At 42.5% G+C, this 125028-nt stretch overlaps 8 protein-coding genes across 8 annotated transcripts; 4 read left to right on the forward strand and 4 right to left on the reverse strand.

The window, feature by feature from the left end:
* Nucleotides 1–3130: 3130 nt before the first annotated feature.
* On the reverse strand, nt 3131–25750 carry setbp1 (SET binding protein 1; the record flags this gene model as incomplete). The annotated part of the gene is made up of 6 exons (XM_079222999.1): nt 3131–3636; nt 7376–8441; nt 8555–8762; nt 8886–10814; nt 11242–11651; nt 25328–25750. 6 exons carry the CDS (start codon nt 25748–25750, stop codon nt 3131–3133), a joined length of 4542 nt encoding a protein of 1513 aa, XP_079079125.1.
* A 13789-nt stretch (nt 25751–39539) lies between these two features.
* cdk7 (cyclin-dependent kinase 7) lies at nt 39540–46104 on the forward strand (the record flags this gene model as incomplete). The annotated part of the gene is made up of 12 exons (XM_079221932.1): nt 39540–39605; nt 39812–39871; nt 39964–39997; nt 40096–40163; nt 40305–40373; nt 43081–43191; nt 43380–43498; nt 43903–44002; nt 44102–44188; nt 44282–44431; nt 44926–45064; nt 45731–46104. The coding sequence occupies 12 exons, from the start codon at nt 39540–39542 to the stop codon at nt 45757–45759; spliced, it is 1032 nt and encodes a 343-aa protein (XP_079078058.1). The 3' UTR covers nt 45760–46104.
* A 2166-nt stretch (nt 46105–48270) lies between these two features.
* serinc5 (serine incorporator 5) lies at nt 48271–63889 on the forward strand. Its single transcript, XM_079221642.1, has 12 exons — nt 48271–48353; nt 55476–55643; nt 58603–58781; nt 59246–59328; nt 59658–59751; nt 60331–60542; nt 60815–60907; nt 61460–61586; nt 62103–62172; nt 62362–62398; nt 62830–62974; nt 63717–63889. Exons 1-12 carry the CDS (start codon nt 48327–48329, stop codon nt 63859–63861), a joined length of 1380 nt encoding a protein of 459 aa, XP_079077768.1. The 5' UTR covers nt 48271–48326; the 3' UTR covers nt 63862–63889.
* A 1657-nt stretch (nt 63890–65546) lies between these two features.
* Nucleotides 65547–73535, reverse strand: thbs4a (thrombospondin 4a; the record flags this gene model as incomplete). The annotated part of the gene is made up of 23 exons (XM_079222686.1): nt 65547–66038; nt 66125–66264; nt 66360–66532; nt 66767–66963; nt 67068–67116; nt 67353–67531; nt 67630–67726; nt 67850–67934; nt 68009–68061; nt 68141–68259; nt 69294–69453; nt 69580–69687; nt 69785–69889; nt 70089–70241; nt 70331–70411; nt 70500–70637; nt 70729–70931; nt 71035–71086; nt 71465–71556; nt 71670–71772; nt 71933–72180; nt 72310–72507; nt 73454–73535. 23 exons carry the CDS (start codon nt 73533–73535, stop codon nt 65989–65991), a joined length of 2865 nt encoding a protein of 954 aa, XP_079078812.1. The 3' UTR covers nt 65547–65988.
* Nucleotides 73536–75568: 2033 nt separating this feature from the next.
* mtx3 (metaxin 3) lies at nt 75569–79821 on the forward strand (the record flags this gene model as incomplete). Its single annotated transcript, XM_079223003.1, has 9 exons — nt 75569–75649; nt 76746–76815; nt 76965–77041; nt 77155–77247; nt 77333–77515; nt 77615–77691; nt 79024–79181; nt 79467–79555; nt 79726–79821. 9 exons carry the CDS (start codon nt 75569–75571, stop codon nt 79819–79821), a joined length of 924 nt encoding a protein of 307 aa, XP_079079129.1.
* A 2584-nt stretch (nt 79822–82405) lies between these two features.
* cmya5 (cardiomyopathy associated 5) lies at nt 82406–93820 on the reverse strand (the record flags this gene model as incomplete). Its single annotated transcript, XM_079222868.1, has 14 exons — nt 82406–83491; nt 83589–83765; nt 83841–83940; nt 84062–84195; nt 84403–84550; nt 84725–84871; nt 85145–85279; nt 85389–85513; nt 85718–85740; nt 85844–86062; nt 86159–86254; nt 90435–92021; nt 92181–92823; nt 93705–93820. 14 exons carry the CDS (start codon nt 93818–93820, stop codon nt 83239–83241), a joined length of 3903 nt encoding a protein of 1300 aa, XP_079078994.1. The 3' UTR covers nt 82406–83238.
* A 628-nt stretch (nt 93821–94448) lies between these two features.
* Nucleotides 94449–102767, reverse strand: tent2 (terminal nucleotidyltransferase 2; the record flags this gene model as incomplete). The annotated part of the gene is made up of 13 exons (XM_079222869.1): nt 94449–95940; nt 96055–96134; nt 96248–96339; nt 97289–97425; nt 97678–97721; nt 97812–97940; nt 98137–98213; nt 98314–98380; nt 98850–98907; nt 99013–99101; nt 99179–99293; nt 99681–99912; nt 102616–102767. 13 exons carry the CDS (start codon nt 102765–102767, stop codon nt 95854–95856), a joined length of 1359 nt encoding a protein of 452 aa, XP_079078995.1. The 3' UTR covers nt 94449–95853.
* A 5152-nt stretch (nt 102768–107919) lies between these two features.
* On the forward strand, nt 107920–121049 carry homer1b (homer scaffold protein 1b; the record flags this gene model as incomplete). Its single annotated transcript, XM_079221836.1, has 8 exons — nt 107920–108249; nt 110241–110372; nt 112619–112711; nt 115053–115201; nt 120058–120214; nt 120432–120542; nt 120661–120741; nt 120858–121049. Exons 1-8 carry the CDS (start codon nt 107947–107949, stop codon nt 121047–121049), a joined length of 1218 nt encoding a protein of 405 aa, XP_079077962.1. The 5' UTR covers nt 107920–107946.
* Nucleotides 121050–125028: the final 3979 nt, after the last annotated feature.

The following is a 125028-nucleotide window of genomic DNA, read 5'->3' on the forward strand; positions in this document are numbered from 1 at the left end:
CTGACCACAGTATGGAATAAGCTGCCAAGCGTGTAGTCTCTACACCTCCCAGACCACACATCTAGACCTCATCTTCACCACAACAGACTGCAGACCCATCGGAAGTCATCAAGCAAAGCAAGGTTGAGCACACTAACTTTAGGACGAGTGTATTTTTGGCTAGTTCCTCTGACAACTCTCCCCACACGCAACCTTCTTGCTTACTCTTCATGCTTCTGCACTGCCCCAACTGGCTGCAGGCAAAATAGCTGCATTTCAGCGAGGATTCCTATTTTTGGTCGAGTACACTACACTGAGGCTTTTATCCTCTTAGAACTTTTGAAGGTGTGATAAGGCAAACTATTTTAGCATTCTGTGTAATTTAACGGACTGGAGCGATGAATGTCGATGTACAGCAGAATTTGTCAATTAGGAAAATCAATTAGGGTTGTCATTTCTGTATGTTTTCTTGGGTCTTAATACAGAGAGAGAGAGTGTCTACTGTGGTTTGAGACAGTCCCAGCATAGCCGAGCCCAACCGGTATCCATGCAGGATGGACATACTAACACTATTTACAACAAACACTTCAATACTGTAGTTTTACATCTGGTTAAGGCTGTACTGCATGGAGCTGCAGTAACTATAGTTTCCATGAAATGATAGTCACTTTCTGCACAACTTATTACAAATTATTACTGGTATTATTCACAATTCTTGTTATATGAATTAATTTGATTCAGTAAATAAGACCACTTATTTCTCTTTGTCGAAGGGTGGACCCAGAACAGAAATTCCTCTTAAGGTCATTGCCAGACATGGCCTGATGCATAGCTAACAACAATGTAGGAGAACATGGTTTCCATGACAACCTCCTCTGTTCCTCCTTTGCCAAGTACATAACCAGTTAGCTGGTGTAAATAACAGGTTACATACTGGGCAGAGCAAATTATCTTCATTTATATCTGGGACATTTAGTACAATCAATATCTCTGGATAGAAACACATCCGATTCAGTGGACCTTTCTGCTTCCATCACTGCTGTAAAGCAGAATGTAGGCCAGTCCATGTTGTGTATCCAATACAGTCATACCATATTGTATTGATCTGTCCTGCCCTTCTAGTTCTGTTATGATGATGTGGGTCAGAAACCTAGGAGGAAGCTGATGACAGAGGATGCTGACTATGGAAGCTTTGAATGGACACAGGCAGTGTCAGGGTTCTGATGACTAAGACACATGAGTCATATGTACAATCATGAATATTTTGGGTCAATTTCAGGGGGCACTCTTTGCCACTTGATACTTCTCAGATTGAATGTAACTGGTGAGAGAAAGAAACATAAGGCACAAGTTGAACTGCTGCAACTGAGAATCCCACCCAACCCAAAGAAAACTGAATCTCTGAAAACAAAACTTTAACAAAGTTGCTAAAGAAACACTGATCCATTGCTTATATTTTGAAATACTTATTTGAGAAATTAACAACCACTACCCAAAGCCACAGATACTGTAGATAGAGTTTAACAAAGGCTTGACATATTGACACAAAATTCAAGATGGCTACATTCTAGAGTGCACATAGGGATGCGTTACATTGGTGCCAACATGGTGGAGAGTTTGTCAAACTCTGATTTATATTCTTTAAATAATACATCCTCACACTGAATACTGAGACTTTGGTTTCTAAATCTAAATACTGGATTTACTTTAAAAAAAATATTTCCAAGGATATGGATTGAAAATCATGTTCAATCAAATCAGGTAGAAAGACTGGGATTAGCTTTTCAAAACACTGACTGAGCCCTCTTCAGCTGAATTGTCCAATCACAATTCAGACTTGGGCTTCGGTTTGACGCTTTTGGCTGCGCAGCCTGCATATACAAATTGATTAAAATAATGCGTGCTTTCTGGAATGGATATCCACACCATTGAAGGCCAAAACATAAGGCTGGAACAAGCATGTAAGTGCTGCATTTGATTGAGCAAGTGTATGGTTTTTCATAGTGCAATAAACCAATTTTAAGGTTTACCAAAAACACACCTGATATTTCCCCTGTATGCAATGCCCCCTGGATATAAACACATAAATGAGTGTATGAATGAATATATGTGGTTCTTTCTGTCTGAAAACAAACTTGTCTTGAGTCGCACCCATGTCTGTTTTTGGTTATAAAACAATACACAACTTTCATTGTCTATGGTACAACAATTCTATTTGATATACTGTATGTCATGTATACATGGCTATGAGCTGGTTTCTCATTGTACAAGGCAGGCAACAGTGGACTTTGTTTCTATGTACAGTCTGGGACAGTCTCATCCACCATATTGCCTATATGTCACTGCTCAGGACAGGCCTAAGCAGGGAGGGAGAATTAAATGACACACGGGGGTAGGTGGAGGGAGCAGAAGCAATGGCAGATGTAACATGATTTGGGAGTAGATTAGAGGATAACGGAAGATGAAGTTGAGCGGCAGGCACCAGGGAGAGCTAAAGAATTGGGGAGAGTGACGAGCGGGAAGGGTGACCAGGGGTGAGAAGCTGCCAGCAAGTATCAGTTATTCCTCAGAGAGAGTACGAAAACAAGGAAGGTACAGATGAGGGTGTGAGCAATAAACAGGGATAAGTAATGGGGTAAGGTGGCTTAATTACTGCTGTTTTATCCCAGGTCTTTGACAAGCGTCCTCAGAAAGGCAAAAATAAGCAGAGCTGCACAGTTTAATATTAACCATTCCCCCTCCCGTTGCTGGTAAATATATGGCTAAAGCCACATTCAGATACAGTATCATAAAGTACCATACACATCACTGTATCAGATACATAAAGAATCACATAATATCCTACACTATCATGAGTACCACACACTTTTATAGCATCAGATTCAGTATCAAACAGTACCATATAGTGCCATTGCAAATGAAGGTCCAAAGAATTCTTGAAAGGCTCATGTCTGGTTGGGTTTAGCAAGCAGAGTGATGGTACCGTACGTGTTTCCTCCTCCTGTGACCCTCTGTAGTCCTCATGAATCAGACAGGGGAAACAAGTCACTGTGCACCAAGGAGTCCCAGAACGAAGGGCACTGCATCTGAAACAGCACTGACTCCAACAACTGCTCTCTGTTCGGTTACAGAGTTGCTCCCTCCAGCAGGTCTATTGACTGGAAGGAGCCCATAACTCGTCCCTGCTGTGGGCCCTGCCTCTGCGTTTCCCCCCTTTGGCCAGTGGAGGCACAGATCGCGCTTGATGCACCACAGTCTCAATTGTCGCTGAGATGGAATCGTGATTTGAGAACTCCAGTGGCTCGGGGATCAAGCTTGGCCTGAGGCTCTGCCTACCTGGCAGGTCATCGCACCTCTCCAGGACAGGCATCCCCTGAGTTCTCCCATTACCTCTCCTACCGGCCAACATGTCCAAACCCCGACCAACAGCCCGATTATCCACACTCCGATTAGTCAGCGCTGATTCTTCGATGGGTTGTTTTCGGGGCCGCCCAGGCCGTCTTTTGACGACATTGTTTCCTGTTTTGGCTTGTCGCTGCAGGCGCTTGGCACGGAGGATCTTCTGCACATGCTCAAAGTTCAAAGAATGCATCCTCCTCACGTCCTTCTGGATCTGTTCCACCTCGCGTCGCTTATACCTCCGTTTGATGGGAACATCTGGGGGAGGAGAAAGTGAGCATGAATGAGGTGAGACATCACAAGGTAAATAAATAAAGTCTAGTCTGTACAGAGAAAAGGTGTCTTTATGCTAGCATGTCGGTAAAAATCCTTGGAAAGGCCAGGAAAGACATCATGCCAATTTAGCTCATGGTGAGAATGTCTTTTCCTTTTTGCTTCAAGAGCTTCCTGCTAATTTTGACATATTCATGTAAGCCTTTCAAAGCCCAGCTGAGCCAGGAGAGCAGATCCTATCCTGTAATTGTCTACTACAGAGCTGAGAGGAGAGGGGAGAGGAGGAGATCCCATTCTGCTAGCAGGAAACCCACAGAAATGTCTCCTTCAACCATTTAATATGTCCCTACACAATAACAACCCTGCGCATCTGGAGCACAGGCTGCCAAAAAGCCAAACGCACATATCGAGACATTTATCCACATGCATGTCCTCACACAGACACAAATACAAACACACACATACACGCACATGCCCATTATGCACAAATAATGAATTCAGCAGTTCAGAATGGCTGAGCAGAAGAAACTGGAGCCATATTGTTTCCTTCACACTGGTGAACTGGGCAGTGTGCCCTTTACCCGCTGTTCTATCCTGTCTCCTTCCCCTTTTCCCCATCACTCTCATTCTTTTTCCCACTCTACTCTTCATAGGCCACAACATGCTACTCTCTAATTTTCAATTAAACTGGTAACACTGCACCATTTCATTTCCGTCTCTATTTCAGAAACCGCTTCCTGGTCTTGGTCCATCGCTGTCATTCTTTTTGTTTCCCATCTCTGTCCCGTTTCGTCTCCCCCCTCCTCTCTGCCTGGGCACTGTTCCCGGGGCTCAGACTGAGCCACAGCCAAAATGGAGGAAAAGCACAATCAGCCACCAGTCCCCAAGCAGTGTGCATAAAACATCCCTCGCCTTTTTTTTCTTAAGCTTTTACTCCTATTTCTCCATCCCCTAACCATCTCATCTCTTCTTTTGCTCCAGAATCCTGCTGATTCAATGTAGCAGGTTTCTGCAGTGCTCGAACACATAGTGACTGCCATAAACTAGCACAGCGCTGAATTTTATACAACAAACATGCCCAGCCGGATTGCAAGATGGTTAAATAGTGAGGCACAACACATTTAGAATATTCCTATTTGTTTCATCAAACATGGCATCTAGGGTTAGAATAATTTACTTTGTGAATTAAAATGTTTGCAACAAGCAGATACTGATTTGTGATACTGTCACCCAAGGTTTTCTTTTTACATTTAAAGAAACCAAATCGGAATCTTGAAGGGAAAATATAAATTTTTAAGAGTTTATAGCTCTATGACAAGGTGTTTACTAATGAACTAAGTATAAGGGAAAATACAGAGAGGCCTGACCGCCCTCCGTTTAAAACTCAGCGGAACATCTCACTCTATTGTTGCTCAAGAATTCAGGGCAGACAGTAAAATTAGTCTTATGCAGAAAGCACTAAGTAGCAGTAGTTTATGTGCTGTGCACACGCTCAGCTCTCTCTCTCTCTCACACACACACACACACACACACACACACACACACACACACACACACACACACACACACACACACACACACTACAAAGTAGCAGAAATTTATGAGCTGCATACACGGAACATAAAACCAGTGACCTTCAGCAGTGCGAGGGGCCGTATAGCACTGAGGACCTGCTCCTCTGTGGAATAGGAAGTCAGTACTACACAGAGATACATGCTCACAGACCAGGTTTCAGACAGGATAAAGTCATCCTTGATGTATATAATTTAGCGAGTGTTTCTCTGCATGAAAGTGCATGCATGTGTCATGTGACACAAAGACAATTATTCTCACTAATTCAGTAGAAGATGACCTGCTTTTATGCAAATATGCATGTGAGAGATTGCTGTCAGCTGCAGTGAGACCTGCTGATTGCTGTAGAAACACACACACAAGCATACAAAATCAAATCACTACAAAGTAGTTTTAGTGAAGCACGATTTACAGACTCACAGTTGCAAGCTCAGACAATAATATACATTTTGCATTTGTATCAGCTTGGTTCGGTGTGTTCATGTATACATGTATGCATGCGCGCCTGTGTTTTAATTGGGCTAAAGCTGTGAAGTGAGGCAGTAAGTCATGCTAGAGGAGGGCCAGTTTGAATGGGGAAAAGAGAGGGTAATGGGGGAACGAGGGGGAGGGGAGACAAGGGAAAATGCAGAAAGAGAAAGGGAAGAAGGAAAGAGAGATAGAAGGGGGAGGGGGAGGAACAAGGGGAAGTCTGAGTGTGGGGATTGTGGGAGAGAGGCAAAGGAGGAAAGCAGGAGCAAGAACTGCAGAAGCCGCAATAAGGGAGAAGGGAAGGACATGGAAGGCAGAAGAGGAATAACAGCACTGGAAGGATGGTGGTGGTGGTGGTGGTGGGGGGTAGTGTGTATATGAGTCATCCGTCCTGGATCCCCTGGGGTGGGGGGTGTATTCTAACTGAGCCCCTGGCTTCTCCTCCCCACCACTGGACTAGGCCCCAGTCATTAAACCCCTGGCTGCCAGCCAGCTCTTTTAACACAGGCAAGGGCCTTTTACTGCGTGTCTGTAGAAAATAAATCACACTGTGTGAATAATATATCTCTGGCAAAGGCATTGGCAGGAGAGTCGGAAGGGAGGGAGGGGGGAGGAGGAGGAGGAAGGAGAGATTGGTGAATTATAGTCGTCTCCATCCATGCATTACGTTCTTTCTATCCCCAGCCAGATGTGCTCAAAGACAGCAGAAAACAGAATGTACCAAAAATACACATTAGTCTGGAAGTGAGAATTTGGGGCTACCCTGCCTCTTTGTCTGCTGTCTTGATAATGCTGCACATAGCATACTTATAAATATGAATCATCTTGACGAGTATGCTTCCATCTACATTTATATAGATTAAATAGGGAAACCCCTGTTAACTCTGACTAAATACGTGATTAAGCCAGCAAATAACAAGCTCTTTATCACTAGGGAACAGAATAATATGGTGGACAGCAATTATTTTTGCTAACATGCTCCTGATTTGGCCATATTAAAAGTTCTGCAACGTTGGCAGGTTAAGATGAAATCTACTTGGTTTGTAACGGCAAGATGCAAACAGTAAAGCCCAAGTGTAGCATCTTGTGCTTAACAGTATGCTCATCCAGTGTTCCCTGCCTGCAGGGATCCCTGGATGTGCATGCAGCAACCATTGTCCAAACCAAAACTATTTCAACATGATGTTAAAGGCTAAATGAGTGGTCACGCAATGACTTCTCAGTGGTTATCTCCTGTGTACAGTAGAAGTCACTGTCAGTTGTAGTTTTGTTTCACTAAAATAGTCCTACTTTTCTCTAACGGATAGACGTCTCACTGTTTTATGACCTGCCCTCCTTTGCCTTGCAATCCGATCTGTGATGAGGTCCATTGCTGTGTTAAGCTACAGTTAGTGTCAGACAAACACGGCCTGCTGATGCTTTGTATCAGAAACGTTCCACAGGTGAACCATGGGTGGCTTTTTATAGTGAGGAAGCTCCAGGAAGTATAGTCATAAGTGAATTGGTGAGATAAAGACAAGTAAGCATCAAGCGGTTATTGCAGTTTGGGCTCACCTCAAACCTCCAACACGTCATCAAATAAGTCTTGCTTTATAATTATGGCAAAAGGGCAGCGCACTCCTTTGTAAATACACAGTGTGGTTAAAAATGAACAGGTAAACCTAAAGTAAGTGGTTCTTACCATTGTGGGAGGGACCAGAGCAGTTGTTCATCTGTCCTGGCTCCTGCCTGGCAGTTTGGAATGACATTAAGCCCTGATCTCCAAACACAGCAAGCCTCGTCTTCCTACTCCGCCCTCCACACTCATCCTCCCGTGACCCCAAAAAGAGGTCAGAAGCTGAGTCTGACCGCTGGGTTTGGCTACTGTAGCTGCTCATGAAGCTGTTTAGTGGCTGTCGAGTCTGACGGGAGTGGAACTGGCTGTCAGCGAGAGAGTGTGTGGACAGCTGCTCCGACTCAAACATCCCTAAGCTGGATCCCAGGCTTGAGTATCTACCACTGCCCCTCTGCATCTCCAGATGCTTTGAAGGGCCCTGACTGACCAAGTCCCTCCTGTCACTCAGCATGCTAAGGCGCGCACTGGTCTTAGCTCCGCTGAAGAGCCCACCCAACTCCTGCCGATCTCGCAGTGAAAGGAGGGGTTCGTCCTTGTGCTTATGTTTGTGCTTGTGCTTCCTCTTATGGAGGCGAACCCCAGCAAGACCACTTGCACTGCTACTGCCTAGGGATCCCAGGCCCTCTCCTCTTACAGAGGGCCCCTGGAGTGGGCCACTGGAGCTGCGAAGCTTGGCCTCTGGTTGGAGTTGTGAGTGTCCACTGGAGTGGAAAGCCTTGGGAGGGGGGATAGCAGGCCTCATGAAGGGAGAAGGAGGTGCAGGTCCTAGCGAGTGGTGGGGCAGGTAAAATGGGGGAGCAGGGGGAAAGTAGCCCAGACTCAGAGGAGATGCATACGGCATCGCATACGGTGCTGCATAGTAATTTCCCCCTCCCAGCGGATAACCATATCCTTGAACGAAAGGCAGCTTCGATGTGATTGGCTCGCTGACTTTGGCCGGACGGCCGCGTCTCCTCTTAGCCTTCAGATCGGCGCTCCTGCGGAGGTACGAGCTGGAGTCACAGGGGTAAGAGTCGTAGGTAACAGGATAGTAATGATGGAAGTTCAGGCGGAAAATGGAGGGATATGGCTGCTGGGGGTAGCAGGTGTATCGTCTGTGAGACACTCGTAGCTGCTGAAGCTTTACCACAACCTACAAGGAGGTTGAAAAAAGGAAACATTTAGGAAAATACATCATATATAATGCACTTGCACATTACAGTGCTTGTTCAAAAATGACACACAGAATGTATTTGTGTTTCTCACCTCCTCCAGTTCAGAGAGAAAGTGAAGATGATCTCGGCTCTGTAGGCACTTCCTCTTCCGTCGATGATGTTTTTGCTTCTTTTCCTGTTGTGACAGGAAGTTGTCAACAGCAGTTACTTGCCGTTCACAGCGTGCTCTGCTGCCTCTGTTGGATGCTTCCAGGGCTGCTGCCTCCGCAGCCTCAAACCCACACAGATCAAATGAGTACCTGCATGAACACATTCAATATAAAATCACATTAAAACCACCACATTTATGAATATATGTCTTATATGTCTTAAATATAAACCAACAAAAGCCTATAACTAAAGTTTTGAGTTTGTAAAAGTACCTGCGGCGAGAGGCGGAGCCCTTCTCAGTTTGATCTGAGGTGCTGTTGTTGTCAGTCCCAATCCCACTGTCACTTGGAATAGTCTCCTCACTGTGGGACTCGCTGATGGGGGACAGGGTCACCTCCTTCACTGATGCCCCTTCTGAAAGGTGCGATGGTGAATTAGCCAGAAGGCGGGGAGGAGACAGTTTCCATCCGCCAGAGAGGAAGCTTCTGCCTGGTAGTTTGGAGGGCAGAGCTGAGATGGGCTGCAAACTGGGCATAGTGGCATCAGAGTGGCTGGTTCTTAAGGATGGAGCACTGGAGCAGGGAGACAAGGTGGCCGAAGGCACTACAGGGCTCTCATAGAGACTGGCTGTGGAGACAGTCAGGGGGGGCTTGTCCCTAGTGGTTTTGGGAGGATTGGAGCCTTGGGTTTCTGCTCTGGGTTTCCGCCCTCTCTTCTTACCAATGTAGATGGTTCCTCTCTTGCTGACATTTATCTGTTTTCCCAGCCGAGCCTCAATAGTGGACGCCATGGCACTCATAGCTGAGGTAACAGGGGCAGAAGATGATTTCAGAGCCAAAGTGCCGTTCTGACTGGAGCCTGAAAGTATCTCATTCAGGATGCTTTGCATTTTCCCAAGCTTCATCTTATTCACTGGCCTGGCAGGGCCCCTACCACGCTTTAGTTTCAAACTATTAGAATTGGCGCAGGTGGTCGTGGAGGCCATTTGCACTAATGTGTTTAGTGTCTGGGTCTTCCTCCTACGGTTTAGCCCTGCAAAGGTTTCCTGTGCCAGTGGGCTTGGAGGTGAGGTGGAGGTGCCCTCATGGATGGTCTCCACTGTTAGGAGTGGCTGTTTCTTGGGTCGTCCTCGTTTCCTCTTAATGGGCGTATGGACGGTCAGGCTATCAGTGTTGGTGTAGAGGGGGCTAGAGGGGGTGATGGGGAAGGCCGAAGGTGGGTCAGCTAAGGTCAAGGGGCTTCCCCGGTTGTCTCTCTGCAGTGATGTGAGACTGGCATGGTTTTTAGCTTTCAGGTAGGACCATCTGTCCTTGGTCTTGGTGGTTCTGGAACTGGCTGTGGAGCTGGTGCTGTGGCTGGGGCTAGGACTCAAGGCCATCCTGGGTTTGGGGCTGAGACTGGCGCTGATGCTAGCCCTCGGGCTCGGACTGATGCTGCCCCTGGGGCTGGGGTTCGGGCTAGGGAGTCTGGGGTTTGTGTTAAGATTGGCTTTGTTGATGTGATTATAAGCCAGCTCTCTGTGTTTAAGGGTGTCTGAGTTGATCTTAGGACGACCCACAGGGTTCTTTTTTATTCTATTTGCACTCAAAGCTGACTCTGGGTCAGACCCGCTTATAACTATCTCTCCTCTTTCTGCCCGGTCTACCCTCTCTCCCTTTTCTCTTTTTTCGCATTTATCTGCTCGCTCTGCTTTTTCTATCTGTTCTCTACTGACATCGGCGGGACTTGTAAGTCGAGAGTCGTTTTTGTGAGTCTCCATCTTATGTGCTACTTTGGGTTCTGGGGCCCCAGGCTGGTGCTTCTCTGTAGTGTCAGAGTCCTGCCGTTGCTGTAATTGCTCCATTGCAGAAAATGACTGGTCAAAAGAAGGCCTCCTCCGCCTCTTTCTTCCTTTCCCTTCCTCTGTCAGCATGGGCATCCCTCTGTCTTCTTCGTCTCCTCTCCTCCCAGCAGTTGCTCGCTCTCTTTCCTCTTTTCTCCTTTCCTCTCTATCGTCATGGAACCGCTCAGCTGTCTCCTCTTGCCTGTACTTCTGCCTCGCCTCTGAATTAGTTGGGCTCTCCAGTCCTTTCTCTGGCTGTCTTCCCCAAAGTGTATCAGCACTGTGGGGACTACAGAGCATCCTCTGGGAGTCCTTCCTGCAGTACTTCCTCTTGATGTTCCCAAAGAGCTGCTCACTGACCTCTTGCAACCCTCTCCCCCTGGAGAGATACATACAGAGAAGAAATGTGAGATAATACATGTTTTGTAATTCGCAAACCTTATACAACATTTACTATTGTTTGTGTGTGACCATACAACGACAGTATTACTTTTATTGTGTTATACCATAAGACATCCTGCAATTCATGTATTACCTAACTTGAATCATAATTGTGTCTGTTTTATCAAATTACAAGGAAGTTTTCACCTCCCCAAATTTTACCACCTGACATTTTTTTATTATAGCAAAGGATACAAACAAATAATCACTGTCCTGAAAGTATATAATATAGATACATAAAATATCACAATACAGCATTGCATTATGTTGTAATGTGTTGTTGATACTCTCCCATCCCCAGTGCAGTGTACAGTATTTATGTTTGGCTCGTGATAACATCCACCTCACAAGAAAACAATTCATACCTGCTGAGAGAGGTCAGGTTGAGAATACTGGCATCTGTAACCACTGGCAACTGCAGGTCTGGAGTCAGGGATCTCTGAGGTGAGGGGCTTCGTGTAGCGGTTCGTGAGAAAGGTTGGGTCGGATCAAGCGAAGAGCTCCTACTGGCTACTGCCAGTTCTCTGGCTGGCTCAGAATTTGCAGGATTGGCCGGGGATGCAGAAGATACTGGAGACGTGATCCAGTCTGGATTGATTTGGTGTTGATGTGCATGAGCATGTTGGAATTGTTGTGTGAGGGTGTGATGTGTTTGCTGTGGGTGTCCAGGAGGGAGAGAGCTGCGAAGCTGTTGTTTGGGCAGAGTGTGATCTCCCAGTAGTTGCAGCAGGCCTCCCTCTTTCTGCTCAGGCATTCTGAACTGGCGCTCGTATGTCTGGAGACGACAGAAAAGAGAAGCAAAGACTGGTTACTACATACACACTGCAATCACAAGACAGCTTTCTCTAGCTGCAGGGATAGACAAACGGCATGACAATGATGGGATCATAAAACTATTAATATGTTTTATACACAGATTATACACATAGTATGTCACACAGAATCCAGTTCTGCATCCAGTTTCTTTTTGTCAGTGCCAATCAAATCAGTGATTTCTTGTGGTCCGATATGACACTCACGGCAGGACTGAAGCTTTTAATACATCTTGTGTGCATGAGCCAACAGTGTGCAATTAAACAAAAGGCTTGTTTACAGAGCAATTAAATTCCTGTGGTAAGGATGTAGCATGCTGTGAGAGCTGGGGGGGGGGGGATGGAATTGCGGGTGTCTGACTGCACACAGTATTAAACACAGTAGTCAAGCTCAGCCGTGTCCCTGACAGCCCGAGACCCATAAGGATTTATGTACATCGTCTTTATTTTGTTGACAACTCTCCTGTACTGTTCGCAACTGTAACTTACACTTATCGTCATACTGGCCAACCCCTGAACTGCTTATACAATGTATGTCCTATGGAACAATTTATATACATTTTTCCAGTGAGGGGCCTCAAATCTGAAGTCAACCAGTTTATATTTGTCCATGTAAAACTGAAAATGTAAAAGCTTAATATACTCTATTAGACAACATAGCCCGACTTAATGTATCACTGCATAAAACGCACACTGCTGGAAGATGAGAAATAGAGCAGCGGATGGCCTTTGTGGTTTAGCCTGTTATTAACAGACTCAGTATGACGCAACAAGACACTGTTCTACTGCGCTGCAGGGAGATGTAACCTAACCACAGGCCTACCTCTCAGCATACACACACAGGCGTATACATGCGCACACACCCACATACTCACTAACATATACATACAGTAGATGTACACATTTCAAAAGCTTTATGAAATCTTGGCGTCACACATAGTAGCACAAAATGTGAATATAAAACAGTCAGGCATCCAATTTTAGTCTCGATGGATCGGCAACGTGCCAGATGATTAGCTCTCACTCTTTGCAGATCCACACACACTTATACACACACCGTAATGGAACATATAATGTACGTACTTCACATCACAGAGCACATATTTGCAAGAACAAGCAATTCATCTTTTCTATCTTTGATCCTGCCAATGTCCTGTTCTGCCTTCATTTCATCAGCCACTTTGGAGTCATTTTCTCTATCACTATCCATTGCTGCAAAAGCCGTTTTTCAGCCAGATGCAAGCGACTCAAACTCACAGGCGCAAAATAACACACGTGAATGCCCAGCACATGGATGAAAACACACACTGCACACACACACACAAGCAAACACTGAGCGGGGTAAATGATTAACCGTGGCAGAATGCATGTGCTTACATGCACACTCTCATTTATCTCCTGAACACTGACTGCTGTGGTATCCTTTCAGTTCTGAGATGTATGTTTGTGTATATAAGTGGGAATGTGTGTGTGTGTGTGTGTGTGTGTGTGTGTGTGTGTGTGTGTGTGTGTGTGTGTGTGTGTGCGTGTGCGTGTGCACGTATGCATGTGTGTGTGTGGACAGTGACACTGGAGATGAGACGCTGTGAGTCCAAAGAAAGATAAGATGACAGACACCTGATACACACAAGCTTTCTCATTTAACCTGTCCTAGAATACCTGCTGTTTCAGGTTCAAGGAGGGCACAGAAAAAGAGACGGACAGGGAGATTGAGGTGGTGGTTAGAGTGAGACAGACAGACACAGACACACAAATACACAGACACACAGACACACACACACACACACACACACACACACACACACACACACACACTTAAAACCTACCACAAAGCCAACAGAGAGAAGATAATAAAAAGAGGAAGGACCTTTCCTACAAGAGATAGAAGTGCAAAAACAGAAATAGGGAGCCCCCCTGGTTGTGGTTGGGTTATTGGCACCAGTTCAGCTTTTTGTTCTTAGTTTCCGCCCCTCCACCACCCTCTCCTCCCTTTCTCCCCTTTTCTGCTCCTCTCCGCTACACTCTGATATGCACACAAGCAAATGATAATTACTTAATATTGTGATATGTGCTGTGCACTTTTCTCTATTGCGTGTTTTACATGTTATCACAGTGTTGTAGGTGTTGTCCTTATCATTTGTATTAAAACTCACAAGTCTTCACACAGCTTCACCAATGCCACAGAAATAAACATTGTGCTTGAGAAATGAATTCTGATATTTCTCTTTTACACATAAAGTACAGTGCTCTGCTCCTGTCATGTGCTGAGTAAATAGGGACTGTGCTACTGGTGGCCTGCAGCAGGGGGCAGCGGTCAGGACAATCAGCCCTAGCCATGGACTCTGACCCTGGAGCAGCCCACAAGCACATTAGCTGCAAGGTTTCAACCTTTTCCACACTGCCCTTCTTCTAGAAGTCCCCTCTGATCAAATTTAGATAAGGACAACCGCCAGCAGAAAACAGACCCACTGCATGTTTAGTCCTGAACCCATTGGATGTACTCTCCCTACCTTGAGGCTCTCAGGGCTGTATTCAGGGGTTTAGGGTCGTACTCCACAACTAGTTCAACAATCATTTCTAGGATGTCTTCCTTTGGGTCAGCACTGTAACAACATGGACTGGTGCCAGTCAGACAAAGGCTCTCCAACACCCGAATGTAGCAGATATGGAGTTCCACATTCCTTTCCACTGGTGATGTAATCGTCAGATAAGGTCGGGGATAATATGTGACTAAGTGCTGCAATCACCCAACTGAAAGGCACTTTGCAAATGAGTCAGCATATATTTACAGACAAATTCATGTGTGCGCGTGTCTGAATGTAACATTTGCACTTAGGAGACTGTTGTAAATGGAGATCTGGATGTAAAAAGTTGAACTCCAATTTAATGTGAGGGGAGGTATGTGACTCTTTTCCTGTCCTTTCCTCTCCTGAAGCCTCTCATTTTCCACTGTTGAATAAACTAAAAAGGCCAGTGGAACTTCTCTCTCTCTCTCTCTTCTCTCTCTCTCACACACACACACACACACACACACACACACACACACACACACACACACACATAAACACACAGAGCACCCTAACTGCACCATTACACTGGGAAAGAACACCCTAAACAGGCACACCCAAATCTCACAACCCAGCACACATACACACACATATACACCAACAAACATATACACAAACTCCATGCACGCACACACACAAACACCCTGCCCTTCAAATAGTTTTTCACAGCCTTTTATTTGGCTGCCCGCCCAGTGGTTAGAGTGTTTCATTTTTCCCTGTGTATGGAACTGGGCAGCTGTCCAGAGAGACACACAAAGAGAAAGAGAGAGAGAGAGAGAGAGAGAGAGAGAGAGAGAGAGAGAGAAATGGAGAGAAATGGGGAGGGAGGGGGTTACTGAAAGAATGAGCGCGGCAGAAAGGGAGGGAAGAAGAGGACCAGCAGAAAACAAGGAGAGGTGCCTAAACCCTTTACAACTAGTTCCCTCCAAAACCTTATGATTGATATGATCCTCTCTCTCTCTCTGCTTGTCACCAACACTCACACACACTCTCCTTGGCTTTGACACCATGCCGTCTTCCTCTGCCCCTGTGGCCTTGTGCACTGCCCCCCCCCCCCCCCCCCCCCCCTCCCCCATTATCACATCCCTCCTTTTCTTCTTCTTTTCTCTTTTTCTGGAGCTGACCATTCTCCCCTGTGGGAACTACCCCCCACCCCCCTTCTCTCCAGCTCCATTCAGAGCGCTGTTTCGCTGTGATCTGTGTTTCTGACAGCTCTGGACACACACACACACACACACACACACACACACACACACACACACACACACACACACACACATACAGACACACACGCACGCACGCACACACACGCATACGCACACACACACACACACACACACAGACAGAGACACACACAGACGCACACAGCTCCTCTGCAAACAAACACCATGAATACTAACACGGCTTTGTGTCCACAGCACTTAAAACGGGGTAGAAGGCGAGGGAAGGGAGGGGGGTGGACGGGGCGATGCAGAGAAAAGGAGGGAAAAGCGATGGAGGAGAAAAGAGGCACTGTGTTGATCTTGTGGCCACTCTCACAGACCTCCCCCTTCCTCCCTGCCACCCCCCTCTTCCATGTTTCTCGTTCTCTCGTTCTTCCCACCAGTTCTCTCGGGAATAAAGACTTCCATTCATGCGCCTGAGGAGACCCACAGCAGGGGAGCGAAAAGAGGGAGGAAAAGGGGGGGAAAGATGAGGGGGTGTCAAGGTGGGACAGTTTGTGGATCACTGGGATCAGGCCCGCTGCCTAAAATTGTGTGAATGTGTGTGTCTGTATGTCTATTTTCACTCACTGCCGCTTTAGCCAATGCTTCACTATATCTCAGAACTGGTGGCATATGTGCCAGACAAAGCATCTTCTTGAAAAGTTGGGTGGGAAAGTTTGGAAATTGGGTTCCATTCAAAATTTCCACTCTTGGACAAATGCTGCAATTCTACAACTATGTGTTGAGCCTAGAGATACAGAAAAAATGGGGGCTTGATTATTCAAGCCAAAATCTAACTTTTTTCTGCAGCACTTTTTTTTCTTGGTGCTGTTATGTTCCCTTCCCTTTGGTTATGATCAAGTATTCAATCTACAGCATATTTAACTAACTGTAAGGAAGAAGCCAGATTTAATGCACAGCAGTAGGTCCCAAGAAAAATGTTCCCTCCTACGTCCACAGCGGTAATCCTTCAGATTGGAGTGCTCCTAAAGATAGCAGCGAAACACCCAAGAGTCTCCTTGTCACACTTTCTTCAGACACGCTCAAACGTAGATGACTCAATCTGAACAAAAGCCTGTGATTGGCTGAACCAAAGCATGTTATTACTGTGCAATTGGAGGTTTTCACCTGCTCAGTAATGACAGAAGCATTTACATGCTACACAAAGTATACATCTAATCCCCGCTATTAGCATTAATGGTGTCTGTGCAGGCATATATGTGTCCTGCTTGTGAATAGCGCTAAGAACCACATTAAAAGAGTTTTTTCATAGTGATTATTACAGCGATTATGTACCAATTGTTCCTTTCATGGATGTGGCTGAACCTCCAGTGACAGCATTTACACAAGCAAAGAGACTGGCCACACACTGTTGCTCTCTCTATGGGGAAGCATAAGAACAAGTGTAATACAAGTTGGAGTGTTTCATGAATAGACTGAATGCTGTTTCAGTAAATTACACAAACCTACATACATGTGCACAGCAGACAGTACAAAACCAAAGGAACGTGTTGTGCACAGTGCTCTGTGCACCATATGACCCAATCGTACCACTTCTGTACAACAGGAAACAATTAACAGCCAATGAGCTGCTCTAAATCCTAAGGGATGGCTTCCTGTGTGGAATGATGGGTAATTCAAGACAGAAGCTGTGCTGAGATTAAACACTTCCTCTCTGGCAAACAGTGGTCTGCAACAGGGAAGCCTCACTCGCTGACTCGTTAATAAAAAAGAATGCACTCTAACACATCGTTGTCTAATTACTAAGGTGGTCGCATATAGAAATTACCAAAAATTCTAGTTTCTTATTTGGGATATAAAAACTCAAGAACTGGTGTGTCCAGTGTCATATGATGCTTTATTACCCTAAAAGATCCTAATTGTTTTTTATTTTACACTTTGATACAGGAAAACATCACTTTGGATTGTGCCGCTAAAGAAAATGATTAGCTTTTTAATAACAGATAGTGTGTCAACAATGCCGATATTTGTTTCAGTCATTTATCCAGAAAAAAATTGCAAGAATTTTGTTAGGAGCTTTGCAAATGTGAGGATTAATCATTTTCTCTATTTTATATAAATTAAAATGGAATATCTTTGGACTGTTGGCTGGAAGGAAAAGAAATTTGAAGATGGCCTTTAGGAAATTGTCATAATTAGTCGTTAAGAATAACTTGAAAAATGACTCTTGATTCTCCACTTCAAGTTTAAAGCTTGCAGAGTAACACTTTCATTGCTTTGTCTGTGACTATCTTAAGTCCTCAAATGATCCCCAGCTTGCAAGAGAGAGTGTTAGAGAGCCACTTTATGACATCCTCAGTGACAGGGAGACTGGGCAAAAGTGAGACACAATAGTCTTAACCAATCAGACTGCCAGCCTCCCCTCAGGCCCCCTCGTACCAACAATACCGCTTTTGTATTAGGCTGCACTCCACTCTCGCGTTCACACACACACACACACACACACACACACACACACACACACACACACACACACACACACACACACACACACACACAGACACACACACGTAGAGACCAAATCATAGCATCCTACACTTTCTCAGACAGTCACAAAGAGATGGGAGAAGCAGTGCACCACATCTAGAGCTGCATCAGTGCGTACAAAACCATGTTAGAATTAGATTGTGTGTATTTTAGTTATTAACGTGGCTGCGTGTAAGGGTGTGTAAGTCTGTGTGTGTGTGTGTGTGTGTGTGTGTGTGTGTGTGTGTGTGTGTGTGTGTGTGTGTGTGAGGGTGTACGTTTCTGTGTGTTTCCTTCCAGCTCTGGGCACATGACTGCAGCTGCCCCCTCGCTCCCTTGTCTAAACCGGCACCCCTCCTTGTTGTAGGTGAGAGGTCACACGGAGTGGCATTCCTCTCGGTCTGAGAGCGAGCGAGTGAGCGAGTACTATGCTGAGCAGTGGAGGCAGAGAGAGAGACCGAGCAGGGCAAAAATGCAACAGAGCAGGGCAGGTAAAAGATGAGGAGCAGAGGGCATTTGGTAGTGTGTGTGTGTGTGTGTGTGTGTGTGTGTGTGTGTGTGTGTGTGTGTGTGTGTGTGTGTGTGTGTGTGTGTATGTGCGTATGTGAGCATATGTGTGCGTGTGTGTTGAAATGGACCACTAAACAGAAGACCCTTGTGGCTCTTCCCTGCTTCATAAACACAGCTGTTTGTTTAGTCTGAGCCGCCCCAAGAGACCGACACACTGACAGAAGGACAGACAGACACATTTATATAATTTATTCATGTTCGCATCCATACTTAAGAGACAATGAGCATAAATAAACAGCACAACTACAGACTGATTATTTTTACAACGCCTGGTATAAAGACCAGAAAAACTGTCCGAATGACAAACACAAATGTCTTAAAAGTCCCGATGTAGCAGCTTTGATCTGTATGATTACATGTTTTTCATATACAATGTTTTACATCACATAGTGTTGATTGTGCATTGGGGACCATGATGCATGGCGATTCCACACTTTAAATACAATTGAATAATTCTTTTTTTTTAACTTGGTTTAAAAATATTGTTGTAAACATCAGTTATGCCATTTAAGCTAGTAAAATGACAGTGACAGCCTGAAAAAAAGAAAAATGATTTTTGTAAGAGGAGTATTGGACATCACCTCTCCACTGCCATCTCTCTTGCTCTCAGACACACACACACACCCCTTCTGACAGGCCCGACCCAGACAGCTGATGGGGCCATCAGATTTCACTGACAAACACACTTACGCTTCAAGTGAGACACAGTGAAAGTCAATACTCTGCGCCTGCTTCTCCTTTCCTTTGACTCTAATCATCCCCTTTTCCGCCCTCCCTGCACCGAACATCGCCCTCTATCCCTGCTGGACCTCATCTCAAAACCACAGAATACACTTCTCCTCGTATAACACTCACACACACGCAGGCACACACGTACACACTGACAAACCACAGGGACAGAGGCATGATGGAGCCATACTAACAAAGCGGCCACCAGGAACACATGATGCTGTGACTCAACATCATCCGTGACCACAGAGGACATGAAACATGGCCGCCCTCCAGATAATACAACAGTTATGTGAGTCACGCGCAACCGCTGTCTAAAAAAAACTAATTCAGGACATTTTTTATAGTCTACATAAAAATGTTGCCATATCAAAACCATGACTACTTGGATTTAGGCTTTCCATATTTTTTTTCTTTATAGTTAGAGGGTGACGATGTTCTCTTGACTACATAAAGTTATGTCGTTTTGTATAATTCTAAAAAAAAACTATTCATTAATGTAAAAACACTAATAGCTGTAAAACATAGTGTACAATTTAAGAGCTAAATATTCGTTGCCAATATAAAATGCCTTCATGTTCATTGGAAGCTGCTCCCTGACTGAGCCAATGGCATTTCTTTAAGTACAAGTAGCTGCTTCAGATCTCCAATAAATTGTAACTTGAGCTGGACTGGCTATTATATTCTGCCTGCATCTGCCCAAAGAGGAACAGCAACCCACTGGGACTGGGCACAATAGTGAATGAATAGGGCTTGACCTTTGGGACAGATTGAGAAGATGGTATGTGTGTGTCTGATTGAGAAATTAGCTACAGTTCCAACCAAATGGTCAGCACAAACACACAATCGTAGACACCAAATCCAGCCCAGAGGGGAAGAAAGAAAAGGCCAGACTCCAGTTGTCTCAACCCTGACCCACTCGCACAAACAAACAATACCGCACACACTCTCTCTCTCTCTCTCTCTCTCTCTCTCTCTCTCTCTCTCTCTCTCACACACACACACACACACACACACACACACACACACACACACACACACACACACACACACGGAAGCTTACACAACTGTGTGGAGTCCAGCTATCACCTCAACTTCTGAATGTCCGGCAGGGTCAAAGTTCATCTCTTCTTCTGCCAGCCTCCAGGGTTTCTTTGTGTGACTGTGTGTGTCTGAGTGTGTGCATGTACGTGTGCTCACTGGGAGTGACCTTGCAGTGTCGTTCATTGTGGTTACACTGCAGCAGCAGCACTACTGCAGAGCTGATTAGGGAGCAATCTTGTTTAGTGTAATGTAGAGTGTGTGTCTATTTGTGTGTGGGTTTGGCGGGAGAAAGACAGATGAACAGATTGTGTTTTGTCTGGACTTTCTTCAGGTTTGAGAGATACTCAAGAGCAGATCAGAGGTTAGATGCAAGGAGTGTGTGTGTGGGTGTGTGCGTGGGTGTGTGTGTGTGTGTGCGGGTGTCGGTGTGTGTTTCAAGTGTGTACAGGGTGTGTATGGGGGTCAGACACAGATGGACAGCTGGTGTTTCAGTGGTGCTAAATCACTCACCCCTCCCCAATGTGCAAGCACACACACACACACACACACACACACACACACACACACACACACACACACACATACACACACACACATACACACACACACCTACACCCACACAAATATACACACATCCCATCCCCCATCGACTACAGGGAAACGCCCCTTAAAGCATTCCCAGCTCATACTCTCAAAGACTGCACACTGAGGACGCACACACACCAAAATAAAAGCCTGGTTATTTTCAATGCAATGAGAGAGATGAAAATAACTCAAATATGACAGTTTGGTCAGGCAATATTAGAGCTGATCATTTCATGTTCATACACTTTCATAAATCAGTCAAGGATTGCTCTCTGTGGTAAGCACAATGCTTCACATACACACAAGCAGACACACACACTAGCTCCTATTTTATGAGCTCATCAAGTCCCCCAGGTCACCAACCGCCATCTCAGCCAGGGATAAAAACGCTCACATCAAAAGGCTAACCCTTTCACACACACACACACACACACATGTGCATGTGTATAGCATGTGCACACACTTGGTGTGGCAACTGTGGCAGCATTAATTTCCTTGTGAATGCACTTGACTAACACATAATAATCCCAAACACTGCTGGGAGACCACCAAGCAGCACACACACAGACACAGACACACACACACACACACACACACACACACACACACACACACAGACACAGACACACACACACACACAGAGCAGGGGGACCACCAAGCAGAGGGGCTGTCAAGACAAGATAAGTGTGTGTGTCTAGCGTCAGGATTTTGCGTACACACACCACTACACACACACACACACACACACACACACACACACACACACACAGACGCGCAACAACAACAACACACAGCCTGGCCTGTACTCCTGGAAAAGCTCTGGCTTATCTCTCCCCACAGATAGTGAAATGGATTAAGAGCCACATTTGGCACGTCCAGAGAACTGGACAGATAACCAGGAAAACACTCTCTCTAACTGCAATCACTGCTCAACATGATTTGTCTTTCTCTCTCTATGTGTGTGGGTGTGTGTGTGAAAGAGAGGATGCATTTTAGCTTGCCCCTGCACCCCATGTGTAGGCATTGGATCAATAGCTGTGTCTATGTGTGAGCGTGTGGGCATGTGTGTCTGGAGGAGTGATGCAGTGGTTGACCCGGGACCCAATCCGTTAGAACACACACATTCATCTTCCAAACACACACAGCGTGCCCAGACAAAGAGCTGTGTGTGAGGGGACATTCAGCATGTGTGTGATGTCAGCTGGAGACAGAGAAGGGGAGCCCATCATATCCCGTTTATGTGAGTGTGAGTGTGAGTGTGTGTGTGTACTGGTCTGTCCCCTGACACAAGGTGTCTGCTCATTGACCTCCCTGGTTATAGATGCCTGCTATGAAGATGATAGGTGGGTGAGATTACCTTTAGGGCTGAGAAATTTCATCTTCTTTTCTTCTCTTCCATATGGCTGTGTCCAAAATCATTCCCTCGTTCACTACCACCATCATAATAGACACTCACTAAATGTGAGCAGTAAATTGAGATTTAGAATTTGGACATTTAAATATAATGGCAAGGGGTAAATAAAGTAGACTATATTGTAAATAGGGAGTGATTTTGGACCCATACAATTTCTTACTATACAAGCACCAATTCTGTCTGCCTTGGTTCTGCTGAATTGGTCAGTTGTGAGCATTTACATAACCCCTTTTTTTGCATCTTTTTAGTGTTTATTCTATTTTTAGTATTGTTGTTGCTGGAACATGCCAGTTTTGCTACATGAGTGACATTAAGTTTGACATTATTATAAGTCAGAGAAGAGAAGCAGCAGATTATTCAAAAGAAAAATAACCTCAGCACCATTCCCATGTTTTCCTTTGCATCAATCTGCATGTTTGCCTACTCTGTCTATCGTTCTGTCTGTCTCTCCCCTTCTCTGTCTATTAGAGTCAAATCTCTGTCTTAATGGACATCTATTGTATCCTACCTCTCCCCCTTCTCTATTCACCACACTACCACACGCACATACACACTCCCTCTGAGGGGGCCCCTTAACCAGGCTCTCCATATGCCTGCCCCCCCCCCCCCCCTCCTTTCTCCTCCTCTTTCCACAACCCCCTTCTCCTCTCCCAATCTACGACTCAAACTCTGGCTTATGCTCTGTTGCTGCTGCTGCCCCACGCTGCCATCTGCTACAAGACAACAGAGGGTGAAAGAGGGAGGAAGGGGAAGAAAAGAGTGGTGAAAAAGAGTGAGCGAAAAGAGGAAGACATGAGGGAAGAAAAGACTGAGGGGGAAAGCGGAGAAAGAGGGACAGATAAAAGAGAAAGAGAGAAAGAGGGAGAGAGTAGATGTGAACACAATACAGCAGAGAGCAGAGAGGCTGTCCATCTGCTCCCCCTCTCGCCTCCCCTCCCCTTCTGACACACAGTCTCACACACACACACACACCACAAAGAGAGTATTTAACCTCAACGCACACACACATACACACATATGAGAGGGAGACCGAGAGACAGAAAGCAGCCCAGCCTCTCTCTTTAACCCGTTCCTCTCCAGTGAGCCTGCCTGTATTACACCCTTGGGGTGGCAGGTGATGGGTGGATGGAGGGAAAGGATGTGGGGGGTGGAGGGGAACAGAGTGTTGGGAATGAGGGGTTGAAACTGATCTGAATCAACACCAACGCATCAACCCCCCCACACCCCCAAACCTCAAATCTCAATAGAGAGCAGCTTGCTACCTCTGTCACTATGACAACCTCTGTCAATCATACTGTAGCAGTGGGTTTCCAAATGGGGGCCGATTGCGGATTAGGAATGGCTGCCCAAATATAAGAGTGCAGGGTTCACCTCACTCAGTTTACTCATGGATTAAACATTTGTATTAGTAAACAAGCCTTTTCATTCTATATTTACAGAAAGATGACAGCAGGGCGGACATACTCATAAACACATCTGGCAGACAACTAGCTAAAACTGTGGATGACGTCAAAATCTGCCTACATGACAAAGCAACACCCCCATGCTTTCTTTCTTTGGGTTTTTTTCTTTTGGGTTTAATTGCAACCCATGCTTTGGGTTGCAATTACGCATTTGAATCACCACTCAGATTTTAAGCAAAAGGTGTCAGATTTGGTTGGTGATTTCAACAAATGTTCCAATTGTTTGATAAACCAAACATACATGTAGAGCAGCGGTTTCAAACCCTTTTCGGTTTATGAAGTAATGCACTTCCAACCTCTTGTCACTAGCTGCAAATGCTTACTACTTAGGTTTTTTTTTTAGCAATTCAACCAAAACAGATTTTTCTTCCTTTATTTGAGTCCTGGAGAACAAAAATTATCCCGTAGTTCGCTGGAAAAAATTATTAGCTTTGCGTAGCAGAATGATTTTTTTTTTTTGGCCTCTCTTGTTAATTATCGTGTGACCCCTTAATTATTATTATAACATTTCAATGCCCTTTTATTGGTTTCCAACCTCCAAGTTGGGAAACAGTGATATAAAGGATGGGCAATATATCTGTATACAGCTGGCTGAGGATGAGTGGCATGCAGCCTCTAATTGGCTGAATACTGTATTTCTGTTTAAAAGGGGTGTTTTATATTACTGGTTAGACATGTGCAGGACAAATCTTTAATGACGGTGAACAGCCCACACTTTTCTTTTTGGGTTGCATGACCCCTCTTCACAGACATAGAGCAGAAATACAATATATCTGACGATGCAATTACCTCGTGAGCCCCGTTAATTTGAGTTAAAACCAGAAGACTGAAGCACAACAGAACAAAACACGTCCCAGCATCATGTTGACATGATCCTGCTGGGCCTGTCGAGCTCAGTGCCATTGAGATGGTTGTCAGGTTTGGACACAGACACCACTGTGTAGGTCAACACACACTACAAACACTAGATTCCCCCAAGGACCTTTACGTACACAGTGTCACACACACGAAACATCAGTGTAGTGTGTAAAAGGTGTGATGGAGGAGGGGGATGAAGGGGCGTGACCCACAAGAGCTGATTTCATGAGAGGAGAGGAGACAGGAAAGGTCTCTGGGTATATGACCACAAATGGAGAGAGCAGACACCAGCTGTCACTTGCTTATGTCAGCCCTATTCTCAGCTCTTATGAGTGTGAGTATGTATGTTGCATGCTTTTGTAAGTGTGTGTGTGTCACTGTGTATGTGTGTGTGTGTGGGGGGGGGGGGGGGGGGGATGCGTGTGTGTGTGATCTCAGGTAGCCACGACTGGTTTCAATTACGCAGCAAACTTTGACCTTGTGTAACCAAGCAGGGAAAAGAGCTACTGAGAGAGAGAGAAAGAGAGAGAGAGAGAGAGAGAGAGAGAGAGGGAGAATGAGAAAGAGAGAGAGAAAAAAAGGGGTGGAGCGTACGAGAGGGCAAGCAGTCAATTCAAAGATGTGGAGATTTTCAGTCAGTGAAAACTTAAATTAATGAAACGACACACCGACTAAAATCACACATAAGGGGCAGTACTTCCAGGGATGGTGACTTACCCTTTTTCTGGGGGGTCCTTCGTCTTTCTGGCCCCGCCCTGCCCCACCTCCTGTTCGTCCCTGCCGTCCTCCTTTACCCTCTCCGACTGGAGGTCTGATGGTCATCCTAATTTCAGGTGGGCAAATGTAGTTCTCAAGGTTCTTGGGGGGCTTCTTGGTGCGCTTGGTGGTCTGAATCTTCAGCTTTAGACTTCCTTCCTGGAAACTTGCTTCCTTGATGGAGAACTCCTGTTCCTCCAGAAGCCCCTCCCCCTGTTCCTCTAGCCCCTCCCCTTCACTTATGGCACCGTTAATCACATCATCACTGCGCGCCAAACCGATGGCCCCTGCTACTTCCTGTGACTCTTCATTTGGCCCCACCCTGCCTCCCTGTAACTCCGCCTCTTTGGGTCGGGCCGAGCCAACCAGATCCCTTGGCTCCATCCACGCTCCCGCCAGAGCCAGTCAGGATGGGGGAAGCTGTGGCAGCCAGCCAATTGGAAAGTAGAGAACAGTCGTTTGTCGGGCCGGTTGGTTTTGTCAGTCAACTACTGGGGTTGGGTCGGGTGTCCCACAGGAACACAGCGAAGCCAGGGACAGTCTGTAGAGAGAGCAGGTGAATGATATGATTAAGAAACGAAGAGCAACTAAAACAGAGTCCTGTCATCCACATAGCTTCCATCCCAGTGCTACCTCGCAGCACAGCACAGGTCTGTCTGCTGTCATCAACATCATCAGCTGCCTGTTATTTAGACAAACACACAAGCTCATCACAGAGCTGTGGGGACATGCGGCAGCGCTCTGATTTGCATGTTGTACCTTGCATAAACTCATTTTTGACACCCACTACCACTTGCCTCCCTCTCTCTCTACTCTCTTCTTTAGTCACTCTTTGCTTATCTTCTCTCCCTCCCTTTTTCGTTCTATCCCCCACGACAGATCTGAGGCAGAGTGGAGCAGACACTAGAGTGATCAGTGCAGCATAAGACATTCCTCTTCACTGCTTTTAAACCAGGCTGAAGTTAGCCTGAGGACACAAGACAGAAAAAAATGAAAGAAGCTGACTTCTGTTTTTCTTTTCTTTTCACCAGAGCAGGGAAGGATGGAGTGAGGGAGTCACACATGGGGAGAAGGGAAGGCAGCATAAAAAGACAGAGGGAAGGACTCTAAATTCTTTCTCCAGATGTGGTTTACGAGCTGGTCTGGAAAAACCAGAGTCTGAACTGTTTTACACACGCAGGCAGTGGCATTGATACACACATGCATTAAAAACTCCATGCACATTAATACACATATAAATGACAATGTTGCAGAGTACACTTATGCACCGCTGCTGCTATCTCTGCTCTCTAGAGAAAATGTCCTGGCAGCCGTTTCTCACAGGATTCAGGTTTTCCTTTTTGGATCATTGCACATGCCGGCGCAGATATATATTACATACTTACAGTGCATCAACACACACACACACACACACACACACACACACACACACACACACACATATGTACTTACACAGTCCTACTTACACACAGGCGTATAAACAGAAAGCCACCAAAACAAACACTGGACTACACTTCTCACTACAACTCCAGGGAATCCCATCAGCCAATATGACATGAAGCATGACTGAGCTGGAAGTGGGGAATGCTGTCTCACACACCGAGCCTAGACCGACACCATTTACACAGATGTGAACTCAGACTAGACCACTACCTGCGGACATGACTCAAGCAAAAGCTTACTGCAGACTTACAATGCTTACAAACCTGAGAGCACAAAAGGTTTACAGTATATACTGAGAATTACCCACCTCCTACACTCTGCTAATACACCCTCTGACATTCTGAACGATGTGTGTGTGTGTTTTCTCTGTGTACATTCTTGTACCAGCCCCCGCTACTGTACTAACAGCTGATCCCCATCATAATACCCAACAGGCCTCAAAGCACATGCTCACAGTCCACCATCCGCAGCACCCGCTTATCCTTTTAGGGTGCCTCCCAGCTGACATTGGGCAAGAGGTGAGGTACAGGACAGGTCGCCAGTCAATTACAGGGCACACATGGGCCATTTAGAGTCGTCAATTAACCTAACATGCACGTGGGAGGGAACAAGAGTAAATCCAGGTTTAAACCCAGATCCTTCACGTTGCGAGGCAAAGCGCTAAATACGGCACCACCGTGCTGCCCCGTGCTTACAGTGTGATGGACTAATCATAATCCACAGCGGTATTTCAGTGTGAGACTGCACATAAACAGAATCCAACCTTGAGGTCAAAGTTAATGGTTAGTCGTTTTTCTTGTGCATTTGATAGATTAAATACAAATTAAAAGGTTCGTTACTAAACCCTCTCTTTGGCCATAAAGTTTGCCAATCTGAACCCACAGTCTTTCAAAGCTGACTTATAAGGGTTATTGATGTAGGTTCTGCTAACCCCATGGCGGTTAAGAATGAAAAAGACATAAAGGACCATACATGTTTAAGCTTGTGAACTCCAAGTTACTTATGTTACGCGGCCAACTTTATACTGCCAGTCATTTTCCAAAGCATACTAACACTTTTTCAAATTTATTTCCAACTTTCCCAGAAGTCATTGGTTTTCATTTTTTCGTCACATTATTTTCACATGGTAATACATGTCTTAGGAAGGACTGTTCGGGAAATCATTCCTTGTTGTTGCCTTTGGAAAATCTTCCCAAAGGTGAGATTTGTAAATTAGCTATCCAACAGCTACCTCAGCAATTCCAGTTATTCTTTGTACACTGCTATTGTTTGTCTTTTGTGTTTGATGTCAAGACAACAAATACTGCAATACTGACAAAATCTAAAATCTCAGATGTCACAGCTTGATTTAACTCTTCTACTAAAAACATTAACAACAGACCCTGCTTGCTGCATAAACACAGGACAACGAGGGTTATATCAATCAGTAACACTGACACACAAGTAGACTAGGCTAAATGTTTAGTTTGATGGATTACCAGATGATTTTTATACACCATTAAGACCAATAGAAACCACTGGCTGCCTGGAAGTTGGGAAATCAGTCCAAAAACATATGGTATGCTTCGGGAAAAAAGTGATGTACAATGTAAACGATTTGCATTTAATGAGCTATAACATGCAAAGTCACCACTGTGGCCCCTAAGTAAGGTTTGAGTATTCAAAGTTTTACAGAGATAACCAAAAGATAGAGAGTCTAGGCTCAGTCCCAACTTGATAGTACAATGCCCACATGACAATGTTTGGTCCTCCAGGAACCTCCCAGTCCCTAATGTCAGCTTGGTGACTCGCTCTTATGGCATGTGTGAAAACCAACCTGTCTGTCATGTGACTTCGGACAATGACAGGAAAAAGAGACAGCTGCCAACTACAACATTACACACGCACACGCACACACGCACACACACACACACACCGCACACCGCACACACACAAAAGAAACCGCTCCACTTTAGGTGGTGCTCTTAAGACTCCGAGCCCTCTCACAAATATAAGCCAGTATGACAACAAAATGGTGTCATGCATTAGTACATTCTTCATTCTGGGCCATTACTGTGTAAACCACTTAGCTGGGTCATATTCCTCCTCCCTCCCCGCTGCTCACTGCCCAAAGCTGTGTTAGTTCTCTGTTACTGGCAGACAGGCTGATAGTTTATGTAAGTCTGACCCCTCCTTGGGCCTCCCTCGCCTAGCCTGAGCCTCACTGTCTCCTCTCTCCTCTCTCTCTTACACACACACACCTCGACTAGCCTCAGACAGCAGGGTGATTGTGAGAGGCCAGACTCACTGCATAAATAGCTTTATTATGTTCTCAAAACTACCAGCGCTAACCAGCTTCGCTCTCAAAAAGCATAAGGTCATCCGCTGTGCTGGATGTGAGAGGCTGTGAGTGAGACACTCCTCCAGCATGTTGCCTTGCCCTTTGAAAACAATTATGATAAAGCATCGATAATGGCATACAGATGGACAGAATCGAGATGGTGAATAATAAAGACAAAACAGAGGAAGACTGAATCTGAGTGTGAGTGAGAAACAGAGTGAGAGGGAGAGTGAGATGGCAGCAGAAACACAACCTTTTAAGGCTGCATACCCAGCAGCCCCAGTGCCTGAGGTGGACTCAAAAATAGCTCATACACACAAACAGACAGATGCGCGCACACACACAGGCACACACATTTACACATCCACAAGCACACCAAACGCCCGTGTGATTACACAAGGTGAAGAGACTCTTTTTCTCCTTTTCTTTGATGTGAGAGTGGAGTGGAGGCTTTGCCATCCCTGGCTGTAGATGAGTATCTCAGAGGGATGATGAACATTGTCTGTCTGCCATTTTCATTTTTCATTTATCTCTTTTTCTCTTTTATTCCAGCCCTCTAGTGAAGGGGCAATCATGTAAACCAAAGTTTCTAGAAGGATCCAATCTTTGGTTGGAGACAAATCAAAAGGAATGGCCCCGGCCTTCTAATACTTCCAAATCTAGTGGGCACACGCATCAGTTTTCAAACTGGAAGTCGATTAGTCCTCTGCCTCAAAGCAGAGCACAGTGAACGAAGCCATCTTTTTACCCTGTCCACATCAAAGAGCGTATTCTGTTTTTTAAGTGAACACTATAAAGCTTCTATTTGGATTTGGAAAAACAGAATAAAATCCTTTCCCCTTCCCAGCTTAGAAAGGATGGCACAAGCATGTGTTCAGCTGTAGGGCAGCTAGAAGGACAATCATAAAGTACCATGTGTGGGACAGCCGTAATAGAAAATGATGGCCTTGCAGCACTCTGTGCAGTCCCACATGCACACAGTCCTCTAGATGAGCCATATGCCAGGTAGCACTAAAACCATCCTCACCTAACTACCCCGCAGAAGCAGATGAATGTTAAACCATTTTAACTGCAGCAGAAGCCACAAAATGGCTGTCAGCAAAAACACCTCCCCTTCTCCCCAACTGTCTTCCTCCTTCCCCTCACCTCACCCCCTCCCCAAACCTCTGTTCTCTCCCCTCTTCTCTGTGCTACCTCTTTCCTTTACCCTCCTACCTCTCCCTCCCTCCCTCTTTCTGTGTGCTCTGCCAAAAGGTGCTCCGGTGCTGATATTCTGTTCAGAGAGCCTGCCAACAGTTAGATTTGTCCTTGGATCCCGTTCACATTCCCTCCTCCCCCTCTCTGTGATCCTACTTCGACCCGAGGTATCCAGCTCAGAAGGGGATACACCTAATCGATTTCTCATGCTTTAATTTAAAGGTGGCATGGGCATCTCATTACCCAATATGGGGTTTAATGGTCTGCTTCATACTTTTATGCCACAAAAACACAGCCGGAGTTTCAACTCCCTCAAACCTGTGAACAAGACAAGATCAATGGTTCTGTCCGAGTCTGAATCGCCTCTACTGTCAATCCCTCAACCCCATTTCTTTACATCTAGCCACTCAGCCGCTCATTTCCACACCGTCATTCCCTGAACATTTTGTCACACTTTGCCTCACTCAGCTGGGCTTGTCTATTTATCTTCTGGTGCTGTGGTTGTGGCTGAGGTTTCTGGGGGCTGCTGATAACACTGGGGTACTGTGATTCACTTTGTCCCGTCATCTTTCTCCACACAGCCAAAGCATGGCCAAAAATGTCTCACACCCACGTGAAAGTGATCAGCTATTGATAAATGAAACCAGAGGGGAGGAGCGCTGGATTCCACCAAGCCCACCACATGTCATTTTTGTATGCTGGCATCTCTGTACTCGTGCTACAGTGGACTTTGTGCTAACAAACCCAAATGAACGCAAAGTGAGGAATGAAACACTCCTCGCATACTGAGTGTGCTTCAAATAGCAACTTCCACAGCACTTGACATAATTCATGTGGCAGTTGAGTTGTCCCTCTCCAGCCTCTACAACAAGTAGATCCATACAAACACAAATATTTCAAATATGCTGTACAGTCAAATATGACATAACTCTTGACAGACTGAAGGAGAAACAACCATCAGCTCTCTCTGCATGTCCCAGACTGTGATGGTATGTGATGGACTATGAAGATGCAGGATCCAGTAGGATAACATTTGAACTAAGTGTGAACAGCAGTGGTTGAGCTGGTCTTTGATCCACGTGCAGTGGACACTTCACCCCTTGACCTAATTAGACGTGTGTTCTTACTGCCATCTAATCACCAAGTTATTACACAGTCTGCATGGAGACTGAGTGGTCCAGCATTGTTTTGGGCGGTCTGTGTCTACGTGCGTGGATGTGCGCGTGGTGCTTTGAGTATGTGCACGCGTGCGTATGCTTAGTCGTAATTTGTTGGCATGTAACTACAAGCAATTCCACATATTTCACGTCAATTAATTTTTCACAATGAAAACGGAGACATAGCATAATATATATATATATATTTTTTAACTACTTAGGTTCAGAAAGCATGTAAAAAGAAAGGATGAAGGGCAGACACAAATCAGCTATTAGCATTCATAAAAACACGAAACACATTTATAGGAAAGGTGTATTCAGGTGTGGAATGTGGCGAGTCAACCGGGACTACTTACCCATGTCTAATGTTGTCACACACTCGGCTCTAACGTGTAAATATTTTATCAAGATCATTTACAATCCATTTAGACACATTTTACACGAGCCTCGGATGGGATGACAGCCTCCCGGGGAGCTGTCAAACGGTGCCAGAATATATGTAGGTGTATCTTTTTTGACAGAAAACCCCGAGGAAAATGGCGTCAACGGTGCTTAGGAAAGAAGAAAAAAAACGAAAATAGGATTTGCAGCCGATCTGATGACAGAAGCAAGGTAGGCACGCAGGGGGGACAAAAAAATCCAGTTGGAAACTTGGCGCTTATGTCCAATTCCTCACAGAAATAATATATTTCGAGGCTCGTGCGGATTGACTCGTGTGGTGCGGAGCCGCGGCGGTGCAGAGCGCGTCTCCGCTGCCTTGCAGGATCGCTGGTCACTCGGGGAGCTGTACAGCGCTGAGATCCCTCGCAAATCCGCTACTCGGTAGGTAGGGGAGGAGGGGGGGAGTAGGACTATTGCAGTCAAAACAAGCCCGCATCCGACTACAAGCCCAAATCCAGCGGGAAAATGTCAGCGGCCAGACCGTGCTTTCATCCGCCAGGACAGGAGACTGAGGACCCGAGGCAGGAGACGGTGGTTTGGGTCGCTTCCCCTCGCCGGTTGCATCGGATCAGGGCTCTCTCTCTCTCTCTCTTTCTCTCTCTCTCTCTCTCTCTCTCTCTCTCTCTCTCTCTCTTTCCGATCGGCGAATGTCAGGTCCCGGAGCCTGGTGTCTGGTAATGATCTCACCCAGCAGACTGAAAGCTCAGTGGCCGAGCAGAGGAGAGGGGAGAGGAGAGGAGGAGCGACATCGCCTCCAGCTGGCAGCAAACACGCTCAGCGCGTCTCCCTTTGCAACCTTCCCCTAATTCCCATGGCCTTCTCCTGTGGGACTGTAATACAAAGGGTGAAAGCAACATCTGGCAAAAGGCCTGCTGTTTTGACTGAGTCACTGCTGTAAGGACTGAGTGAAGTTTTGCACTTTTTTTTCAACAAATACTGATACATGTCTGTATAGCCTAGTGAACTTTAGAGTGAGATATGTAATATATATTTAACATGCATATTTATTGGATAAATGTGTAGGATAATTATAATTACAGAATGTTGGTTAAAAATGTCTGGAACAACTTTGGCAGTACAACAGATGCTGAGATTAAAATTCTTCAAACACAAATACATAAAATAGATGAATAACATAAAAAACAGATAAAACTGATGAAGAAATAGGTCTATCCTACTCAAAATAAATAGTTTTAAAGCACAGAAAGCTCGATCTGAAATAATATAATCAGTGTCTCCACTCTCTCATCTACAATAGACAGCCATGCAAACCTCTGCTGAGTCATTACTAAAAACATAAATCTAATCAGATGATTTATTTGCCATCCTCGGGGAAGTTTTGACATGAAATATGTTGCAAACCCGTGGGGTAACCTATAAATAAAGTTTATCACCATTGTCTTAATACGAAATGGTTTGCCCATAAACCAAAACTACTTGGATGACTTGAGATTATGTTATTTGACAGGTAGAGTATAATTAAGTCCAATTTAAGTGTGTGTTCAGTGTGTGTTTACTGTTTACTGAGACAAAAGTTGCCACAACATACTTCACACGCTTCAGAAGAAGACAGGAAGGGTGTGTGAGCGGGGTTGAGTGGATGAATAAAGGTAGATTAAGGTGTGCTGGTGCTTTCCCCTTAATATGTCAAATTACAGCAGGGTGGAAAACCCACATCAACACACCTTGAACAAGCCACAGTTGTTCCGTTGCAGTAATTCATCATTGTCATAAATTGTGTTTATATCGTGTCTTCCATGCAAACCTTGACCTTCCTTGTATGGAAAACATCCTTTAACATTAACATGTAATGCAAATGATGTCAGATGACCTTTCCCTCTTGGTGCCCCACAGTTACTAGCTGTTTCTCATCCCTGGTGCGTGTGTGTGTGTGTGCGTGCCCACGTATAGAGCACCCACTGGGAGGTATTTCATTAGCCGGGGTGGTATTTGTGATTGTGTGCTCAGTAGCATGTAAACACTCAGCACAGTTTCAAACTTAAAAAATGTGCAATGCCCTCAGTGGTTTGGGTGTTGTTACTTTTCACTTCCCCTGCTGTTGCACATTGATTAGATTCACAAGTGCGGTATGTGTGAGTATAAATGTGTTTATACTGGAGGCTCTATTTCATTGTGTGAGTGTTTGCCTAACAGCAACTGTGTATTGCCCATTTACTCATTTCTCCACTTATGGGCATTGGGCCACTATTGTATTACTGCATGTGTGTTTGTGTGCATGTTATTTACATCTTCATGAGGACCAAATGCCTTGACAATTATTGTGAGATTAGAAAAAAACATGAACAATTATGATCATTATTGCTTTTAAGATAATTAAAAAAACAAAATCCAGGAATAATGCTCAATAACAAACTACAGTTACAACTGTATTTTGGGTTTAAACTGAGCTCCAAATAAAACATAAGGCTCATGGTTAATGGGTATTGTAGGGTTTTGGAGATAAATTCTATAACTGCATAAATATACAATAACAAACAAGTGTGTGTGTGTGTGTGTGTGTGTGTGTGTGTGTGTGTGTGTGTGTGTGTGTGTGTGTGTGTGTGTGTGTGTGTGTGTATTGATTTGGGATGTGTGCAAAAATACAAAGACACCCCTGAGAGTGAGGGGTCAACAGCTGCTCTCCAACAACCAATCAATTGCAGTGTATCAGTGTGTATACATAGACACATATGCAAACACACACACACACACACACACACACACGGCAAGATACAGACTGTTCTTGAATCTGTTGCCATGGATACAAGATACAGGCAGCCAAGAGGGAGCAGTTTTCCAGCTTAAACTGTAAATATTGAATTATGATGGGGAAGAAAGAGACAGCAGAGCAGGGCAACGCTCCTGTCTGAATGATCTAAATATCTAGATAATCCTTTCATCTCTATTCACCGCTACAGGAAATCTGTTGCATCATTCATGTTCATCAAGTTCAACATAAAAAGATCAATCTGTCGTCTCGATTCAGCCATTTATCTGACTCTATCATACAGACTGAGAGCTGGCCCCATTCCTTCATGTCTCCCTGCCTTTTTTGTCTGAAACATCTTCACTCCCTCAAGTGGGATGCAAAGTAAATGCTTCCCCATGCCTGATTTACAATACATAAAAGTGAATCTCATTCAAACCACTTTACCAAATGCTGATGCTTTTATGTGGCAACAGTTCCTCTGTGGTTTCATCGATGGGGAGAACGGAGATTGAGATAAAGAAATGAGGAAAAAAACAGATTTAACAATTAATAAATGCTTTGGCAAATGTTTTAAGTGGGGCCACTGGAGAGAAGGATTTAGAGAAGTAGAAAAGAGATGCTCTGAAGGTGAATGTCAATAATTGGTTGCCTGTCTTTATGAATAATATAAGCAGTGGAGTCAGCAGAGCTTAAATAGTAATAACACACTGTATTCATAGCCAAACCTCTGCACTTGACTGCGCTGGGAAAGGCAGCGACGAGAGTCAACGTGCTAACCTTGAGCTGACATTGCGAGCAGGAGAGACTCACGTTCAATCAATGAAGGGCTTCTCTCAGGGAGTCCACTAATCTCACAGGGCAGCAGAGGGTTCATCAGCGCTGAGAGACCCCTGGGACTGACAGAGGTAATGGGGTTAGCTGAGAGAGAGGGAGAGAGAGAGAGAGTGTGTGCATGTGTGTGAGCAGGAGAAAAGGTGGTCGCCATGCGTAAGACAGTGAAAGCATGCAAGGAACAAGCAAGTGTGCGTGTGTGTGATAGCGTGCCCTTGTGTGTTGCGAGTAACAGTGCATGTATGTGTGTGTGTGTGTGTGTGTGTGTGTGTGTGTGTGTGTGTGTGTGTGTCAGAAGGAGCAAGGGCCATGCTGATAGAGTGAGAAGTTAATGGGACGTGTGACAAGGTTGATTACTGAGGCCTCAGTGATCTGACTGGGTTAATGAAGTAAACGACTTCTTGGTTCTTGGATAACACACTGCTCTGGCTATCTCCTGCTCCTGATATACTCTGATCAACCAAAATGGCCCTCTCTGCTCCCTGAATTACCTACCTACTGTTTGAATCCATCTCGGAACACACATTTAACCCGTCCTCTATTTGTATCTCCAAATGTATTTCCCTATACTGTTCACAATCAATTAAGATGAAAAAAACTGAACATATACGCAATATACAGCAATTCATTCAAACAGAACTGCTCAGCACAGTGTACAGTCTCCCTGAAGGACTAAAGTGGCCACCTGCTGTTTGCACATGCAGTCACACTTGCGTATACAACGCTAGACACACACGCACAAACAAAGGGAGAGAAAAAGTTTTTGGAAGACTTTGTTCTCCATTTGGGGCTGAGATAGAGATTCTTCTAATGAGAGCGATAACGACGTCTGAGAGGAGATGCAGACCAGAAAAAACAACAACGCAGATGGGAGCTAAGACAACAACAAAGACAGCCCTAAATGCAGTTGACTGCGGACTCCCTGCTGGCTCTGTCTATGTGAAGAGATGACATTGCGCCCATCCCCCTGCTACTTATAGGGACATTATCATAATGTTGTCTCTGTATGAGCCGAGCTATCAAGTGGGCTCATCTTGAAATCCTCCACAAGCCTCGGTGTATGCTGATGCCTCAGATGCTGGAGGAAGACAATAGGGAGCTAAAATAATAAATTCTGACCTAATGTTTATTCAAACTGACAGTTCTGGCATCTAACAATGCAGCCCAGGACTGACAGCACCAATTTGATGAATCTCAGCGTTGGTTGTAAACAAACGGCAGCAAGGAAGATAATGGGTGTCCTTCTGTTTGTCCTTCTGTTTTAGTATTGTCTTGTCACCATAGACATCTGCAAAGAATAAACGTGAAATGAGCAAAGTGAATAATGTTGTGGACTATGTCGCAGTAAATCATAAATTAGATACATTCTCGTTCAATCTCGGCTTTTATGCTTTACTAAGGGAAAAAAACATGCAACATATTAAGAATGAAAGCGTTCCGTATACACATGAATAATGAATAATTAGTTCTCAGAAACAGATATTGTTTGTCACAACTTGTGTGAACCTTCACACCTCAAACATCCACCCTATACATCCTGTTGTGTTATAACTGTGCATGTGGTCAGATACAGCTGCATTTGTGTGCGTGTGTTTGTGTGGGCCCATGTGAGAGAGTCAGAAACAGAAACAAAGAGGAAAACTCCCTCGATGAAAGAACACTGCCACTTCCCCTGAGACTCTGTGAGCAAAACGAAGAAAGAGACGTACAGGTGTACGATACGGATCGCTGCCATAGCACTGAATCATCCTTTTACCTACACATTCAATCAGTGTATCAGAATTCCTTTTTAACCTTATCTTTCCGATATAGTGACCTAATAGAGAGCATGCAATCTAACTAAAATGTCCAATGGAGAAATATGACCAACTAACACAGGAAGAGGAGGTCAATGTGCAATATCCCAAATTCTGTCTGAAATTCATCTAAATATTATGGCATGTGCTTTGGGCAAATTGAAGCTTTTGACAGTGTTATTTTTGTTCAGAAATGGCCTTTGGATTATTAGATCCAAGTTAGTGTTAAACAGGGTGATGCAAAGAGGGAATTAGCTGTAAGCAACCAACTGAAGGCCTCCTCTTCACTCTCTCAAAGACAACTGGCCAGATTATCATGGCTATACAATCAGTGTACAGTGTTGAATGAAGTGGCCACATACCACAGGCACACACAAACACACAAAAGACACCTGTCCTGCATTTTTTGTTTACTGTACATTGTGTGAACACTGTCCCGTCTGAAGCTGCCTCCCAGCAGCAGGATGTGGTGGTGCGACACGTCCTCGCTCAACAACACCCACTTCCTATGAGTTTGATAAACAGCCCTGTGGTTTCGCTCTCCTCCTGGCCGTCAAACAGAGGTAGGCCTGAACACACACGCACACACACACACACACACACACACACACACACACACACACACACACACACACACACACACACACACACACACACACACACACACACACACCAGCTCAACAGCATCACCATCTGCTAATGTGACATATAACCAGAGTGAGTTGCCGTGTATAATGTTACCCATGCTATCATGAGATTTACTGTGAAAACTGTGTAAACGCCACCCGAATCACTTATGCCTCCATAACTCAGCTGCCACTCTCCTCATCCACAGCCTCAGCAAGAGCCTGAGAGGGATGAGCACAATAATGCCCTCAAATCATAACAAGAATTAGAGAAGGATATCAAGATGTCACATTTGTTTTAGAGGGACTGATGTAAGTGGGTCTGAGTTATGTCCACCAATGGACAGTTATGTTCCACATTAAGGCCGCCTGGGCGTCTCTAAAGGTTGAGGATACAATGGCAGTAAAGATTTAGACTGCTGCTGAAGTCTCGTCTCTTCTCTCGTCTTCTCTTTTCTGCATGGTTGCATGGGCACATACGGTCCTGTCAGTCACGTCTGTGAGCTGTCAGGATATGAATGTGTGAGGGAAGACTGAGGGGTGTATTAGGCCTGCTGATCCTTCACACTCCTCTTGTCAAACTTTACATGAAAATGAAAGTCAGTGGGAGAGAGAAAGGGTGCATATGTGTGTGTGTGTGTGTGTGTGTGTGTGTGTGTGTGTGTGTGTGTGTGTGTGTGTGTGTGTGTGTGTGTGTGTGTGTGTGTGTTAAGCAGGGAGGGTCAAAGGAGAGGAGCCGTGCCTAATCCTTTGGGATGTGAGGGTATCTACTATGTATGTAGAGATGTGTTCAGCGGTGCATGGATCACAAAACCTTCCTAACTGACAGAGGAGACTCCCAAGAGACCATTGTCAAACTGGTAACTGCAACAACAAAAAAAGCAAAGAAAAAAAGGCTGAACTGGAACATAACAGTACTGCAAATTGCATCATAGCTGTGAAATGTTACAGGACTTTGAGAACAGATACAATCTGAGTTGAGATGAGATGATTCAAATCGCAGTATATATATTTGTATTTGTCGTAAAAAGAAACCTTATGATATTTGTCTTGTAATATAGTAAAAATCTGTTACACAAGTTTGTTTATCTTTAGTTGCTTAAGAAATCCTTCCAAGTGTAAGTGTATTTATATATACTGTATATATTATTGTTTGTTTTGCTCATGGTAGTGTGTACAAATATTCACAATCAGAACACAACTCTTTACTCATTCCATGACCGAAAAGGAGCAGGGAGAAGAAAAAAAATCGTATATAACTCATTATTATTAATAATAATAATAATAATATTTGTAGTCGTAGTAGTAGTAGTAGTAGTAGTAGTAGTAGTAGTAGTAGTAGAAGTCCCACGTTATCGTCATAATAAAGTAATGGTAACATTTATAATGGCAAACACACTTCATTAAATGATACAGTAAAACCATTAAGGGCACGGCATCCGCGACATAAATTAGTATCAAAATAATTCCCTGTATTGCTCAAAATGAAATACAAAGTATCACATCGTATCGCTACAAGTTGATTTCGTGTTTCAACAGTGAACCGCTAGGTGGCGGTGTTGCTCAATACAAACCCCCTTTAACCCGGAAAAAGAACCTGCGGACCTTTAACTGGGCAGGAAGTGTCCTCATGAAACTGACAGTTAGGCACCATGGCGCTTGATGTAAAATCCAGAAACAAACGATACGAGAAACTAGACTTCCTCGGAGAGGGTCAGGTAGGAAGAGCCATGACTCTGTTATTCCGGTCTTCACGTGTGTCTCTGTTCTTCCCCTCGCGCGCTCTGAATGGCGTTGTAGAAAGCACGTGAGCGAAGCTAGCAAGCGTTAGCTGTTCGCTAATGTCAACAAAGCCTTGTGGTTCATTGTGCTGACAGCAGCAGTGGTGTTTCTCTACTTATCGCTCTCTTTTCCTCTTCTCCAGTTTGCCACAGTGTACAAAGCCAGGGACAAAACGAACGATACCATAGTGGCCATTAAAAAGGTAAAATGCATTATCTTACATCTAGACATCTGGTAGCATTTGTGTGCTCTGCAGACGCTAAACACCAAGCATGTTGTCTTTTTTTCTGGCAGATCAAGGTTGGCCACAGAACTGAGGCTAAAGATGGTAATTCAATACTGACTGACTTTTAGCACACATTTTATGTTTTTACCACACAGTGCAGTTCATTGCCAGCTGCCTAATTAATGATGTCTTATCCATAGGTATTAATAGGACTGCTCTCCGAGAGATCAAACTCCTGCAGGAACTACATCATTCAAATATCATTGGGGTGGGTACAATTATATATTTATAATATTCGTATTACTATGTTAATGGAATTACTATTACTTGTGAGGGAAAACTACCGTGTTGTAAGTATTCTCTTGCACTTGCACTGAGTATTAACATGTCATATTCTGGGTGGTTTTAGTTGCTGGATGCCTTTGGACACAAATCTAACATCAGCCTGGTGTTTGATTTCATGGAAACAGACCTAGAGGTGAGACAGTTTCTTGCCTTTTCAGAAAATCTCTGTCCGTTTCTGTCTTTCAAAGGACATACTGGAATAACATGGTACACTATTATGCAGACCCATACAATAACCAATTGAGAAGTTGTTCTCATTTTGATTTAGTTAAATTGTAAGAGTTTGTCATCAGTTCACATTTCCTTGATAATTTGTGTTGACACAAATAAAAAATGTTGTTTCCTGAAACCTTTCATATCTCAAACAGTCTTAACTGCATTTCCTGACGGTGTTTTAAATAACTTTTTTCCAGGAAAGATATTAGCCAAGACTTAAAATAGTAAAGCTCTATTGGTTTTCCTATCATTAACATGGATGCATCGGATGTCGGGCAGATACTAATTTAAAGTATATATATATATATATATATATATATATATATATTCACATTATTATATACTGGAAATTTGTATTCCTGTTTAGGTTTTGACCAAGTTGTTACAGCATTAACAATGTGTACACTTGCATTGTAATGTCAGTTAACTTTAAGGATGTACTATTTCTTTGCAATATAAATAACAATTCAGCTAATGTACATGAATGTATTTATTTGTTACAGTTTGTTTTCCAGAGTTAGGAAAGCAATGTTTAAGTCAAGCCTGAAGCTGCCTTACACACAAAAGAATGATCTGAGTCTGTTCACACAGTGAGACATACAGCTATTGATTAATTAAAACTTATATCGGATGGGTACTATACAATGTTGTCTGTGTGAAGATTTTACAACACGCATTCATGGTTGTAAAAAACCCTGTTATGTTGCATTTCATTAGTGGGTCACCAGATGGAAATTTCAGTCTTTATTACCTTCTCCTTAAGGGAGAGAAAGAGAGCATTTAAAAGCTGGGTTATATGAAATACAGAGTAGCACTGAAAATATCAGCAAGATTGCAGCGCGAGTGCTCCTGTTTAACCATTAAGTGGTTCTGCAAGGTCATGGAGGCTTTTATTTTCCTTCTCTGGTCTGTTTTAGCATACAAGGCTCCAGATGGGCGCCCACCACCAATATATCAGACTCTAATAGAACGATGCAAAACAAGATAAATACGCTTTTAAAAAAAATCAATAACACTCCACTCTTGGCTCTCACAGTGAATTGATGCCATTAGTGTTTTACATGCAGCAGACAGACACGAGGATGAAATATGATGCTCATCTTATCCCCGGTGCTGAAAGACTATTTTTAGGCCACAATGTTACATTTGGCTGCATGAGCTTCGCAACTAAAGATGTTTGGTGTTTTTCTTATTAATAAAATGAAGTAGCAGGATAGTGAAGTCGGTTGGATCAGGAAACACTCTCCCCAAAAATAGAAAAAACTCTTTCATAGGGAAAAAAGGGAAGAAACCTTCGGGAGAGCAACAGAGGAGGATCCCTCTCCCCGCATGGACAGAAGCAATGTCATGTGTACAGAATGAACAACGTAACAGAGTTACAGCACATTCAATGAATATGACATGAAATTATTCATATAATGAGTAGTAGGCATGGACCACGATCCAGATAACCACGATCCATGTCAGCAGAAGGAGGTAGAGAGGAGGGGCATAAGCAGGGCCGTCATGGCAGCAGGCAGGACCGGCTCCAGACAGCCACGATCCATGGAAACTTGAGGCGAGGAAGCACAGAGGCTCCTGGCAAGAAGTAGAGTTAGTAATGTACATTGAAGAGGCATTAATTCATCCAGAAGGAAAGAGAGAAAGGGCTCCGTGTATCCTGATAACTGAAGGCTCTGGGCCCTATTCTCGTTAGTACATGAGCTGCAGCATTCTGGATCAACTGGAGAGACCCAAGAGACTTACCAGAGAAGCCTGATAACAAGGAGTTACAGTAATCCAGTCTTGAAGTATCAAATGCGTGAATCAATTTTTCTGCATCAATTTGAGACCAGATGTGCCTGATTATTATTATTTTTTTATGTTACGTAGGTGAAAAAAGGCAGTCCTTGAGATTTGTTTTATGTGGGAGTTAATGGACAAGTCCTGATCAAACATAACTCTGAGATTCTTTATGGTGGTGCTGGATGCCAGAGCAATGTCATCAAGAGAAACTATATCATCAGATAATTGATTTCTGAGGTGTTCTGGGCCGAGTAAAATTACTTCAGTTTATGTCCGAGTTCAACAACAGGAAGTTGCAGGTCGTCCAGGTTTTTATGTCTTTAAGACACGCTTGAAGTTTAGCGACCTGGTTGGTTTCATCTGGCTTGATCGACAGATATAGTTGAGTATCATCGGCATAACAATGAAAGTTTATGGAGTGTTTTCTGATAATATTGCCTAAAGGAAGCATATACTGTATAAGGTGAATAAAATTGGTTCAAGCACAGAACCTTGTGGAACTCCGTGACAAACGGCGGTGTTCATCGAGGCTTCATCGTTTGCCTATACAAACTGAGATCGATCTGATAAATAGAACCTAAACCAGCTTAGTGCGGTACCTTTTAATACCAATCGTCTAGTCTCTGTAATAAGATGTCACTGTCAATGGTGTCAAATGCAGCACTAAGGTCTTGGCTGCTGCTGTGTCTAAGTCTTCAGAGATATATCCCAGTTGTCTTTAGTTCCCTTTTTTGCTCTGATAGGAGTAATTCAATTTTTAATATGTAGTTCAAGTGTAATGGATGAAGATTATTAATTCTCAGATATCTGGCTTTATTTAAGCGTCTGTTTTTTTTAAGGTGATCATCAAGGACACCAGCCTAGTCCTGACTCCGGCCAACATCAAAGCCTACATCCTCATGACCCTACAGGGATTAGAGTATATGCATCAACACTGGGTCCTACACAGGGTAAGAGAACCCCACACACACACACACACACACACACACACACACACACACACACACACACACACACACACACACACACACACACACACACACACACACACACACACACACACACACACACACACACACACACACACACACACACACACTCAGTCAGTAATGTACATTTTGCTGCTTTGTATGTACAGGATCTGAAGCCCAATAATCTGCTGTTAGATGGCAGTGGAGTGTTGAAGTTGGCTGATTTTGGTTTAGCCAAAGCATTTGGCAGCCCCAACAGAGTCTACACGCATCAAGTTGTTACCAGGTCTGTGATTTTTGTCCATTTATTGTCTTAATAATGCAGATATTGTACTTATCTGTACAGTACTGTGCCTTTTTTTTGTTCACTAAACGAAAAGCTCATTCACCTAAATTTATTTAGATAAATGAATCCTCATGTGCTGAACTTTGTTAAATTCATTGTCTGTCATTTGGAGATACATTTGAGACTGGTTGATTAAATTCATCTTAATTTCAGCTACATGGGTAAATTAAGACATGTGTCACAGCACAATAAATTGTTGTCTCATCCCCTCTTGGCAAAAAAATCTCAGGGTTGAAGTCTTCTTCACAGAGAAGATGAATCCCGTTGAACTAGAATGGAGTAGCGTACTGAATGCCCGTTTAAGAGTTGTACAAAGTAACTCTGTTTATTGATCCGTTTTCTAGGTGGTACCGCTCCCCTGAGCTCCTGTTCGGTGCCAGGATGTACGGCGTGGGTGTTGACATGTGGGCAGTGGGATGCATCTTGGCAGAGTTACTCCTTCGGGTGCACAAACCTCACTTCAAAGACATATTCATAAATTAACAAGGAATGCTGTTATTTTTGGTTCCTTGCTTATGTCTCCGTTTGTCTCCTTTGATGTAGATACCATTCCTTGCTGGAGACTCAGATCTTGACCAGCTGACAAAGATCTTTGAGGCTCTTGGGACACCTACAGAAGATATGTGGCCTGTTAGTATCTGTTTTTTACCCAGTGATGGATGTTTTGGCTTTGCTCCCATGTGAAGCCCCTTGTGTAATTTGTTTGTCCTATATTTTCTGCAGGGAATGAATAGTCTACCAGATTATGTGTCCTTCAAAATATTTCCTGGCACACCGCTGGAACATATATTTAGTGCAGCTGGAGACGACTTACTAGAGCTGCTCCTGGGCCTGTTCACCTTTAACCCCTTGACGAGGACCACAGCTACACAGGTAATTGCTCAGTAGCTTTTTTCATAGTCACATTATAGGAATAATGTGACTGGTTAAATGTGGGCAGACAATGAATGTGAATGTGTTGCAAGAAAATTAAACAATCAAAAGTTAAACATTTCAATAACCTATTACCATAATGGTGAGTTTGATCAACATGATCCTGAGGACAGGTATCGAGATGTCTTTCAATCTACACATTTTCAACTATCAGCATTATGCTATTTATCTAGCTCTTTTGGAAATGGAAAGAAAGTAGCAACAAAGAGTAAGATACAAGTAATAAAACAATGTATTGCTTGTTTTTAATTTCTTGGAAACGGTTAATTCCTACTGGTTTTGGCATTTTTTTCCGACTTGATCCAGGGAGTAAGGCGACAAAGATAGACGTACAAGATGGTTCTCTTGTAAACACATATTTACAGTATACTTTTGTAAGGACGGATCATCAGCAGGTAATGTCATGATTTATACTGTTGTCTGTTTTTCTCCAGGCTCTGAATATGAAGTACTTCAGTAATCGACCTGGTCCCACTCCTGGTCCACAACTCCCCCGACCCAACGGTTCAGCTGAGGCTTTAAGGGAGAAGGAAATAGTCGGACTAAAGAGGAAAATCGAGGGCCTAGAGACAAGTAATCAACACATATTAGCTCACAGTTGATATATGTACGCCTAATGCTCCAAGTAACACCTTGATGTACCCAGTCAACTAAAGCTGGTCAATAATATAATGGTAAAACTGTTTTAAAAATTGTGGTTTAAACAGTGTCTGCCACAAAATGTTAGAGATAGATTCATCTCAGACCAAACTTACATCAAGCATGTTGTGAAATTTTAGTCTAGTGAACCGATCCTGTGTTCTCAAGGTTATGCACACCATGGTCCGAAATCTAGAATAGCCCTTGATTTGAACATAGCAATTCAAAGGGTGTTGGCTGCTCATTTAACTACAGTTAGAAATTCAGAATATAGCAAAGTAGAACACACACACACACACGTACAGTTTAGTGGATTGTGGTTGGATACATTTTACGGGAGGAGGACCTTGGTGTTACTGGGAGGTTCAAAGCTTTTCCAACTCCTGCTTCTGTGGTTTGGAAAATATCTGGCTTGACTATACGCTATACTCTATGCAACAGTATATTACAGAGAGAATTATCAAATACTTAAAGTAGGCGGAAACCTTAGATGTTAGCAGAGTTCTCGTTAGACTGGTTTTACTTGCACATGTAGTGTATATACAGTATGTCGCTGTATTGTTCTGAAGTGTTTTGTAACAACAGTCTTTGTATTTTCAGCTGTGATGAAGAAGAAGCTAATTTTCTGACCACATGGGACTTTGCTAATCAGATGATCGTCATCTTCACACCATTCTGTGTCTCAGCTTTTCCGCATTGCTCAGGATTGTCTACTGGAACGAAAACCAAAAGAAGTCCAGCGCAGAGAAAAAATGCTCAGATGTGGTAGACTTTATGACATTTTAGAAGTAGTAGCTGTTAAATCAGTTGAGAATTGTACCTACGGTTTGGTCAAAGGTGCTGCTGTCTGTAGCACCACATCCATTGATGTGCAACAGAGGTCAAAAGCGTCTGGTCTTCCTTCATTGTAACAATGATGCCTAAGCTCTGGGAGCCTGTTGTAATATGTATATTTATGTGACTGAAAAATAAGATCACCCAAACAAGCAAGCCTGATTTATTTCAAGTGTGTGTGTGTATATATATATTTAAATGGTGCAAATGCATAAATGGGATTTTCACGCAGGGGTCCGACTACCTTCGCTCACCATGAAACTACATTGGAATATATGATTCATTAGAAGTATTTCGCCTCAGTGATTGTAAGGCATGGTTGTGAGAATGTTCCTGCTGGTTCACACAAGAACGTCCAAACCGTCCACCTGATTTCATGTTTGAAGAATTCCCACGGTCTACTTATTCTGCCTTTTTGAATATGTGTGGACAGAATTACACCTGTGGTTTATTGACTCAGCATGTATCGGAGGGAAAGATGTGTGTATTTGTTAAACTGTGTGTGTGTGTTTCTGTGGCGTCGTGACCAACTTGACTAAGTGCATACCGCCGGTGCCACCTAATGTACCGGCGTGTGTGTGCAGGGTGCTTTGCTGTCTCTGTGAGGAATCACAGTACAGAACCCTCTTGCTGGCTGTCACCATGTGTTTAACCGGCGGAGAGAGAGAAACAGAGGTGAGATCTGATTGGATAAAAAGCATTAAGGAGCGCGTTGAGGTGGACCAGAAGCAGACAGACAGAATGACAGCAGAATGAACAGACAGGAGACGGGACCTGTGCAATGAGAAAATAAGCTAATAGGGAAAAATAATTATAATACATGTAGTGTATTTGTGAAAAACAATTACATTATAAAATAGATATAACTTTTAATTATTATTAAAAAAAAAAAAAATTACAAAATACCTATAACTTTGATTCTGTTTAGGCCAGCAGAGAAGGCTTAGCTGGCCCTGACGGTCTGCTACTGCTGTGATTCAACGCAGTCTGACATGTCGGAGGCCTGATGCTCCGGCAGGTGTTCTTCTGCCCTTTTGGTTTCCTGCCAAACTAGATTATGTCACAGCTTTAAAAACAAAATTAGTCTTTATATTTAACCAAATTAAAGTCTTTAACAAAAACAAAGACATATTTCTATGTGTGTGTAATGTTAAATGTCATCTGCTGTCATCAGTTTTCACAATGAGACCATGCTTTCATTTCCCTTGAGGGATGTCTGATGACTAGTTTTAATAAAAAAATAAAATGTAACCACTTTTTTAACCTGGATGGGTTTGCATTTGAGATCATGGTCCCATAAGTTCAGAGAGAATGGAGCCTGTGTGGTGTGTTCCTATATTCATAAACACTCACAATGCAGCACTGAGAGGGGACACAATGACGTTGTGTGATGGCGGTGAGTGGCCACAGTGTGTTGGGTAACTGGGTCAGATGACAGATCTGGCAAATAGCAGCACAGTCATGGAAAGCCACAGTAGCAGCCTTATCAGCTCAGGCGCATTCAAAGGCCTTTGCTGTGGCCAGGAAAGCAACAAAAACACTGTTGCAGTTGCCCACATGCTGTTCCAGAATATGAGCACATGGTTAGTGGGAGAAAGTCACCCTTGCTCATATTTCTGAATCAGCAAGATAAACACATGGGATGAATATTAGAGCTTAGAGCCTTATGTAAAGCAGAATTTAACCAAAAGTCAAAAGTAAAAAAAAACAGACGTGTTTTGGGGGATGTAGAAGATAGGCGCTTGAATGTGCATGACACAATAACTTAATGCTAAACAACATCGATTAATATTCCTTACAAAGCCATAACCCCCTCCCCCCCCCCCCCCCCCCCACACACACACACACACACAGCAAAATAAATACAACAGCTCCACAAGTAAGGGTGAATTAAACACACTGTCTCACACACATGTACTGAATGTGAGCCAGGCGTAAAGGGGATAAACAATGTTCTAGTAAGTAATTTACATTATGTGGAGCATAATTATAGTTCCAGATCACTCAACATGTGCTGTATATCTTTTTGATATAGTTGTAGTAACACGTTATCTTTTACGTGCATAATAACTGTGAAATAGCGCCCATAAAACCCCTTAATATTCCTTGGTCTTTCAATGCATCTACGGTTTTATCGCAAATTAATTTGTGATATCTGGCTTTGTGTTTGTCTCTTTCTGTTGGTGATGTGCAGTGGGAGGAGAGACAGGGGGAGGAAAGGGAGGGAGGGCTGAGCAGCGCGAGGAGGAGGACAGGCGCGTTGTTCTCGTGTGTTGCTGGTAATTTCATGTGGAGGAAGAAAGCGACTGAAGCAGCGAGCTCCTCATTCTCTACCGGATTGTACCCACTGCCTCCCCGCAACATGTGCACGCCGTGCTGTATCTCGCAGGTGAGGAACACGCGCACACTGTCTTCTGTCGCTCCGCGGCTACATTGAAGCCTTCAGCTAGTTAGTTCGGTTTAACGTCGACTCCCGGTCCCGTTTCAATGTTTTGTGTCACGTCGAGCCGTTCAGCGTCCACCGACGAGTCCTTTCATGTCACGGGGGTTCCCGAGAGCAATGTCAGCCGCTGTTATCCATCAACAATAGGGCGACGTTATTATCCCCCTCGCTGAAACAATTGAATTACTTCCCTGTAGTCACGTTATCGCCGATGGAAGACAAAGAGAGACGAGCCAGCTGACGTTAGCTAAACGGGCCGTCGGCTCTCTGAAGCGACGTCATCCAGCAGATGTGTCGGTGGACCCGGGGAGACACAGACGTGTCCTCTCTGCGGAATTAGGTCCTGAAAGTGCGTCCGCGTTGTGGTTCTCTTGTCTCCGTTTCAGTAACGCACAGTTTCCCTTGTCCAGGCCGGGAGGGACATCTCGTTCCGCAGCTCAAATAACTTCAGGCCACAGCGATTACCAGATCACTTCTTATCTCAGCTAGACCCCAATATCATGGTTGTGGTTTCAATGTCTCGTGCTGTGGACAATGCGCTCTAGTTGGAGAATGAATTGTACAAGGCAGACTCACTGGGAGACTAACTATACAGGAGGCTTTGTAGAAATAATATGGTTAGGACTTATTTTTCCGTTTGTTTTGAAGATGTTTGTGGTCAGTTTGAATGTGCTCAATTACTTTATTTTAGGTGAAACGGTAACTTTTTGAATTTGCTTAGTTTAGTACAAACAATTTATTTGGGTTTTGGACTGTTTGCTGGATTAAAACCATTGTCTCTCTTTTTATACATTGAGAAAATCATCTCCAAATTATCCAGTAATGAAACTAAATCATTTTCATTGTTTGTGTTTCAGAATTATTTAAGGGCTGTAATAATACGAAGTTGCAGAATTTCTTTGAAAAGTCAGCAAACTCGTGGTTTATATGTAAATTAAGAGAGGAAACTGATTGTTTTTTACCATGGGGTTACCACTGCTGAGCTGGCCTGGTCAGGAATTTAATTACACAGGCACATCCCTCCTCTAAGGGAGCTCACTTCTATTTCCTGTTCTTTTCAAATCCGTGGTGATGGAAACGGGGAAGGATTAAGAAGGGCAAACAAAAAAAATCAGTTTTGTGTCTGCTGCTGGGGTGCTAATCCCTGTCACAGGCACCCCCATTTAGTTTTGTCGCCATCTCTATTTATGTGTAAACTTGTAATTAGCTTTTTTTGGGGAGTGTGCATATGTGTGCCCCTCTTGAGTTTTTAGAGTAGTAAATTGGTGTGTGGTCTTTTAATTTCCTGCGGTTAGGAGGTTGATGTAAGGGAGGGTGGTCGTTGTTTGTTCAGACATGGTGTGGGACCAACTCACTTGTAATTTTGCAGTAGGATCAGTGATGTATGCCGTATTGCAATGGGGTAGGGGGTCGGCTTTAGCTTATGTTGAGTTTTGTCCAGAGCACTGCAAGTGTTGTACAGGACGCATACCATGTGAGTGTTTCAAGCATGGTACAGGCAGCGTTGGCAGTGTAAATAAGTCCAGAGGATACTAGAGACTGGTCCAGTATCCATCCTGATAAAGTGTCCTTGACTAAGACTTCAAACTCTCACCCCCTGATTTTTGCAATTCTTCAGAATGCTCGCTGACTGTAATAAGATTTCATATCAACACATATTGTGAAATCCTGGAAACGCAGGTATCGGTCTGTAAAATCCCTTGACTCGTACAACTACAGCCCAAGTAAATACGTTCACCAAACATCTGTACCAGTCCCCACCATCAAAACGTCTGGGTCACATTTGATGAGAATAACTGGTCAACCGTGTCCTCGTGAGACATGTCTGCTGTTTCCAGCACCCCCTCAGGAATTTTGCTGTGGTCAGCAGGAGTTTGTTTTCCCACAGGGACCTCGTTGGCAATCTCTCGTCTCCTTTGTACGACAGCCATAATAATGTCTTTCGCAAGCTCCTCCTTTTCACATATTCCCATGTCTTGTCTCTGTAATTCAGTATCTTTGAGCAAGGGTTGAATGGTGCTGATGTAATGTTCTGAAATGCCAGCTAACTCTTTGCATGGTGCCATTAGTATCAGTTGAGCCAACAGTAAGACTGTGGCTAGGAAGCACATTATCTGCAACCGTTACTATCTGAAGCACACTAGTAAACAATACACTTTGGGAAGTAAAAAAAAGGACCTTTGGCTAAACGCAGCATGACTTTGGATAAGCCTGTGCCCGTTGATCTGATACTGCCTTGTATTTTGTCTTCCCGTTCTTGTTTGGTCTGGTTCCTTTGGTTATTTTCGTGACGGACCCCGTCGTCTGCACAGGGTTGTTTAATTTCTACCCCATTTTTCAGCTCTTCACTGTACCTACTTCTTTGTGTTTCTCTTCTTTTATTTCCATTGGACTTAAGTTACTCTCTGTTGGTTGTAGCCAGGGCTGTATTTGCCAAGATAGAAGCAAAGCCTTCCCTTTGTGTATAGGAAACAGAGCAGTGATACATTTTTGCTGTGTGTATACAGCTGCCTAGCTATATGAACAATAGTGGAGCTGTCAGTCACAACATAAGAGGAAATGGAGACTTTGACTGGAGCTCGGGCCAACCGAACTTGATTATGAGAAAGATTCAGCCTCGTCTTATTTTAAATAATTATTTTGCTTTTACCTCTTTTCCTTTTTTTTTCTCACCCTGCTGGTTTCTTCTCGCTCAGTTCAAGCCTATGTGTTGTTGTAACTTGAGATAACAGGGTGTGTACTGTCTGCAGTTTCGACTGAGATGTTGGCCTGTTGTGATTCATTCTGGTCAACTTCATCAACAGTAGACACGATAATTAAGCTCTAACTAACAAGTAGGTTCCTCAGTTTTAAAGCAGACCACATAGTCTACGTATGCCCGGCAGAACGTTGTTTTGACAGTGCTCATCTCAGTTATGAGTCATGTCTCTCTATCTGTCTTTTTTTTTTCACTGAAAACTTTTTGCTTTTTCACTACTGATAAACATAAAATCAATATCCTATAATAAACTGATTTACATTTTGGTAGGATAAATCACTGCCAACCACAGGAAGGACAGACTACTCCTTTATTTAGGTTTTTCTCTAGGTATTCCACTCCCAACTAGGCGGGTTGATGGAGGAGAAATCCCTGAACTAGTTCTGTATCTGTCTAACCCTCCGGATTCTCCTTCCCTGTGCGTACTGCGATATAGCGAGTGACCTATTTTTGCAATTGGACTGTTTGTATTGCGTAAGCAGCAGCATCTGTGTGGCTATGTGCTGAGTTAACCCAGTTGTTTGATTTCGGCTTCCCTTGCCATTTCCTGTTTGTTAAATACTGTAATTCTGCTTGGTTGAGGATAATTAAACGGTAGAAAATGGAGGAGGAGGAAAACATGGTAATTATCGTCAATGCTCTGATAAACGGGTCACAGATGTGGTCTTGGGAATGTCTACATATAGGACTGTATCATGTTTGTTGATTAGACCTCCAGATGTAAGTCAGAGTCCTTATTTACCATTCCAAGGTCATGCAGACTAATTATCTCTGCTACCACATGCTTAATTTTGAATGATATTAAAGTTAATTTCCTGAACGTATTCTCACTGCTGTGTCCAGTGTCCAATCTCTCCATGTAAGGCTGGTTCCTGTATGTGTGCTTTGAGCTATTCTATGACCCCTAGAACAGCTGGGGAGTAGCTGGAATGAGTGATTTAGAGTAAGGGGCAGCTGAAGATAACAAAGAATGGGCAAAAAGGAGAAAATAAGAGGAAGAAAGACGGGATGACAACAATACACCTTCTAAGTAACGGGGTGGGGGAGGATGCAGGAAATGAGATGAAGAGAGTGAAACAGAGCTTCGGCCTGAGTGAGAAAGAGACGAGTCTTTGTTTCTCGAGAGTCCCACAATCCGAGTAGTGAGGCTTGGGGCCTTCAGTGGAGAGTTGTGAGAGACTTGGCTCATTTGAAGTCTGGTAAAGCTAAATTAGGGGATATGTCTCAAGGGGCCAAAGTGCCATGTGTGCTGTAGCATGTCATGATGATCTTTTTGATGAATAGCCAGAGCAAAATGACACACGATTGGGGGGTTGGTGTTGATATTATAGTAGGGGTGTACACTGCAGACATGCCGACCACCTGTCGACATGCTGGTGGGGCAGACGGGCAGCGGAGGAGGGGTAGAAGGGCCCATTAAGTGGGAAGGGTCAGCGTTGGTTACCATGGATACTCTTTTTAGATTTGTGTGTGGTAGAATTCCTTGAGACCGTCCCCTCTTTGGGTTCCCCCTCCCTGCTGTAGTTTTGCCGTTGCCCCCTAACTGGTGAAACACTCCCTGACTAATGAAACACTCTCAAGGCTTAAATCATCATGTTTCTTTCTGCTTACTTTCAGTCTGTTGTGGTTAATTAATCGCCCATTGAGAAAGACACGTGGGTCCAGCAGAGACAAACAAACGGCTTATCCTGTTATGATGTGTGTAGTCAAATGGAGATCAGGGGCCACATACATACAACTGTAATCAGATGGCACAAGGATGTCAAATTTAGGACATGACCTATTTATTCTGCTGTTTTATTTTGGCTTTACAATATTGATATAATCGCACTTGGAAAAACTCTCGGAGGTTGAAATGCTTTAATTTTTTTTAAAGGATGCTACAGCAAAGCACCCACACACTATCATATCAGGTTTTAAGCTGAAAGATGGATTCTTTGCTTACAATGCTACCGTGGTGCCCCACACTGTTGAGTTGTGAACCAAAAGATTCAGTTATTCGTTCTTGGTTGTATTAATTTCTACTTCTGTGACATAAGCAGAGCTGGGTGGAAACATAGTTTAGTTTGGTTTCACATGGGAATCTACTTAGAAAACTAGAAAAACTAACTCCACACAGCTTGTATCAGAAAGTCAAGGCCATCGGTGGCCATTCTTCAGCTCCAGGCAAGAAACGCCAGTCAGGGAATCCTCTGGACAGAGAGAGCAGGCAGGCAGAGCCATGTGGGCAGAGAATAACTTGATCCTGACCATGTGCCTGTGTGGATCCACGAGTCTGCAGCATACCCCACATTACTGGCATCTGGAGCGGAACGCAACGCATCAGACAATGTTGCACACTGGCTTTACTACATCAGTACCCGCTGGCTAGATTACAGACCCCGGCTTAGGTCGCAGACCCACAGACATGGGCTAAGATTACTGTTATGACTGAAAGGCAAATTTAACAGATCTTGCTTGGATGCATTAACAGGTCAGGACAAAAAAGTGGGGCGTCCTAGTGGACTTAGTTGTACGGCTCTGAGGATGTCATTTTGATGTTCCCCGTTGTGGCCGGGGATCTTAGTTGCATGGCATTCCCTTTCTGTCTCTCTGCCATCATTTCCTGTTTATCTTGACTGTGAACTATATCTTATTTAATGAAGACAAAACATGCCTCAATATTTTCTACAACAGAGAAAATACATCACAAATGAAATGGTGTGTGCATAAAGATTTGAGTAAAATAAATGATGTGGCCTGAGGCAACAGGTTTTTGGGTTGTCCTTCCTGTCCCTTCTTGTAAACATTATATCTCAGGAACGCCTGAAGATAATTTCTTCAGATTTGGCACGAATGTCCACCTGGACTCAAGGATAAACTGATTAGATTCCGCCCATCCTTTTGAACACAAGATCTCAAGAACGCCTTGAGCATTCAGTCAAAGGTCACTATGACGAGCAACGTATGAGTTGCATCCCAAAAGGGGAGAACATACAAAGTAAAATGGTGCGTGTTCGCCCTCCAGCACTGCAGTGAAGCACCAACGTAGCCTTATAGTGTGCCACTGCCACACCTCAATGGTAGACCACAACAGAAGTTCAGCTCTCATCTCAGCAGTGTGCTCTGCAGGCGAGGAGTAGGAGGCTTACAACAGCAGGGTGGGGTGGCTACAGAAAGACGGTACACTGTATAATTATAGATCCTCCTCTTTCCTAAATAGAACACAGGGCCGTCTTTTAGAGACAGGCCCTCATACAGCGGGACAATCGGAAGGAACAGAGTAGGCTTCTGTTTGTGTGAGTTTTCGGACAAGACCTCGCTGTCTGCACTGACCAAGAGTTGGCACTGTGAAAGAGAGGGAAACCATGAATGAGCAAAGAGACACTCGGGCAGATGTCTTCTATGCAAGTGTCCCCCGGTCCAGTAAATTGCCATAATCTTGTCTTCTGGCTCAGACCTGAATTAATTGGTAGATGTTCCAGGATGGTAGAAGCTGAAGCACTCGAAACATAAAAATATACCAGAAGGTGTTGAATACTGCCTCAATTTTGATACAATGTTTGCAACCTTTTAAACCATTACATAATAAAGCATTAGATGCTGCTTGACCATGCACCTTTTACTGTAATTATTTTTCAATTAAGGGGGGGGTCAAGTGAACATTTATTTTATGCAAGGCAAACTCACCATATCTGTAAACACCAAAGTATTCATGGAGAGTGCAGCAGTCCTAATCTCTTAGATTCTGTAACATTGAATGAACCTTGAACTTATTGAAGTAGTATTTGATAGTGTTTAATGAACTGGTTTTTGATTTTAAGGTTTAACCAACTGTAGTATTGTACTACTTCTCTTTCTGTCTATATTCTGTTCCTTGCATGTCGGCCCATCCCGGAAGAGTAATCCCTCTGAGGTTCCTCCCTTCTTTTCCTGTTCAAGGTTTTTTTCTTCTATTTTTGTGGAGGTTGTTTAAACTCAATTATGGGTTTAAGGATGGAGGAAAGAGACCATGTAATCTTTATTTTCTATATCTGTTTATTACTTGGTTTGGTTTTTACCTTTTGTCCACTGCTCTCCATTCCTTATAATTTGACTGTTACAAAAGCAAATGCATTTTGGTTATCTTCCGACCTTCATGGAAAATCAAATTGTAGCCTCTGGAGCTTACGCAGATTGTTGCCAAATGCTCACACAAACCCGGTCTTTCCTTATCCATGTGTATTACATTGTCTCTATCAGATGGCTTATTCAGTGTGGAACATTCTGAAATTCACATTGTAATGTTTTTCCCATCCCTCCCTCTTTCCTCCATTGTTCTCTCCGTGCAGCTGGCCTGCTGCTGCGGCACAGCGGCCTGCTCGTGCTGCTGTAGATGCTGCCCCCAGATCAAACAGTCCACAGGGACCCGAATCATGTATGCTCTCTACTTCCTGCTGGTCACCATCATCTGTGTCATCATGATGTCCCCCACTGTGGAAAAGCAGTTGAGAGACAATGTAAGTCAAAAATTACACACAGCAAAGTTTCCCTCTAACCACAACACCCATACATGCACACGCTCTTTTAACTGTAAAAACATGTATATTTAGCTATATAATTGAAGTGTTAATTATAAGAAGGTATAAACGGCACAGAGAGAAAATTAAAGCTCTCATCTGTGCTCCATAACAGCGTTGTTTTAAAAGAAGGGTGAGTGGAGTGGTTCTGAAACTCTTTCCTAAAAGCTGCTAATGGATAAGTGCCTTTGTAGTAAAGTGATGACTGCTGATAATTTATAATGAGATCTACTCTGATCAACTCAGGTTGGTGCTCATGATTTCCTGTGTGTGCAGTTATATAGGAAGCAGCATGCCTGCTGACTCCTTGGGGTGATACATTCATAAGGCTTATTATAGTTAGGATTTTTGTTTTAGCCCAGTTGCTGTTGACCGTAGGGAAAGAAGTCGGTTAGATGTTGTTTGTTTAACATATCTGGTTTTCATGAGTGGCAATAAGGCATGTCTATCACAGGTGGGAGCAGGAACATTCTTTTTAAATAACTGTACAAACACAGGCAAATCTTGGAGGCTCCAATTGATTGTCAAGAATACAAAATCTGTGGATTTTCTGTTGTTTGAATAGAAGATTAGGGATCGGCTCAGCGGCTATAGTAACCAAGCCAACATTAGCCGGTGTCATTAGACAGCAGAAACGCTTACATGGAGCACAACTGAAAAGGAAAGTGTGACAGAAATCCTGTCTTAAATGACAATCTTCAAAGTGGGAAAAATCAAACGAATTTCAAGCTGAGAGAGCAATTTTCTCCTCTGAGTATCCATTTATACAATTTCTGGAGCTACACAGATGTATATACACATTATTTTCAGATGTACTGACAGATCTTCCCTGTTATTTGAGACACATAGGCAGATATTTCTTGTTATCACTAGACATACAATCGTACAGAGTAAGTTCATATCTGGTAATAGGAACTAGTGCACACAATAGAGGACATTAGATCAGTACAGGGTGAAGGCTCACTGTGTTTCTTCCACTACAGAAAGAGAGAGAATGAATATGTAAGCTTCACTCTCCACACATATGTATTTTGAAATTGGATGTTCTCTTGTCAGGGAAGCCAACTTTTGTGTTTGGCTCTGTGACATAAATAGAATACAATTTCAGAGAATGTGCAAGTGTTACCATGTCATAGCTAACGGGCGAAATTAAAGATTTATAACATTGCTGCAGGCAAAGCAGACATCCCACTATTTTTACTTGAGATCCCACGAGTATCTTCTCATTGGTGAGGTCATAATCGAGGAGGCAGGAGTTCAGGCTTGTAGTTTTTAGTTTTTAACCGCCCACACAGCCTCTGAAGTTGGGAGGAGGTACACAGGAAGCCTGCTGCTCTCGCTTTTGATCTTTAAGGCTTTCATGTGTTTTCCCCCTCTAATTGACCTCTTTGGATCAATATAATGCAGGATTATTATCAGACTTTTTCTATAGTTTGTTTCTGAGAAAGTCTGACTTGACTGTAAGGCTTCTGTGGCTACTAATACAATATAGTTAGTTATCCTGGTGAGGCTGTCCTGATACATCGCTTTCTCATCCTGCCTTCTCCTTTGTCTGACTTGATGTTTATAGCTAAATATCTTGAGCTTGAGAAATGATGTCCCTGTTAATAGGTACCGTACAGTCACTGTATTGGCATTCACTAGACGAGGAAGACTGGGAAGAATATCGTCAGCTGACTGTGTTTGTTACTATGGCAATGACTGCAAGCTTTCTCAAACGAGAGCCCTGATATTCTTCCACCAATCTTCATCTGCTGTTTTCGCCGCCAGTGTCTTCTGTACAGTATTAAAATGACTCCCCACTGTGTGTCTCCTTGTGAGAGGAAAACCCTGTAAAGGCCTATCCAGGCACAAAATGGCCTCTGATAGCCCCATGCAAAGCCTGCTGAGTTACACACACACGTACATACACATTTACACGCACACTGCCCGTCACACACTGAGCCTAGTGGGAAGTCCCGGCTAAGAGAGCAGCCATTGTGCGTATGAGTGCTGGTCTTTTCTCAAGAGATTTACAGCTGTCTGAAACAGCCGGCCCCCTTCCCTCTTAATCACGACACCATGGACATGCTAATATGGTCCTTACCATGAGACAAAAGCTCCAAAATGGGCTTTTTACTCTATGTTGTGATCTGGCCTGGACCGTGATGCACACTGAGGTGATGACAACTCAATCCGCTGGCATCTCACCCATGTGTATAACCTCAGGGACCAAAATCCTCTGCCAATACCTAGTAAAGCCAACTCAAATAAATTATAATCTGAAGGTGAATATCTGTAGTTCTCTTGTATTTGACTTTTATTCACATATCTACAGTCAGGGGGCATCAGAGGAGGGAATATATATTTGAGCCTCCATTCTGTTATCTTTTCAAAGGTCGTCTCTTCTCTTGGCATTGAGCCACTGAAGCACTTCCAATTTCCCGTTGAAGGCCACAGACCTTATCTACTCTATGCCGTTTCCCTCTCTTCTTGTTTATGCAGATCAAAATAAATTTGTGATATTTATTTAAAGACGGATTTGCCAATCTTTCTCTTGTACTCATGCGCTCTCTGCTTTTTGCGCTTCTCTGTCCCTCTGACTTGCTGACAAAAGGCGGTTAATTTATTCATCTGTGTCTTTTGTTGGTGTACACTGACAGTTAGTTGTAAGGCCCCTCTAACAGCCTGTAGAGAACGAGGAATGAAAGAAGGCTTCGTGGAGAGAAAGAGGGGTTGTTGTTGCTGCCTGTTCTCTCTTTCTGCTCCTTTAGAGGCGTGACGCTCAGAATAGAAGCTATTGGGCCTTTTCTCTGAGGCCACGTACTAGACAAACATGAGCAGAGCAGAGGTGTGTGTGTGTGTGGGTCATAATGATCTAATCTAAGTGTTTTGTGGGTTTGTGATTTTTGTCAATCAGATCCCCTTCTACAGTGAGATGTGTGAGAAGGTGAATGCAGGGGAGAACTGTAAAACCCTGGTGGGTTACTCTGCCGTCTACAAGGTGTGCTTCGGGATGGCCTGCTTCTTCTTTTTCTTCGCCATCTTCACCATACGCATTAACAACAGTACAGGCTGCAGGGCGGCCGTGCATAATGGGTAAGAAGGCCTTGTTCCTCTTTCTGTTCACCTTTTTGTAATCAATTTCTATTCACCTATAATGTGTAGCTGCAACCTCAATTAGTGCTTGTCTGTGAGCTCTAAGGAAAGGGCGAAAATACATTTTAACACTTGGCTAAAAGTAGGTACATAACTCGCAAGCATTTTTTTTTCATTAATGCCGACATTAGTATGGTTTGGTATCTAGGAATATGATAGGATATTTATCCTGTAGCATTGCAAGTGATCTCTGAAAAGATTTTCTCAGCATAATTATGGATTTTGGGTTCATAATACTAAATGTTCTGAATTATGTATTTCTCGCGCATCTCTTCCTAACACTGTACATTAAAATTCTGAACTAAGTCCCGCTGAATCTGTTCTGTCAGGAGTCATTGTTTTGTATATTATTTATTTTCATATACATTTACAACCTTTTAACGTTATGACTGATTACATGCCAGGTTCTGGTTGCTGAAGTTTATTGTCCTGGTGGCCTGCTGCGCTGGAGCCTTCTTCATCCCGGAAGAGGAAATCTTTCTGGAAGGTAAAGAGAACCTACTCTATAGCAAACCTACAGTGCTGTAATCTTTTTTTTTTTAAAGCTGGTATTCATAATGTATTTAACATTGGCAAAATGTTGAAGACACATGAATGTAATAAGAAAAGAGTGAAAGTCCCAAGTATTACTTTTTTTTTTTTTAATTGCTTTTTCCAAGCTCACTCAAATATACTGCCTTCCAGTCAAACAAAATTAACCTGCCATGTTATCTGGAGTTTGAATATAACCTTGCAGCACAAAATGCAGTAAGTAACAGATATCTGCTTCTCATCTCTGAAACAATGTCCCTTCTCTCCCACTCTTCAATGCCACAGTGTGGCGCTACATAGGAGCAACTGGCGGGTTCTTTTTCCTACTGATCCAGCTCATGCTGTTGGTGGAGTTTGCACACAGATGGAACACAAACTGGTGAGAGCAACATGTCTTCTCTCTATGCTTTTGTCTCTTCAAAGAGACCAGCTCACTTGCATAAATCAAAAAGAAGTTTGGAAAGAGGGAGTCATGTAGCTTTGTTTTTGTGGGCGGAGGGGAGGCTTGTCAGCAGTGCAGATTCACAGGATGCATATGGTTTAGGAAAGTGCTCTCAGTTTCCCCTTCCACACAGACACACGCATACCACAGCAGATTGTTTAAAAAACTGCCCAAACCCAATCCTCCAAACAAGTATGGGTATGTGCACTTGTACCCACTTTGATTTTTTTTTTGTAAATCCTTGAAATTCCTGGCTAGTTAAAACGGAAGTGAAAGCACTAAAAGAACCATCAACTTGTCTTTTCATCTCTGCAGGCTTCAGAAATAACTCAAGTTTCTCTTTCTTTTAATTTTTCTTTAGGCCAAGCTCCTCTGTGTCTGTTTTCTTGCTTTTTCCACCTGTTTACTTGATTATTTTTTTTCCCTATTTAATTTGCGTTATCCTTATTCATATTTTGTTTTTTCCTTTCTGTTTGCTTTCTCTCTCTCTCTCTCTCTGTCTGTCTCTGTCCGCAGGAGTTCAGGAGTGAAGTATAATCGTCTGTGGTACGCTGCTTTGGCCTTGGTAACTCTGATGCTGTTCACTGGTGCGGTAGCAGCCTTGGTCTTCATGGGTGTGTTCTACACCGACCCCGAGGCCTGTTTACTTAACAAGATCTTCCTGGGCATCAACGGCAGCCTGTGCCTCATTGTCTCCCTGTTGGCCATCTCCCCATGCATACAGAAACGTGAGGACCTGTACACACAATCATCTCATCTGACTGTGGAATACAATTGAAAATATGAGCGTTTGCTTTTAGATGCCATTTATAGAACGAGTAATTCACAAATATCAACACATTTAAGACATTGATGGAAAGTAATGATAAGTAAGAATGTTAGCTACAATACTTTTATTACTACTATTTTGTAAAATACATTTGCACCAACTGAATCATTTCTTGTCAGTATAGCAAGTGCTTTTTAAAATGCTTTATATCCCTTTGCTGTATCCTTGCAGTGCAGCCCAGATCAGGCCTGCTGCAGCCCGGAGTCATCAGTGTGTATGTCATGTACCTCACCTTCTCAGCCTTCACCAGCAAACCAAAAGAGTGTGAGTATCACTTGTTAAACTGATGTACTGCCAGTCGCCTTCTGACTTTCATTGCTCCTAAAGCAGAGTTAGTATGATTTGGATGGCCTTTGAGTTAGACAAACAACAAGCAGAATATAGTGAAGCCTGTCTAAGATAAGGGATTAATATCTCTAATAAAGATGAAAAGTGTAACTTGGAGCTTGAGAGAAAGTTGTGATCCTTAAAACAAATCACTCTGTTAGAGTCTGAGGTATATTTCTATCCCGACAGCGCTCTCCACGGTAGCTGTCAAGATAATATTCTATGCTGAGATGCTATTGTAAAGATAATCTTACCATAAATATTTTATGTCGTAACACTCAGTATGCTGTTATTGAGGCAGTTGGTGCTTATGTACTTACTGTAAGTTGCACTATGTCTCTATTTTCCCTTCGCCTCCCGATACATTGTGCCAAAATACACACACACACACACACACAATCACTGCATCTTTCGCAATATCCCCTCTACTAACACTACCCTCTCTTCTTTTACCTCATCCATCTCTGTCTGCACATTCTTTCCGTCTAGTTGTGGAAAGAAATGGTGTGAACACCACAGTTTGTGTGTTTTTCTTCAACTCTGAGACGGAGAGCGACAAGAAGATTGTCACTGCTTTTGGGACCATTATCCTTTTTGGCTGCGTCCTTTACTCTTGGTAAGACACACACACACACACACACACACATACACGCACACACACAGCTTCTCCTTTTTCCTGATCTCAATATCTAGACAAATACAAGCCAAGTTTCCCTATAATATATCTCTTCTTAGTTCTATATGATTAAATTTAAAGAGTTTATGTAAAGGCTTCACGCCAAACCCATTAACAGCAGTTCTGATTATATGCAACGTTGAATAAATGTAATGCATTTCATGGCAGGCTGTAGCGACAGCGAAAAGGTTGTTTTGATTGGCTGTGACTCTGCAGAGGCAGTGCATGATTGGATGTGGCGAAGCAAAGGGTATGAGAGAAGAGAACTATGTCTTTTTCCGTTTGTTCACGTGTTCCCCATCAAGTGGAGGCATCATGTCTCTTGTGGTCGTTTCCTGAAGGAGAGGGAATTCGACTTTGCAGCAATCTTAAACTTGAAATTAATGGAAAAATGCACAGAATTACAACCTTTTTCTCCCATCTGTATTTCTATCTTTTTCTCCACCCTCCCTCTAGCCTGACGTCCACCACGAGGCGAAGCTCTGCAGCACTCAGAGTGTGTAGGAACAGTGAGCCAGCGAATGAGGTATGCACACACAGACATTCAGATCTCACTGGGGTGTGTGGTTAAACAGATTAGCAGGACATAAATAACCCCACTGACCAGACACTTTTAATTAAAAATGTAATTATCAAATTAAAATAATTAGACCCGAGAGAGATGTGTGTCCATTCCAGTTTGGTGGTCACCTGTATGTTTTTCTCTATCCTGCAGAGAGCTCGCTGCTGTTTCTGTTTTGGAAATGACACAGGTGAGAAAAGTAAAAAAAAAAATCTCCCATCACTGTCTTGTTTTTCCCTCCCCCTCTCTCCAGCCTGTTCAGTGTGTATGCACATGCACCCAGCCGTAGTGTTTGCACACAGAGGCGCTGTGCTCATTGCTATTCCTCAGTCAGATTGAGGATGGTGAGAAAGTATTGGTCAGCAAACATAGATGATGTCACTGTTACTAGGAGGGTAGTATGACACAGTGAAGCAAGACCAACAGCAAAGTGGAATTGTGGGTAGGCTGACATTGCCCCCTGCAGGAAATAAAACAAAGTTATATATGAATTATATTTCCACTTGGATGGGATTTTAAATAAGCAAGTCTAGAATGACATCAGTGCCATAAGGCATTTTCTCACATTAAAAGTGTCACTCCCTCACATCCTCTTTGAACCATTTAATGTGTGCTTTTCAGATGACTATGATGAGAAGAACCCCAATGGAGGCCAAAACGTGATGTATGATGAGAGGGAAAAAACCAACTATAGCTACTCCTACTTCCATTCTGTCTTCTTCCTGGGATCCCTGTATGTCATGATGACAGTCACCAACTGGTTCCAGTAAGTGATGCTCAGATTGTGGTACAAGTTTGGACATGTATGGGTATGCTTATGTACGTGCATCCAGTCACTGTGGATGCTCAGACTGAACTACGCAGACCTCACTTTGTTCATTAAGTGCAGATTAAATAATAACCAACTTGGAACCAGCAATATATGTAAAATTATCCAATCACAGGATGAACATAAGACATTTTGACATGTTGTTAAGAATATTTAATGACATCAATAATGACTGTTTTCCATTTTGATAAGCCATTTCAAGGGTCCTGTTGACACTTAATTGTCTCAGCCATTCTTCATATTATTAGTTATTCCTGTGCTTCCTTCTCCTGCTCTGACAAGTTAAAATGTCAGATGAAAAGAATATCTATAGTGATTAGGATAAGATTAACGACACGGTTGCATGTCTTTTTATTATTGTCTCGATTGGGTTAAAGTGGCTATAATCAATATTTTTGTGATAACTATGGATCAAATGACTATGGAAAAGTGTAACTCATAGCAGCCGACACACAGAATTATCACCACATATTTCAGCTTATTGCAGATTTGTTTCACTCTGGTGGCATTTGTTTCGTCTGTAGCAGCCAGCTGTTTTCAAAGAAAGGAGAGAAAAGCCACTATTACCTAACAAACATCAAAGGGCAGACGGACAAAACTGATGTGTATAGTGGACCATTTAGCTGTGAATGAATGTCGTATTCGTTGCTCAGTTCTCCTTCTGTGCTTTCGTCTGCAGTTATGATGACCATAAGATTGAGAAGCTGTTAGACGGAAGCTGGTCGGTGTTCTGGATCAAGATGGCCTCCTGCTGGGTCTGTCTCATCCTCTACATGTTGACCCTTGTCGCTCCCATGGTCTGCCCTCAGCGCTTTGAGGCCTAAGAGCCCTACTCCTAAACTAGTCAGGTTTTGATTCTACTCTGATTCCTGGGATGTGGCCAGGCAGACGCTCTCACGCTGAGCCGAGGGACAACCATCCCTCCCTCTTACCTTGAAACACAACCCTACACTACCCTCAGTGTTCTACATGGAGGATTGTCTGTTGCCTTTTGTTTTATATGCTAGTGTTTTACTTTGTTTTACAATGTTAATACCTTCATGGTAAATGTGTTATCTTTTACTACCACTTACTCATGGGGTTTTGTATTACTTATTGATTTGGAATTACATAAAGAATCATGGGAGCTGAGTTAAGTTGTGAAACACGAGAATCATCCAGCCCCTTTAGATTCCTTCCTAATTTCGGATTTGAAAGTGTATTTTGTAAGTTTTGCCTTTTTTGTGTGTCAGTTTTTCTTATCGCTTTTACTCTCAGCCAGACATTTCAGTTCTGTACAGTTGGACCATAAAGTTGTAGCAAAGTTTTGGGACAAATGTATTTCAGGTTAGAAATGTTACAAGAGAAAATGTATTTATTTAAGTGCATCTTAAGTCATCAATGAAGGAATGTTGTGTGAATTGAATTAGATTTGTCCCTGGCTCTGTTTAAGAACTCATCTCTCAGGCTCACATGTAAGCTGTGTATGTTTGTGCTTTGTTATATTGCTCCCTTTTGTAGAAGTTTTCTATGCAACGGAACAAAGTCCTTTTCGATATTATACCCTGTGTTGTGAAGTTTCCACTTAGATTACAAGGATGTTTCAGATTTTATTAATGTCAGCGCTCCCTTTGAGCCACATCTTTTCTGAGGAAAATCCATGTCATCTGTACAACATTTCCAGCATTGTGGTTGTTGTTGTACAGGGCAGTGCTCTTCAAATCAACCTGCCTTACGTAAGAGTGATGTTAGTGGAGTGTCGCGGTCACCTCTCTGGAAGAGCTGCAGTGTCACAGTTGAGGAATGTTTGCCAAAGGTAGATGTCAGAAAACAACAAACTGTTTGGTTAGTAACATAAAAATAAAACTGAGAACATGAAGTATTTGCATGCACACACAAACACTTAAATCAGCTGTTTTCTGTACAGTTATGAAGGCTTTTGTTACACTTGTCTGCTTATAATGGTGGTCAGAATAAGGTAGCATGATTGATTTTATTAGCCAGTTATTCAACTCTAGACATGGAGTTTACTGCTGAGTTAAAATGTACACAAAAACCTCCACCTGTTTTCCTGTGTAACAGATTTATTTGTATAGTCAAATAATTACAATACATTTGTCAACTTAGTCATTTTTGTATCCCATTCATAATACATCACTATGTCCTTTTTGTCAGATTTTATTACTAACATGTTTTATGTACATTTTGGTTTACGTCCTGTGATCTGTGGATTAATTCATTCAGTTTATGTTTTATATACTGCACATGCAAATTTTGTCAGGTGACTTGTCTTTTTTGGAAACATTTCTGCTTTTTAACTGTTGGTATGAATGTAGAAATGGAATGGTGCTCTACAGCTTAAATATCAATCTAAACAAATTCCTAAATCAGATGGCATGACCCACTGTGAAGGCTGTGTATCACCATAACATACAGGAACACTTTGGGACCAAGAAGTATGTTTGAAATGCAGAGATGTGGGTGCCATGCAGTTCATTGTTCACACAATTTCAATAAAACAGCCATCAAACGCCATGTGGTGTCTTTTATTTGTTTTCTCTCGTACAGATAAATAACAATGATCTCATGTTTAAAAAAAAAAAGACTCTTTAATGCTCAAAATTTTATTGTACTTCCAACACATAAAAAAATCAGTTTTGCATCAGTACTCATAAAATGCTCATAGAATTGCATTTGAGATATTGCATAAACATACAACCTTCTGATTTGTACAAACGTGTACTGTCTTCAGTTAAACACAAGTAAAGTATATAATGCCCAATCTTATAGTTCCCTAAGACCCTCTCGCTCATGTCAAAGTTAAAATACTTTCACCAAACCTGTCCTCCATGTTCCCTCTCACAAGAATAATTTTTTCCTCTAACTCGTTGTCAGCAGTGCAGCTCTGCTTTCATCCACGTTTTCAGCAGGGCTCAAGTTATTTCCTAATGGATTGCGCCGCTTCTCTGGCTTCACTCTGTGTTCTGGGTATTAATATCCTCGTAGTCATCAGGAATAGTGTCTGTGGTGATGAAAAAGAAAAAGAAACGCTTAGGCATACTTGGGGTTTATGTAGCTGATAGGACTGCCTAGCTTGCAGACACTCACCGTTGCAACGGTATTTAAGATTGGACCAGATTATGTTTTCCTGAGAAAAGCAGAACACGCCCAGTCTCCCGCCTCTCATACTGGTATCAATTAGCACGCCGGTGTCCGCCACCAGTTTCGAACCCTCAAAGAAACGAGCCCTGGTTCACACAGGAGGTAAAACTAGTGAAGTCAGTCCACACGTTATGAGTGTGTGTGTGTCTCCGAGTGTTGGAGGGTGGCCTGATGTATGTACCTGATGTATCCAACCTGTGGTCTGTGCTGCAGGAACCAGCGGTAAGACACCCTGTCCTTCCAGCCAACGTTCCTGGGGTCCTTCCACAGGAGCCGGACCTGATCAGGGGTGTCTCCTGTGTGCCAGAGGGAGTTCCTCAGATACTCACCAGGACCTGTCTTTGACTTAACTACCTAGTAGTAATAAAGACACAGATAGCATAAGAGGGAGAAAGAACAAGATATGATGAAAGTAAACATACTTCTTCCAGCTGTAACTCAGGAGGCCACCCACTAATCACAACATTGGCAGATCAATCCCCCAAAACCTCCTGTCAAAGCGTCCTTGGGCAAGACATTGAACCACAAAGGGCTCCTGGTAGTCGCTGCCATCGGGCTGTGAATGTGTATAGAAATGCAACAATTTACCTTGAGTTGTATTCCGGGCTCAGCAACGGCTCTGAAAGGTGCAGCCTGCCAGTAGGTTTGTTCTGTCTGTTTCCACATCACCACGTAGAAGGAGGAGGAGTCCTGGTAGCCAAAGATGAAACCAGTATAGTCGTCGTCCGTCACTGTGTTCACGTGGAACGTTCCCTCAAAGTCAACCCCACTGAACGCTTTGTAGCCTGCAGATGTGGACAGTGGAGAAGGAAGACACAATATATGTGAGGCAAAGACAGATTAAAAAAACAGATGAGGATGAGAGAGTGTGAAGGCATTCTGTGCTTACCGACCGCGAGGCCAGGGTCAGAGTTCATGGTCTGAACTATCTCCATGCCCTGTCAGGAAGAGTAGCTTCACTTTACTTGTCATATCACGGGACTCATTACATATGTTGTTTTTGAATTCTAACAAAAATAATAATATTTTCAACTAAAATGTACGGCCAGTACAGTACTATATTCATTTTGGAAATGATATGGACGGAACAGGTATGAGTTTTATACAAAGACTTGTAATGTAAATGTAACAGAGGCTATCTAGGAAAGGGGGTTGAACCTTGGCTTTTGTTTACCTGATTCAGGACCACCCAGTTGGGGTCAATCTGAGAGTCCCCCTCTGGATCCAGCACTACGGTCTGATAGGCTCTGAAGTCGGTCAGGGTGATTTCAGCGTTCTCTGGGCAGTGGTCAATTATGTCAATGATGTTGTCTTTGTCAAAATCTCCTTCGCATGCGTCTCCAACATTGTTTTCTGAAATACAAGGATGCAGCTTAGTAGGGACCACATCGCACACACATACTGAACACATGCATGTACACACCCAGAAAAAAACAGGAAGTGATACTAACCATCTGTGTCCTTTTGGTCTAGATTGGCGACTAGTCTGCAGTTGTCATCATCGTCCACTATGCCGTCATTATCGTCGTCGTTGTCACATTCATCTCCCTATCAAGATAAAATCGCACATTTGGATTAAGGTATACACAGCCATCTACATGTCTGCATGCAAAAGTATGAAAAATGATGAATTTGATCAATAAAGTAAAGTATGAATGAGGAGATTAAAACCATTCCATCCTTGTCAGTGTCCAGCTGAGAGGAGTTGATGATTGTGGGACAGTTGTCTTTCGTGTTCTGGTGGCCATCACCGTCACTGACAAAGAGGAGGTAGGTCAAAACCGTCGACATCTTTATAAACATACCACTAGTCATGACAGTGAGCTCTACCTGTCTATGTTGTCGTCACAGATATCTCCTACAAGGTCGTCATCTGAGTCCGACTGCAGGTAGACAAAACAAATACTGTTGTTCAGAGTAGCAACAGCTAATGAGTCTTTTCCAGGTTGTTTGTTTTGTTACCTGGTTAGGGTTGGCAACATCAGGACAGCTGTCACAGGCATCTCCCACCCCATCATTGTCTCTGTCTTTCTGGTCTGCATTGGGCACTTGCTGGCAGTTGTCAAGGATATTTGTATAGCCTGCGAACATTAACAACTCAGCCCTTTTAGTTCTGCGTCATGTGTCAAAAACATTGACAGGAAAATCAAAAAAGCCCGACAGAACACAATCTACAGACACGCTCTGTCAAATGCATGACCAGATGGCAGTGTTAGCTGACGAAGAAGGTGAAATAGTTTCCAGTGGCCTATAATGTCTGGCGCAGGCTTACTCTGGAAAAATGCTTTCTGAGCGGAGACAGGCATGACCAAGCGCTAAGCAATCCAGCCTTGGAGTTAAAGACATAACCAAATGATCAAGAGGTTGGAGCTCTGCCAAAAGGAATGAACATCAACAAACAGAGTCCCAATGTGCAACATACAAAGCAGAAGCATACAAAGGTAAACATGGACACACAAAGGCAAGAAGTTAAGACTGTTTCTAAAGGAACAAATGAGAGGTGCTTTAAAAAGGGCAATCAAGTGAAGTATGCAAGAGAAGTTTACATTTGTGATTCCAGTTGAAACATTTTAACATTTAACTCTGTTTTCTACTGGTGTTTTTAGTTGTTGTTTTTTCTCTTAAATGAGGCTTGAGTTGTTTCCCTGAAAGCCAATGATCTAACTGGTAGAGTAAACAGACACACAAAGACCAGGGAGATGTTTTGAACAGACAAAGTGCTGCCAGTCCAGTGAAAGCAACACAAATGTCCACACTTTCCACCAAAGAGGAGGGTAAAGCTTGTATTCTTGTCTAGACAGTCTGTGGTCCACAGTCAGTAAACAGGCTGTGGTTTGGATAAACCTCACAGACTTGGAAGTTGTTCAATGTGATTATTAGTCACTTGGTTTCACAATGTTTCTCAATATATTACCTCTAATTGATGCAATAAAAGCAGTAATGGCCCAGTTAATACACCTCCCACAGTAATGACCATCCAACCTTTTCAGCCAATGTGACCATTAGCAAACATTGAGACTCTAATTACACTCAGTGATGTACAGCAACCACAATACTATGGGACATAATAATATGTGATAAAATGTGACTGTTATACAATAACAAACACACTTACTGTCCCCGTCCATATCATCATCACATTCATTTCCAAGTCCGTCCTGATCGGTATCCCTCTGTGAAGGATTTTCCACCGTTCTGCAGTTGTCACAGGCGTCACCAAGAAGATCCTTATCGCTGTTCTTTTGGTCCACATTATGGACGAGCCAGCAGTTGTCCTAGGATAGAAAAAAGAGGTTTACGGTACAGTGCAGGGGCTCGAGTGAGTGAGTTCCATTCCTGCTCTTTCAAATGTTAGAGCCATCAAAATGTGTATACTGGTCCTGTGGAAATAAGTTACCTACATCTATGTTAACAATGCCATCACTGTCTGCATCGTCGTCACAGGAGTCACCCAACCCGTCCCTGTCTGCATCCTCTTGGCCAGAGTTTGGCACAAAGACACAGTTATCCTGGAAACAACACAGCAAAACACACACACACAGCATTACTGTATAGTACTAGCATGAAGTAAATGCAAAAGAGGGTCGGGGGTGTTGAAATGAGTACCTGCTTACAGCTGTTGTCTCTGCACTGGAGCTTAATGTCAGGATATCCGTCAATATCTGTGTCCTTTCCACACACATAGCCATTACCTGCCCAACCAACGCCACACTCACACACACACACACACACACACACACACACACACACACACACACACACACACACACACACAAGAAGGAAAAGTCATGTTATGACATTTTATGAAGTTGATGTAATGCGTAAACAGCACAATCTTTAGTGATTCACACTCATGACCCAGTGATACTTATACAGTCAAATATGACTTCAGTATTTTCTAAATTCTTACCACACAGCTAATGCGGCCGTCTCTCTCCACGACACATTCGGCATTGGCATTACAGGGGCTGGGTTGACCGTTGGGGCAAAGCCTGGTACCATGGCAGCCGCTCACCTGGTCACCTGTGAAGCCAGTTTTACACTCTCCGCAGCGGAAGGAGCCCTGGTGAGGACAATACTGAGTCAAAAAAAAGGCTTCCTGCTATAAGAGAGTGTGAGACAATCACCATACTCTAGTGTTAGTGGCCTCACTATAGTGTTGTAGCAGTGCGAGTTGGTAGTGCAGCCTCCATTCTTTGGCAGGCCCAGACACTCATCTATATCGTCACACACCTGGAAAGAACAGATAGAAGATACAATTCACATATATCAAACAGTAGGAGTGTTTTTATATACAGTGTAGTAATAGTGTTTGTTGTACCTGTTTGTGGGACTTAGCATAGGACACTCCCACTCCATTTATCTCTGGTCCGCTGTATCCCAGAGGGCATTTCTCACAGCGAAAACCAGGAGCAGTGTTTACACACCGGACACCAGGGTAACATGGACTAAACTGGCACTAAGACATACAAAATAAAAATGATCAAATGATAACTACCGCTAGTTTTACTGGTTTTAGAATTACATAACAAGAAACACATAATACATACCTCATCTACATCGTCACAGTGCACCCCGTCACCTGTATATCCCTCGGGACAGGGGGCACACTGAAAAGCCCCGGACTCTGAACTGATGCACATGTTCGGTCTGAAACAGGTGCCAGGTGGGCACTGAGTCAGAGGCTGAGGCTGCATGACAAACTGCGCGGGACTTGGAGATGTACCTGAGTTGGTTGGATTGCCCCCGAGACCTGCGGGCACATATAGCCAGATATGAAAGCACCTTGTTGAAATTTCACTTTGTCCGTAGTGTCTAAACACTCTTTACATGATCAGGATGTTCGTACTACCTACCACAGGCAAGACACTCTGCGATAGTATTCCTCAGAAAAGTTGTCTCCTTAATCTTAAAGAAACACAGTGAAGAAGTGTTAGTTGGGTCAAACTGTGTTGGTAACTATTGCATTACTTTACATATTATATCACTGGAGGCATATCACAAGCTTATGTTTCAATACCTATTGAAAATTTGCTCAGCTGTCTGTTGCAGCTGAGTAAATAAGAAACTGCCAGCAGGTCCTCCCACTAACTATCTCAGCATCAACCTGGTCTTAAAAAGGAACAGGTGGCACACTATTGGACTGTTTATCATACCTCTTTGTTAAAATACTTTGGTACTTTGATTTATTTTTCCAAATCATCTTGAGCAATTTTTAAATGTTGTGTTTTTTCTTTCCATCAGGAGTTGTGAGACACACAAGACTGGGACTCAGAGCTGGTTTACCTGCTTGTGGAGCAGCTCCTTCATCTCAGATAACATGCTCTTCAGCTCCTGCATGGTGGTCTGGTCGTGGGCCGTCCTGCCTCTCTGGATGTCTGAGGGAATTTTACCAATCCCAATTAGAGAATTAGATACACAGCCCACCTAAAGCCGGTTTAATTTCTGATGATGAGGTGATGTCAGACAGTCAGTTGCAAACTGTTCTCACTCAGCAGCTCCAGAGATTCACGCTGATCCATGCTGCAGTCCTGCAAAGTCGCCACATTGTCTATGGTGTCCTCTATCACCAGCTTCAAGTCCGTCAGTTCATCCTTGTAAAGAAAGAATCAAACTGGAATGAAATACATTTGGCATGTCTGCAATAACAGTATTCCTATGTACGCAGTAATATTGGGGCTTTACACATTTTCTATGCAGCATATCTCTGCCATCAAATATGAAATTACTCTCAACTGTAAACCTCTTATTCACCTTTGCACTGGACTGCAGGGTCCTAAGTGCGATCTTGTTCGGTCCGGGGGGGAGTGACCCAAACACAGCGGGCAGATCATCCAAACTGTGTGCCAGTCTGCAGTCAACATAGATGTTGAGGCGAGGCGGGCCGCCCTGTAGACCTCTGGCATGTAGCATCACATGGTGATCTCGGCCATCTGCCAGGGAAGCGTGGTTGAAACTGGTTGTGACAAATCTGCCGTCAGTCTTCTGGTAACGAATGGTCACTAAAGATGGAGAGAAACGAGAATGAAAGAAAAGAGGCAGTGAAAGACAGCAGGAGAACACTAGTTAAAACAGATAGCTAATAATGTAGTCTGTATAATACCATTGAGAGTTTTAATAGAATAATTCACCCTTGCTCAGTTTAGCCTGCACGCTGACCTCCAGGTACTTGGTGTTGTCTTTGGGGTTAATGACACTGTAGAGAGAGGTGGGGGCCTTGCTGTGAAGCCTGAAGGAAGAGAGGAGGAATGCCTCATCTCGCCCTTTGTTCTTCAGGCTTCCTTGGAGCAAGTCTGGCAGGCAGTCTGGAGACACCAGCAGATCAAAGACTAACACAGGAGAGTATTGTTAAAAACCTGCATTACACTGATGTAAACACATTGTACCATAATTGTGACAGAGAAACGAAACAGTTTAACACAGACAGCGAGGGAAACACACAGTATAGTGGTCAATCAATAGTGTGCAAGGAGCTTAGGGAATATTCAGCATACTGAAAAGCACTCAATCTGGTGCACTAGTGGCGCTGAGTTTCTTTTTTGTCACTATTACGTTTTCTGTGTGTGTCTTGATAGCAATGGCTCACAGTGTACTGCGGATTGCTAATGCTGGGTTAGTGCACTATTGTACTTTATTATGTGCGACAGTTTCCCTGTGTGTGTGTGTGTGTGTGTGTGTGTGTGTGTGTGTGTGTCTGTGTGTGTGTGCGTGCATGCGTGTGTGTGCGCACGTTCATGTATATGTCCTGCTGTGTTTTATAGTAGTAGTAGACTGGAACTGCAGAAAGGAGCTGCAGTAAACTCTTTCCACTGGAACAAACCCACTGCCTCACGCTCACACTCTCTACACACTCACGTGCAAAGACACGTATACAAACACAAAAACACTTGCACACAGCAGTTACTTGAATTCAAGAATAATATAAAGTGACAGGAAATTATGTGGAAACATTTGCGTGTAGATTCCGGGCAAATCAAAGTTTTGCACATGCACTTTCTCAGTTGGCATGCAGTGTTGTTTTGCCATGTTAAACTGATTTACTCATCTAGGTCAGACTGTTAGAAGATCCTGGATGTCAAATACTACTAACCACAAAAAAAGCCAAAGAAATTAGAAGAATTACCCTTGTTATTTGCAGGCTTGCTGAAGATTATAAATTGTAAGACCAGACAACAGATTGTTAGGAACTGGAAAGGACAGTCACTTGAAATGTGTTGATCTACAGACACAAAGATTATGTTTTCCAGAGGGGCAGAGATGGTGAAGAGTACTTACTAATGCCTTGAGCTGTGACCGTGAGCACCAGCTGTTGCAGCACCAGAGACAGAGCCGCTGCTCTGGCCCACACATCCATCATTTAGTGCTTCAGTATGGGACACAGCTCTGCAGAAGCAGTGTTCCTGAAGAAATAATTGAGTTTCCACTTGTGGATCAGTAAACCTATCACAGATTAATTGCCTATTTTAACACAGAACGAAGAAAAATCCAGATATTAAAGCAAAATCTCAGCAGAGGTGAGATGGTTTTGTGGACACAGGCACAGCTTTTAAAGCAAAGGGGAGTGTCCTTCACTCTCTTGTGCAAGTGGCAAAGTGCAGGACTATTTTAATGAGGGAGTTTGAGGGAGGGTCCCCTTGCTATAGGTTCATCAAATAATACATCATATGTGGTTACTGGGTGTAAAAACGGGAGTACTATTACTACATGCACATTAAAAAAATAAATAAGGAATTATACATTGTATTTTTTTAAAGGTTTTTCAGTACAACATTATTTTTAATAGGGATCCCCTTATATATTTGGATTTTATTTATGTATGTGGTTGTTTCCTTTAATCCAATCTTACTGTCCAGCTGTTTATGCATGCATTGTATTGCAGTAAGTGCTGCTTGATGTGCTCTCATTTTTGGCCTACAGGGAAGGGCTTAAATGGGTTTCTAGTGGGTTTTTTATTCTGTAAATTTTTGAATCTAAAAAGCACTTTATATTTGCATTTGAAAAGTGTTTTATGAATGAAATAGTTTAATATATTAACTAAATGTGATAATTGTTTATGTATTTATAACCCTATTTAATTTAGTCATGATAAAGTGTCCATTCCTTGAGTCTTCATGTTAACTATGTTATGGGGATTAGTAATATAATAGCATAAAAGGTACTCTAAATCATCTTGTACACAGTGAGCCAACTCAAACAATGTCTGAGATGGATTGTACCTCCTGGTCTTCAAGGAGGTAACCTTGATTCCAGCTGGCTTTGAACAAACTTCATGAACCTGTGTCATAGATAGTGTATTTGATCTCCTAGCTCATCTCCAGTAAACCAGTTAAATTGTATAACTGTATGCCAGATGTTTTTCATTTTAATATAATTGAATCTTACTTGGCCTACATGCCTCTGTAAACCTTTTCTAAATTCCATCTGTTGGAGAATGTGGGAAGGGAAGGACCAAGTGGGCTGGACTTAGGACCCTGGAAACCCTGGAAAGATTTCATGACATGTCTGGTACTCGTCTTAAAATGTCTCGTCAAACCTAAAGTACATTTCAACATCTCAGCTCATGTTCCGAGCCAAAGAGAGACGTCTACCATCCCTTCAAGCATTATCACCGCATATCCGTTCGTGTCTGGCTGTCTGGTCTCCGACCAAAACACCTGGCAGCTTTCAACAGTCTGACTGCTATTACTACTGAAAATAGGTAAAATATCCCAAACATGGAAATTACAATTTCATATTTTTTGACATGAAAACCAAAGTATGAAAAAGTCACTTCCATTCCTGATATAAAGTCAGCGCCCTGGTCATTTTATAAATAGGCTACATTCTGAAAGGGCTCAATTTCCCCATAAAAGTAATTAATATGGAGTTCATAATTGACTTTGCTTGGCAAAACAGTCTCACCACAAGGTCTATTAGTAGCTGTTCTGCAGCTTTAGATCAAATCACACAACCTTCCTCAACAGATAGTGTTGCACAGTTGTCATGGATAAGTAGAGTACCAAATTCCCCTTCAAGGAACACTTTAGAGATTTATCATTGATGGTTTTACAGGTTCTCCGCCATGTTGTATTATGGTGACAAATTATTTCTCATTATGTTTCTCATTAAGGTGCATCATGTTGAGTTGTTACTGGTTTAGTTCCTTCATGAATTCCTCATCCTAACAAACCTTACATTTTACTGGGATTAAAACAGTTTAATTAGTTTATTGACATAAGCCAAAAACTGATTTCTCAAAAAAGAAGAAGAAGCATGTTAAAAGCACAGCAATATTCAAATCCTTTCCGGTCACAGCATGTCATCTCAGCACTTGAAACAAACCACCTGTTTAATTTCTTCACCTATGATTTCACAACTCGTGACGTCACCAGCTCCTTCTACGAACCAAACATGGCGGCTGCCATAGAGCTGAGATGCTGGGGAGGAGACTGGGGTTTGCCTTCTGTCCACAGCGAGTCTCTAATAGTTCAGGTAACGTGGTCGTCTGCTTGTAAAACAAAATGACGGTTATTATACCCCCTCCATCCTTTTAAGGCGACATGTTTCTTCTCCGGGTTTCTTTGCGTCTCCTCTGTGTGTTTCTGGTTAGCCTCCATGCTAACGTGCCTCCTGCAGCTTGCTTGTTGAGCTGGCTGCTCGGGCTCAGCTCGGGCTGCAGGATTGAACGGGACGTTTCACGCTGAGCTTTTTGCTTTTGTTTTGGCCAGCTGCAGCATTACTGTGACTGCATGGTCTGCCCTTCGTGTGTCGCTCAGAAGTCACTTATTGGGAACATAAATGTGTCCTTCAAGGTCAGCTTGTTGAGGCTTCTAATTCATATTGTTTATTTATATTTATATTACGAGCTAGCTATCGACGAGGGCCGATGTTGTAATAACCTTGTCAGAAAACTAACAGGGAGGAGTCTGTTGGTCGTGTTGTCTGTCAGTGAACCCATTCAGTTATAATAACTCTTGCCACAAGGTGACACTTTGACTCGTTTTCTGACGAAGATGACGTGTGTGTGTGTATGTATGTGTGTGTGTATATATATATATATATATATATATATATATATATATATATATATATATATATACACCAGACATTCAGTGTGGGACAATTTAGAATAGAGAAATAAGAAAAATAAATCGTGTAAACGATCACAATGTTTTTCAAACAACAGATGAGGTAACACTATTGTTGAGAGCTGAAACGGTTAATCAACTTGCAATTACCAATTGATTGTTTCAGTTATTTTTCATGACAAATATTCTATGGTCCTAGCTCCTCCAGTGTTGTGTTCTGCTGCTTTTTTCTATTTCATTGATTGTAAACTGGACATCATTTGGGTGTTGGACTGTTGTTCAGACTTCGCCTTAGAAATCCATACATTGCAATAGCCTGTTTTTACTATTATTTGACATTTTTACCCCAAAAAAGAATCAACAAATTATTCAATGATACAAATAATTTGTAGAGGAAACCATGTTTTATTTAGTTATACGTCTTTTGATTATTTCGTTCTAGCTCTTTTTTTAAATGTATTTTTAGAAATTTTTTGATTCAAATGTGTTCTTTTTTTCAGGCATACGCCAAGTTTTCTGGGGCAAAGGTCACAGTTGTTCCTATTGACTGGACATGGAAAACTCTAACAGGTGGGCTGCAGCTATAAACCAGAATGACATAACCGCATGATCCAGACACCACATGGGAATTGCTTACTATACATATGTGGTTGACTGATACAGGTACTGATACAACACCAGATGCTAGCTTGAATTGTAATATCTTCTTCAACCTGCAGCGACAGTCCCAGAGTTGCTGTGTGGAGACACTACAGTTCAAGAACCTACAAATATCCTCAACTTCCTGAGAAAACAGGTAACGGTGAATTCCAGGGCTGCTCACTGTCCGTTCCCTGGTCATTATGTCACCAAACCCATTGAGCAGATTCGGTAGATCTACTGTAATACATGCGATTGTTATTTTTTCAGCGGTTTAATGCCGACTATGAACTGACAGCCAGACAAGGCGCAGACACCATGGCATACATTGCTCTGCTTGAAGAGAAACTACGACCAGCTCTGGTAACGCCATCTCTCCTCTGCTTGATCCCTGAAAACTAATCTGTGAGTAATGGTTATAATTAGAGTAATGCTTTGTGTCCCACAGTTGCACACTTTCTGGGTGGATGCAGAAAACTATGCCAATCTGACACGGCCATGGTTTGCTTCACGCTCGCCATTCCCTCTTAACTTTTTCGTCCCTTGTCACCATGCCAACACTGCCCTCTCCCGCATCCTTCTAACCAAAGGAGAGGCGCCGTTACACAGAATCACTGAGGTCGAGGGAAAGGTAAATATCGACTTGTCTAATTCATCAGTCACATGTTGTGTCAACTCTGTGGGGTTATGACTGCAATGTTCCATCAATCTTTCTCACTGTCTGCCTCAGATCTACAGTGATGCTAAAGAGTGCCTGAATCTCCTCTCATACAGACTTGGAACTGCAAACTACTTCTTTGGCGACTTGTGAGTGCCTTAATGTCGTTTGATGTATTCATTGCCTTTATGGTATGGTCCTTCTTTTGTTTACTGGTATTTAAGTTATGTATAACTATACTCTGTAAAGCTGTAGAGCACTTTGTAAAACTTAGTTTTTAAAAGGTGCTATATAAATAAAGTTATTATTATAATTATATGTACAACACATTAAATTTAGTGCAGATCAATTTGAAGACAGAAAAGTAAAATAATTATGATGCTCTTGTTTTAGTAAGGGTTAGTTAAAACATTTTTTATGAAATATTATTCTTTAAATATTCTGTTGGCAATTTGATTACAATAGATCAAAAATAATAGGCCTATAGGCTCTGTACGCCTGCAGTAGGAGCTGTATTTGTATCCTCGGTATAAATCAGACACGTTCCCGGTGGGTGTTGGCCTCTGCCAGGGCTGCCCTTTATCACCGGTCCTGTTCGTGAGTTTCATGGACAGGATATCTAAGCTCAGCCAGGGGGCGGAGAGGATCCGGTTCAGGAGTCTCGGGATCGTCTCTCTGCTGTTCGCGGATGATGTGGTCCTGTTTGCCTCCTCAAACCGTGACCTTTTGCAGCCGAGTGTGAAGCGGCAGGGGTGAGAGTTAGCGCCTCCACATCTGAGGCCATGGTGCTCTGCCGGAAACCGGTGAATTGCTCCCACCAGGTGGGGACAAAATTCCTACCCCAAGCGAAGGAGTTCAAGTATCTCGAGGTCTTGTTCACGAGTGAGGGTAAGGTGGAGCGGGAGATGGACAAGCAAATCGGTGCGGCTGCAGCAGTAAAACAGGCGCTGCACCGGACTGTCTTTGTGAATAGGGAGCCACGCTCTCCATTTACTGGTCGGTCTACGTTCCAACCCTCACCTATGGTCACGAACTCTGGGTCGTGACCGAAAGAACAAGGTCGCGGATACAAGCGGGCTCAGCCTTAGAGATAGGTTAAGGAGCTCGGACACAAGGGGGGAACTTGGAGTTAAGCCGCTGCTCCTTCGTGGTTCGGGCATCTAATTCGGATGCCTCCTGGACGCCTCCCATTAGAGGTTTTCCAGGCAAGTCCAACTGGTAGGAGACCCCGAGGAAGACCCAGGACACGCTGGAGGGATTATATCTCCCGGCTGGCCTGGGAATGCCTCAGGGTCCCCCAGAATAAGCTGGAAAATGTTGTGGGTGAAAGGGAAGTCTGGGTCGGCCTGCTGGGCCTGCTGCCACTGAGACCTGACCCCAGATAAGCAGATGAAAATGGATGGATGAATTTGTGGAACACTGACAGAATACGTAATACTACATTGATGATGATGTTTGATTATTTTTGTTTGTGTTTGTAGGCCGACCAGTCTGGACGCCTTTGTGTTTGGTTTTGTGGCTCCAATTTACAAAGCCAGTCTCCCCAGTAGCCCTCTGCAGAGCCACCTCAGACAGCTCGATAACCTCACAAGCTTCTGTGACAACATCCTCGCAGTCTACTTCTGCCCGGACCGCCCTTGTAAGATCGCTACACACACTGGAAATACTCTCACTCTTGGGCTTTAGCTCGGTGAAAGCCACACATACGAAGATGCAGGGGACATTTTACATTATTTACATACACAAGCACAAACAACTACCAACACCATCAGTTTTTTCCTTCTTCTCACATCCTTTATTTCACAGCATGCTTGCTCTTTGCATCTGCTCTATTTCTGGGTGCGTATCAGCCTAACACTGTTCCTCTGCCATTGACTCTCTGCTATCTTTTCTGTGGGTGTCCCCTTACATCATTTCTCTCTAGGTCCCATCCCACCTGTTCAGGAAACAATGGATGCCAACCTCCAGAAACTAACTCAGCTTGTAAACAAAGAGTCCAACTTGATAGAGAAGGTGCTTCTGCTTTCCTTTTATCGTCTCTTTGCATGGGTGCATGGTTGCATTTGGCAGGTACAGTCTCAGCTGTACGAAAAGTATATATAGTGCCACTTAATGAATCATTGTCATTTAATTTTCTGCTTCTGCATGTGTGCTCTAACTAAACTCGACCTCCTGTACTGTAGATGGATGACAACCTTCGCAGCAGCCCTCAGCACAAACCCCACAGACCAGACCCCAAACCCAGTCTGGCCAGTGAGCAGAGCTCTACTCCTGCCTAACCTCTGACCTGGCAACCCTGATCCAGGCTTCTAAATGGAGGAGGGACAGCATGTAGATGAAAGGTGTAGTTCTGACTCAACATCTGCAAATCAAAAAAAATGGTCATCCAGGGAAAATATGATTTGAATGGAAAATAACCTAATAATTATTGGAAGTATGAGCTATTAAAGAGGCTATTTTATAGAAACATAATGATGATTGATTTCAAAGATGTTGGTCTGAAAGAGATGGAAAAGTGCATGTGTGAGGTGAAAAAGAAAAAGAAAAGGTTGAGTGCATGTATGTGGTCATGGATGGAATTCTATGAAGTGGTGTCTGATGAGAAACACACAGAAAGTTGAAGGAAATGAAAAGTCCAGCAGGGGAAAGAAGTGGCACTGTTTGACCTCTGAGTGGACCATTTCACCTCTTCTTCCTTTTGTTTTCTGTAAGAAATATGTATTTAATTTTTTTCTTAATTTTTCATCAGTCATGAAATTAGTTAAATAGGAATTGATCACTAAGATTTGTTTAGTTGCGTTACTCCAGGATTTAAATCTGTTTTCTTGTTATCATGGGGATCTCAGACCTTATTCCACCTCCTGTAAAAATATTCTGTAAATTCTAATAACATTTAAACTAGTGTACAGTATGTATACAGTCATAACTAGGAAAACACAATCACTTATTTTGCTTTGCTCTCATCTCCTCTGCTTTGTATAGCTTGTATAGCTGTAAATATTTACATGATGAAATCAATGCAATTACTTGTAATTTCCTCTAATAGGGCTGATCATCTTATTCAGTCTTTGCGAGATACACTGAGGTAATTCATACACACTATTAACTTATTCATGCAAGATGTGTGGGACTAATGCGTTTGTGTTTATCAAAGGACTATCAGAAACCAGTGTGTGTTTCAATTATAGTTTCATGTTTTGCAAGATAACTGTCATTAACAATCCACTCGCAGTTGTTGCCATGATTTTTTTTGTTGCCATGATTTTTTGAACCATCTTACAGGTACAACATTTATTTTGGCAAGATTTTTCAGCTGTGTTGTCATTTGCTGTGCCTATTTACCCACCTTGTTTAAACTGAAGTGTCTGTTCCATTTGAGAATGTCTCATTAGCTGCCTTTCTGAATATTTTGTGCTGTCTGAATTTCAGAAATTGTTGCCACATGTTTTTTTCATTTTTTTATTTTGTTCTCATGCTCCCTACCTAATATCCTCACAGCTCATACACGTCTGAACTGTGTCTACTCCACGTGATTACTTTCATGATTAGTGTTTCAGTCTGAAAGTATTGATACTTGGGCTCTTGCAACATTCAGTGGTGTGTGTGCGTGTTTTTGTTCTGTCAGTTACAAAATGTTGACGGACAACAATGGGGTTTGTGAGGACCATAAGGCGGCAGTGTGCCTTCATGACTGCTGGTGTCTTTGTACAATTGTCCAAATGTTAAAGGTTCAAACATTTGATACATTGCCACAAATTATCTTTTGTCATTGATGTTACTGTTGTTCATTCTATGTGGATGGTTGGTAACTACTGTCATCTTATAATTGAAAAATAAATATGATAATTCAACCACATCCACGGTCTTTTCTTTTGAAGCTAAATCAACGTATTAATATAATTTCACTTAATGTGCCTGTAAACAGTCAACTGGTGACAAGATTATATGAGAACGGTTTGGGTCATATATTGTGCTTTAAAATACGGCCATCTTCTAAGGCGAGCTATTGGGTCACTTGTTTTCCCAGTAATAATGACAGAAGATGTTACCCTGTATGGTCGGTTGTTTAGATGTTGGAAAGACAGTGAGCTCTTTGTTTGGTTTTGGCCTCAGATAAGGAAAAAATGAGAGTAATTTAGCTGAAAGCAGATGATTCATACTCGACATCAGATCTTTTCATTGGAGGTAGAGGGTCATGAGGTTTCTCTTAGCTAGCTATTTCATAGGTGTGGTAAAAGGAAATAATACATGTTGACAATTTTGTGCTGCAAAAAATAAGTATTTAATTCTTTTCAATATCAATTAAACGGCACTATTGTCATCCTGTTCTTGTGAACAGAAACAAATCAGCTAGACTTCAGTGACAATAAATTATGTTCTTCATAATTCAGTGTTATCAGTCCCAGTAAAATGAGGCTGTCACTTTTCAAAGAGCTGTCCTTCAGCTTCCAAGCTGAGCAACGGTTCACATGGAAGCCAGCAGCTGTTCCCTGACAGTCTGCATGTGTTTGTCCCACACCCCTCTTCTTCATTTCACTCTCCTACTCGCTCCGTTTCCTCAGAAATGAGGAAAGATGTCAGTGATGAGGGAAAAAGGTACGAGTGCCTGGAAAAATACTTGAGAAATGAAATGGCGAACCTTGTCAGCGAGGTGTATCGCCCCCAAATCTACAGGAGCGGGAAGTCATCAAAAGCATTCTGGACATCTAATTGCACAAAAGATTCAGCAGACGTTTTTAGGATTGGTAGCAGAAATGTATTCTAGCCTGATTTTGAGCCAATATTACAGCGAATGGAGTGCTGAGGCCCTCTAGTGGTGAAAATATTAGAAACCTGAAAACAACCAGTCGAGTTGAGCAAATAGAAAAATAAATGTTCATTCAGCTCAGATGTTAAAATCAGTTTACAAGACAAAGAAAGGAAAACAATTCATCTCTACTTGCCGCTATTGCACATAACAAAATATAGATGAGATCACATCTGTTTACAAAGGTTATTTACACAAATTCACAATATGAAATACAGTTTAATAGTCCCACAGTATGTTTCTTGGCACTATAAACTCTGCGTTGCCAAAGGGCTTTAACTATTGAGCCTTAAGTATGCAGTCAGACCCTTTACTCCCCTCACAGTACCTGTAAGTACGGGTTTAAAGAAAGAGGAGAAAACTGAACGTGAGTAAATCAAAGAACATTTACAAAACAGTACAAAACAATCCCATCAGCATATGTTTTATCCACAACGTTTTACCTCTCCCTTGGCAAAATAAAATACAAGACACTCACTCACCTGTGAAACAAATTGAAGGCACTACATTTCAATCCAGTTGTATTTCACACCATCATCATTCATGCTCACTGCCTTTGTTTTTGCTATTTACAAGACATTTTAGATAAGATATTAGACAAGACATTGCTGTTAACAAAAGAGATACACATTGAATTGATTTCTTGTTAAAAAGAGAAAAATTCCAAAACTGATTAGGTTTGATCTTACTTAAAAACACACAAATAATGGTATGTATGTATAAGTATATCTTCTGCTTTTACTGTGGGATATCTGTATCTGTATTTTATGTCTTGTCATATCAGTAATGCAGTACGTCATTTTAATCATTTCACATTAAGATCATTCAAATCAAATTAAGTCCAACATGAACTGTAAACACCCTACAGTGTGTGAGGCAGATAGTAGAGCTAGCTATCTTTGGTAAACTGCGGCACCTCCAGCACCATGCTGACCTCCAGGCTGCCCGGCATCTCCAGGGCCAGAGCAGGGTGGCACGGCTGGGTGAAGCGATGGCAGAAAGTGCCCAACAACTGACCGCTTTGGGCATTGTAGAAAGACAAACGACCCAGCTGGTAATCCAGGAGAGTACCAACTCGCTCAGGCATCTCAATCACAAACACACTGGCCTGAATGTCATTGTGGAGCAGCTGATACCTGCAGCTGGACAGACAAAGAGAGCAAAGAAAGGAGGGTTTAGACCAGAATAGCGAAGGGATGTACTGTAAAGGGGAGCGGGGGCAGGACACTTTATGCATACCCTGATGGTGTAGGGATGCACTGCAAACACCATGACAGGTTGTCTTCTCCCAGTGGGCTGTTTCTATCGGCTGTGTTGTATGCCACTCCAAGCCTGTAGGCCGTGCTTCCTGACACAAGGGTCTCCCAGTAGTAATGACCTTGTGCCGGCAACAACTCACCCAGGATGGATGGACACCTATAATACATACAAACTCTGGTTTACAATATTCTTATATATAAGCTGAAGTGGTTGGAGCAGACTGAAACTCACTGTTTGTCTGTTGACAGCGTGTTGTAGTGCAGAGTGGTCTGGTCCACCGACAGCTCCAGAGCAGGGTGAGCAGAGGCCTTCAGCAGGTGAAACCTTGTCCCTAAAAACAGTAACAGGGAAGAAAGAATAATGTGGAAAGGAAACTGCAGTACTTATGTACTGTTTTGTATTTGTGTACACAAACAGAAGCACAAACATAGTTAAAGTAAGTGTTATGTTACCTTTAGTGGAAATGAGGGCAGCCTCGCTCTGTTCGCTGGCTCCAGACTCATTCACAGCTTTGATGTAAAACAGATAGTTTTCATTGGGCTGCAGTAGAACCCTCTGCTCGCAGCTTTTGATACCCGAGATGGACCTAGGAGTATGTCACACACACCCACATACATGCAAACGTATCGATTAAATGAATAAACCTTAGTGTACATATTTTGTGTCCAGCTAGTTTGTGGAAGAAGTATGATGTCAGATCATTTTTACTTTGTTGTAAACCAAATTGACTGGATTTCCTAATATGTTCATTGACTGCACTTTTCTATATATCTGGTAAAAAGAAAACACCCACCTGAGACCCTCTCCCTCTAGTTCATACTGGCGACAGTACTCCAGGGTGTAACTCTGTGCAGGAGTCTGATTTGCTGAGCTCCACCGCAGTGTAGCTGAATCCCACATGACAGTACAGCGCTCCGTTTCGATCACTGGCACTGATGGAGCTGCCACAAAGAGAACAGGTCATGTTAATAACAACACATTAAGATACTGTAATCTAACACAAATTATCAATCTAAACTTCTTTCAAAATACCAGTAAAGAATAAAAGTAATATGCGTTCCATTGTGAGACAAAGTTCTTGTTTCGTTGAGATTTAGCTGAGTGTGGAGACTGACCGGTTCTGAACAAGAGTCTCTCGCTGGGCAGAGAGCAGCCTGTGTAGTTGACAGCCATCACCCACACCTTGTAGGTCTTGTCAGGCTCCAGCTCCTCCAGGGCACAATAGCTCTCCTTCACTGTCACACGGTACTCCTCTGACACAGCTGTGGACAACAGCAGCCACAGTTTGTACTGTATTTAGTAAATCAGCAAAAACTATACCCGTTATAAATACTACAGGATATTATACTACAAATTGTTTATTTGTGAACAAAATACCTATTCTAAAATGAACAAAAATAAGATTTCTGTTTTATTTTAATTATCCATTAACCTTATTTATGTCAAATTAGCTGAAGTAGATGGTGATTAAAAAATAGGATGGGAGCACTTTGGCCACTATTTCCCAGCTTTAACACCATCCTGAAAGTATTTACCTCCCTGTGGATCCTCCATGCAGTAGACCTGGAAGCAGTCGATGATATCTCCAGGGTTGACCTTCCAGTAAACGGTGACACTGGTGCTGGAGGCTGAGCCTGCCTCCTGAGGCTGCAGCGTAGGCCTCTGAGGCACTGAGGCAGAGACCAGGAGACATACAAGATTAATAACTGCCACATATATGCACATGGCATCTTGTCGATGTCAGGTAAATCTGCAAAGAGATGTTTGTATTAGAGCTACCTGGGATTCCCTTGCGCTGTGCGAGCAGAGGGCTAGAAGTGTTGCCCCTGGCATAGTCCTCAAACACCAGTAGTCCCTTGGGCCCCAGCTCCAGTGACATGGCTGAGTCCAGAGCTGCCTTGAGACTGACCACACACACACACACACAGCCTTTAGCCTTTGGCCACAATCACAGGTCAGTGACAAAGGTTATCTTTGAGCAGAGTATAAGTAGCTCTGCAGGTCAAGCCGCAAACTGTATTGGTTATCACTATCATGTCATTTTGTTTTTGCATAAACTGGTTAGAAAACCACACTAGCACACACTCCATTCACTGAAATCACATTACCTTGCATTAATATCTTCAGGTGACTAGTGGGAGAACAGATTGAAAAAGGAATTTATCAGAAATTTGACATACATCCTGAATATTGGCTGCATATGAAATCAGTGATCAATAAGCCTTAACACTCACCCGTGCGTCAGTCTCGGCCTCTCTGGCAGTGGTCTCCAGAGTGGCCTTGGCGGTGTCGATGCTCTCCTGGAAGGCGACAAGCTGGTCATATAGCTGCTCCAGTTTGGCCTTCTTCTCCTCCTCCATGCTGACAGACATGCCGTTGTACTGCTCCATCACCAGAGCCATCATCTCCTCATTCTGCGCCTGCATCGCCGCCTCGCTCTCCACACAGTGGTCCTGGTGGAGTAGAGGGAAGGAAAACAGAGATTTTATATTTACAAATGTAATAGTTTTTTAAAAAAAGCATTACGTATGTAAACGGTTTGTTTTTACCTCCACAGAGTTGTAGGCCAGTTCGAGCTCAGACACCAGGTCCTCGATGTTCTCTGACCTCCCCTGAAGCTCTGAGATCCAGTCACTCAGCTTCACCTGATACAAAATGACACTTGCAGGTCAAATTCAGGTCGGCACATTGCTCTTGTTACTGAAACAAATTAATTTAACTTTCACGTTATTGTACATTTCAAGTCGCATCCGTTAGAGAGTAGAAATCACACAAGTCACATGAAAAAGTGCTCCACCGGAGAACAAGCTGCAGGTGTTTCTGCGGCGGCAAGAAGGCAGAGCTTCGTCCAGAGTGGCGACACTCCGGAAATGATTGTTACGTACACGTTTGCGTCCACGTGCAGAGCCACTTGAGGCAGAATCAGAAGAAGCACAATAATTAGCATTATTTCACCTCTGCATAGTTCATAAATGCTACACTGACTTAAGGCGTGCATGCTAAGTTGCACACACGATGTCCGTGACCTAAAGGCCATGCTGGGCCTGGCTAACACACGAAATCCTTGGAGGATCCTCCAGCTCATTGGCCGTAAAGCGCCACCGAAGTGTGTGAGTACTTTTTGCTGTTTGAGACTGTTGCGGAGCCTCATTCAGTGAACTGGTTAATTATGAACGAACGAGAAAAGAAGTTACACATTGTGCGGTGCCGTTCAGACAGGTGAGTACGACAACGCAATTGTTAATGAGAACGACAACAACCACTTATTTGCGGTAACCACGGAGCATAGCAACGTAGTTGCGTGTGCGCGCGCTTCGCAGTGTGTGAACCCCATGCTGAACACACTGCTTTGCAGCATTGAGTCCCTGCAGCTACAGTGGAGTTTATATTGTTTACATTACGTTGTCTGCTTTGATTACGTTGTTTTATTTTATTGTCAATTATTTGTGTTTAATTGTCTGAGTTTGACTCTGTCGTGGTTCATTTTCGTGAGTCCACTTTGAGGAAGGCAGTGTATATTTAGCGTTACTCGATCATTGGTTGTATGCAGAGCTCTCGTCTGTTGTTTTTGTTGACATGTTGTCTATTTCGTAGCCTACTTTCAAAATTTGAATTTAATAGTATAATTTTTAACGCAGTAACTTTTACTCAGAGTAGTCCACATTTTAATTTATCTACCTTTGTACTTTTACTGAAGTAGATTATTACATTTCACTTTTAAATATCTTTAAAGTAACAGTACGTTTACTTGAGTACAAACAAATTACTCTTTCCACTTTATTTCACAAAGACGCAGGGATTAAAAGACAGGCTCACATTTGTGCAATTCTTACTCAAAAGAATACTTGCATGACCATATATATCGAAAGAGCTATTAGTTGTAACTAAGACTGTTCTACTCTACTCCAGAATGCCTGAAATGTATATGTGCATGGAAATATTGTAATTATACAAAATAAATTCAAGCCTATCCTTTGATGGAAAAAATGTTAATTGCATTTAGTATATATGACATCAGAACTGTAGCCAATTTAGTTTTCACACTTAACAAAAATGTACCACCGGTGAAGATATCTGAAATATTATTTTTATTAAAGGAATTTGATGAATGTGTTTGGTCAAAGTAAACAGGAGATGAAAGCTCCTCTCTGTTATTATTTTTTAGACCAAGTTTTGCAAAGTTGTTTTGGTAAACCGATTTCCCCTATCTACCTTTGATCTTTTTCTAAATTACAGTAGAGCTGTCAATATTTCACAAATACAACATTCCACATGCACAAGACCTGGTTCAAATATAATATAGAAATTACATTTGATCATTCTTCGTTTGTTTCAGGTTTCTGTGGGATACTTTACTGTAATTGTTCATCAAACACGTGTCACTTCACCCATGTTGTCAAACGTATCATCCCAGATTACAGAAAAACATTGAATATGGTCTCTCCTGTGAATGAAGTGTCGAAGGCACGAGCATTCAAGTTAAAATGACGGCTTTTGGAAAATTGCAAGAGAAAAAGCCAACAAAAAAAAATTACTTTTAATTGTTAGATGGTGCTGTGACCTTAAAACAGATTACAAAAGCAGATGGCTGACCCTGTACTGACCGATGACAGCGAGGGAGAACAGTGTGTGTGTGTGTGTGTGGACAGATCACATATCAGTCTCCATTTGATGTCACACTGGACCTTTTCACGAATCAAAGCAGAGCATTACATCACACCTGTTCAATGTGCTTGGCTTCTGCTTGGCTTCAGCCTGACGGCAGCCTGCAGCTTTCAGCCTGCCAGCATGAATGGAAAAGTTATCCGCTTAATTTAGGAGCACTTTATGATCTGATGACCCAAACTAATGCCAGTGAAGTGTGTGTGTGATCATAACCATGTGTTGTAATAATGCTGGTAATGTGTATGATGATGAGCTGCTATTTGATTACAGTTTCCCATCAGAATGAGAAACGCTGCTGCGGGAGAGACTGCTCAGAAGATCAAACATCTGAGAGACGCTGTTAGAGACGTCCGAGGTCACACACGAAAAAGCAAAAGCTTTTTGTCATCTGATCTTCAACCTTTTGGGAAATATGTTTATTTGCTCTCAAAATGTTAGTACCTTAAATCTATTTTAACATTTCCCAATACTTGTCCAATATGTAATATTCATTGATAATTTTACTAATACTGTGCTGTTATTTTAATCATTAGGTCCTAAAAGTTCTACATTGCCAAATCCAGAGTTGTTTTGCTTTCTTCCGTCATGTGAATGAGTTTGAGAACGAGGCTGGACCAAGGGCTGGGAGAAGGGGTTGAATAGTGTGCATACACTTTGGGCTTTATAATGCGCTTATAAAGATCCAGATATCTTTTCCTCTGAATTCTATACTCTGAGGTCAATTTCTTTTGCTTCATGCGCCACTGAGCAACTTTTGTTGGAATGAATGGTGCACCGCCTCCGAAGCTGTGTCTTAGTTCTGTTCATACATCCATTATTGTAGTTTAAACAGCTGTGACAACCATTAATATAAACTCTAAAGCAAATTTGAATGTGCGTTTCTAACTTCCCATTCACCCAATAAATTACCTTTATTTCCTCGTAGGCTACGTCCACAGCAGTAACCTCGTGGCTGTGATGCTCTCCAGCCACACAGTCGTCCTCTGACAGCAGACATCCACAGGTGATACAGAACCTGTCCATCCGCTGCAGCTCAGCAGCCAGTCGAGCCTCACTCTCTTCCTCTGCATCGATAATCTCATAGTCGGCCTCTATGACTTCATCATCTGGGGACAGATCGAAGACTTCCTCTTCCCTCTCCTCCTCCTCCTCTTCCTCCTCCTCCTCCTCCATCCTCTCATCTTTCTCCTGGCCAGACTCAGGCTTTGCTTCCTCTGAATTTTTCTGTGTTTCAGGTTCCGTCTTCTCTTTGGCTTCTTGTTTATATATTATCTCATATTCTAGTTCGTCAACAATCACCTCTGAAGCCTCTGCAAGTGCATCATCTTGCTCCATCTTTGGTTCTACATCCTCTCTGTGCAGATCAATCTCTCTACTTGAATGCTCTGTAACAATGCTAGTTTCTGGGGCATTTGATGCTCCTGTCTTAATATCCTCGCTGTGTAGCTCGGACAAATCCTCATGGTGAGTAAAGCTCCTCAGAGAGGAAAATGCGCCCTCATCTTCCTCACAGTCCCTCTTCTGCTCACCTGTGTAGGCCTCCTCCACAGGTGCTGGAGGAGTGTACCTACTGTCTAACTCGGTTCTTGGTAGTAAGTCTTCCTTTAGAACGTCTGGTTTTACTTCCAGCTGAGGCTCTGTCATTGTTTCTTCATTTGGTGCCTGAAGAGTCTCTGTGCATGTTGTGGGGGTGTCAGGTGCTATGAGACATCCACATGTAATGTCAGGTTCAGGGAGAGCTACTGTATCACTCAAAGTCTTCTCTGATAACGGATCGACCTCTATGTCCATCTCTACAGTTTGTCCTTTGGGGACAAGGAGGATTAACTCATCACCCACATTCACCATCTCCTGAGGAGTCCCAGTGTCCTCTGTGGGCGTTTTATCTTTGGCTTCAGTAATCGGCTCAGTGTCAGTTACTAACTCCTCCTGTTGGTGCTGCTTGGATTCAATAATTGTTTTATCTAAATCTTTTTTTACTTCATCTGACATTGCAGGTTTGGTTACCTCAATTGAAATCTCTGCTTTAACTTCTGACTCCTGATCACCTTCAGTAATGAATTCAGGTGACTTGCTCTCAACTATAGTTTCTTCTGTTAGAATGCCACGTTTCTCTTCTCTTTCAGCTGTTTGGACATCTGTTGTCTTGACACTTATTGCCTCCTGAAGATCAATCTGAACTTGAGTTTGGATCTCCTTTTTGTCCACTGCTTTTTCAATCACCTCCACTAACGCATGTACTGCAGAATCGCAGTCGGTGACGACCTCAACAGGTGCAACATCCCCAGGAACAACTTCTGCTGCTTCTTTTTTCTCACACACAGATGTTTCAGTGGGTGTCTCTATTTCAGTAGAGGTGAGCATTTCCTGTCTTTCAGTCTCTTTCACTTCAGCCTCGGTTAAGTCTTTCTCATTATCAGCCATCACCTTGCTGTCAGAAGCTGCCTCCTCAGACAAACTCATCTCAGTGATGATGTTAGGCGCCTCACTGCTTACCGGTTCTACCACAACCGTCTCCTCTGCAGCATACACAATCACCTGAGCTGTTTGTTCTACCACTTTTTGCGTCTGACATGGCTGCTCAGTTTCAATAATACTAGTTGTTTCTGCTGGCACTTCTCTCTGATGCTCCTCTGTTTTCTCTACTTTACGGTCTACCTGCTTAGTTTCAGTTAGTGATTTATCAATGCTGGTCTCAAGAGGCCCGGTCTGGTCCCTCTTTACCTCATGTTTCACCTCCTGATCCTCTCTTAGTTTGGACACCTTAATTGATTCGTCGGAGGCCTCTCTGAAAGCCTGCTCTTCAGTCACCATGGAAACTTGTATTTCTTTCATCTCCTTTTTTGTCTCAGTAATTATTTCTCTTTTCTCTTTAAATGTGGCTGATTGTAAATCTTCATCTCCAACACGGACCTCTTGTGTCTTTGGTTCCTCGGTTTTAGTCTTGTCCTCGTCTTCTTCGCTGACCACTCTTGTTAGACATCCTGTCATGTCAAACTCACTCTGCGACCACATCGTCCTCCTCTCCCTCTTCTCCTTCACTGACTCTGGTTGAACCTCCACTGTTGGAGTTTCATCCTTCAAAATAAACTTCTCCAAGTACCCGTCTGCCTCCTCTGAATCTGACGAACGTCTCTTATAAGTCTTCTCAGATGCCACGCTCTCTGCCTCAGATTGTTCTTCGTCGCTCTTCCTCCTCTCGCCTACAGCATCCTCGTAAAGGTCAGAGTACATAAAGGACATGGCTGTCGGCTCATCCAGCAGGATCTGGTCAATGATCTTTGGGGGTCCAGGGGAGATAAAAATAGGCGTGAGGACGGTGTCTTCACCCCCAAACAACACAGAACCATTCTCCTTTAAAGATCTCTGGCTCACTCGCCTCCTTCTCATCTCACTCTCCGCCTCATCGTCTTCTCTCCGCTGCAATGCATCAGGAGGAGCTCCTTCGCCGTAGAAGACCTCATCAAGGTGTTCCCCCACTATCTCCACATCCGTAACAAAGACAAAAGAGTCTTCTAATGCGCTGTCAGTGGCGGCCTCCTTAGCTGGCTTTTGCTCTTCAACTTTAGGCTTCTCCTGTGGCTGTTCTGCTTCTTCCTGCAGCTCTGGCGCTTGTTCTCCAGGAACCACCACATCAACCAGGGTAAACTTCTCAAAGTAGTCTATGTCGCCAGTGCTTTCTTTCTGAGTGGGCGTGAGTCTGAGCTCTGTGTCCGCTGATGGCTGAAAGGAGTCTTGCTTTGAAGGCTGAGGAAAGATCACAATCAGCAATTCAATCTAGAGGACAATTAAGTGTTTAAAACCACATTTTACTAGACAAATTAATATTTTAGTAAAAACTAGTGTTGGAAATGAAATTCCTCATTATTAAAACCACCTAAATTGTATAGAGAAATTAATAAATACCTCTTGGTGATCCAGTAATTCCCCATCCTTTGGCGGGGCATGATTTTGTTGCAGTGTCCAGTCTTTTCTGTTTTGGGATCTGATCTTCGGAGTCTGGTCCAAATAAGACAAATTGTCCTGCAACTCTGTGCTGTCTTCCTCATCCACAGTGGGAAGTTTGGAGGGCACTCTGATGTTGAGAATCTCATAACCCTCTGAAATCAAACTAAACAGCTGCTGATCTTTGTTTTTGATTTCCTCCAAGTCTGGCTCTGTTTCGTTTTTTTCCCGTTTGACATTGGGAAGAGAAATCTCCGCCATCTCAGGTCTCTCCACTCCCAGGGCTGAAGCTGATCTTGAACTACCAGGTCGACTCAGCCTGTCCCCCAGCCTGCTGCAACTTCCAGATCTCGTCCTCCTACGGACAATTTTTTCCTCATCAAAGATGATGGTGATCTTTCCTGCAGCTCCAGAGCCATCCATGCTGTAGGCTTCAGAGATGGAGCTGGTTTCAGAGGCCCAAGGGGTAGAGCAGCGGCTAGACGCCGTCTCCCAGACAATACCACTGTCCTCGCTCTGAACCGTTACCATGGAGAACGATGGATCCACCATCAGGCACTGGAACTTAGGCTTCACAGACTGGTCCTGGACAACCTCACGCAGACTGGAAGAGCAAGAAATGGACAGTTAGAAGGAAAGCAGGCTGTTTGTGCAGTTCTCGAGAAGAAGAGAGAGGGGCATGACTCAACCGTCTGCAAGAGAAGATCCTTTTAGCACAGCTCATGGAAATGCAAGCAGAGAACAAACCAATTAATCAAATCCGTTCTGTGCAAGATGTGCCAGCATGGACACCACCAATTCACGTTTTGCATCTGAGGCAACTCACCAAATCTAAGCTTAAAACACCCGCTGATCTACTCTCAAGATGATTACTTGCGACATGTAGATCGCAGGCATTAGACCAGACCTTGTGCCAGGCTGCCAATGTAAGCAATGAGCTGAAAAGGTAATGATTAAATGCGCTCTGAGCTGTCCCACCTGCTATCAATACAGCTCAACCCCTGCAGGGTTACAGCAAGGTGACGTCCCAAAGCGTCATTCATGTAATATTAGTAAAGGGATACCTTGCCTTACCAGATACATCCAACATATCGGTGTCTTCTACTATTTATGACATGGCAAGTAAAACTAGAGCACCAAGTATGAAACCTGATAAATGAGATGTCAAATATGGTGAATAATATTAAATATTAGAATAGAGCTGCCTGCAGTGCGTCTCTGACAATTCCTGACGGATGATCATGTAATATATTTTTAAAAACAGTGTCAGATGCAATGGTCCAGTCACATGCTCCCGGGGCAATACTTCTCTATTCAGTCTTTAAAGCAATATGTATTTGACCAGAAACTAGTAGTTTCTCAGATTCCATTCAATATATTTCTTGTAAGATCTCCATACAGAAAAGACACCGCTTTCCACAAAGATAAAAGCGAGCTACATTTGAGCTTATTCTGCTTGTAAGCTAGCTCCAGTGTGTAAATAACCTGTTTTGCAGTTCCTCCACCTCGTCGTCATCGTCCTGGCTGATGGCATCTGAAGCCTCACTCTGAAACTCCTGAAGCTCTGTCACCTCCGACTCCAGACTCTCACACTCCTCCATCTTGCTTATATCCTCCAGCTCTTCCCGTTGTAGTCCCCAATGTTCTTTGTCTGTGTATTGTAGAGTCCTCTAGATGTTTTCAGCCACTCTGATTTCTAAAAAGAGTTGGTGTGCCTGTTTGTGTCATTCTAAGTTGGGAGCGGTCCATCTGACTCAGCCAGGGACAGAAATAGACTGAGTGGGGAATGAAAAGAGGGGAGTAGAACGAGAGAGAGGAGCAGTGAGAGTAGGTAGGTCTCACTGGGTCGAGAGTTTGACGTTTGTGCACTTCATTAAATAACTTCTTAGATGTTGAACGCATCTTAAAAAGATTGAGAAATTATCCTTAAGGCGGTCTGTGCCAGTGGCTACTAGTTGAATGAGCCAGTGTGACTTTAAGATCAAAATCCCCCTTGCGAAGTTAAATATAGGCTATGTGCTGAAACAGTAACCCTTTTGGTCCCCCTGCTGCCAGTGGCAACACTAAACGGGGCCACTCACACACATCTTGTAAAGTATCTACTCCCTCCCAGTACTAGCACTCTGCAGAAGTCATAAAACTTTTGTTAATAAGGTGTCAAACCACATAACATAAACTAATCAACACAATAGTTGCCAGAAAAGGCTGCAGAGAACACTTTAAAAAAGGTACATTCATCCAGGAGCAATCCTTAGTTTTATTATCACAAGCGCCTATAACGTACTGAATGACGCCAAAGATCCCGATGATGGTTGATAAACTGCATTACCTTGAGAAAACTAAACGACACCTTACATTAAAATATTGGAAGGACTAGGTGAATTTGACCAGCTCTACGGGGATTGTATTTGTCCTTATGGTCAAAGTGTGTTCCAGGTTAAGTATATAGTTCCTGTGGATAAACTCAAATTGGGATGATTTTTAACTGCAATATATAATATATTGTGATGATTAGCCAGTGTCTCCCATAACCCTGAATAAATTAAAACATACAACTGAAGGTGCCCCCAAAGTCAACATATCTGAATATGAACAGCTGCAATGACGATTTTGGAACTTTTAGAATAGCCAAGAGTTTTGAGTGCTTTGCATATAGCTCAAAAATATGAAGCGAAAACAATCCATTCCATTTTAAAATAAACCTTTAAAAGTCTAATGCAATTGAAGCTTAAATGATTTAAATAAAGTATGCATTAAGTGAACCGAAAACAAGCGAATAACATTTTTCTGTCCAAATAAATCAAGTAGATTCTGAACAAGAATTGCAGAGCTTAGGCCAAACCAGTCGATGGGAAAGAATACAACACATCAGAACCAATGATAAAGGAGTGACAACATTCAAAGACGGACGTCTTCACAGCTCTCTAATAATCACCTTTTGAGTCACTTAGATGACACTAACGTAAACATCACTTAACCTCAATTTTCAGAGGAGCTTAGAAACTTAAACAATGTGATGATGATGAAAAAGGAGAGGGCATTTTATGCATATGTAAAAAAAGAGTATGGCATTTAAACCCACGGTAGCTTGAACTAGAAAAATAGTAAAACTTTGTTAAAAGTCGGTCCACACAGCCTGAAGACAGTATACTGTGTATATACTGTCTTGCAGAAGCAAATTATTTGCATCTAATTAAAAGATGTCCAGTATGGCTCTAGAAATGTGGATATAACTGAAACCAGAGGAGAAAAACACTTACATTTAAGCTAGATATGAGCAGGTTGCAGGTATTGTTTTGTTCTTTGATAATTTGTCCGTATACTCAGCGTTTACCTGCAATTCAATGTGTGTTGGAAAAGAGGAACGTGTAGCATCAGTGACCATCTCTTAGAACACTGACTATTATTTGAATGCAGCATTAAATATTGTGCGGTATTTTCAAAACCGGAAATGCAGTATGCGAGCAATCCAAGGCAGCCAGAGCATTCAGAGTCCCAAATTCTTTCTGGCTGCGAGGTGCGGAGGCAGGAGGTCTCCTCTCTCAGCACATCCAAAAGGTCTCTCTTTGTTTCTGGGAACAGGTATGTCTTGAGGTAGAAGACTCCTGTCCACTCTTCAAATTGGAAGAGCCCCTCATCTCCTGGATACCTCCTTATTAATGATGGCTGTGACTGGGAGGATTGAGTTCAGGTCCTTTCTGTCCTGCAGTGTCCGGCAAGACTGCGCAGACAGATGAGAAGCAGGAGGATTATGAATGACTCATAGCTGGCCCACAGCAGCTTTGAGGAGGAAAAACAATATGAAGAGGGCACAGTTATCAGGATTGGTATGTACCTGGGCGAACTCGGCTTTAATGGTACCAAACTTCATTTGCTCATGGACTGCCCTGGCAACGTTGTTTCTTTCAAATGGCTCTGAAAGACAAGGCATTGTTAACTTTGAAATGTTCAGCATTAGCGGAGACATTTCTTACATTGAGGCTCCTGTTAATTGTTGAGTGGTGGTCGCATTGGCCTGTTATGTTTACCTTCCACACATATGTATTTGTTTCTCCAATGTTGATAATTGTTCTTGGGCAAAGCTTTGGCCTCTCGAACAGAGATCACCTGCGTATCCCACCTGCAAGACACAGGAAAAACAAAAGCAAGGTAATTATTTAGTGCTCAATAGACTGAAAATAAAAGGACCATGGTCCTCAACGAATTTACCAGTAGCTTTGCAAATTCAGCTTCTCATCTACAAAAGATGTACCCTTAACTGTCAACAAACAAGGGGGAAGTTTTTTCTTCTTCCAGATTCTGTACCTTTCAGGCTCAGTTGAATTCAGTGCTGCATAAAACTAACAATTGAAATTGGCTTGGGATGTGAACATAACACTAATTATTTTTTCAAAGATAACTAATTTTTCTTGACAGAGGTGAGTTGACATTAACCTTCAAACTATTGTCTGTCTTTCAACTCTTAAATATTGCAGCCTCATTGAATGCATGAAATGCAATGTACAAAGTCCCAAAAATGAATGTGCCTTTTATATTTACTGTAGATTGCAGTCAATATTTCAGTTAGATTTGATAGGAGTTGGTTGAAACAAATGTCTGTCAAGAAAGTAGGAAAAAGGTCCCTTAAAAAAGAAATGTTAGCAACAAAAAGCACATGCAATTTGTATGTAAAGGACAAGAAGAATACGCAAAACCCTTAACATTTGTGACCTGTTTGACACTGAAATGTAGAAATCAGTGCGTGTTTGTATGGCGAGTTTCAGTTGAACCTGGCAACTGTAGCGTGGCACGGTAACACACATACTGCAAACACAAGGAGCATGGTATGTCATGTTAGTGCTGTGTAAGGCCAAAGGTCCCACCTGCTCCTTTCTATCACGCAGAAACATGAAACCAGGGACAAGGATGCAGGATAGAGGAAGGAGAGAGGGGATGAGGGACTGGAGAGGGAAGAGAAGTTGGCAAAAGAAGCAGGGGATGAGGAATGGGTGCAAGAAAATGAGCAGGCAAAAGAACCATGGATGCATCTGAAACACTACAATCAGTAATGAGACGTCCTCGGGAAATACCTGAAGTCTGTAGCATAGTATTTGAGAAAGCCCAGAAAAAGCTCTCCCAGAGGTGATTGGTTTCTTGAGATGTAGGGGGGGATGTGTTTGGATCCTTCTGGAACCATGTCAATGTCCATGGCGGGATGAAAACACTCCTGAAAATCAAGGCACAGGACAAAAGGACAGGGACTTAAGACTGAGCACCTTTTTGTAATTTCTTTGTGCTGGATGAAGCAAAGTCAAAGTGCTGCTGAAATGTCTTTTTACAGGGATAAGAATGGAAAGACGTGTCTGTAGGTCAATTTACCTTTCATGTTATGTCATAATTTGGCTTTCGTTTGTTTGCGTCTCTTGTTATTAACCTGTTAAAAGCCAAACTGAATTGCAAAAGCAAAGGAGACACTTACTGGGTAGTCCCTCTGGAGAGAGGGAAGGACAGGCTTTTTGCGAGCTGTAAAGAAAACACATGCCAGATGAGTCACAATCACAGAATATAAATGGGACTGAAAAAACGATCGTCTGTGTGTATGATTATACTGACTCTGGAGGTAGTGCAGCACCATCAGCACAAGTGTGTAGCTGCTCAATGTTCCTTTGCTGGCGTCATTGATTTGATGGTGCCGTGCCCATTTCTTGACCACAAGAATCAAGGGTCTTATTCTGAGATCAGCTGAGAGGGACAGCACAAACACAGAAAGTCAAAACAAGAAACTTTATTGTCTTCGTTTCACGTATCAAATGTGCTGCTTGCAGCTGGCATTATAAACGGAGTGATTAGTCACAGTTCGAGCCGACTTAAAATAGGAAAGAAAACTTTGAAAGGTTTGTGCCATAAAAATCTATGTATTGTTGACTGTCTCACAAACCATAAGCGTAACTCCTCAGAAGGAATGTGTTTCTGATGCCCACTGTGTTGTTGATATTCAGATCAAACTCCAGATCACTAGAAAGGGTAAGAGTATTAAAATAGTTAATAAAACATCGCTCTCACTTTGTTGTTGATGTATTGAAAATAAATAAGCTTAAACAACTTTTGCTCCTACCTGTCTTTCTCTTTGAACTTGAGGATGGGCACTGTGGCTCTGATCAGCTGAGTCTTCTCTACATATACTACCAAACAAACATGAGATTCATGATTGCTTCAGTTTCATTTCCTGTAAACTTGAAACCTATTTTTTCACTAGATAAATAGCTCCACCTTGTGGCATCTGAGAAGAGCAAAAAATATGTTCACAAAATCTACTAGCAGTAACGCAAAGTAATAAGTACGAAAAAGTATGCTTTCAGACAACTGTTGTGGTGTGTATGTATGTATGTGTATATACATATACATATATACACACACACACACATACACACACACCATCTGTGTTTTTTTAAGACTGCGTCCATGAATACGAACTGTATAAAGATCTTTTCTGATGTCAAATTTGTGTTACACCGCATTAAAATCCCTCTAACTAGCTTCTTGGTGTGTTGATCTATTCGTTTCAAATCTGCAAGAAGTTTATAGTGGACAGTACATTATTCAGATAATGATTGTATATATATTTAAAAAATTGAGTTTACTACTACTTACACAGTGACTTGAATAATCTTTGGAGGACAAGGAGTACATGTATAGCATCGTTTTTTTTCTAAAAACAGAAAAACATACAGGTGTTTAAGTGGATATCAATGATTGTAAATACACCTACACACACTTTGAATGACATACACAGCACAGAGTCAGAGATGCTCACATTCCCCTTGAGGATCAGACACAGATCAGCATCACTGCTCCGGCAGCCCAATCCATTCATAGAAGATCCAGTCAAGTAAAGCCGTGCCACTGTAAGAAACATATTCAGTGAGTAGGGATTACAACAGAAAATAAGAGCAGAATGCAACTGTGCATTTCATACACACCTGCATAGACACTCTGTATGTCTTTTTGGAGCCGCGCTCGGCACGTTTCCTTCCGGGCCAAATCGGAGGTTTTCTGCTGGCATGCATCAAACAGCTCCACCATCTGATTACTTAACTGAGGACACAAACACATGTACACTGACTAAACAAAGCATATCTGAATGCCCACAGTCAGGCTTGATGTATATCAGATGCAGGTGAAGCCCATTTACCTGCCCACCCTTCCATCATTCAAGCAAGCCCTCAAAACCCACCTCTTTCAACTCGCTTTTACCTGCTAAACCCTGCACCCATCCTCCACTATGACCCTCAGCCACTCCAGTTTTCTTTCTTTTTCTTTCTTTCTTTGTCACAAAAATATTTTGTTTGTTTGTTTTTGTTTGCTTTCTTTCATTTTTGTTCTGTTTGTCTTTGTCTCTTGTTCATAATGTAAAGCGTCTTTGAGTATCTTGAAACGCGCTGTATAAATTGAAATTATTATTATTATTTAAAAACACAGTACCTTGTCCTTGGTGTCAACCTGCAAGATGTTGGAATCTTTTGGGACAGCCGTGACCTGAGGCTGGATATGGACATGTGGGCTGGGATGAAAACTGTCAAATGCAGCAAAGGATGGTGATCTTGATGACCCTGCCACCACTTGGTCAGGATAGTGAAGGGGAGGGGCTTGAGGTAAAGAGGGGTCAAGGCGTTGCCGCTTCACTACGTGGGGTCTGTATTCATCATTCTGCCTCCTGCAAGAAACACAATGATAAGTGTGATGGTAATTCTGCAAGCAAGACTCCCAGTCCTTAACATCTTTATACTTTCAAAGAGACATATGCCTATTGCTGGAACATTGTGATTGGTTAGAGAAGATAGTGTACATTTCTGATTGAAAATGACATACTAAGTACACAAAAAAAAAACATCACCACATCGGTTAACATTAGTTGATTACCTGTCTGCAGGTATATCTACTCATATGTCAATGTTTACTCTGTCATGGTGAGATCAATCTAACAATGTCTGTGTTCTCTGTACTTTTCATCTCAGAGTATAAAATGGAACAAAAATAACTTAAGTTATTCCCTGACACCATTAAATTTATGTTTGTATGTTTATACTTATATTTTCCCACCACAATACATAAACATGTGGCAAGACAAAAGTTAAGGGCAAATATTCATAAATTACAGATTACCCAGTCATGCGTAAAATATAACATATCTTACTTGCGCCCATTGGTCATAGTTGTCATGTGAGGAGTAGGGACTGGAAGAAGACCTGTGGATAGTGCTCTGGGCTCCCATTCATAAGGAGGAAACCTCGCTGGTCCAGGAGCGTAGAAGCTACCAAACAAACGCCTACTACTGTACAGGACACAAAAGCAAGTCACCATTTAGTACTATTTAGTGACGATGCTGATGTATATTGCACCAGAGCACAGAGTCTCTTCGTCAGGCTCACTTGTTGACACTAGCCAGCCTTTGGAGGTTGTAATCGTGAGACCCGGTTCCCGGGGGTGGCGTCGGGTACGAGCCTGGTCGGTAGGGTGCCCGCTGTCTCGGTGCGGCGTTGTGGGGAAACATGCTGCGGTTCTTCACAGAGCTCCAGCATTAACTAGCGTTAGTTAACTCCGCTGATTTCCTGAAACACAACTGGTAACGTTAGTGTCCGCTAATACAGAATAACTGAGGCTCCCAGCTGTACTGAACTCACCACCCAACAGCAAAGGTGACGTTAATGCCACGAAAACCTTCTGAGGAAACCAAAACTTACCACTGAGCTAGCTAGTTTAGCTAACTGTTAACTAACTAACTGTTAACTCACGTTAGCTCAGATGTAGCTCGCTAATTCAACTATCAATCACGATATTATCTTAAAATTCAACCTGCTTCACTGTAGATTTGTATGAATACTTTGTGTGTATAAATAAATATGTCCCTGAATGTTAAAAACGTTTGCTTAAAAACTGAAAACTCACCAAATGTTATGGCACATGTAAACAAAACTGAAGGTGCTAGTTTCCTGAGAAGCTACTTCCTGATTGATGCCATGACGTAGGAAACGGGATTTAAAGGGAACGTGGACACACGAGTTGAAGAGAAATCTACCCACGGGCAAAAGTATTTTGTAAAGCTTATTAAAGCTATGAAACAAATTAGCTCAATTGGCAGTAAAATCGCCATGGCTGCGTGAGGTTGTCAATTATCCTTCAGAAGCTTCAGAATGTCAGTCTGTCTCTACTGGGTTGCTGATGATGTACATTGTTAAAATCCAAACATTTAAATGTCCCTCCCCCCCCAATGTTGTACTTTTCTACTTCGACGTGCATTTATACTATGTTGACTCCATACAGGCTACCTGAGCTCCTGGATCATCAATTAGTCTTCGGATTCTCTGGTTATTACCTTGGGTTAATCTATATGGCTGACTCTATGATATATGAACATTTTTATATTGAAAAGTGTTTCCCTCCCATTTCCAAGGTTTAAAATAAGATGTGACCTCGAAATAACTTTTGATTAAGAACCAATTATGTATTTAGAAAAATAAATAATTAAATCACAGAACAGCTCACAGAGACCCGGAAAAGAGAATATAAGGATATAAAAGAATACGATGATTAGAAATAACAGTGTACAATATTATAATTTGGTCCTATATATTCTTCAGGGTGCAATATTTTTACACCAACATGCAGATTACATTACATTAGATCCTATAGTAGATTCAGAAATCTTAGGGAGTGGAATTACACTGGACTTTCGTTTTCTTTTAGTATTTGGTGAGTAAGCCACTGATCAATAAATATATTATAAAACAATAAAGCTTAAAATGGCATCAGTCCCTTGAGCACGGAGTGACGTCACTGCGGAGGACGGTGTCGTGACGTAGGCAGTTCAATACTGACAGTGATCTGAGTAGGAGGGAAGCGATGCATCAGCCAGATGTGGAGCGGTTTCGGGGGCGAGTCCGCGTATGGTTCTGTGGATAGGCTTAGATCAATAAAGCACACATACATACAGCGTGGAAACAGGATGTTTTAATCAATGCAAACGACTTCACATACCAACTTTGATTAGGAGAGCAGGCACGTGCATTAGTAAGGCACGGATGATGTTGCATAAGCACAAATTGTTTTAGTCAACAGCATTATAAATCTGCTTTATTATAGAAATACAGAGGTAATGCTGTGTGGAATAGCTGTGAAATAGCTGTAGTCTGGGCGAGAGAGTGGGGGTGTAGACCGTGAGCCTATGGTAATGAGAGAGAGAGCGGGATACAGAGAGAGAGAGAGAGAGAGAGAGAGAGAGAGAGAGAGAGAGAGAGAGAGAGAGAGAGAGAGAGAGAGAGAGAGAGAGAGAGACGCGGGTGGACAGTATGATTCTGTGCGTTTCCAAGAGGCTAAATGAGGGTTCTCTTTCCCAGTGAAGGCAGCCGGGCTTCTCCACCCTTCCAGCGAGGATCTGTAGTTTACCCGCGACAGCAGGACGCCTGTCGGATCTCCATTGGACTCGGCGCTGGCTCTCCCTTCGCGCTGCTGCTGCTCCATCACCAAACGCTCAACGCCAAAGGAGGAGACCAATTCTGATTTCCGTGCCATGTGTAGAACGACGTATGTGTGATTTCATGCGGTGACAGTGGAAGTGTAATGGACCAGTTGTCATCAAATTCCTGCAGACGCACCAACGGTGAAACATTGAAGGCGGTCGTGTAGAGAGAAGACCTTCATACGCAGCAGCCAATCTGAGAGATACGTTTTTATTGCCATTGAAAAGGATCAGTGATCGCCACCATGTCGACCATAACAATGGGGTAAGTGTGATTATTACAAAGGGGTGACTGAATTCCATGTAATTTCTTTCTGTATGTATATCAGCTGCGGCTGCTGCAGGTTATGAACTTCTCTCCCGTGGAAACCACACCACGCATATCACAGTGACCCGGGCGTATGCGTAAAATTAATCTCTGTATATGCCGTCTAATGAACTTGATGGTGGATAACTCAGGTCGGCAGTCTGTGCGGTTGAGTGGTGATATTCTGCCGGTCTTGTGTCGCTCACTAAAACAACACTTCTTCTTCTTTTCTTTTTTTAATTTTACATTAAATTAAAATGTTCCTCTTTCTCTTCTGAATATGCTGTTTGTTAAAATAGAAACACACCTTAGGCCCAACATGCTGGTTTACACATGCTGGTGCAGAAGTGACCCCATAATCAAACTTTAAGGATCAAAATAATGAGCTAAGTGACAATATTTTCCAAAGTGGAAGAATATGGGAGATCAGCTTGAGTGTCTAAATGAAACAACACTATAATTATCTAATATCGCACTAGAACGAGAGAGTGAATTAAAAAAGGCTATTTTTCGTAGGTCTCTCTGTTTGGCTTTTTCTCTCCCCTACATTAAAGACAGTTATGTAATTCTGAAAGAGAGACGATTAAAATCAGAAATTCTTCTCAAATATTCTCAGAGTTCTGTTCTGTGGCCAGATGTGTTCTGGGTCCTGCTCAAGAGAAGATTTGGGATATATCAGTAGCTGCAATACTTCACAAGGCTCCAGTGACAGAAAGCAGCTTCCTGTCTCTATGGCAGCACAGTGACCGCTACCTTACACCTCCTCAACAACAGGCACCCATCAGTAAAATATCTGCCTAGAGTGCAGCACTGCTCATTTGCATTTCCCCTAACCCCAAGCTCAGCGGTCCATTTCCCCCAACCAAGCCTGTCGTTCATTAACAGCTGTCTCCTGCAGTTCATTGTGATTAATTGCACAGCAGGAGGTTAACAATATGGCACAGGCATGGTACGATTTCAAGGCATCAGCCAAAACTCCTGCATTAACTATTTACAATACACTGGAGGCCTCCCAGGCTCCCACTCTGCCCTCCTCCAGTGTGGGCAGCACATCATTCAGCAGTCTCCCACTCAGCTTCAGCGCTCCACTAGGCTCTGCCATACTGGTGACTAAGTTACTGTTATGCAAGCGACTCAATGACTCAATCGATCCACAGTGGAATACATTGTATACAGTGATTCAAAGCACGATGTTGCATGTGTGTATTAATGTCTGAATATGTGCAGATGAGATGAACGCTCACATATCTCTGTTGTCCAGTTGCCTGTCGAGCAGTAATGGGACAGACATATTTCTGACCGACTTTTGTCCACGTGGTTGTAATGGTGATGGCAAAGAGAAGAACATTAGTGTTGAACGAGAACTGGAGATGCCTGTCAAAACTCTCTGGAGCGCTCTCACTTCCTTGGGCTAATGCAATTAATGCACAGTTATTAAAACTCAGTTTCTCTCCCAGCTCCCTGTCTTTGCCTGAGATAGCGTGTGTTCACAGGCCCATCTCAGGTCATTGAAGCCGATCCCAGAACAACACAGAGCTCTCTCATTACTGTCCTCTCTCTACATTAAATAAGATCTACTTGCATTCATGCTCTACCCTGTTGAATTAATGAAGAACTCTAGAAACAAAGAAAACTTCAGCGCAGAGGCTGGGTGGAGGTGGAGGTGAAGGTGGCAAGGGAAAGGGAGATATCCTGAAATGGACCGTTTAAAAATGCTTCTTTTTCACTGTGAGTGTTTGCAGAAAGAGGGGCAGCTGCATGGTTAAAGGGAACACACTGAAGTAGAAAAGAAAATGCCTTTTGTGGTATAAAATGACGTGCACATGTTGTGTACGCTGTTTGGTTACACTCTGTGACTCAAAGACTGAGTGTTCACATCTGTGCATTAAACCCCCGAGGCACAAGAGGCGCTAAAGGCAACACCTGTTGCAACTCCTGGAACTCTGTGTGTGTGTGTGTGTGTGTGTGTGTGTGTGTGTGTGTGTGTGTGTGTGTGTGTATGTGTGTGTGTGTGTGTGTGTGTGTGTGTGTGTGTGTGTGTGTGTGTGTGTGTGAAAAGAAACAGGTATCATGCAGGAAGCATTTGTTACATATTTTCATCCTTAACACCATTTATTATTTAAATTATGGTCCACAAAATCCACTAACATTACTGAACAGTTTGCAAAGGACTATTTCTATGGTAGAGTATTGTTTCCATGAAAACTCTTCACATTTTGATTTTCAAGACTAATATGGACATTTTATTTTCTGCCGAAGATGTTACTGTTAAATTACGGTATTTCCAGATGTATTTTTCATTTGCCTTCATTGTACTGGGGTGGAGACAGAAATTAATCAAATAATTTGGGCAAATAAATCAAAACTATTATGGCTAATGAGAAGACTTTTTCTTCTTTTTTTTTATCGCAATTTGTGCGTACTCACCCTTTTATTCACAACATACATCAGAGCAGCCAATCTGTCTCCAAATCACTCCACTTGTCACAGTACGTTTTTCGAACTTTGAAAATTAAATCCTAACTTGAAGCAATAACTAATGTGATGTGAAATAAACCTTTAACGGTATCTACATTTGAAAGGTTTACTGTGAAAAATTAAACATTTCAAAATCAATTCATTACTCTAGTCTAATTAACTATTGGACACGATGTCATCAATCAAAGTGAAGGACCATCTCAAAAACAGCAGCATTTTACTACCACAGTGTTAACATGAGCAACAACAATAAGTCAGTACTCAGTTTCCAATACTAATTTTACACATTTACCTGAAACAACTGTTATTAGGTTTCTGGAAGTTCGGATTTGGACCATAGTTCACATAATTGTTGATACCACGCTGAATAGAAGTTTAGAGCTTCCCACTTCCTTCATCTTGTTCTCAGAGTTTCATCCTCTTCTACATCACCTCCTCTACGTTCTTCTCATCCCTCCTGGCGGCCGCCTCTCTCTGTTTTAACATTCATGTTTCATCACCTGCTCTTGTGTCACACCGTACACTCTGCATGCTAAACACCTCCTCCTCGTTCCCCTCTGTGTTTTTCCTTCCTCCTCCACACTTTCTCCTGTAGGCCTACCACTCATTCACCCACTGAAATTACCCGCTTAGTTTTCCTATCTATTCTCTTCCCTCCTCATCCGTTCCCTCTGATCATGTTCCCCCTCCTGTATTGGGGTGTGCAGCTTTTGTTTTCACATTCACACTCGTGCATGCACTGATGGGAGATAGGCAGCCTCCTAAGGCTTTCATGCTATAGTTCTGTCCCCGTTGCTATCTGTCTAGCTGCCATGCTGCATACATGCTACTGCCGGAGTTCATCACTGGAGTGCAAGAGGATCAACGTGTTCTGAATTGACCTCAATGCAATTACCTAACCGATAACTCTGGCTATTGGCTCAGACCAGAGTCACTATATAGTAGGAAGCTTGATGCTTTTTGTCAACATACAAATTATTGTTAGATATTTTTTGAGAAAGCAGAATTTACTCTGAAATCACCATCCATTATTTATTGTGGTGTCTTTAAAAATTACAATTGTAGGAGTAAGTATTATTATGATTTATTTTTTACAAGTGTTGGGTGTCGTTCTGGAACAAAACTCTTCAAAGAAAATTGCTTTGTTTGGTAAAAACATCATCAAGCAACAAGAAGTTTGACACAGTTCCATCAAATTATGCATTGGAAAACGATGTCAATTGCCAAGCGGCTATTGCACAGATCATACGGACGGGCCGTGGTGGTGTGAGTGGAAATGACTCACAGTTCCGCCACTTACACTGCTGTCGATGATTATGATAATTCGCGCACAGCACTCCACGAGCAGCTTTGTAAAGCGGCATTCATCATCCCAGATTCACTCTGACTTCCTATACTCTCGACATTCCCATCATTCTCTTTCTCTTTCTGTCTAACTTCCCCCCCTCTCTCTCCCTGTCTCCATGTTTTTCTTTCTTTCCCAGTCTTGGCTAATCACACACAGGAGGGGTGCTGCTGCTGAATTTTAATATTCATTTATACAGCACGCCTTTGATGTCCCCCATCACCCCCTCAGTGCAGTGTAAGCACTTCTCTATCTCCTGCTCTGCCAGCACTGCCAGCCCAGAATATCTCCCTCTGCACCCTGCACTTTGAGTGTGTGTGTGTGTGTACTGGCTGTAGATATTACCCAAGAAGCCCCAACAATGCTGGAATATATGAGGGCATGGTAAGAGCTAAGTGAGGAGTGGGGGATAAATAGACAAAGGGTGAAGGTGGCACATGAGTGACAGACGAATGGATGGTAAAAAACAAAGATGCCTACATATAATATAAGAATATATTATACTCTCCAACATTAATAGTGGTGAATCCTAACTCTGGGTTGAGTGTCATACAGGGGTCAATAAGGAATTAAGTCATCTTAAACTGAGCCCATCATGGAGTTTTGATCATCTACTGATCAGAGAGACAGAGACACAAATCCATATACGTAAATACAGATTCATGATTCTGTACCATAGTGTGTTTATATATGCACATGCGTTATGTTTGTCTGTGTGGAAACTGCAGCTCTGTGGGGTGGGTCTCTGGTAGTTAACCGTAGCCTACTGTCTATATTTAGCCTTAAACCCTCTCCTTTCCCTTCTGTGCTCCCCTGTGTGACCCTCGCTCTGTGCTGCAGGCATTTCCATATCAGAGCATGGAGAGACGGAGCTGGCTTACGAAGATTGAAAGACAGAGGGAGTTTCTGTTGAAAAGCTGCATGCTTTTAGTGTATTGATTTACAAGATGCAATGACGTCGGAGAGGAAGTTTAGACTTAAAGTGTATGCGGGAACTCTGTTGTAGTTTGACGGCTGCGTTAGCTTGTTAACCATGTATACAGGTCAGGACAATGAGTACATGTAGTTGTCCTTTGACAGCCTCTCTTTCTCTGGTGTAACTATGGAGGATGGCGAGTTGGTAATTCGGTTGCCAGGGCGATCTGACTCCCCCGTGGACAATATTAGTTGCGGCACTGGTGGTGGGTTTGGTGAGACGTTGGTGTTGCGGCACAAAGAGGTTCACCACTTCTTCTTCGCCCCCTTCAGGGAGCAGCCCATCTACAGCACGAGGGCCCACGTCTTCCAGATTGACCCCAACACCAAGAAGAACTGGCTGCCCACCAGCAAACATGCTGTCACTGTCTCCTACTTCTACGACAGCACGCGCAATGTCTATCGCATCATCAGCCTGGATGGCACCAAGGTGAGCAGTTGATTCAGATTGTTACTGCACACCTCACGAACTTTGTCGCACACAAAACACAGATTTCATTATACCTCCTCTACTGCATCCATTGTTATTTTTAATTTCTGCCAACTGGTTTTAATAAGGTGTCACAAAGCGCTCTGGGAGATTTTAGTGTCACTGTGATGTACTGAGTGTTAATGGCGTTAATAAGCACTGCACTGGAATCTAATGTGCAAACACATCTTAAAAGAGACCAGCATTGAAACCTGTACCAAGACTGACAGCTCATGTTTCATTGTGTGCATGCGACTGCTGCGCTTATGTGCGCATGTCTGTGTGTCTGTCTGCACTTAAAGGTCTACATTTTGTCTCAAGATATTCTTATTAGAGAACCGGGAGGGATATTTCTGCTGGGCATGGTGTGATTTATAGGCACGGACCAGTCCTCACTAGTTATGGAGAGAGGAGGGGTCAAGTTAAACGAGAGAAACAGATGACAGAGTGAGAAGAATGTGTAGTAGAATAAATAACAAGAGCGGCAAAAACAGAAAAGTGTAAAGGTAGGGGATCGAGAAGGTCTGAAAAATGTAAAGATCACCTAGTGTGTGTAAACCATTTTTGATGTTCAATTGAACAACCATCTAATATTACACAGCACTCAATAGATAGTTGATCACTGAATTCAATTATTGTGTAACACACACACTCGTAGACTGCTACTTCTCCCAAACTCATCATTATGTATTGATGCCAACCAGAATGCCAACCATTACACAACACTGCTAATTGATCAGACATGAATTTGTTCTCCATTAGTGTTATTTAACAAGGGAGGTTGGATTATATAAGATCTAGAGATAGCCTTCTGTTTTAGCTCTTGCATATACAAAATAAATACTTCTTATTTTCAACAAATCTATTGATTAATAGTTGTTGGACAACAATAAGGATAAATAGCACAGAGGATTAAACTATACTTTGGATACACAGATAATGCTTGTTGGTAAGATCAATACATTGTCGGTTCGGGTCTTTTCATGGGTGTTGGTGACAATAAGGATCATTTAAAATATTGCCAGATTTACTCTTTAACGTCAGCATGCTCATGTTGGTATATGTCTTGTCTAACTAACCGTGGATCACTGAATCCGTGGCTGAAGGCTTTCAACGTCAAACTCAGCAGCCCTTTGTTAACTATCCATCTATTGATTTTATTGTGTTGGTGGGTGTGAGCTGCACTGCTGCAGACCGGAAGCTACTGTATATACTTCTCTCCTCCTCTCTCTCTCTCTCTCTCTCTCTCTCTCTCTCTCTCTCTCTCTCTCTCTCTCTCTCTATCTCTCTCTCTCTCTCTCTCTCTCTCTCTCTCTCTCTCACACTCTCACACTCACACACTACATCACTATTTGTTCTGATGAAGTATAGTTGATTGCAACAATCATCAAATGTTATTTTTTGACTATTTGATACGTTATGTAATCTCCCAGTACAGACCAGTCACACACAGTACAATATACATTTATTATAAATATGTAAAAGTAGCCCCATGTGATGCATTAAACGTCCTTGTTCAATCACACGCACTTCACATTTGAGATGCTGGAAGCATGAATATTACATGTTGCTTGATAAATATCTTAAATGATAGCTTGATTATTGAAATTGTTGACGATACATTTAATCTCAATTGGCAATTGTTTTGGCACCACTGAAATATTGTTTGGAGAGTCTGAAATACACATGATCAAGGCACTAATACCAAAAGTTCTCAACAATATAATGTTTCATTGATATTTTTATCTGCAGTCCTGATTTGCGGTGTCAGTAATCTTCATTCAGACATACAAAAAGCACATACTTGGGGCAAAGAATTGTCCTTGGCTCTTCCTTTGATCCTCTCTCTCTCTCTCTCTCTCTCTAGTACTCACACATACACCTTACACACACTACACTGCTGTAATTAAGTTAATTTAATATGTATTAAGTGGGTTCTTTATGTCCTGCAGGCAATAATCAACAGCACCATCAGTCCCAACATGACGTTCACAAAGACCTCACAGAAGTTTGGCCAGTGGGCGGACAGTAGAGCTAACACCGTCTACGGCCTGGGATTCTCCACTGAGCATCATCTAGCCAAGGTACCACCCCCATCCAACCCACAAACACACACACACACACACACACACACACACACACACACACACACACACACACACACACACACACACACACACACACACACACATCACAGGGCGGCTTCTCCACATGGAATACCATCCCTGAGAAAGGATGGTATTTCAGCTTTCTTTTCACTCTAGTTGCTATAGCTTCTTTCAAGGTGTAGAATCAGCTTGGCAGTTGGCCCTAATGAGGCTTTTTCTGTGTGTTTATGAAAGTCAAGCATATCTGTGAGTTCACTGTGTGTGTATGTGAGAGTGAGAGTAGGTGGTGATTTCTCTCCTCTGCAGTATGAGTAAGCTCTATCGTGAATCAGGGATGCTTACATTCCCACTGTAAGAAGAACACACACACACACACACACACACACACACACACACACACACACACACACACACACACACACACACACACACACGCATACAAGCAAACTCAATAGTATATACTGATGTCCTGAAATCAAAGAAATTTCAGGATTCATATAATATACTGGACATTAACAGTTCTTGTGACCTGAAGGTTGTCAGGTCTTCTCTCTTCCTTCAACTAAGAAGTGAAACATTCTGGAAATGATTTGGCAGCCCAAAGATGGCGTTAGTGGAGGGTGCTGTAGAGTTGAAAGGGGAACGCCACCGATTTTACATTGGTTTAGTTTATTTGCCATGTGACCTGTGAACAGTTATATTATGTATATATAACCTTGATTACGTCACCATACTCATCCAAATTTTGGCTTGGTTTTTCTGGCTTTTTCCAGTTATTGAGCAAAAGTCAGGGTATTGCAGTTTCTGCTGATTTGCTATTCCTTTTTAAAGATATGTTTCCTATAAGTCCACAAATTTTATGAATGTGCAAGACTAAATTCATGGATCATTGATGGAGTATGTAATTATGTGACTTTAAGGCTGACAGTTACTCCAGAACAATATGCACACTTGGGTCTTCTTTTCCAGGTAAATAAATAGGTAACTAATATTGCATAGTAATGGTCTCTTTGAATCCACCAAGTAAAGTTATTTTCCTATTGTTTGAATATGGTATATTCTAATAGTGAATCAGATTTTTTTTTTTACTTTAGACCACATCAAATAATTCTAATTATTAAAACTGCATATTGATACACCTCAGACATAGATCCTCTCAACATGGTAATTACCACTGTGAATCAGTCAAACCAAATATGCATCATACATTTGAAGATATGTTCTTTAAATGAGTATTTCTTTATTTTAATTGTTTTGTTTTCTCCGATTATTGACGATGATGTATGCTTACAGTGTACCTTTATGTTTCTATAAGCTTAATTTATTTACAAAGCTTCACTTAGATTACGATGTATATGATATATAAAAATGTCTTAAAATATCTCAAATGTATAGCCGGTCTGGTTTGATAGATTTAGAGTGGTATTTAGCATGTTGAGAGGAACTATATCGATGTTTTAACAGCCAGTTAGAAGCATTTTATGTGCTCTAAAGTTGAAATAATCAGATTCACCTCTCAGATAACTGCAGTACCAAACAGTCCTGGAGCACGTACACTGCAAACTACTGCATTTAGATCCCTGAACCAGAAATATTATATTACACTGAAGTAAAAAGATATTAAGTTACTTATTGGAACACTAATAGCAGGCGCAAGACCGGCTTCAGTAGTGTTGTCAATTTGATTTCCTCGCCACTCAGCCCTCTGCAGTACTGTATTTACTAAATTACTCTGTAACACTGAGGGAGTGTCGGTGGTGAACCACACCCTAAAGGGACACAGTGGAAATGTGCCAGGGTGTTTATATTTGCTCAAAGCCCCTCAGCTGAGCTCACCTTACTGCTTCAGGATTGCTGGATGTATCTTTGCCATTGACGAAAATAACCCCGGAGATCAACTTCAGCCACAGACAACTTCTGATTAAAGACAAAAATTCAACGAGGAAAACACAATGGCTACTTTGTTCTGTGTGCGTGCTTGTATGTGTATATGTCTATGATATAAAGGTTACTAATGATGACCTAGTTAGCTCATGTTTCTGCTGAGGCACTGTGGGTAAGGAGTGTGTGTGTGTGTGTGTGTGTGTGTGTGTGTGTGTGTGTGTGTGTGTGTGTGTGTGTGTGTGTGTGTGTGTGTCCATGCACATAGAGCTTTACTAAACAGATTAAACATAGTATTGTATGAATTACAGTCTATAATCATGGCTGTCCTCTGTTTCCAGTTTGCAGAGAAGTTTGCAGAATATAAAGAAGCAGCCCGGCTTGCTAAAGAGAAGAGTCAAGAAAAGATGGACATGGCCACGTCCCCTTCTCAGGTACGTTCAGTTCACACCATCTTTACCTCCTCCCGCCCAATTCTTAACCTTTTTGTCCACCTATTGACCTCCTGTTACAGGCATGGTGTGTATAATGAACAGCTGGTGAACAGGTCAACCAAACAATAAACAAATATTGTTTGGTTGACCTGTTCACCAGCTGTTCATTATCCTTTGGTGTTGTTTTGTTTGATCCATTATCAGAGGAGGCGTAGAGGCCAATTAACGAAACATGAAATAATTGGATAGAAAATAGATTCAAAAATACCTCAGAGTATTCAAATCCTTTACTTTAGTAAAATGACTAATACATTAGTGTACTCCAGTATACGTCATTTATTTAAAATAATACTTAAGTTACAGCACAAAAGTATTATCAAAAGAAAAAAATATTTAAATAAAATCATCTTCGAAAGTTAGAGGGGAAATATCTCTTTTCACAGACGTGAAACGTGAAAAAGGGCATTAGCCATAAAGGTATATATATATATATATATATATATATATATATATATATATATATATATATATATATATATATGTATATATAACCTCTAAAGCTAAACGATAGCCAATACATATATCTGTCAGATAAATATAGCTGAGTAAATAGCACAATGTTATCTTCTGAAATGTATAAGGTGTCTCAAATTGTACTTACATGCAGTACTTGAGTAAATGTACTAACTTTCACTCCTGCATGAACTCCTGGGAGGTCCGGACACTGAGGTTAAGAATAATAGTCCTAACATAATATGGTACTTGTTCTATGTATGCATCCATCCTGCACATTATAAGACAAATACAAAGCTGTCTGTGGACTTTCCATAAATTGGGGTGCATAATTAGTCTGTATGATTGGTACTATTTTGTGTGGGATAGCAATTGAGTGCATGTGTAACTGTATCTACGAGAAAATTAACTGGTTTCAGAGGATAATCCCCAGAGAAATCTGCCTGTTGGCTTTCTTTCTAACCTCCAGATCCTCTCTTTTCTCCCCCTCTTAATACAAGAAACAGAAACTACAAACTAGAAAACATGAGAGAGGAATTATTCCACTAAAACAAGAGGAGAAAACACAGAGCTAAATGCTATATGCTGGTCCCAATAGGCCAGACCCCAGTGGACGTGCATTGGCAACTGATATTAAATGCTATACTAATCAATGTGGAGCACAAACTGTTCGCTATAATCTTTCTCTTATCTCCCCCTTCCTTCTTGTCCATTAGAGACATACAGGCAGTGCCATTGTGCTACAGTATCGTGCCCAAGCCCTGAGTCTTAATAGCTATGTTTTATGTGCGAGCGGCAGCTAAATGATTTGTCTCGTATAATTCTGTGGTTGTATGGGATATAAAGATAAGCATTAATCTGTAATTCTGCAATTTCCCAGTGCTATAAGCTATGTAATGGCCTATAGGCATGTGCAACTGTTCACTAAGACGCTTACAATTTTAACACCACAGCAAGAGCTCTATGAGTGTGAGAGACCTCACCCGCCCTAAAATACATGCACACACCTCTATCATTTCTCATGAAGGATGATTCACATTAATGAATGAGATTTGTCTGTTTATCTTGTTGCCATCTCTGGTCCTAAGAGGTTGTTAAGATCATGATTAACATGATTAAGAACAAAACATGTAGCAGATATAAAAGCTTCTTCATACAGATATTTATTTATATAGAAATGTCACAAATGTCTAAATTTGACCCCAAAAAATTGTGCGCCATTAAAACGATTTCACAATCATTTTGTATAAATAGTCACAGATAATATCGATCCGAAACTAAATCAAATAGCTGAATCGGGTATCGGTGACAATAGGCCAATCTAATATTGGATACCATTATTTGAATAAATAACAATTAAGTACATTTATATTTATTATTATATTTATAATATATATTATTATATGTATTTATATTATTTTGAGTATTTAGAAAAGCGCTATATAAAATTAAAGTATTATTATTATTATTATTATTATTATTTATATCTATATATTTATTCGTTGCATCTTGTTTTACAAAGTTAGGAAAGCCTGTTGTAGACTTGAGGATGTCCCAATCATATACACACAGTGAAGCATACTCTTATTAATTAAATATACTGGTATTGGATCGGTACTTAGTATCGGCCTATATACCCAAATCCCAGATATTGGTATTGGTGGACTGATAAAGTCAGAAAGGTGCATCCCTAGATGTATGCCATATCTAATCACGACTTGCAATTCGAAAAATAATCAAATGATTAAAATAATCAAATAGTGTTTTATTTATGTCTTTTGTATGTCTAACTGGTAGTAAAAGCTGAACAAATGTGTTTAACATGTAGGAGTCTCCAGGAGGTGAGCTCTCGTCACCTTTGACCCCTGTGACTCCGCCCATGGAAAACATCAACGGCACAGATGACATCTGTGTCACACCTCCCAACACAGACACCCGTCCAGAGCCATCTCAGAACGCACTGGCCTTTGCACACAGGTACATCCTGCATGGTGATGTGTTCACTGTCCCGTGTTGTCATGTTTACCACAGTACAGATGTAACAGTCTGACCATATACTCTCATATTTAACATAGATTACACTAAAAAAACACTCAAATACATGAATTACTATGATTTCTTTTCTTTCTGTTTTTCTGTCTGATGCACAGAAGTATTCACCTCCCTTATTCTATGTCTTTCTTTTCGTCTGTGTGCATCAATTTATGTTGCATGTCAGCATGGTAGTGAACTCCTACTATTCACGGCTGCTCTCTCGTGTTTTTCCTCTCTAGGGAGCAGTATAAGACTTGTCGGGTCTGCTCTTTCTGATAGGGATGTCATTACAAATCCTGACTACTGCAACATCTACGCAAAACAAAAAATGTTCAGGCACAAACTTTCCCCAAAGATAAGAGCCTGAATGCAGGCCAGCAACAGGGAGGGTCTTCTTTACAAAACTTGGTGCACTGCTTGTTTACTAACTGCTAAAGAATAAGGTTAAACAGCACACTATCACTCCAGTCAGGAGCAACATTGGTGCAATGAATTATATCATTCCTAATCACATGCTGTCACTTCACATGGACCAGCAAAGAAGTTACTTTAAGTGTTTCTCTGGAATAAGGAATTATTCAAGCTATTATTTTGTCCAATCTGAGCATGCTTGGTAAAAGAAAAAAACTCACATTTATTTATTATATTATTTATATGTTTGCCTACTACAATGCAATAATATCTTTTTAAATGCAAATTCAAATCTTTTAACTTTAATGTTGTTTGGTGCATTAAGGAATATGTGACGGTGTCACGTCTATGCATGCAGCACTACTGTTCCACTGTATACATTCCTGCTGTTTTTGTGTCCTGTCAGTTGACTGAATATTGAAATGGATAATTCTTATTCCTTTTTATTGTCAATACTGGTTTATATACAGTAGATTGTGTAAGATAATAGGGTCAAAGTGAGATGTACATATTTTTGATTTGTATAATGGCTTTCTGAAGAGGTGTGGCTGTGTGGTTCACCAAAAAGGTGTTGATGAAGCGTTTATGTAAGACTTATATAACATACTGTGGGTAGTGGGAGGCAGAGAAAGAGCAAGACAGATGGACACACATAGTGTGTCTGTGTGTCAGAAGCTAGAAAGAGAGAACGACAGAGAGAGAGGTGTATTGTATAAACTCTGCACACGAGTCACTGATAACTAAACATCCACCAACTGCACACACACTACAAATAAACTGAACAGGAGGGCACGGGTAATGCGTTTGAATCATTTGAGTGAGTGAAAAATGTTTTTCTCAGGAAAGGAAATGTTCCTTTTATCTAATGTCACCTGTAGTCGACTGTACACGGAGGTATTTTCAATTGTAAAATCTCTGTAATCTCATTTCATTATTTCTCTGCGAATTCTTATTAATTAAAGATATAAATCAATCGCTTAATGTATTATCATTCTTTTTTGCTGGGTGTCTGAGAGGAGGCTTAATACCTTTTTCAGATTTTAAACATCACTGTAGAGATCTTTTGCAACACACTATTTTTAATAGTGTGTTGAAGTCTCTAAAGCTGTGACAAGCTCAAATGCTTAGAAATCCCGACCGCTACATCATGAACTCGGTAAGGCTACACAGATCTGAGTGTGCAGTGAGAGCAGAATGTAGCGAGGACACCCACTGCCTGCTGCAGTCTTGCTGCTGATGTGTCTATTAATGCTGCATGCGTGGGAGACCGGGTCGACTCTCGGCATTCACGATGGCAAGCATGGACGTAACAAGCAAACCTCAGTCTCACATTTTCTCAGAGGCATATGCAGAGAGGGTAGATGCTTATACCGTTCAAATATTTCACCACATAACCCTCTTTTTTCTGTTCTCTCTATGATTAATTCTTCTTCCATTTAACATCTTACACATGGATCATCTCACATGTCTCGTACCGTAGCTCCTTTAGCTTTTTATGAGCCATACTCTGCAGTTAAAATGTTTTTTCTGTCAATCTGTTTGGCGGTGTATAAGCTAGTAGTTTATTTGATAGCGATAAGAATAGAATACAAATGTTTGTAGTGTATTTTGAACGTATTTGGGCATGAGGGTTCAGACCCACAGTTGTTAGCCGTCTTTTTTGCATCAGACCTTTATGATCTTGATTTGTTTGGAATTAGATGATGACTTATATGCATAACATATACACACCACTCAGCTGCTTAGTGGGGCTGTGTAGGCAGGTGTGTGTGGGTGAATAGGGCAGAGGAAGAGAGGAGGCTGAGATACAGCCGTTTGCAGGGCTGTGAGAGGTTTGTTACATCGCAGGATGTAGGCGTGTTTGGCAGTTCTGCAATGGAGTCATTTTGAATGGTTTTTGGAATATTGGAAGACCTTTTGTTGGGACTGCCTCAGCTGTATGTGAATGGTCTTCTGGTGTTGGAGGATGTAGGCGTCTGTCGGTGGGTTCGTGGTAGGCTTGTGTGAACGGAGACGATGCCGATGTCATACGTCATGGTGCTACAAGCGCCCCCATTCCTCCAGTGCTGCCATGGCAACCACTCTGGTTCTCTGCTTCTTGAAGTGCTCTGTGAGGAGGAAGAACCTACCTGACGACGCACAGCAGTCAGGACACGGCACAAACACCAGAGGGCTGTAAAAAAACCTTCAGGTTTATATTTTGTGTTTTTTATCTTTGAGCCTAGGAGGAGAATTATACTTAACATTGTGAAGGAGTAAAACACAAATCAGAGTGTCGATGTTTTATTCAAGAGGCATGGCTTATTGACAGTGTGTACAGGTTCAAACAATACAAAATACATTCTTAATTAACTTACAAAAAGTAATAAATAAATGTAAAACCAGTTTAAACTAAATAAACAAAAGTAACCTGATAACCCACAAAATCTGGTGCTGTGTTGTGTCTCGTCATGACATCGTCTATTGTAGCAGAATATTGCTTTCACAAAAGAGATTAAAAAAAAAACAGATAATGCTGAATCTGTCAAATGGAAACAATCTTCTCTTAGATACAGAATTTTATCTTTTTATTATAGAGTTAAAAAACATTGCAAAATTACCTGACAATCTCAAGCTGATGCTAGAAAACAATTTCTTCGACAGTTTAACATCACAATTGGGTCTTACATGACAAGAAGTGGAATTATAAAACATGTATGATCAGCAACTAGAAAATATCATTAGCAAATAAAATCCTCATGATAAGGCATTAACAATGTGTAAATAATCACATCATCTTCACAATCAGCAGTTCATTGACACAGTAGCAGCTAACTTACCCACCATGTTTCTCACACACGCCTTCAGCTCTGCTCTGCTGTCCTCAGCTAGAATTGTGCTCAGGTGGTCCCCTGAGACCTTTCAGCCAGACTCATTTAATGAAGACAAACACCAGTGTCAAAACATCTTGCACTCTTTTCTCTCCTCTGATTCTCCCTCTATCGCTCTCGCTTGCTTTCTCCGTCTGTCTCCATCTTCACATCTTGACGTCTCGCCTGCTCTCCTGCTCTGCGAGCTGGTGTGTGGGGTTTATACATTGGCGGGGCTGTGTGCCTTGGTGACAGCATCGCTCCATGTGTGTATATGTGTGTGTGTGTGTGTGTGTGTGTGAGTGGTTGTGTGTCAGTTGATATGTGCATGTGTAGGATGAAGTGTCGTCTCCCTCGTATGCGTCACACACGCAGACACACTTGCACTCGCAGAGGGGGTGGCTGTTGTGTAAGAACTGAAGGCACTGTGGGAGTCCTGCGTGAATTAGACCTGGGTTTTCTCTCTTTTACACTTTAGAGTAGGTGTTATGGCATAGTGGATTACTGCTGCAGTGTGAGTATATGTGTGTGTGTGTGTGTGTGTGTGTGTGTGTGTGTGTGTGTGTGTGTGTGTGTGTGTGTGTGTGTGTGTGTGTGTGTGTCAGTGAGGGGGTGGAACAAAACTGAAAACACACTATTATGGGTCACACACAGACCCTCAACATTTCTTGAGCAAACCAAGCTTTCTTTTGTACTTTTCTGCGGATCTGTTTCCACCACTGGGAAGAATTACTTTGAAGTATGTGGGAGTAGGAGCTTTTTTTCGGAGGTACTTGACTTGATGTCGGTACTCAAGACATTATGTAAGAGACGGGGAGTGGGCATTATCTTAAATTAATGCCTGCAATGCGCACATTTAACAGGGTAGATGCGCAGCGGAAGAATCTTCCCTCCAGAAAGTTGAGTTTGTACATATATATAATATTACACTACAACTCAGAACTATCGACTAGCCTTACAATGTGCAAGTATGTTTTTCACCAGCCTCTTTCTCCCACACATGCCTCTTTATCATGCAATTCAATCACTTTTCCCCTATCTCTCATCTCTCGTCTCATCTTCTCCTCTGTGAGTAGCTGGACCAGATTAGGCTCCAGCCAGTCTGACGATATAATCTCAGATTACAACTCATGTGGCAGGCCGCTGCTTTCACAGCTCCAGGCCAGGAAGTGCTGACCTCCAACTTGAGTGCCCACTGCAGCCTTTGTTTGCTTTCAGTGCTGGGGCAAAAGTGGATGGATGGATTTTTGAATGGTCCCCAGCAGAACAAGCCCAGGGGCCCGAGTGGCTGTGTGTCCCTGGGCTTATCCTCTTAAATCTGAATCAAAGAGACAAAGAGACACACACTCAAAACAACCACAAAGGACCACTTAAACAGTAATGGTTCTAATATATTGTAGAAAAATAAACCTTCACATGAACAACTTAATTTCTGCCGAATCAGACATCATGTTACATCCATAGCAGGAAAACATCAACACTTATTATCTTATGATGTTTTTGGTAAACTGACAGTATGAACCTCTCTGTGTTCTGCAGCCCTGCCATGACAAAACACTGGGAGGCTGAGCTGGAGGCCCTAAAGGGGAACAATGCCAAGCTAACTGCAGCTCTGCTGGAGTCCACAGCCAACGTCAAACAGTGGAAACAACAACTGGCTGCCTACCAGGAAGAGGCCGAGAGACTACACAAACGGGTGAGGGATGGAGGACAGAAATGTTTGCTTGTTTTCATGTGTGATTCATTAATTTAAATTAAATAGGAGAGAAGAAAAAAACAGAGAGGGCAGATGATTGTTGGCACGAGGGAGAGTCTGGCATGAGGGAGAGAAATAAGAGTCTGGAAATGAAAGATGGGTTGAGATCAGGATTCTGTTGTGGATCTAAATCTTGATCTCCATCTTGTCCTTTTAGGTGACTGAGCTCGAGTGTCAGAGCATCCAAACACCAGTGATCAAATCCCAGAAGACGGAACTCAACCAAACCATAGAGGAACTAGAGAATACACTAAGGGATAAAGAAGAGGTGCGTTTGCATGCGTGTGTGATTGGGGGAAGTGCCCTGCTTGAAATGTTTTGGCTCATGAAACGACACTCTACGTTCATGCTACACAGCCTTTTAATCTGTTTTTTATGTCCTTCAGGAAATGGAAAAATTCAAAGAGGAATTGGAAAACATGAATGACCTGATGGAGCAGAAAGACACACTTACCCAGAAACTTGAGGTGAGCGATACAAATATGCAGTAAACATGTAACTGTTTCCTAGTCAGCACATCCTTCATTAATTTTTACCTCCTAATTACACAAACTTGCCAGCAATGTTGTCTCCCCTTTTCCAGGAGACAGAGCTGCGCAGTCGGGTGCTGGAGGAGCAGCTGTCAGGGGCCGAGCAGCGACTGGAGGAGAACCAGGAGGAGCAGGAGAATTTCAGGAAGAGCCTGCGGACGCTGCTGGAGCTGTTGGACGGCAAGATCTTTGAGCTGACGGAGCTCAGAGACACCTTGGCTCGGCTGATAGAGGAGGCCAGCTAGAGACGGAGCTGCCTAATTTTCACAGACAGAGCCATATGATAATTAACATCCTGATACATGCAACTCACACACATTGATTTTACCCACCATGCCCCGCCTTCCTCCTACACCTCACGCACATTAGAACTGAGACACTACACTGCCCCAATTCTGATTTAGCTCAAAAAGGGCAGCTAACTCCCCAATTTACCTTGGAGGCATCGAGCTCCAACCAACCGCAGTCACACCTGTAGTTCAAGACAACACAGGGACTACCTTGTCCCACCTTCTGATTGGCTGGTGTAGGCGTAACCTTGGTTGACTTGATCTCTCCAGAGGTAGAGATGTATGTTGTGGCACACTGCAACTGTCCCCCAAACCACACACACTCTCAAAGAGTTAACTTGAGATCTGTGCCTCAGTGCCATCTGCTGTTTGTCCGGGGGAGCTGCACTACAGCTTGCAGCATCACAGCATCACAGCATCACAGCATCACACACACACACACACACACACACACACACACACACACACACACACACACACACACACACACACACACACACACACACACACACACATATAACACACCCCTTTTCTTCCTCTCTAAACTGCCCCCCTCCCTCACCCCAAGGGGAATGTTGAAAGTCATGTGGAAATAATTGCTGTTAAGACTCAGAGAACTGCGCCAAAGCTGCCAAATCCCCCCAAAATATTGTCCTCTAACTAACAGATGCTTTGATCCAAAGTGACTTACTGTACAGAGAAGTGCTGAACATAGAAACAGAGTCCCATGTTTGAGCATGGGCTGCCAGCGGAGTGTCAACAGAAAATGAAAGGCTGGCTCTCAACAAATCCGTCAGTCTTACCTGTTGGCCAGGGCACACAGGGCTGCTGGGAAATGAAGTTTGGTTTACTTATCCAGAATGACTGCTTATATCCACACCCTATTTACAATCCGGCATAATTGATGAGTATTGAATCTTCCAGAGGCATTGTTCATGCGACACTGAAATTGTGAAAATGTTAGATTTGACTTGAGAATTCCTGTATCCAGACTGCTTCCACCGTCACAGACACCTGACCTGTCTTCCTGCCAAACTCAGTGTGGCGTGTGTCCCCAAATAAGGCCTGACCTTTGACATAGCGTGTGCCTTCAAAGCACATATGCGTTGACACATGTTTGTATATAATATGTGTGTGTGATTTGAGCTGTGAGAAAATTACCCTGTTTTTGGACATCAAGGCCCACACACACACACACACACACACAAACACTGAGCAATACCAGACAGGCTCGATACGACACCTCTATATTAATCTATCAGGTACTCTACTCAGTGGACTCATGCAGATAGGTCAGATGCAACTCAGCTGATCCCCCCCTGTCCGACAGAAAGTGAACTACTGTTGACCGCGAACCTGTGTGGCAGCCCTGTCTGGTTGAAGTAGTGCTTAGTGAAGGGCTTATAGAGTGTCATCTACGTGTTAGTAAATCTCCACCTTCAGTGAAACTGGCCACAGATTTTCACTCTTCACGGGTGAATATAGAACTGTAATCAGTTTCTATACTTTTTTTTACACAGGATATAACACTGATGATATAATTCTAAAACTGTATAAGATAACTTTCTACTCATGACATTGTAAATGAATGGATGGATAGCTCAAATGCAGTAATGCCCTGCAGTGGCTTATTGTTGTGTATTAACCAATGGAAAAGTATTGCATAGTTATTATAGAGTATCTATTCTGTAGGTGAACAATTAAAACCTCTTTAGTATATCTTAAAAATGCGTAGAAAACACAATGTAAACACACATAGTGTTAAACGTTCTGTACCAAAACATGCACTTCTAAAGCAGCTTATGTACAGGTTAAATCCAAAAACTGCATCTTAAAATCTCTTTCTTTGAAATCTTAACATTTCTAAAAAGCGATATCCTCACTTGAAATTCTACGTATTCTACCTTTCAATTGAGCACCGTGTTTGCACTATGTTATTACACTGTTGTAACTACATTATATATCAAGAGATTTGCATTTAATACTAGCACAGCATAATTATTACATTACAATGTTGTAGTTAGTTACACAGGTTAATACACTGGAATAAGACCCATGTAAAGGAAGTTACCCATTGCTTTTCTTTCTGGTTTAACTTTGACAGTCGAATGACAGAGATGGAATACCCTGATATTAATGCTATTGTTAATGAATGCCTTTGTACAGTAGTGGATAAGAAGCTTTTCATTCTCCTGTTTTGTAACTTATGGTATTTAAATGTAGGTATTATTATTGTATTTAGAGGTATGAGAAGACTGGCAATATTTTTGACTATTTAAAGTAATTTTGAACTCATGATATTAAAGAGGTACCTCAGGCTTATGATGTTCGTAGATTGGTAAGACTTGTGTGTTTACAGGTGAAAGGATTTACCAATTGCTGGTGAAAAACGATCAGGAGACACACATGTTGGTGCTTCAGCCAAACTAAATCCTTTGTGGATTTCCAACAAAGACGGCCCTACCAGGCTGAGAACACACCTTTGTGAACTGAGAAATGCTATGTTTTATATTCAAATACAGAGACAGCAGAATTCAGTGTGTGCAAATTGCTTTTGTTCTTTGTTTTTTAAGAAACACATTATTAACTAAATTATTCAGCAGTGAAACAGACAATCTCAAAATGTGCTTCACAGGGTTTTATTCAAATGCAGGGGCAAGGTTGTAAATAATAATTTAAAAAAAAGGTGGCAGGACTAAAGGCAAAAGGGTATTCTTGGAACACTATGTTTATACACTACTGTGTAAAAACAACTGCAGCAATTTATAATTCAATGTTTTAGGCAATCAATCTGAACTAATTATCACCCATTAACCTGTTTCATCCCTTTTCTTGTACTTCTCTATATTGATATAGCACTTCTCAAGTGTCTGACAGCGGGTCATATAGTCTGCCTGTGTGGATAACAGGTCTACATAGGAACTATTCAGAAGCAAATACATCACAACAAGGCTTGGCTGGAAATGCTTTGGAAAAAAAACAGGATTCAAACAAACCAGTGGAATGAAATGTAAAATGACATAAGTGAGAATTAGCTGTGTTAAGGTAATTAAGAGATACAGATTAGTGCAAAACGTTTGTGTTTATAAGGTCAGTCAGGTGATAGATAGTTGATTCATGGCAAAAGTGTCACATTCTGAGCCCAGTTTCCCAAAGTTTTGAGCACTTTGGGTAATTGTTTCGTGAAGCAATGTAAACCTTAGCATCTTTTGGGAAACTCTGCTCTGATCAGTTATAGTGACATCAAGTCAGGTAATGTCAGGGTTCGAGTCAGGTCAGGGTTAGATCTTTGACTCATGCTACATGATGAGGGCACCATGGACGAACATAGTGCTGACAGTGACAGGAGACATATAAAAAGGTGCCTCAGGTTTGGTCTGCCAGGAAAACAATAAACTCTCTTTAGCACTGAGCTATTTTCAAGCTGAATAAATGTGACATATACTTCCATGCCTGTTCTTTCTACATTAGTGCCCGTTTTTGATTAAACCGTGAACGGCTCCCAACACGAGAAGAAGAGAAAAAGCACAAATCTTTGCATCAAAGTTTTTTGAGTCGTTAACATGCATGTTAGCGTGAATTCCTCTGCTAAGCATCCCCACATCTCTCATACTGTCCTTCCATCACACCTCTGGAGGTCCAGTTTCACATGCTCAGTGCTTTTAAACTCACTAATCTACAGCAGATATAATGTTTCACCCGTGATAAAAAAAGAAGAAGAAAAAACTTATTCCTGTACAGATGAAATTATTCAGAGTTTGTTCTATGTACCATGAAAGTGCTGAAATAATTTCGAAAAAGACGAAGACTTATGGGTATGGGCTGTGCTCTCACTTCCAACACTGTGAGTAACAGACCTCCTACTGTGTGCTTCTGCCCACTGATTGCTGTGAAAGAAAATATAAAAGATGCAATAAAGGAGAGGAGAGGAAGT

The sequence above is a fragment of the Taurulus bubalis genome (genome assembly GCF_910589615.1).
Source record: "Taurulus bubalis genome assembly, chromosome: 8".
In the NCBI taxonomy this organism is placed as follows: domain Eukaryota; kingdom Metazoa; phylum Chordata; class Actinopteri; order Perciformes; family Cottidae; genus Taurulus; species Taurulus bubalis.

Excerpts from the sequence above, each read along its gene's own strand:
- serinc5 (XM_079221642.1), top strand. The coding sequence starts at position 48,327 with ATGTGCACGCCGTGCTGTATCTCGCAG. Across the intron at positions 59,752-60,330 it reads CACAGATGGAACACAAACTG|GAGTTCAGGAGTGAAGTATA; the intron begins GTGAGAGCAACA and ends CTCTGTCCGCAG. Across the intron at positions 62,975-63,716 it reads ACAGTCACCAACTGGTTCCA|TTATGATGACCATAAGATTG; the intron begins GTAAGTGATGCT and ends TTTCGTCTGCAG.